Source organism: Ictidomys tridecemlineatus, chromosome 2 (genome assembly GCF_052094955.1).
Source record: "Ictidomys tridecemlineatus isolate mIctTri1 chromosome 2, mIctTri1.hap1, whole genome shotgun sequence".
NCBI lineage: Eukaryota > Metazoa > Chordata > Mammalia > Rodentia > Sciuridae > Ictidomys > Ictidomys tridecemlineatus.
The window spans coordinates 123031630-123175808 of record NC_135478.1 but is presented as its reverse complement, the minus strand read 5'-3'; the positions used below and the strand labels follow the sequence as shown (position 1 = coordinate 123175808).

General features: G+C 34.2%; 1 protein-coding gene across 9 annotated transcripts; it reads left to right on the top strand.

Moving 5' to 3' along the window:
* The first annotated feature begins 36589 nt into the window (after positions 1 to 36589).
* Vstm2a (V-set and transmembrane domain containing 2A) lies at positions 36590 to 114663 on the top strand. Of its 9 annotated transcripts, XM_078039723.1 has the most exons (7): positions 36590 to 37060; positions 37296 to 37421; positions 39221 to 39387; positions 40661 to 40711; positions 43540 to 43876; positions 63486 to 63605; positions 67924 to 75065. In XM_078039723.1, exons 2-7 carry the CDS (start codon positions 37343 to 37345, stop codon positions 68049 to 68051), a joined length of 882 nt encoding a protein of 293 aa, XP_077895849.1. In that variant the 5' UTR covers positions 36590 to 37060; positions 37296 to 37342; the 3' UTR covers positions 68052 to 75065. The 9 variants fall into 9 exon arrangements, with proteins under 9 accessions (XP_077895849.1, XP_077895848.1, XP_077895850.1 ...); XM_078039722.1 differs by having other exon boundaries at positions 36590 to 37421; XM_078039724.1 differs by lacking the exon at positions 67924 to 75065 and adding an exon at positions 76283 to 76756 and having other exon boundaries at positions 36591 to 37421.
* The last annotated feature ends 29516 nt before the right edge of the window (positions 114664 to 144179 follow it).

The window sequence follows — 144179 nt, the reverse complement described above, 5'->3', positions numbered from 1 at the left end:
ATGATCAAAATGATGGTTCTTAAAAATGCCATTTAGGAAAACACTGGAATTCAGGAGAATTAAATCCCTGAAACTTATTTTTTTTGAGATTCATATTTTAGTTAATGGTATAAGAAAGACATTTTGAAGTCAAGTGAGTAGATTCAAAACTATAGCCAACAGATTTCAAAAGTCATATACAATATGATAAAAATATATTTAGCTATTTTATTTTCCTTAATATTCTATGCCTATTAAGAATGTATTTGTTCTAAAGAAAAAGAGCTACACTGTTGTACAATGGTTGCTGAAGAAAGATAAATGAAAATAAAGGTTACTTTGATAATGTCTTATTTTGAGCCACTTAAAAATGTATTTGTTCAAAACAGTTTATCAAACTCCAGGTAAAAGGAATATTTTGACATTGAAAAAAATAGGAATCTCATAACATGGTATGTTAAAATTAATATATATTTCTATGATCAGTAATGACATGGACTACATTTGATGGAATAATAACCTTGGATAATTTTCTGCTTTTGTTTTGCCTTTATTAGGAGAGCACACAGGTCATTGAGCACTTTTCTGTCTGTGAAGTAATTGGAAAATGAAAATGAATGATTATTTTTGAGGACAGGTGGAACTATATGTATGTAGCTAAAGTATTTCATCTGTTGTTTCAAGATAATTAAGTCACAGAACATTAATGATGACATATGCATGTTTTAAATAAGTTTCAGAGTACTTGTCTATACTAGACTAAACTTCAATGGATTCTCAATTCCCACTCCTTATTTTTGTTTATGCTTTCTTAAATACATGGTATAATTTCCATAGAACTGTGCCCTTTGTTGTTTTTGTTGCTGTGTTGTTATAGAGTCTAATTCTATGTGTTTTATTATGCTTTAGAATATCAGCACCAGAAAGTGTAAAAGTTACTTTCATAGATCTTTTCATGATATTTATTACTTTTAAGTCTGGGATTATAGAATTACAAGTTATAATGAACTATTAGAAAGATGAATAAAAATCTTATGAACTTATATAGTGGTTTTCATGTCTAGGAGCTATCAAAATTATCCTGGAACCAGATTGAGAATAAGAATATAGCAGTCAGTAGTGTAGTCTCTAAAATTCACAAGTTTAACTTAAAAGATTAAATAATGGCCTATTTGAAGCAATAAATTTTTCTAACTTCTTAAAATGAAAATATGTGTGATTATTAAGAAAAACAAAACATGCATAGCTTACTTTGGTAAAGTATTGCTATGGCTTGTATATTGAGTACTCCCCATGGCCCATAAGTTAAAAGGTTGGTCCCCCCACCCTGATGTTGCTTTTGGAGGTGGTGGAACCTAAAATATGTAGAATCTAGTGGAAGGTATTTTGGTCACTGGGGGATCCCCTCCTCACTCTTTGCTCATTTCATTACATACTTCTGCCATGATGTGCAGTCTCACCACAGGCCCAAAGTAACAGGGCCAACTAATCATGGACAGGGACTTCCAAATCTGTGAGTCAAAATAAACCTAAACTGGTTATCTTGGGTTACAAAGATAGATAGCTAACACAAATATACAACCTGAATTACAATTTCATGAATTTGACACATTTAACTAAAACGCCAGACAGGACAGAATACATCTCCAGCATCCCAGAAGATTCCTCATGCCCATTCCAGTCAACTTTCTGCTGTGGCAGAGTTGATCCTTACTGAGATCTATCACCATAGATTCATTTTGAATAAACCCCAAAATCCTATAAATGGAATTGATCATGATTAAGCTGTTATGTCTAAACATTTTCACTTATTATAAGAGCAGTATGAAGCATTCATATTCTTTTGTGTACTAGCAGTTTGCCCTTTTTTTATTATGCAGTATTCCATTATATTAATATATCATAATTTATCCCCATTTCTACAATGAACATTTGGGTTGGTTACTATTTGGGGCTATGAGAAATAGAGCTGCTTATGAGCCTTATAATGAAAGGATTTTCACAGATATATTTATTCATTTCTGTTGGGCATGACTATAAATGGTACTGGTGGGTCATAGGACAAGTGTGTATTCAGTTTTAGTTTTGTGTTCAATTACTTGTACCATTTTACACTCTTTCCAACAGTATGAGAATTGTCATCATCTTCATCATACCCAGCACTTTGTATTTGCACTGTTTAATTTAATCACCCTGTTGAATATGAGATGATAGTTCATTATCGTTTTAATTTATATTTTCCTGATGGCAGGACCAGGATGAAAGTCAGGCAAATAGAGTACCAGTTTGGGCCTAAAATTTAGGAAGAAAAACACCAAATGATTTCAAGATCGAAATAAATAATATTATAATGCAATAATTTAAAAATAAAAATTAACATTAAAATCTGTATGGAACAAAACATCAAGTTTTAAGTAAATATGTGCCTGTGCTGATAAGAATGGGGAAACTCCATTATTATTTTAACCCTTCATTGGTAGCAAGTCTTCCTTATTAGACCAGTTTAATTTTCTTCTATTCCTCAGTTTCTGTACATCTACTGAATAATCATACAGTTTATCCTTTCTCAAAATACAATCAACTAGAAAATTAAATCAACCTTTTTTCTGCATTAATCTACAGTTCATTATAATGTACTGACCTATTTATATTTTATTCCATTTGTATAGAATTTTTGTCCATATCTTTTTTGTCTTTTTTTAATTATTTGTATATGACAGCGGAATGCATTACAATTCTTTTTTTATTTGTTTTAATTAGTTACACATAACAGTACAATGATCTTGACATATCATACATTTGAATCAGATGGGATATAATTTCTAATTTTTCTGAGTGTACAGGTTGCAGAATTACATTTGTCATGCAGTCACGTTGTCCATCTCTTTCTGAAAGTAAAATCCTGTGATTTTACTTTCTTCTCAGGTATTGGTATTAAGATTATGTTAGCTTCATAAAATGTGATGGAAATGTTCTTACTTCTATCATCTGTGGAGAAATGTGTAAAACTAATATTATCTTTTTTTTCTTAATTGCTAGGGGAAAATTTACCAGTGAAGAGATTTGGACATGAAAGTGTCTTCAGAATCAATTTATTTATAAAATAGTACTATTCAAAATTTCTATTTCTTGCTATGTTGGCTTCAATAAAATGTGTTTTCAAGGAATACATTTTCTATGTCATCCATTGTGTCAAATTTATTTGCAAGTAGATATTTATAATATCCTCTTTTTATCTTTTTAATGTCTGTAGGTTTTATAGAGATATCCCTGTTTCATTCCTTTTGGAAATTTGCATTTTTTACTTTTTATTTCTTCACAAGTCTTGCTATGGATTTATTGATTTTATTAATCTTAAAATATAACAAGTTTTAACTTCTTGTTTGAGTTTCTTTCTTGTTTGTCTCCTTTCGATTTCATTTATTTTTATAAATGTATTCTCTTTCCATGATTTGATATGTTTTTATTAACTTGTAAAAAATGAAAACAGATTACTGGTTTTCAGCATTTTCTTATTTTCTCGAATGCTCATTTAAAATGAGCCATAAATTTCCTCTGAACCATTGTTTAAACTGTGTCTTACAAACCTGATATGCCTTGCTATTGAAAAATTATTTCATTTAAAAATATTTCAAATCATTATTGTGATCACTTTGGTAACCTATAAGTTACCAAATTCCAACTATCTGAAGACTTTCTAATTATCCATCTGTTATCAATTTCTAGTTTAATCCCACTATAATCAAAAATTACATAGCATGATTTCGTTCCTCTGGAATTTTTTAAGATTTGCTTCATGACTCCATGTATTATTTATTTTGGTGACAGACATGACTCTATGCATTGGAAAAGACTGTGAATGCTACAGCTATAGAAAGGGGTATTCTATAGTTGCAAAGTAGGTCAACTTATTTAAATGTATTTTCCACATATTCTGTATCTTTCTGTGATTTGAAATTAGCAATTCTGTTACAGAGGGAAATGTGCTAAAATCTCCATGATTATGGATTTATCTATTTCTTCTTTTTTCTCTTCTATACTTGATTTTATGTTTGATACTATTAAATCCATATAAATGTCTATTTTATGTTTTATGATTTAATCATTTTTATCATTACAAAATCATCCTGTTTATTTCTAGGACTACTTCTTAAAGTCTGATTTTTCTGGTAGTAACATAGCCACATCATTTTATTGATTAGTATTTTCTTGGTGCAGTTGATTCTCATTATTCACAGAAGTTTGCTCTATAAAGCAGCTATCCATTTACTGAATTAATGTAAGATGTCAATGCTGAATTAGCAAATACTGAATTAGTTTGGTAAGGGCAACGTAGAGGTAGACTCCTTTGAGCCTCTAATCACAACATTTTCATCCATTGTTCAATATATAACCTTGATTTATATTTGTTTCTATTTTAAAAAACTTGTTTAATATACATTGTTGCTACATTAACACTGAGCTCACAGCCAATGGTACTGTAACGCATGCCTGAACAATGCTTATCTCACATGTGTTTTCTCCGTATGGCACATTGCAGCCTTCTGCTTGGGAACACTGGACAGCACCTGGATATTACACTTAGGAGTCATTTTAAATGGAAAAATCACCAAGAGAAAAATAAAAATGTGAGGGGGAAAAATGTGGCACTAACTACACTGCAATTTTTTTTTTTTTTTGAACTTAGCTGGTAAAAAGGGCATTTTCATCACAGGTTAAAGAATCACTTCAGTGAAAGACTGAAGTATTGATCTGGGGCCAACAAATATATTTTGACCAGGAGGCAAATTTGGAATCTGTGAATAATGAACATTGAATAGATACGTAGTCTTTTCCATCCGTTCAAATTGATTGATTGATTGATTGGGAGGGTAATGGGGACTAAACTCAGGGGCACTCAACCACTGAGACACATCCCCAGCCCTGTTTTATTTAGAGACAGGGTCTGTCTGAGTTGCTTAGTGCCTTACTTTTGCTGAAGCTGGCTTTGAACTTGCCATCCTCCTGCCTTGTCCTCCTGAGCCACTGGGATGACGGCTGTGTGCCACCACACCTGGCCTCATCCATTCAATTTAAATCCACTCTTTCCTTATATCTAAATTGTGCCTGTTTTAAACAATGATTGACCCATGTTAATTTTTATTTACTTATCTTTTATTTTTTTAAAGATTGGGTTTACTTCGGTATATGTCGCATACATTAAGAAGCACAGTACTCTGAGTTTTTACAAGTATTTTAAGTGTGTGACCACCACCATAATCAACAGAAAAAAAATATTTTTACACATTCTAAAATTCTCATGACTTATGGTCAGTTCACTTTTCCTACCCTATGGGGGGTTGCTCATCTGATTTCCATCACTAGCAACTTGCGTTTGTTTGTTCCATTGCATGGAAGTATATTATTCATTCAGTAGTTAATGGGCATTTATTTATGTTGGGTCCAGGTTTTAATGACCATGAATAGTAGTACTATAAACATTTTTATATGCACATTGGTGAGGACATGTATTTTTTTCTCTAGATAAGCACCTAGGAATAAGAATATATGGTTATTAGTGTGTTTCTTTGTTAAATTTCATGTATCAGAAATTTTGAGGCATTTTCCAACATGACTGTAATTTTTTGCCTTCCCATAGGCAATACTTCTGAGTTTGCATTGCTTGGTATCCCCATGGGCCATGAATTTCTATTTCCCTAAACAGAAAGGATATAGAGAATCTTCTTAAGTGTGGTTCACTCCTATTTTCTTAGTGAAATGACCTTTCCCTTTGAAATTTTTAGTTATTTCTAGTTATACATGACAGCAGAATCCATGTTGATATAATTATACAAGCATGAAATTTATCTTATTCTAATTAGAACCCCATTCTTATATATGTGCACAATGGTGGGAGTCACTGTGTTGTAGTCATACATAGACACAGGAAAATTATGTCAGATTAATTTCACTGTCTTTGTTTTTCCTAACGTTCCCTCCACTCTCTACATTCCCTTTGATCTAATCCACTGAATTTCTACTCTTCCCAACCAACTTCCCTTATTGTGAGTTAGCTTCCATATATCAGCAAAAACATTCCATCTTTGGCTTTTGGAGATTGGCTAATATTTCACTTAGCATGACAGTCTCCATATCTATCCATTTACTGGCAAATGTCATAACATCATCCTTCTTAATGGCTGAATAATACTTCATTATGTATATAAACCACATTTTCTTTATGCATTCATCTGTTGATGGGCACCTAGTTTGACTCCACAGATTAGCTACTTTGAATTGAGCTGCTACAAACATTGATGTGTCTATGTCACTGTAGTATGCTGATTTTAAATCCTTTTGATATATACTAGAGAGACTGATGGAACAAATGGTGGTTCCATTCCTAGGTTTTTGAAGAATCTCCACACCACTTTCGAGAGTGGTCGTACCAATTTGTAGTCTCATCAGAAATATAAGAGCGTACCTTTTCCCCTACATCTTCACTAACATTTATTGTTTCTTGTATTCTTGATAATTGCATTCTGACTGGAGTGAGATGGAATCTCAGTGTAGTTTTAATTTGCATTTCTCCAATTGCTAGAGATGTTGAATATTTTTTCATGAATTTATTGACCATCATATTTCTTCTTTTGAAAAGTGTTCAATCTCGTTGCCTATTTATTAATTAGGTTATTTGCTCTTTTTGGTGTTACATTTTTTAAGTTCTTTGTACATCCTGGAATGTACAAAGAGTGCCCCATATGAGGTTTAGATTTTTATTTTTTATTTTTATTTGTTTATTTATTTGCAGTGCTAGATATTGAATCCAGGACCTAGTACATAGTAGGCAAGCACTTTATCACTGAATTGTATCTCCAGTCCTTCATTTTTAAGTCTCTATTCTGTTAATCTTTATCTTCTAATTGGAATTTTTAGTCCATTTGAAATTAATTTAATTACTGATGTAATTCAATTTGAGTCCACTCTTTTTCTATTCACTTTCTAATTGTTCCATTTGTTCCATGTTCCTTTTTTCCATATTTCTTACCTTCTTTTTTGATTGTTTAGTTGCTCTACTCTTTATTTTTTTAAGTTTTGTTTTAGAGCTTTTCTATAACATTACAATATTAGGGTTTTGCTTTTTCTTATGGTTTATCATTGGTGAGTATACTAATGCATTACTTAACAACACAGATATACTATGAGAAATGTGTCATTTTGTGACTTCATTATTGTGTGAGCACTATGGAGTAGACTTACTCAAACTAATAAAGTTATGATGCACTAGGCAATAAAATCTTATGGTATGACTTTTGCAAGACTGGGCCATCACTAACCAAAATATCACTGTACTTTCAGAAACTTTTTCAGACTAAAGATGTCGTTCAGTGATAGCACACTTACCTATCACATCCAAATCCCCAAATTTGATCCCAAGCATCATGAAATTGAAAAAAGTAAAAAAAATTAATAACAAATATAAACCTTTCCAAGCAGTACAAGAACTTTACAAGAGTTTAGGGGAAGATTGTCCTGCAACATGTCAATAGTACAAGTCTAACTATGAAACATTATTTTTATTTTCATTCTCTTCCCATTTTAGTCTGCTGCTATCACCAAAAACAAAGGACAGCTATTTACAGAAAGGCTGTGTTTTAGAGAGATCAACTGAAGGCTCATTATTTTTATATTATATTGTGTATTACACAACTCTTATTCTAAGAAACACTGCTCAGATATGTTTTTCATAAACACATGAAAGATAAGGTAAATATTAATATTACATAGAATTTTCAGAACTAGTTGATGAAAAGTTTAAATGTATCCCTTAAGCCATACCTGAATTATAAAAATAAATTATTAAATGAATTTCATAAAATTATAATACTGAGCAGTTTCTGTAATTAAATTCTTATAGTTCATTATTAATTTGAGTATCTGATTTATTTGATACAAGAATTACTTTAGCTTGAAAAAAAAATGGGTGCTTTTCATCTTCTTCAATTCTCCACAATGGAAACCTGCTGACTCTTGATACTTTAATAACAGACCTAAAACTATCATGGCAAAGGCAAAGTGTCTACAAAAGAATGGGATGGATGGGGATGGTGCTCAGCAGTACTGCGCTTGCTCAGCATGCACAAGACCAATCCCCAGTGCTGCAAAAGTTAAAAAAAAAAAAAAAAAAGAAGAAGGAAGGAGGTAAAGAGGGAAAGAAGCATTAGGGTATAACTAATCATTAATTTTCTTCTTAATTTATAATCCATAATTTTGTAAAATTTCTCATTTAGGATATTCTCTTTTATGCATAACTTTGTACATTTTATTTTCAAACATATGAATATGTATACATATACATTTTTGTGAAAGAATAAATTCTATTGTAATGAATTAAAAGGTACATTAGCAAAACTTAAATGATTCACCATTAAGCATAAATAGCCAAACAGAATCACTATTAAACTTTAAAAAATATAACTCATCAAACAATTAATATCCATTCAAGCTAATTATATCCAAAGAGTTAATATTCATATTTATTCTCTTTTCTATTTTTATGTAGTAAGGGGTTTAAGATGAAAAAGCAAGAGGAGAAATATATGTTAGAGGTGATAATGTTTAATTTTTTGTATTTAAATTTTATTCATAATTGTTTTAAACTAACAAAATGTATATTATAGGTACATGTATAGATAGAAAAAAAATGTTAAATAAATAAAATTATTACCTTGGATATTAGCTAATAAAAGGCAGGAACAGAAAAAGGACAAGAGCATAGGAGATTTTAACTCTGTAATATTTCTTGAAAAATTAAATGAAGAGAATTGAAATAAATATGGTAAAATGTGTCATGTGTGGTTGAGAAAGTTGTTATTTCTTTTCCTACAATTTTTTGGGGTTTTCTGTGATGTTTTAGTATTTTATTATTAAAAATGTTAAACTAAACAAATAAAAGGACCTGGGACTTTAATATGCTTATCAATTCTGTTTTCTTTCTAATTTAACCATCTTCCCTTTAAGATTCCATCCCTTCACCCACTTTCGTGAAGTTTTATTTGTGAGAATTTTTAGATATGAGTATATAACCTACTCAGTTTTTTAACTTCTTGAATAGTAAGAAAAGCATTAAAGATCAGAAATTTTTTCTTTCTGAAAAGTACTGCTTCAAAAAATTACATGCATTTTAACAAGTAGTAGTCTTATTCTCATACACACATATAATTTTATAATTTTGTATTTAAACAAATACTTTATACTATAACCATTTGCTTTTAGATAATTTAGAATACATTTACTATTGCCTAATCTCTATTCAATTTGTCAAATTCTCTATTACATATTCGTGTTTCTCATTGTACTTAGTACTCTCTAAAATCCTCAGATTTATAGTAAAAAATTACAGAATCCCAAATCTCTCCCCAATAATTTGACAAATTTATGAAGAATCCATTACACATGTTTAAGTCATACAATTTTTATAACCCCAGTATTTGTACCATATTTCTACATTAAAATAATAAAAGCACAATTTCAGTGAAAGCCCAAACTAGAAACTCACTTATTCAAAAAAATAGTGAAATACAAGTAGAATCTTTTGATTTTTTAAAAAACTTTTCCCTGTTGCACTATAAAACTCCCAGTACATCCACACATTCCTCAACACAATTAAAGTATTTCTAAAACAACAATGGCAAGACCATCGAAGTTGCTGCAAGAAAAACAAAGGCAGATATAAGAAGATTATGTAGTGCCTCTCCATTGTTAAGTCTCTGTGAAAACCATTGAAATTGTAATTCTTTCAAAACATCTAAATTGCTTACATGTTCAAATCATTCTATAACGGTTAAAGCAGATCCAATATTGAATTTTATAGTGTTATACACCCCACCATAGAAACAATTTAAAAATCTCTCCAAGTTAAATATACACAAAAATAAATTTTTATATAACTGACTTAAAACCCAAAGGATAATAAATCCAAAAGTTAAGGAGAGGAGATAAGGTGAATTATATTAATATCAATTTCTTATTGAGAATTTGAGGAAATAGAATATATTATAATATATATTACATTCACTCTTTTGGAGATGTGTATCCAATTTGCCCAGTACCATTTATTGAATAAAATCTCCTTTCTCCATCATGAATTCTTGGCACATTTATTGAAGATGAATTGACAGTAAATTCAAGAATTTATTTCTAGGTTTTCTCTTCTATTACTGATATATATATATATATATATATATATATATATATATATATATATATGTATATATGTATGTATATATATATATATATATATAATATTCACATTATATATATAATTATAAAAATTTGCAATAAATACTTGCATTAAATACAGATGTAGATATACATTTTTTTAATGCAAGTATCATTTAGTATCACACTGCTTTGATAATAACTGTAGTTTATTTTGAAATCAGTGCTATAATTCCTCAAACTTTTTCTTCTGACTAAAGATTGTTTTTGCTACTTGGAGTCTTCTGTGGTTCTATATGAATTTCCAATTTTTTGTGAAAAAAAGTCATTGGAATTCTGATGAGGATTCTATTGAATTTGTGGGTTGCATTGGGTAGTATGGTCATTTTAACCATACTAATTATTCTAATTCATGAACATGTATATATTTCCATTTATTTGTTTTTCCAGTATCTTTCGTCAATAGTTTATGGTTTTCAGTGTAGAAATCTTTTACTTTCTTGGTTAAATTTACCCATCAATATCTTATTGTTTTTGATATTTTATAAATGGAATTTTTAAACATTTTTTCACAGTTTGTCATACATAGAAACAGGAGTAATTTTTGTATATTGACCTTTTATCTAGAAACTTTATTGAATTATTTATTAGTCCTAATAGGTTTTTGTTAGTTTGTTCAATGGAGTCATTAGGGGTTTGTATATGTAAGATCATGTCATCTGTAAACAGACCATTTTACTTCTTCCTTTCCAGTTTAAGTGCCTTTATTTCCATTGCTCATTTACTCTGGATGGACTTCTAATACTAAACTGAATAGATGTAGTGACTGGAGCACCCTTGGTCTTTTCCAGATCTTTAAGGAAACTTTTCACCTTTTTATCATTGAATATGATGTTAGTGGTGGGCATATCATATATGGCCTTCATTATATTGATATGCATTCCTTCTAAACCTAATTTGTTGAGAGCTTTTATCATGAAAAGATATTGAATTTTTTCAAATGCTTCTTTTTTATGTATTGACATGATTATATGGTCTTTTCCTTTATTCTATTAATGTAGTCTTTCGCATTTGCTGATTAGCGTATGTTGAATTATACTTGCTCTGCTGAGAACAGTGTTCTTGGTTGGCAAGGTTTGTTTGGTTGCTTGCTTGCTGTTGGTTTTTTTTTTCAGTATTTTTAACATATCATTCAACTCTGTCTTTACATGCAAAATTTCTACAGAGAAATCCACTGAAAGTTACAGGGCAGGGAAGTGAGTGTATCCTTGGATAGAGCAAGTCACTTTTGCTGCTTTTGAAATTTCTCATTTCCTTTGGCTTTTGATAACTTTCATTTTAATGTGTCTCAGCAAAGATATTTTTAGTTTAAGAGATGAATTATTTTGTCATCACGGACCTGGATGTTCACTTTTCTCTGCACATGTTTAAAATCTAATGCCATTGTTTTAAAATAAGCTTTTCACCTCATTCCCTGCTCCTTATGAGATTTTCATTATGACCTTTGGTTCACTTGATAGAGTCCCATAAGGACCATCTGATTTCTTCAATCCTTTATATTCTTCATTCATTTTGTTCTTCTGAATGGGCAAATTCAAATGACCTATCTTTGAACTAACATATTCATAATTGTTTTGTTAAAACTTTTGTTAAAAGTCTTACTTGTTTTGTTAAAACTGTAATTTTTCAGTTCAGTCATTGTGTTCTTCAGTTCCATAAATTTTTTATAGTGTCTATGTCTTGTTTGTACTTCTAATTTTGTTCAGAGTTTACTTATCTTGACACCAGTTTTATTGTTCATGTGTGTTCTTTTAGATCTCACTGAGTTTAAGACTGTGATTTTCAATTCTTTGTCAAGCAGTTCGTAGATCTCCATGTCTTTAAGTCAGTTACTGGTGTTTCACTTTGTTTTTTGAGTGGTGTCATACTTCTCTGATCATTCTATATCCTTGAGTAGCCCTATGCTACTGTCTGTGCAGAAATAGCTACTATTTCCAGTGTTCAGCAGTGGGTATCTCCAGAGACCCTCATCAGACTGCCCAGTGGGATCTGTGGGTAAATCTACTGTTGTCCTGGCTTGTGGCACAAGCCTGGAGTCTGGGTCTGTCAGGTCTTATTCTGGTGTTAGAGTCCACTAGAGTATATCTGGTATCTGGTTCTAAAGAAAAGTCCTGTACTGGGGATTTGTGGGGCTGAGCCTAAAGCCTGGGTCTGTGGGCTGGATTTGAGACCTATGCTAGAGGTGGGGCAGTCCTTGAGCATGACACTAGACAAAGCAGCATGCAGGTTAAGCTTAAAGCCTGGTATGTTGAGGCACCTGGTGCTGGGGAAGTCCTAGAGCCTGAATCTGTGGGAATTGACCTAAGTTCTAAATCTATGGGAGCCAGCTCAAGTCCTGATACAATGGGTCTGATAGGGAACTTGAATCCATCAGTGCTAGCCTGGTCACTGGGTCCACCTGGTGCTGGAATCTGGCCTGGTCACTGGGGTAGACCTGGTAGAGTGAAATCAGGAGTTCTCTTTTCTATCCTTTTTCCATCTCTCTATATGTTTCCCATGGTGTTGAGGGAGAGGTTGATGTGAATACTGTGAAACTGTGCTTCCTACCCTCTTTAATGTGTCTTTTCTTATTTCTGTGCTTTTCCAAGGTGCTATAAAATCTCTCACTTGGATTCCTTTGCCCTTGTAAAGGTATTTCATGCACAGATGGTTGTTCATATTGATGTTACTTTGAAATGACAAGTATTGGAAACTTCTATTCCACCATCTTGCTTATGTCACCTTTCATATATTTTTAAACAAACTTTTCATCTCAGAAAAAAATGAGATTTACAAAAAAAAAACTACAAAGTTAATACAAAGAATTCCATATATGCTACACTCAGTTTCCACATTTATTAACAACTTCCTACATTAGCATGGCTCTTTTGTTACAATTAATAGATAAATGTTGATAAATTATTGCTAACTGAAATCTACATTTTACTCAGTTTCCCTGGTTTTACCTAATGTTTTGTTTCTGTTCCGGTATACCACAGTATATTTAGTATCATATTTCCTTATCTTCCTCTTGACTGACAATTTCTGACTTGTTTTTGATAGCCTTGACAATTTTGAGTACTACTTGCCTGGGAACTGTGAAATATTTTACAAGTGATATTTACCAGATGATTTTCTCATGAATAAACTCAAGATTGTGAGTTTCAGGGAAGCAGGCCCAGAATAAAAAGCCATTCCCCTCCCACCATCTCAGGGGTCCATATAAGTTTGGAATTAGATGTAATTATTTTATGATTTATTTTATAATACAATACTACTTAATTTTTGTTTGATTGTTCCAGCTTTGATGATGGAGATTCTTTCAATTTGCTCTTGTATCACTTTGACATGTGCCTATTACTATTTGTTACTGTTTGAGTACCTCTTTATTTTATGGTACTGAGAGAAGCTCCAGGCTCATCCATGTATTTCTTTTTTTAATCCTAGAATCTCCCTAAGGATCTCTGGTTCCTTTATTGGAAAGTGTCATTAGGAACTAAGTTTTGAGAAGCAGATATGCTCATTGTGACTGTGTTAATTTTGTATGTAGGCATTCTCAGCTGCAAAGCAAGGATATTTAAGTATTATATACTAGCCCGTATGCATTACATACACATATGCATGTCAATACTTTTTTCTATGTAACCAGCTATATCTACACCAACTTGAAAATAAATTCACCAGATATCTCCAATTACAGCCTATTACTACATGGATCATACCTAATTTTTCTTCTTTATTTTTGTAATTCCCCCAATTCAACGAGTTGAAACCATAACTCCCCACTATTTTACATACACTTATTTAATTGTTTAATTTTAGTATACATGTAATGCTTTCAGGATGTTGAACTCATATCTCATGGAAACAACTTTATCAACTAGACAACAATGCTTATACCTATTTCCCTTTTCCTTTAATCCTAAAGACTCTAGGGATTTCCAGAGTTACTTATCAACACCTTTTCCTTCATCTCACTCAGTAAGGTTATTTCATACATTTGCATTGTTTTGTTGTATTCAGCTTTGGATCACAGGATACTCAAAATTTTAATTTATTTTTTTAATTGACATATATTAAGTTTCAGTTTTTATTCAGCAAAATTCTATGAGTTTTCAAAACTACATTATGTGTATTCAGCCTTACATTGTCATGAAGAATAGTTTTACTGTCCTAAAAAATTTCCATGTTCACTTACTCATCCTTTCTACCCACTTTGAACTTCCAGTAGCCCCCTTTCATATATAGGAAATCATATATATGGAATCATACAATAAGTAGAATTCAAAACTGACTTTTCTTGTTGTGATACACATTTTAGATTCATTCATATAGTTGTATGGATTAATAGAATATTCTTTCTGCTGAAGAATATGCCATTTTATGGCTGTCCCTTTGTTTATCCTTTAACTACTTAAAGAGATCTTTGTTGTTTCCAGCGACTATTAAGTAAATTTCTGCTAGCACTTTTGCATGCTGGTTTTGTGTGGTCATACAATTTTCAAATGAGCTAGATAAAGACAATATTTAGGTGTAAAATAAGATTTCATACTGTCTTTCCAAGTGGCTGTACCATATTGTATTTCCACAAGCAAGGAATGAATGAATGGTCCTACTGCCCTGATTCCTCACAAGCATTTGATATTGTTAGGTTTTGTGTTTGTTTTGTTATTTGTCATTTAAATAAACTTAGTGGTGCCTCATTACTGTTTTGGTTTGCATTTCCCACATGACAAATGATGCTGGGTATCTCATCACATGCTTGCTCATCTGTAATCTGTAAATCCTTTTTTTGCATAAGATTTCTTTTCAAATTCTTGTCCAAATTCTAATTTTGTTATTTCCTTATTATTGAAATTTAAAAGTTATCTATATAGTCTAGATACAAGTCCTTTATTTAATTGGTATATCCAAATATTTTCATCCAGTTCAGTTTGTCTATCCTTTCTCTTATCAATGTTTTCACAGGGAAGAAATGTTAATTTTCATAATGTCTGAGAATTTATTTTGTTTCATGGATTGTGTTTTTCACAAGGTGATTTCATCATAAAATCCAAACTCACCTAATTTTTTTGTGTGTGTGTTTCCTTCTAAAAGTTTCATAGTTTTGAATTTGACATTTAGGTCTATTTTTTTTTTAAGAGAGAGTGAGAGAGGACAGAGAGAAAGAGAGAGAATTTTTAATATTTATTTTTTAGTTCTCGGCGGACACAACATCTTTGTTGGTATGTGGTGCTGAGGATTGAACCCGGGCTGCACGTATGCCAGGCGAGCGCACTACCACTTGAGCCACATCCCCAGCCCTAGGTCTGTTTTTTTTTTTTTTGAGATAATTTTTGTAAGTGATATAATTTGTGTGTCTAGGTTTCTTATTTTACATACAGAGACCCAATTGTTAAAGCATCATTTGATGCAAATACCATCCTTTTTCAATTAAGTTATCTTTATGCCTTTATCTCTTCATGTCTTTTTGATCCTGAGAATGGAACATATTCTAAAATCTCTTGAAGCAAGAATAATAGATTTGGACCAGTTGCATTATTAAATAATCAGTATGGTTTTTTTAAACCTCAATAGCAGTCAAACATTAAGCAAAAGTACATCTACTTTCTAGATGTTCATTTTTTATTGAGTTGTATTCACAAGCTCATCAGAGAGACAACTTTTTAAAACAGATAGTCACAAAGCTAAGCACTGAAAAAATACAGAGAGAGCAAGATAACTTAAATTCTGCACTAACAAAGCAGTGGTATGTCTTGAAAGAAAGTTAATCAGCAAAGACAAAATATTCTGTTATACTAAAAAAATACAGGATAGAACAGGTATAGTTAGCGTAAGGGCCAGGGAGAGTTAACCTGAAGAAATATTAAAGTGTCATCTTTATGTTGATTCAAATTAATCCAGATTAAAAACTAGAAATGGGAAGAATAAGAACAGAGTTATTATTCAGGGAGAGAAAACACCCTGTGTAGTGACAAAGCATAGTTTTTTGCCAGACGTAGAAAAGGAATATAAAATTAAATGTGTCAATGCAAGAAATAAGGATAATGAGGTAGGAAGAAATCTGGTCATGAAAGACCCATTAGCCAATGAAACAATTATTCTAATAACAATGTTGATAAAGTTATAAAACCTGTTATGTAGCTTTGAAAGACCTTTATTACTGCAGAGAGAAAAGGCTCTCTTAATTGCAGAATAATTTACAATAACTTGGCTATTGCTAAATTACAAAAAGCAAAATAAGTGCAAATTTGAAGAGAAGATCACAAGACAAATCCTGTATATGTTGAATTTGGTGTGCCTTGGAGTTATTCAAGTAGATGTTTTCAATACTCAACTTATCCTAGAAATCTGGAGACAGGTTTGTATTTAAGATGTGGGCCTGGAAGCTACTAGCAATGTAATAGAAATTCAAGTAGGTAAAGTTGCACAGGAGAGTTCTTTATACTATCCCTGCAAGGAGCACATAAAAAAAAAAAAAAAAGGAATTTCAAAAAGAGTACTGAGAACAGCCAAAGAAATAGAGGAAAAAATGACTGGAAGAATATGATGTTAGGAGATAAAGAGAAAGACAGTTTGAGAAGAATGAAATGGCCATCAAAGTTAAATTATATTCATTGCCCCTGAGAGGTCCAACCCACACCGTGCTTCCTTATTCACCAACATGTGACTCCACCCAAACCGCCTTCATTTTGGGACATTGCAGCTACCACCATAGCCCTGCCCAAGGTAGTAATCTCCACCATGAGACAACTGACAGGGTGAGGAGGCAGCTGCCCATTGAAGCATTGCACACCACACTGCAGCATCGGAATAGGATATCCAATGTCATCATACAGCCCATCCTTCCAGCCCCATCTCTGAAAGCGGTTGCCTCCATCTTGGGACACCTCCACCACCATCTTGGGTTACCTCCACTGCTGCCTCCATCATCTTTAGCTGAGGCAGCTTCCAACTTGGGACACTGACAGGGACCTAGAAGCCCAACATCAAGGAACCTGCAGGCTTGATGCTACTGCCACCATCAACTAGGGACATGGCTGCTTTCATCTAGGACAACAACCAGGACCTGGAAAACCATTACCAAGATCCCTGTGGGCCTGGTTGCACCAGAGGTATCTCTACTAGGTGTGCTAACAGACACCATCCTGTTGCAGAGGTAACGGGAAGCCATGCATGGGATTGACCTTCTCATGCTAACAGCCAACTTCTTTTGATTACCCTTTCACTAGTCCTATAATCTAATATCTCTATAATTTCAGATCCTAGATCATAACATCACAGCCTACCCTCCTCCCATCCCCTACCCTCCATCCCTGTCTACCAATAGAAACTATAAATCATTATGCAAACCTACTGGCTATATGGTAGAAGATAACCAAACTCATCATTTCTGTTTATAGTGACAAAACTGTAAATGTCAAAATAGAAGCTAATTGATTTATGGCTACATATTGACCACATTGGGTGCTGAGGTATTGGTAACCTGCAGGGACACTACAAGACTATAGGGCAGAAGCTGCAATACCTAAGATCTGTACTGCAAAGAGAGGAAGACAGACAATGAAAAAACAAGGGAGGAAAGTTCCCCAAACAAACCAAGATACTACAACAATATAATCTATCAATAGCGCAGTACATGAAATGTCAGAGAAGGAGTTCATAATATACATAATTAAAATGATCTGTTTAAACAATGACCTAAGTAAGAAGGTACAGGCAAATATTGATCATTCCAAAAAAAAGAGATAAGAAAGCAAGTACAGGCAACCATTGATCACACCAACAAAGAGATAAGAGAGCTAATAGAGGTAGCAAAAGATTACTTCAAGAAAGAGATACAGATTCTGAAAAAAAAATCAGAAATCCTTAAAATGAGGCAAACAATAATCCAAATAAAAAACTCAATAGAAAGCATCACCCAAAGACTAGATAATTTGAAGACAGAACCTCAGACAATGAAATCAAAACATACAATATTGAAAATAAAGTTGACCACACAGTGAACATGGTAAGAAACCATGAACAGAATATACAAGAATTATTAGATAACATCAAAAGACCAAATCTAAGATTTATTGGGATAGAGGAAGGCACAAAGATCTAAACTAATGGAATGCACAATCTCTTCAATGAAATAATATCAGAAAATTTCCCAAGCATGAATAATGAATTGGAAAATCAAATATAAGAGGTTTACAGGACACCAAATGTACAAAATTACAACAGATCTACACCAAGACACATTATAATAAAAACGCCTAGCATACAAAATAAGGATAGAATTTTAAAGCCACAAGAGAGAGGAATCAGATTTCATATAGGGGAAGACCAATTTGGATCTCAATAGATTTTTCAACCCAGACCCTCAAAGCCAGGAGATCCTGGAACAGCATATACCAATCTCTGAAAGAAAATGGATGCCAACCAAGAATTTTATATTCAGAAAAATTAAGCTTCATATTTAATGACAAAATATAAACCTTCCATGGGAAACAAAAGTTAAAATAATTTACAGCAAGACAGCCTGCAGTAGAACATTCTTGGCAAAATATTCCATGAGGAGGAAATAAAAAACAACAATAAAAGGGGAGGAACTACACTAAAAGAAAGGCCAATCAAAGGAAAAACCAAGTCAAGGTAAAAACCAAAATTAAACCAAAATGACCGGGAATACAAAACCTGAATGTCAGTGGCCTAAACTCATCAATTAAAAGACATATACTGGCAGATTGCATTTAAAAAAAAAGACCCAACAATATGCTTTTTTCAAGAGACTCATCTTACAGGAAAAGATATCCACAGACTGAAGTTGAAAGGATGGGTAAAAAGAATCAATCACATGGACTGCATAAACAATCAGGGGTTTCCATCCTCATATCAGAAAAAGTAAACTTCAAATCAAAATTAGTAAAAAGGGATAAAGAAGATCATTTCACACTACTTAAGGGAATCATACATCAACAAGACATAACAATCATAAATACCTATGCCCCAAACAATGGGTCATCTATGTATATTAAATAAACCCTTCTCAACTTTGAGAATCAAATAGACCATAACACAATAATACTGGGTGTCTCAAACTCACCTTTCTCACCACTGGATAGATCTTCCAAACAAAAAAATAAACCAGAAATTATAGAACTCAATAAAACAATCAACAATTTAGACTTAACAGACATATACAGAATATTCCATCCATCAACAAGAGAATACTTTCCTCAGCAGCACATGGCTCCTTCTCCAAAATAGATCATATGTTATGCCACAACGCAAGTCTGAGCAAATACAAAAAGAACAAGATAGAGATATTCCCCTGCATTCTATCTGACCATAATGAAATGAAATTAGAAATCAATGATAAAATAAAAAATAGAAGCTACTCCAACACCTGGAGACTAAATAATATGCTACTGAATGGCATATGGATAACAGAAGACATCAGGGAGGAGATAAAAAAAATTCTTAGAGGTAAATGAGCACCCTGATATAACATATCAAAATCTCTGGAACACTATGAAGGCAAAACTAAGAGGAAAATTCATTGCATTAAGCTCATTCATTAAAAGAAGAAAAAGTCAACAAATAAACAACCTGACCTTACATCTCAAAACCCTTAAAAAAAGGAACAAGTAAACAGCAAAAGAAACAGAAGACAGGAAGTAATTAAAATTAGGGCTGAAATCAACAAAATTGAAACAAAAGAAACAATTCAAATAATTGACAAAACAAAGACTCATTATTTGAAAAAATAAATAAAATTAACAAAACCTTAGCCACCATAATGAAAAAGAGAAAGAAAACTCAAAATACTAAAATCTCTGATGAAAAAAGGAACTATCATGACAGACACTACTGAAATACAGAAGATAATTAGAAACTATTTTGAAAATTTATACTCCAATAAAATAGAAAATATTGAAGACACTGACAAATTCCTAGAGGCATATGACTGACTCACACTGAACCAGGAAGACACACACAACTTAAACAGATCAATTTCAAGCAAGGAAACAGTAGACACCATCAAGAGTCTACCAAGAAAAGTTCAGGACTAGACAGATTCTCAGCTGAGTTCTACAAGTCCTTCAAAGAATTAATACCAAATCTCCTCAAATTACTCCATGAAATAGAAAAACCATAAAGAGACACATCAAAGAAAGAAAATCTCAGACCATTATCCCTGATGAACCTAGATGCAAAAATTCTCAATAAAATTTTGGCAAATTGCACACAAAAGCATATTTATTAAATAGTGCACCATGATCAAGGGGGCTCATTCCAGGATGCAAGGTTGGCTCTACATATGTAAATCAATAAATGTAAACCATCACATCAATAGACTTAAAGATTAAGAATCATATCATTATATCAATTGATGCAAAGAAACCATTTGACAAAATACAACACCCTTTCATGTTCAAAACACTAGAAAAACTAGGGATAGTAGAAAAATATTTCAACATTGTAAAAGCTATCTATGCTAAACCCAAGGCCAACATCATTCTAAATGGAGAAAAACTGGAAGCATTCCCTCTAAAAACTGGAATGAGACAGGGATGCCCTTTTTCACCATTTCTATTACACATAGTCCTTGCAACTCTAGCCAGAGCAATTAGACAGATGAAAGAAATTGAAGGGATAAAAGTAGGAAAAGAAGAATTTAAGTTATCATTATTTGCTGATGACATGATTGTATACTTAGAGGATCAAAAATAAAACTTCTAGAATTAATAAATGAATTCAGCAAAGTAGCAGGATATAAAATCAATACCCCAAAATCAAATGCATTCCTAAACATCAGTGATGAATCCTCAGAAAGGGAAATGAAGAAAACTACCTCATTCACAATAGCCTCAAAAAACAAACAAACAAACAACAACAACAAAAAGAAAACTTGGGAATCAACAAAAGTGGTTAAAGACCTCTACAATAAAAACTACAGAACACTAAAGAAAGAAATTGAAGAAGACCTTAGAAGATGGAAAGATCTCCCATGCTCTTGGATAGGCAGAACTAATATTGTCAAAATGACCATACTACCCAAAATACTACACAGATTCAATGTGATTCCAATTAAAATTCCATCATCATTTCTAATAGAAATAGAAAAAGCAATCATGAAATTTATTTGGAAACTAAGAGAACCAGAATAACCAAAGCAATCCTTAGCAAGAAGAGTAAAGCAGGAATCATCACAATACCAGACCTTAAACTATAATACAAAGTTACAGTAACAAAAACAGCATTTATTGGCACCAAAATAGGAATGTAGACCAATGGTACAGAATAAAAGACACAGAAACAAACCCACATAAATATAGTTATCTTATAATAGACAAAGCCACTGAATACATACATTGGAGAAAAGAGCCTCTTCAATAAATGTTGCTGGGAGAATTGGAAATCCATATGCAGCAAAGGAAACTAAATCTCTATCTCTCACCATGTACAAAAATATCAACTGAAAGTGGATCAAGGACTAGGAATTATACCAGAAACCTTGTGCCTAGTGGAGTAAAACAGTAGACCCAAATTTTCATCATGTTGGATTAGAACCCAACTTCCTTAACAAGACATCTAAAGTACAAGAAATAAAATCAGGAATCAATAAATGGGATGGGTTCAAACTAAAGAGCTCTTCTTAGCAAAAAAAAAAAAATCAATGAGGTAAGGAGAGAGCCTACATTTGGGGAGCAAACTTTTGCCACATGCACATCAGATAGAGCACTAATCTCCAGGATATATAAAGAACTCAAAAAACATAATACCAAAAAACTAACAACCAAATCAATAAATGGCTAAGAAGCTCAACAGACACTTCTCAGAAGAAGAAATACAATCGATTAACAAATATATGAAAAACTGTTCAACATCTCTAGTAATTAGAGAAATGCAAATCAAAACTACTCTAAGAATTCATCTCACACTAGTCAAAATGATAGTTATCAATAATACAAGCAACAATAAGTGTTGGCAAAGATGTGGGAGAAAAGGCACACTCACACATTGCTGCTGGGACTGCAAATTGGTGCAACCAATCTAGAAAGCAGTATGGAGATTCCTAAGAAAACTTGGAATGGAACCACCATTTTACCCAGCTACCCCCCTCCTCAGTCTACACCTTAAAGACTTAAAAACTGCATACTATAGTAATACAGCCACTTCCAGGTTTATAGCAGCATAATTCACAGTTGCTAAACTGTGGAAGCAACCTAAATGCCCTTCAATAGATGAATGGAAAAAGAAACTGTGGTACCTATACACAGTGGAATATTACTCAGCATTAAAAGAGAATAAAGTCATGGCATTTTCAGGTAAACGGATGGAACTGGAGAATATCATGGTAAGCGAAGTAAGCCAATCCTAAAAAATCAGGGGCTGAATGTTTCTCTGATAAGTGGATTCTAATCCATATGGCTGGTGGGGGGTACATGGGATAAGTGAAGGAAGTTTGGATGGGGAAAGGAGAAGAAGCAGGGGCATGGCAGTAGGAAAGAAGGTGGAATGAGATGGACATCAGTACATGTATGATTGCACAAATGGTGTGCCTCTACTTCACACACAACCAGAGAAGTGAAAAGTTCTGCTCCATTTGTATACAATGAATCAGTTACACTGTCATGTATAACAGATTAGAACTAATAAATTTAAAATGTTAAATTATATTGAGAAAGAACAAATTAGATAAGGTGTGAAAAATGTCTCTTCATTTTATTTTGAAAGCAAGTTTTTAGTCACCTTAGTGAAACAAATTTTAGTGAATTTTTGTTGGCCCAATCCATATTACGATGTATTGGTTATGTTGGAACTGGCTGCACTTCATAGACATTCTCTTAAAATCAATCTGAATTGACACATAAGGACAATCTGGGTGAATAATATATTAACAGCATAGGCATACACTATAGAAAATCAGAAGAAAGATGCTCTGCTTATCTTCATGTTTGTCCTTTGTCCTGTCCTTTCACCTATTCTGCTGTCTCAAATATATATTTGACCATATTGCACAGTGAGGACAAGGGCCACTTTCTGCCTCTCTGAGTTTTCAATGAGCAGAACATCTTGTGAGCCCTTATTAATGGATATTGTTTTGAGACAAGAAGATGAAGTTTAATCTTCCTTAAGGTACTGTTATTTGGGGGTTTTATCACTCTAAGCTGAATTTAATTCTTACTAATAAACCTGTCTTCTGAAAATAATTAACATCAAGTAATAATTAACTTCCACAAGTAAGTTTTGTGTCTTTGGTGACAAAAGAGTTGAATGTGTTTTCCTCAGATGGCTTCTACTTATTATTTGAAGCATAGTAGAGGGCCTTTGAGATTGGTGGTTTGAGGAAACTGGAAAAAGCTTGAAATACTAACTGTGGAGAATCTGGAGTGAACCAATTAAGAAAATAATAGACATTATTAATATTATTATGGAAATAATAGAGTTATGATCACCATTTAGGGTCCATTTGAGGCTGATAAGAAGGAATGTTTAATGATTTCAGTTTAATAGTAATGGTTTTTAATTTCTTGTTATTTAACTTTTTATTAAAGATCCATGTCAGTAAATTTTCACCCAGAGAACAGCAAGATAACCAGTTCCCATATCAGGAAAGAGAACATGACCAACCCCCTTTAAACCTCACCAGACACAAACAGAGTATACTTCCATGGTTTTTTTTGAGATTTTGATGCATAGTAACATTCAGTAGGTATTCTGTATCTCACTTCTGTGCTCAATATATTCATGTGATTTATGAATTTTCTTGTCTTTAGCTACATTTTGAATGTTCTTCAATGCTTTCCATTTCATTATATGAACTTACCACAGTAGTTTATTTCCCTATTCTGTGAACATAAAGTTTAATTCCAATTTTGAGATATTAAAAGTAATTATTATGAATTTTAAGGTAATTATTGTAATATTCTTGTACAAGTTTTAGTGTACATATGCAAAAATTCCTATTGCATGTATTTTTGAATACTTCTAAGAATGGATTTAGAGTTTATGGTATAAGCACATCTTAAATAGTTATGTCAAATTTTGTTCCAAAGTGCTCATACTAATTTGGTAGTATTCAAACCAAATTGCATGAACTTTCTTATATGATTCCTATTCTGGCCAACAATGAAATTACCAATCTTTTCAATTTAGCTATTCTAATGAGAATGTACTGATATCTCACTGTGTTTTTCATTTGTATACAAGTTACTAATAAAGAGATTAAACACCTCTTCATGTATTTATTAACCTTTGAGTTATTCTCTTTTGTAAAGAATCTGCAAAGTATTTGGCCTATTTTAAAAAGCAAAAAATGCCTTTTCTTATTGATCTATGAAAATTCTTTGTATATTCTACATACAATTTCTTCATTGGTTATACATATGACACTTTTTTCCCTTTCTCTTTCATTCTTACTCAATTTAGTTGTGTTCTTTAGTGAACAAAACTATCTAATTTTAATGAAGTCTAATTTATTAATCTTTTCCTTTATAGGTAGTGTTTTTATACCCAGTAAAATTAAGTAATCTTACCCATACTAAAATCAAGAATATTTCTTCTACATTTCTCTGCAGAAACTTTTTTTGTATTATAATTTAGATAACAGTCAACTTGTACCTTTTTTCTGTGTAGCACCTACTAAGGATGATATTTTCTTTTTTTTCCATGCGCACATATTGCTATACAACTATCATTTATAGAAAAGATCTCCCGGTCGGAGGCTCAGGTCTGTAATCCTAGTCGCTCAGGAGACTGAGGCAGGATGATTGCAAGTTCAAAGCCAGCCTCAGCAAAATTGAGGCACTAAGCAACACAATGAGATCCTATATCTAAATAAAAATTACAAAATAGGGGATGGGAATGTGGCTCAGTGGTTGTGTGCCCATGAGTTCAATCTCCAGTACCCTATGCTACAAAAAAAAATTAGATTTTTCTTTGAGCATTTACTTCAAATCTCAACTTAATAATAGATAAACTTCCTGTATACACAGAGATTTCCAGATTGCTTATTTTAATATAATTTTTCAGTTTGTCAAAACTTAGGCTAATATGACAGTATCTTAAACACTCTTTATACTAATCCATGATATCTATTAGACCAAGTCTTCAGAGCTGCTATAGATTAAATTTTTACTCCCCCATCTTCCCAAATTCATATGCTGAAATGTAATTCCCAATGTAATGCATTTGAATGTTGGGTCTTAGAGACCTCATGAATGGAACTAGTGTTTTTTTAAAATGGCCCCAGGAGTTTTCTTGCCCTTTCCTTCATATGAGAACACAGAGAGAATAAGGCCATCTGTAAACCAGGAAGTAAACCCTCACCAGATGCTAAATCTGTCAGAGCCATATCTTGGACTTCCAACCTCCAGAACCATTGAAATGCATTTCTGTGGTTAAGTTACCCAGCCTCTGGCACTGTGTTCTAAGAACTTAGACAAGGGATTCTACCTTTCAGCCTTACAGATCCCCTTCTTCCTCCCGGCAGAAGTTTTCTCTTCTATCCTTAAATAAAACCTTTTGCTTTCCATTCTACCAAAAAAAAAAAAAAAAAAAAGAACTTAGACAATATCTTCTTTATATTCTTAATCTTTGCTAGTCTTTATCTTTAAAATATCCCAAAACAAATTTAGAATCACAAATAACCTCTTGTTTTGATTAAATTACATCAAATATATATAGACAAATATGTGTGTGTGTGTGTGTGTGTGTGTGTGTGTACTTGGCTTCTAGCCCAAAAATATGGAAATATACTCATTGTTTTTTTTTCTTCTTTTTTTCTTATGGAGACATAATGTTTATACATCTTTATGGGGTCCATTATATTAATTTGATATACATACACAATGTGTAATGTATAAAAATCAAATAAGGATAATAAGCTTTCCCATCACTTCAAATATCATCATTATGTGTTAGTAATCTCCTATTCTTCTAGTCATTTTGAAATATATCATAGGTTTAACAAATAGTCATCCTGATGTGTCATCAAAAAACCAGAGCCGATTCCTCTTGTGTTCTAGTGCCTTTCATCCCATCCTCTTCTCTCCCCCTGCACTTCTCAGTCTTCAGTGACCACTATTCCATTCCATTCTTCCACAAAATTGACTTATTATTTTCCAAATATTAGTGAGAGTGTGTGGCTTTTCTCTGTGTCTGGCTTATATCCCTTAAGTTCCACACATGTTGCTGCAGATGACAAGATTTCATTATTTTTATGACTAAATAATATGGCTAAATAATATACATATAGGAATAAACATTTTCTTTACCCATTCATCTCCTGATGGACATCTAGGTTGAGTCCATATTTTAGCTTCGACGAATAGTATTACAATACATATGGTAATGCAAGTATCTTTTTGGTTAATGATTTCATTTCCTTTGGAGATAAATACACAAACACACTCAGTAGTGAAATTGTTCATTCACATGGTAGTTCTGTTTTTAGTGTTTTGAAGATTTTTTTCCAAAATATTTCCTGTTATGGCTCTGCTAACTTGCATTCCTATCAAATTGTGTAAGAGTTCTTCTTGCTCTTCATCCTTGCCAGCACTTACTGTTTTTATCTTTTTGATGGTAGTCATTCTAACTGAGGCAAGATGATCTCTCATTTGCCCTCTTCATTTGTAGGAAGTTCCTTCATTTTATTTAGATATTCTCTTGTTTCTCCCTGTATGTTTATAGTTTTTCTCTGCAGAGGACCTCTATAATATTCATTAGATTTATTCCAGGGTTCTTGCTAATTTTATTCTATTATAAGTTATGTCTTTAAAAACTATTTTAAAAGTGAGTTAAAATATGAAAATATAATTGATTTGTTACATTGTCTTCAGGTCCTATAGTTTTTCAAAATTGACTTTTAAATTGACAATTCATCTTTAGATGTTATATTTTATACATTTATAATCACATCAAGGGCAAATATTGACAGTTTATTTCTTTTATGCTTTTATTTTTATGTGGTGCTGAAGATCGAACCCAGGGCCTCATGCATGCTAGGTGAACACTCTACAACTGAGCCACAACCCCAACACTGACAGTTTATTTCTTTTGATCCTTTTGTACTTTCTTTTTCTGGATTTAATATATTAGCTTGTACTTCCAGTACAATGTTGAGTGGTAGTAGGAATTATAGGTATCTTTGTCTAACTCTCAATCTCAGAGATGTATGTTATGATTTAGAAATTAGGTGTCCCCAGAAGCTCATGTATAAGAAAACACAAGAACATTCATGGGTAAAATGGTTGGGTTTTCAGAGTCTTTTTAATTCATTAATCCTCTATCAGGGATTAACAGGGTCATAACCCTCAGCAGACAGGGTCAGTCATTGGGGGCCTAATTTGGGGGTATATGTTTTGTCCCTGAAGAGTGGAACTACGTCTCTCTTTGCTGCATTGTCCTGAGCCGTTTTCCGCTGTCATGCCCTTCCTGCCATGATCTATTTCACCTTCAGCCCAGAGCAATGGAGTTGGCCATCATCTACAGATGAAGACCTCTGAATCCATGAACTGCAAACAAACTTTCCCTCCTCTTTCCCTCCCTTGTCAGGTCTTTTGGTCATGGTGATAAAAAAGTTGACTAAAACAACATATATTAACATTTTGCTATTAAATATGATCTTTGACACTGGTATTTAATAGATATCCTTCAAGATAGTAAAACTATAGTCTTATATTCATGTACACTCAGGGATAATTTTATAATCATTATATATAAATATTTTGTTGCACTTTTATAAATTTCTCAAGCAGGTCACTAAATGAGATTTAGGATTTAATATACACTAACATTAGAAATTAAAAAAGGCTCTCAGATTTTTCTTGGTTCAGCAACTGAAATTTTGATGTAAAGACAATTTACATTCAATAAAATCAAAATGATGAAATTCCTAGTATATTATGGAGGACAATGCCAAGTCTAGAAAGACAGGAATGTTGTGTATGTTTGTGATTTGAAACACATTAACTCTGCCTCTCCTGGAAGGGCTCAGAGAACCCCACTAAGACATTATGAAGTGTCTTAGTGAAGTGCTACCACTTCTGTGAAACCAGCTCCATGGCATCATCTCTTCTGTGGTTCATTTTCTAATGGGCTCCTTTAATGATGAAGTGATTACTTGGTGACAATCTTTATCACTTAACCACAAAATGACAATAATAAGTCAAAGAAATGCCATAGCAAACAGAAGTTTTAAAAAAGCTGGGATTTCTGGTTGAAGCACATTTATTACAATGACCTTAGAAATTAAAGAAAAAACTATTCTTCTAAAGTACCAACCAATCTATACCAGTGAGAAAAACAAACAAATAAAAAAATAAAATGAAAATTTTGTCTTACATGAGCAGATTTAGGTCATTATGTGCATACAAACAAAAATCTTCCTACCATGTTCTCAGATGCAAGACAGGCCACAAATGGAACTCCATAATACTGGAATAATATACCAAAGTCTTTTACCCAGTATAGAACTCTGTTCTAGAACATGGCTAAATCAAATGCAGAACTCCACACTTTTGCCTTGGTCCTCTTCTCATATACATCTCATTAATATTCTCTCAAAACCCTATTGTATTTTTCATTTGGTCTTCTTCTTTGGAACTAATATTGGTTTGTCTATCAAATATCTTTTTAAAAATTCTTCCAATGCCAACAATATTTCAGTTCACCACAGAACTTCTTAAGGAGATACCCTTGAAGAAGTCCTGTGGCACACCAATGTCTGGGAACCTGATATGCCACCATAGTTGGAGGCTTATAAAGATCAACTCATAGAAGAATTGGATCTGGTGAATCAATCCTGTGGTTACTTTTTCCTTATTTATGAATTAATTGTGAAATACATATGCTAAAAAAATCTTATAGAATCCTCATATTGGCTCTTTAAAATAAGGAGTGAGGCCAAGACAGGAAGAAGGAATAGCACACTGAATCTGAATTTGGGAAGCAAGCAAGAGAAGAAAGGAATAAAATTCTACATGTGGAAAAGTCAGAAAAAGAACCTTTATGAAACTTATAAAATAGTTGACTAACTAATATCCTGGAAGTGATGGAGTAAAAGACTGAAAGAATAAAAATGTTTGGTAAGAATGGGTATCTACCTTCATTATTCCCAAAATGTAACCATTTTAAGAAATGACAAAGTTCATGATGAACAATGGAAATGTGTCATCAAAGTCTGTTTATTTTGTATAAAAACTGGAGATCTGTAATGGCAGAATTTTGAAAGAATCATTCATCTGAAGGTTGAAGGAAGCAAAGAATAAGGGCAGGTCATAGATTAAAGGTTAAGAAATAATGAAGGGAGTTTCCTGAAAATGTAATGGTATTTGGAAAGTAGTTTTCCATTAAGGACTTAATGTGTGTGTGTGTGTGTGTGTGTGTGTGTGTGTGTGAGAGAGAGAGAGAGAGAGAGAGAGAGAGAGAGAGAGAGAGGAAGAGAGAGAGAGAGAGATTGATTTAGTGAAAAGGATGAAGCTGTAGCAAATTTGGTTAATATGTCTGGAACAGTATGAGAATGGGGCTCCATGCAGTTCAGAGGTTGGTGCACGTCTTGCAAGGCAAGCAAGTGTATCCAGAGCATGTGATGCATAAAATTCATCTGGCTGAAAAATGCTATAAAATAATGAGTACTAGTTACAATTTTCCCCTTGTCCTGCATTTACTTCCCTTTCCCATCACATCTGTGATTTCATTGCTGTAGCACACCATGCTCATGCGCATACACGCACACCCACTCACACACACACATACCCTCTACTCTCAGTATGGAGTAGAGGTGAACGCAATTTTCACAATTAGTAATCAAGTTCTCCAAATATAGAACAAATCCCTGGGACTTCTGAAGACCTCATTTTACCTTTTCCTGTTCTCCTTAAACTGTAACACAGCTTCCCAAAGTTTTGTTTCCTATATTCATATTTCCTTAAATCCAAAGCATTTTTGTTCCTTCTTAGCAATTACCAAGACTAATTGATGATTAAGCCCAGTCATCAGGGGCTACTCCTACAGGGCCCATGGGTATTTCCAAAGAGAATGTGAGCTGACTCCTATTCTCTGAATTTAGAACACTGACTTGAGATCAAATTTTTCTTTCATACTACCTCAAATAACCTCCCAACTAAATCCAAACCACTTAAAGAAGTCTTAAACGACCTTCCCTCTTGTTCCCTTCAAGTTAACTAATCAGGACTCTTAACTTGATACTGGATCTAAGGGATTTTTATTCTTTTTATCTAGGGTGGTCTTACTATTCATCATCCAAAGAGGACAATGCTAGAAAGCAAAAGTATGTGCAATTAGTAATTATGGGGGAAACTGACGTGAACCAGGACCATCCAGTAAGGTGACCATACTATTAAGCAGCCTGAGATTTCAATGATATTCCTTTAAATCTTGAGGAGTTCAAGCATTCCAGCTAGTTCTGGGCAGACTAGAATCAGCTCCTATAATGTTCAGAGCATATTACCATGCAGAATCACTTAGTGATTTAACAACATGTCTGACTAAGTTGACTTAGTTTACCTTGGTATGAATGAAATTTCCATGCATACTGGAGTCACAAAAAAATCGTTTTCCCAATATAATTCTGTTCTATAACATGGCTAAATCAAATATAGAATTTCAGAGGATTTCCTGGGCTTCCTTCACATGCACATCTCATAAATGTAGTATGAGTACATTAGTTTTTGATTGTTTGTTTAGTCTTTTTACTGGAACTAACTCCATTTTTTCTCTCAAGTATCAGTTCTTAGTACCAATAGACTATAATGTAGTACCAATAGACTATAATATAGCATGATTTGCCTCTGGAGATGCTCAGAATTCTCATACATTCTTCTGAAATGATCACTATAAGTTTTAATGAGACTTCCCTGAATATTACATCTTTGTAAAACTTCAAATTCATGAGTCACAGACAGGGATAAATGACAATAAAACATGTTAGCTTTTATTAAGCACTTGCTGAGTGCCTGACATTTGTGATAAAGCAAGTGCATTATTTCATTGTATCCACAGGACAGGAAACAGGAACTGTTATTTTCAGGAAAGTCTGGTGCTAGGGAGTTTAAGTCACTTGCATAAAGACAGAGATAATAAACACTGAGAGGATATTTGAACCCAGGTCTGCAGTATTCAAAATCCACGTTTAATTGGGAAACATGCATACTTAAAAATGTAAACCTAGCTAAATATTTATAAGTTGCTTTGTTTCTTTAAATATATTTTCAAAAGCATTATTAAAAGTTAATATTTACTTTCATTCAAATTATAAATATAGGCATAGAACCATGGACAAGCTTGGAAATTACAGACTGTACCAAAAATTGCTGCTTTTCTTGTATTTTTGCTTTCTTTCCCCCAAATAATTATCTGTTGCACAAAAATAGATGTAGACAGTAGTTATTCATGTCTAATCAAACCCACGGGATTTTTAATGAAAAAAGCATATAGTGAAGCTAATAAATAACACAAATCTTGAGATTTAACTGCAGCATAACTTTGAAACAAGAAGAAACATTCCTGAATTAGTAGATTCAACTACAACAGTGAAGTGCTACCACTTCTGTGAAGCCAGCTCTATGACATCATCTCTGTTGTGCTTCATTTTAACGGGTTATTTTTTTTGACGGAGTGATTACTTGGTGACAGTACTTTATCACTTAACCACAAAATAAGTCAAAGAAATTATCTGGTTGAAGCACATTTATTATAATGACATTAGAAATTAAATAGAAGACTGTTCTTCCAAAGTACCAACCAATCTATACCAGTGAGGTAAACAAACACAAAAACAAATAAAAAATAAAATGAAAATTTTGGTTTTGATGAGCAGATTTAGGTCATTATGCATACACAAACAAAAATCTTCCTACCATATTCTCAGATCCAAGTTAAGTCACAAAGAGAATTCCATACATGCTGGAGTAATATCAAAGCCCTTTATCCAATATAGAACTCTGTGCTAGAACATGGCTAAATCAAATGCAGAACAAAATTAAAAGCTTGACTTACTTGGTAGTATTTTACTGCAGACTTTTTTTTTTAACAGAGATATGAACTTTTTGCTAATGAAGAAAATTAACAGACACAACCTATATTTGATCATAAGCCCATTTTAATTTCTAATAAGAGAAGAAAATGAATATCAGGGTCCATGAGTTTTGTAGAGGGCATCTAAGCAGATTGTGATATTAACTTTTACAGAAAATGTGAGGCTTCTCTTTGCTTTTTCCAGAGGTCGCCTCTAGGCCAGACATTACAGTTTTAAAATGACATAACACGACCTCATGAATAATTTGAGTTCTAACTTTGTGAACTTCAATTACAAAGTTACACAGAGTTCCACAGCATAAAAGCCAGATCTAAGTAATTTACATTTCAGTCATGTATAAAAGAAAAAGACAAAAGGATAAATGCCATCTGGAAGATTAAAATGAACAGTAGCCATTTAATGGGCAGTCTGAGTCCATATAGGCTACTTGCCTATTTAAAATGTTTGATCACTTCCAGAGACCACCAGTTATTCCCTCTACATAAATCGTTTACTTTATAAAACACAAGAAATAAGATAACACGAGATTGTACTAAGGAGATCTGCGAACTACTTCAGAGTCTAGACTTTTAAATGACTTGTTTACCAGAAAGAATTAGTTGATTTTGATTTATATGGTCATTTCTTAGTATAATCTGTAGAACCATAAGCATTAACAATTTTCCTATGCTTGTCTTAGCTTGTATTTTATATCTCAGGATCCTGAAGAAATACAGTATTAGTTTGTTCCAGAATAGTGTAACATGAAGGGCTAGTGTTCATTTTTTTCTTAAAATCCACTGCAGTTCAGAAATGCACTCATTTTGTAAACACATGTGCAATTAGTAATTATGGGGGAAACTGACATGAACATGTATGAAAGAAGATATTATTTATGTTGTTTCATCCATTTTTTCCATGTGTCCTTGATTTTTATCATATCTTTGAAATTGCAGAATGTAGAGGAGACATAAATTTGACTACTTTAGCTTGTATGGTCAGCAGAATACATATTTTAAAAGCTCATTTTGGATTAACATGAGTTAGTGACTTTCTCTTAGACTCTTATTTTCTTCAGTTGAAATAAAATTTGTTGATTTTTTTATATCTCTTCAACATTTAGACTTTGTAATATTTCCTTTTATTTTCCCAAGTGAGAAATAAATTAATCCAAGCATGAGATTGTATGTGAAAATTTTTCTCAATACCTTGAAATATTCTCTCTTATGCAGTTTTGATTATCTCCAAAGAAAGTGTTCAAGAGCACAGTAGGATGTACCTCCAGGGGCATGGTGGAAACACATACACAGTTCATCTGAGCCAGTAAGATACCTGCAAGAGAGGTAAAGAAACAAAATTTACCTTTCAGGATCCACACAGATTGTTTTTCAATTCTGTAAGTGAATATTTTAAATACTTTAAAGGTTGTTTGCAAAAGAAAATACCTAGTTTTACATCTGCCAATTATTCCAATTTTTTAAGCTGTTAATGGACCTTTATTTATTTATATGCAGTGCTGAGAATCGAACCCAGGGCCTCACACATGCTAGGCAAGCACTCTACCACTAGCCACAATTCCAGCCCCTATTCCAATTTTTTTTAATGTTTTCATTTGGTATATATAAGAAAGGTGACATGGAAAGTCAACCTACTGAGAGCAAATGGGAGTGAAATATGATTTCTCTCAAGTTCAAAATGAAAAAATGTCCCCCAAATCCCTTTTAGGAGAAAGAGATCATATTGTCAATAGGCACAGAACTTAAAGACCTTCCTCTCCAGCTGAGATCTAGATGGACTAAGAGCTCTGAAAGCTTATAAGATGTGAAGGCTACAGACATCGAAAAGGAACAGTGTTTGAAAGAGAAAGTTAAGCAAATTTGAGTATGTGAAAAATAAATAAATGGAATTGAAACAACATACAATGTAAAACAATAGGACACAAACAGATTGAATTATGTCTGAGGAAGGAACATATCATATGACCATGACCATCATAAAATTTAGAACCAAAAATACCTGTGGGGATATGGACTTTTTACATTTTTTAAATGTTAAATAATGGACGAAAACTAATTCAGAGAGCAAGAAAACCATCAAAAGTTGAGATGAAAGATTTTTAATGTTGAAAAAAAGCTTTAAATCTTGTTATTTTTAATTTTGGAACACTAGTTCATAAATGTGTTTTTTTTAAAAAAAGGGAGATTTGCAGGCATTTAAATAATATCAGTCATCAGCAATAACTTGGGAAGAAAAGATGAGTAGAAAATGTTTCTCCCATATATGGATACAGACAAGAAATCTTATCTGATAATTTGCTTCTGAACTTATAGGAAAATATAATGTTTTGTGAGGACACTTTAAAATTATGGAACTTTGTCTTTGACAGTATCATTTAATACACTGTGTATATTTACTTTTTATTAATATTTTTGTCATTTCAAGCTGCCAATATAGAGATATATTGTCTTTAATAAGGCAATTAATTGTTCTGTAGAAATTAATACAGATGTGTTTAGTGGCACTATTTAAAGTCTTTAAGAATATGTTATAGATACTTAAGAAAATAGTTTGATCTACAATGGCAAAACTGAAAATACAATACATATCAGGCAATTTTCATAAGAAGAATAACAAAATTTTTCCAATCCCTCCTTTCATTCATCTTTCCTTCCTTCCTCCCTAACTCCCTTTCACACTCCTTCCTTTTCTTCCTTTCTTCCTTTTTTCATAGCTTGAATGCTTTAACTTTCTATTTAAAATACTTTAATGATTTATCTTCCCTATAATAGCATTCCTCACACTTTCTTTTTTACATTTTAATCTTATTTTTATTATGCTTTTACAATTATAGTGATCAAATTCCCCATAAAGCAGTTGAAGTACTTTGCTAAATTAATTTAGAACTTCTCTTGCTTAAAATGGATGCCCTTTTCTTCATATTGAAAACCATTCAAATAGCAGATAACCTTGAAGTCAGGTCATTTTCATGACATACTAAACTAGTGTTTATAATAAATGTTGAAAAAAAGCTTTAAATCTTGTTAACACTTTGTGCATATTCTGTTAAGCATATTCAAAGCTGAAGATGACCAATCTCTAAATAGCTAATACCTGCAATGTTTTGTTGTTTGCTTTCCAAATAATATAATATTTAGAATGCGATGGGTATGTTAATTTAAACTGTGTTTCTATACACTGAACACATTCTCAGAAGGAGTGTTTGAACATAAAGAGTCTTATTTTCTGAGAATGAGAAACTTCAAAATCTGTTTTGCTGAATAAAATATGAGGATGTAGAATCTGGTTGGCGTAAACGTCAACAGATACAAAATATCTCCATGACTGTCTCCAAGTCTCCTGTTCTGCCTCTACCTATGGTAGAAAATAAATATAGTTTCAGAAAATAAATTACAATGTTTCGAAGTTATCATGTCTTAGTTTTCTGAAATTTAAGTTTCTGCTGCTTTCAGCAGTAGAAATGTTTTTAAAATCCAAAAGCTATGTTAAGGTTAATTTTTGTTTCTGGCCAATAAACGCATTAGCCAACTGCAAATTCTTTATCTGTTAATGAATCCACATATACTGCATTGGTTTCTGCATAGCATTGCTAATATTAACTTATATTTCCAACTTATACTACAGATTGGAGATATTGTTACACAGAAAAAATAATTGGAATTTAAAAAAATTACACTCTCCTTTGATAGCACATGATTTCAATTTTGTTAAAGATTCAAACTTAATAATGGTTAGAATTCACAAGGACAAATAGAATCACAATCTAATAGGATATATACTGTTGTTTAGATTTTTCATTTGAAAAATAGAACATACTTCTCAAACTTTGCCAGAGCAGAAAACTATATTTGCTAAAAATTCTAAAACTGTTTTTCTGCCTCAAATTATATATCTCATATTCATGTAATTCTGGGGTACCTTACAAAATTATTGTTATACAAAAGAGAAGAAAGTGAACAAAATAGAAATAAATCGTGTCGTGAAAACCTTAATGATACTGAAAACCCTTCCCCCCCTCCAAGATACTGTGAGAGGGAGGGAAGGCAGAGGGTATATGAATTAAAAAATAATAAACATAATGTGGTGGGCTTTTTCTTCTTGAAAATTCTCTCAATACGTGACTTTTTTTACTTTTCTTCTCTTTGATTTACTAGCTGGAGTGATATGGTGCCTGCATGAAAGGCTTCTCTTCCAACTGGAGGCTGTGCAGCAATAAATTCTTGTGAAATAATAGCATGTGATCATTCTAGTTAGAGCAGTTAATAACTGGTTAAGCGACATTTCCCTCAAATGGCTGTTTTCATCGCCTCGAAGCAGTCTCTTCCACCCCATCCCATTCCTCCCTCTTCTTCAACAATGCTTCAACTTCCTCCTCAGATCCCTCACTCCTAGCCCCAAGCAAACACTGCAACCCTCCAACTGTATTGTCTTCTTCAGCAGTAAGCCATCAGATCCAGACAAAAAGATTCAACTGATGGGGAGAAAAAGCAAATTGGGAAAAAATAAATGTCCCTGCTCTCTAGAAGGGAAACACAGATGGAGCCGCCCAGCCCTCAGCCTTCTGCGGGCTGCCCGGCCCAAGCTACCCGCAGGTGCGGAGCTTTCCAGCACGCAGAGAGTTAAAGGCATCATCGCAGCCATTAGAGGGAAAAGTTGCGGCGCCGCGAGCCCAGCGAAGTCCTCCAGCCCGCCCCCCTTGCCCACTCCCCGCTTCCCGAGCTGGCTCGGTGTTTAGGGAGGGCAGTGATCACGCAAGCTGGAGCAGCGGGCTGACGTTGGACGAGCTGCCAGGTAGCTGAAAGCAGCCAGCCAGCAGCGGAGACACTTCCCAGCGTTTGAAGCCTGGGTCTGCACTAGAAGCCTCAGGAATCCTAGCCAGCTGGTTTTAACCTTCGCGAATTGCATTCCCCTCTCCCCTAAAGCCAGTCTTCACCCGCGGAGCGAGCAGCAGGATAGGATGTTTGCAGTGTCGCGCCCAGGGCTCTGAAACAGAGCCTTCTGATACACTTGCATTCTCTTCTTTTAGGGCTTTTTTTGCTGTTGGCTACACTGATGTGACCCCCCCACTTTGGAATGATGGGGATCTTTTTGGCATATGTTGGAATTGTTTTCTTTTCCGTTTTATATGTACAACAAGGGCTTTCTTCTCAAGGTAAGTCTGTGCTCAATGGCAAATATACATCTGGTGTGTGTGTGTGTGTGTGTGTTGTTTTCCTTATATTCAAAGCATGTACAGGAAGATATAGTGAGATTCTTAGCAAGTAACAGTGGGTTTACATTGTATGGATAGTATTCTGTTTGATATTTTTCTTTAAAGTTCATTAAATCATAGGCATGAGAGGTTTCAGAGATTATATACTTGGTGCCTAGCAATGAAGTGAGTTCCTCAGTGAACACAAACACAGGGCTGTGTGTGTGTGTGTGTGTGTGTGTGTGTGTGTGTGTACTTTCTGTGTGCATGCACAGGATAACCACTCATGCATACATAATCACCACAAACAGAACTGGATATTGGGGGACTTTCCATCATCAGTCCTGCTTTCCCTTGCAGGCAGAAAGGGTTTAGAGTTTGCCTTTTCTGAGTCTGTGTGACTTCGTTTGCATGTGTGTTTATCAAAGGACAGACTCCTCTGAGGACCCATTAAAAAAAGGCACGACTTGCATTACAAGCTGCAGCAGCCTGCTGAATCCAGTTGTTCAGGACTTTGCAGGCTGCAGTGGTCGTTTCAGCACCATGAACAGATCACATCTCTGCTGCCAGAAGACTGCATCACTTCTGCAAGCAGAAATGCCATGTACTCCTCCTTCCAGTTTGAAAAGAAAAGTCCTTTTCAGATCAGACTGCCTTCTCAATAGCTCCCATTTCCTTTAAGTATAAACACAGTTCCATTTCACTAGAGATCAATCTGGGATTTCATAAAATTTTGAAATGAGTATCTATCTTTTAAAAGTGGGGGTAAAGTGCATACACCCTAAATCATCCCTGTAGTTCCCTCAGCCCTTCTTTCCATAAGTGTGCATTGTAGCTATACAATTCCATCAGCCACAAATCTAAGACTACTTTTAGGAAGCAATCAGCTCTTTGCAAAGTGTCCTTTACACAGATAAGAACAACCATGTTAACAAGAGCATCCCATGTTCAAAAACATGCCCTTATGGAGAAAGAGGACATTTTATTTTTTGTGAGTTTCACCATGTATATATGAATCTGACAAACTGGCAGTGTTACAGTTGGTAATGAATAGGCTTTTAAAAAAAATCTCTTTAGTGATTTCAAAATATTTTTCAATCTCAACTAAGCCTGGATGTATGATTGTTAGATTCCAAGGGACATGGCAATAGCTATTCAATAACTTAATAGGAACAAATGTGAAGATTAATTTCTAGAGAATGAAATAAAAACATTAAAAAGTGTGCAACTTGTTTCACTACTGTAGGCTTCAGATCACAATTGCTAATAACTGTTTTTGTCATATCAGCAATGTGCATTTTGACAGAGTCATGATCAGCCTTGCAAAATGAAATATTCCGTTAGTCATACACTGTTTAGAAACTTAGAGGGAAGAGGCTTTCCTCATAATAACAACTTGACATATGGTCTAAATTGTACCTCACTGAATCTCAGTAAGTTTTGTGGCATACTGCAATCTGACAAAAGGGTATTTGGATCTAACTCTGGGCATCTTGGCTAAAAGAGTTACTGGCAAGCTTGTTAACCATTCCATTATCTGGACCTGATCAACAACAAAGTGATTTAGTCATGATACCAAAAATAAGACTGGCAAGAGGCAAAGAAAGGCGGAGGGTGAGGGATGTAGGCAGGCAAAGTCAGGGATGTCATAGACGGGTTGTTGCTGTTTTTTAAGTCCGAGAAAAACGTGAGCTCTCAAGGAAAGAAACGTTGGAGAGAGTGGTGTATATGTGCCAAAAGGATGTGCTCCTGTTTTACAGCAAAATTTACCGAGTTTCCTCGGAATGTGACAGCCACAGAGGGACAGAATGTGGAGATGTCCTGCGCTTTTCAGAGCGGCTCCGCCTCGGTGTACCTGGAGATCCAGTGGTGGTTCCTGCGGGGGCCCGAGGACCTGGAGCCTGGGTCCGAGGTGGCTGGAGCGCAGGTAGTGCAGTCACGTAGTCCGCAAAGCTCCCGTGTCTGTCCCACTCTTTTAGTTCTCTGGGTTTCCAATGTGGGGGGGGGGGAGCAGGGCCCAAGATGCTGCCTAGGTGTCCCTGGGGACCTTCCCATCTTTTGGGGAGGGGGCGTGAAAGACGCCCAGCCATATAGGAAACAAGCCTGAATTTGTCCTGGGCGACAAAAGTTAAAACCACGAAGGAAGTCATATTACGGGGAGCCTTTCCTGATTGAAATTGGAGAGTAACCTCCTACTCTTAATATTGCTTTTATTAAGATGCCCATTGTGACACTACAGCGCTGTACATCCCAGGACATCCGCTACTCTTTCCTAGACAGTATGTGTGCATGAAGAACTCCTGTCCGAGGTCGTGCCGGCATGACCACCCTCTTCCCTTCTAGTCCCATTTCTCTCACCTTTGCCTTTAACCGAGATAGTTGAGGGTGGGGCAGGGAATGGGGAAGAAAAGAAGGAGAGAGGAAGAGGCTGATGAGCGGAGGAAGGAGGGAGAGGAGAAAGGGAGGAGGGAATGATGGAGGAGGGAATGATGGATAGAAGAGGAAGGGGAGGAGGAAGAAGAGGAGGGAGGAAGAAAAGGAGGAAGTGTGAGGAAAGGAGGGGAAAGGGAATTTTAGTGAGGAGAAAGGGAGACAGAAGAGGGTCAGAGCGAAGAAGAAAGGCAGTTGAGCAAAAGAGGACTCGGACGTTCAGGAGAGGGAAAAAGAAAGTCTGTAAAAAAAAAAAAAAAAATCCCAGGAATGGATGGGACAGCAGCGCAGAAAAAGATGGAGAAATTTGTGCCCGAAAACTTCCACCCACATTCACATCTCCGCCCATCTTTGCATCTTTGAGTCTGTCCTTAACCTTCCCGGAACCGAAGCCCCAGACGGATCCGACCGCAAGGAAGACCTGGCCCGGCCGCGGGCACTGGGCCCGCCTCCCGGAGCTCAGCCTCCGCGAAACTGGTGGCTCCGGGACCACGCTGGGCAGCGACAAGCGCGCTAGGGAGGTAGCCGGGTCTAACCGCGCGGCTTTGGCCGCAGGCCAGCGAACCTCCGGGAGGCGGGATGGTCTAGGGCGGACCAGGGGACCAGATGCAGATGGGGCCACGTCCCTTCTCTTCCCAGTCCTAACTAAAATGTTGCAACACACCTACAAAGGCTGGGACTAGCCTGGAAGGCTCCGCACCACTGTGCTGCGGACGAGGGAGTCAGAGAACCTCGATGGGAATTTGAGCGTTTGCATCCTTGTCCCGCAGGTGGAGCTCTTACCAGACAGAGAGCCGGACAACGACGGGACCAAGATCAGTGTGAGTGTCACAGGGACAGGCGACAGGGGGCGCGTGCCTTAGCAGCTAGGCAGGCCCAAGGTGAACATTAGTAGTAAATGGATTTTAGATTTTAAAACCTTTTAATTTGTTGTCCCTGAAAAAAAAAAAAAGCAATTTTGCAAACGCAGGATAAGAGCCAGTTATCTCCTCTTTACCTCATTAGGTACATAAAAACTGAAGCGATTTGAGAGTCCATAAGTAAGATTATGTATTAATCATGTAAATACCTAGAAATTAACTAGAGAATCATTTTGGTATCCAAAAAGGTTGTGTGACTTTTTTTTTCTTGTTCTTTGTAACAGTTGTATAAGAGTGAAGGGCTGCAATGCTAAAATGCATTTTAAATTATGGAAATAATTATCCCTTAATAGAAAGTGAAATAGTAATATACAAAAATCTTCCTAGAGAGAGAAAAAAATTAAAGCATCCAAGAAGATTTTGAAATTATAATGAAATAAAAAAACTCAAATTTAAATGTTATTCATAGTGCATCTAATGTAGTTCTAATGCTGGTACTCAAAATCATTAAAATATAAAGCCAAAAGCAAATATAAATTTGCAACCATTACTGGAGAAGACTGACCTATTGAAACTAAGAAAATATTGTTTTACCCCATTGGTTATTAGTTTGAATAATTATATGATGAGAAGAAAATGAAAATCATCTTTTTTGCTATACTTCAAATTAAGCTATGCAGAGTAAATTCATTAATGATACAACTTACTTTGAAAAATGGCTTTAACAAGTTTTCAGTACTAGATATGAAATCGTTTTATAATACAAAAGGAAGAAATCTGCGGAGGATGAATATACTGTTTATTTTTAGATATCTAAAAATTCAATAATCTACATTTTAGAAAAATTTATATTAAAGCTCTTACAATAGCATAACGTGGCGTAAGATTGGGGTTACTTTATAACTAAAAGCATAAAAATATATTGTATGCAGAACTTAAATCTCTCATCTAATTGTGTAATCTCAACATGGAAGAAATATCAAACAACTTAATAACTCACAAAATCACAAACTTTTTTAGAATATTTTAGTTTCAATTTTTCTTACATCACAGAAGCTGTTGTTTTCCTATAATGCTAGGAAAAGCTTGACTGTTAAAATCAATTAATAGTGTTTTTCATAAGCATTTTACTTTGTACATACACATATAATTAGATAGCTTATTGATTGAATATTAACAACTTATCCTTCATGCCCATTCTATACCATCTGAAGAACAGTAACAAAAAGAGCCTTCAGACACATACAGAGACATAATCACATATGCAACTGCAAATAGCAATAGCTAGGTCAGTAGATTATAGAATCTACTGAGTTGAAAAGAGTTCTAGATATGAACTAAGGCAGAAGGTAATTTGCACATTCTGTGTGACCTTAACTTCTGTACTAAACCAACATGTATTAACTTAGATTTTCTGGGAAATATTTATAAAATATTGATAAAGCTTCAACCTCTAGACTACATAGAACTGCATTAATTCAAGCAAAACTGATTGACTGTAATATAAAAATCAGTGTTAAGAATCACTAAGCAAACTTCTTAAACCTCAGTTTACTCCATGGTAAAATGGGATAATAATGATATAAATACTCTGACTACCTCCAGGTGTTAGAAGACTTAGTCAAGAATATATGTAGAACTGACTTCCATTATTTTATAATGTTAGAATATTTATATATAAGTTTGCATACACATAAATATATACTTATGGTTATAATTTAAATGTCAGAAACTACTTGTTATATATATGCTTATATACATATATGTTTATATAAAACACAGAATAACATTTCTCAAATTTTCTTAATTATTTATGGCTGTTTGAAAATGCAATAGCCATTAGCAGAATAACTATATTCTTGTCTCCACTACTTTTATCTGTCTTTCAAAATTAACTCAAACCTGAAATCCTGAATGTCTTATGAAATCTATCATTCTGTCAATCATGGATAACATGATATATATTAAATCTAACTGTTCCAATAATAATATTTAAATATATCATATTTATTATGTATCATGTACATTTTATATAGCTGATATATTAAAAACCTGGAACAAAATTATTAGAAGAAATAAAAAGGTCAATTTCAATTTTGAAAACCAAATCAGTGTTTTATTGATGGCATTGCAATTTCCTTCAAAGGCATCTGGTATATACTTTGAGCCATAAGACTTTAAGTGATATAAACAAGTACCTGAGCTTTGCCACCCAATAACTGTAACCAAGATTACATGAAAATTTTGAGAAAAAAAAAAAACATTAATAGGTGTGGGCCTGTTGTAACAGTACCTTTAGTAATCACCTCAATGTAGGGATAAAAGTATATTCTCACCTCAGCTGTTATGACCAACAAAAGTATTTCTGTGATCTTCCAGATTTGAAGGGGTTAGTTTATAACCCACAGTAAAGAAAAGAGTCTGTATTAACTACGGAGTTGGCCTCATTGGTTTATACTCCATTCATCTGAGTTAACCAAGCAGAGTTAATCCAGTCCCATGTTGAGAAAATGCTGGCACTTCTATTTATCAGAACCTGAAGAGTATGAACCACACTGATAATATGGCTCTGTTTGGACTGACCTCATTATCCTAAGTATGTGAATGTCATTATTAGTGGAATAAAATAAATAAGATCTTAAGATCAGATGTTAAGGAAATAAAAAGCCCCCTGACAGTAGCTATGAGGTCATTAAGGCCCATTAGTTTTCCAACATAACAAGCTCAGGATAAAGAATGAGAACAAAATCATTTCATGCAGCACTTTTTTTTTACCTGCAATTTTTCAGACAGTGAAAGTTCAAGGCAATGACATCTCCCACAAGCTTCAGATTTCCAAAGTGAGGAAAAAGGACGAAGGTTTATATGAGTGCAGGGTGACTGATGCCAATTATGGGGAGCTCCAAGAACACAAGGCCCAGGCCTACCTGAAAGTCAATGCCAACAGTCATGCTCGGAGGATGCAGGCCTTTGAAGCCTCACCTATGTGGCTGCAAGATATGAAGCCCCGAAAGAACATCTCAGCTGCAGTTCCCAGCAGCATCCACAGCTCAGCCAACCAACGGACGCACTCCACCTCCAGTCCTCAAGCGGTAGCCAAAATTCCTAAACAAAGTCCACAATCAGGTATGGAAACCCATTTTGAGCCTTTCATTTATCACTCACAAATCCTCCTCAAAAAATTCAGTCAAATAGAGTAGACAGACTGATATTAGATGTGGTTTTTTGTTTTTTGTTTTTGTTGTTGTTGTTGTTGTTTTAATGGGAGACCTAGTTCAGTTGACATAATGAGTCTTGAGCCATTGAGAGCAGGGGCTGATCTGCTCAGAGGATGTGCATTTGCCCCATTAGTCCCTGTCAGTGCTTCATATCCAGGGGATCTAAGAGCTGGACTCTATTTTTTCTTTCTGTATTTATATGTTGTAAGAACAATAAATCATGTAATGTGGTCACATTATAAATGCATGTTCATTTTCTCTACAGATTTATGTATCAATAATGACCCAAATTAAGAGGCTTTCACTTAATCAAAATGGAAATGAAAGAGATACACCACATCATCAACATTTTTAGCTACCCATAACTTTAAGCAGGACTAGTCTCCAAGGGCTTTTGATTTTGAAGGAGAAACTTCAGCTGCCTGTGATGAAAGTGATGATGATAATGGGAGGAAGTGAGGGGGGATGAAAGGCAATAAGTGGTGCAGAGATAAGGCAACTCCTGTAAATGCGCCTCGGATGCCAATTTAGAAGCTTAGTCACACATTTCCTAAGTCAGCTGTGCAAGTTAAAGCTGTTCTGAATGGCATTAATTTATGCAATCATTCAGCCAATGGAAACTCATTGAAGTTTTAACCTTGATATGAGATACAGGCTTCTTGTAGAGCAGTCTCCTACAGGACCCATGGCTGTCCTGATTTTTCTCTAATACCGACATAATATTATGGGATAAAGAGCACAAAAATATCAATTTATAATAATTTAAGCTTTTCCCTTTTCTGAACAATAATTGATGCTACTAATGGTAATGGAAAATTATATTGCTAATATTTAATAACTTCAGTTATTAAATTAAAAACTCTGACCATCTCATCTTATGTGTATGTATATAGATAGATATAGATATGTATACATGGAGATATATGCACACATCTAAAAAATCATCCTAATCAAATATATGTATGTGTGTGTATATATATATATGTGTGTGTGTATATGTATATACATATATATGCATACATATATTTGACACATATATGAAAGGTACATATATATAAAGATATATATGTATATCTTTAAAGGAATATATCTAAAGAAGATATATATATAATAGGCATATATATAATATATGAATATCTTTAAATCCTTGCTTGTGAAAAATACCTTAAAATAATATTATGCCAGGACTGAGTGTGTAGCTCAATGATAAAGAATTTGCTTAGCCTGCATAATGTGTTGGGTTAAATCCCCAGCACTGCAATCAATCAATCAATCAATCAATGTATGTCAATATAGATTTCTTTATGTTTTCTGTTCTAATAGATATGATTTGTAGATTTATAGGCCAGTTGGCTTAGGGTCCCTGTGAGTTTTCACTGCCTTTAAATGTTAATGAATAGTTCTCCCATGGTGCCTTGGTCATAGTAATTTATCAATCTGATGAACAGATGGCTTAGCCTCTCTGAAATCCAATTTGTATGGCTTTGTCTTATTTTCCTCTTTTTCATTGCCTTTGTTTCTCAAATTAAAGGACAAAACCAACAGAGCTAATAATGGTTTTTATCAACAGAGCTAATAATGATGTTACTTTATATAAGGGTATGCACACATATTTATATCTCAGTTACAATTTTGTAACCACTATTTGAGAAAGATTTAATGTCTTTGGAGGACTTGTCCTCCTCTTCCTTCAGACTATCAAAAGAAGCAGCTAGACTCTACTTACAGAGTAGCCTCAGCAGACAATTTATGATCCAATTAGAGCTCCAAATCACAGAAGTGAAATTATTAGCCTACATAGAATATTCCAAGCCAGATATCATAAATCTGCTTTTTGGAATAAAATCAAACAGATTACTTATTTCAAATGAAAGAGTCTAAACATAGATGAAATGTTCTATTTCTAAGATATTTTCTTTACTTTATGGTGTTAATAATATACTCTAAAATATCCATTTTAATATATTTCTTACTGTGATTGGAGCTAAATTAAAAGCTCTAGAAATCATAAAACAATGAAAATTGTTGCTCATTTTAACTATATCCACCAGATTTGCTCTTAGGTACAAAATTGTTTTTTCTAGAGTTAAGGCTAAAAGGAGAGAAAGAATGCTCTCTGATGGAAGCCTATATTCATTAAAAACTTTTTTCACAAAACTTATCTGCTCATAGCAAAGATTAATCTGGACTATCTCAAAATATTTAATATCTTTTTTTCTACCATATTGGAAAATGTTTTACATAATTTTATCAACATTCTCTCTTTCGGTATTGGGTGTCCCAGTTGCCCATTCCATTCAGTGTAAGTTTTATGCTTGCACAATTATTGTATATAATATAGAACCTAGGATGGATATTTATATATTCACTGTATTACTCACATCCTGGTTTATAATTTTGCTTTAGAATTTTTCAGATTATATTCAAATAAAGCTTACTTCAATACCCATGCTTCATCTATTCATTCATTTATTCACCTTCCATCACTTCAGGAAATGCTTACACCAGGCACAGGGACTTTTGAAAGATATACTCCCTCTCCTCAAGGGGCTTATATTTTAGTTTGTAAGAAAACAAAATACATGGGAATTCTATTTACCATGCATCTTTTGTTTTCTGTTAAAACCAGGACATGGTAAAAACACACAGTTAAAATCTGTTTTTTTACAGGCCAAGGGCTATTCTAGACTTTTATATTTTATGATTTGATACAAGGAGGCATGCTTCTTGTTCAGTATAAATAACACTATAATATTAGCCTGTGTCCAAAAAAAAAGATGGTCTATTTCACCTTTTATTTCATAATTATCTTTGACTTAGTTGACTATATTATTTATGCTAACACACTCAACTCTTAATTCATACTATTTTTCTGTCAAGTAATTTTTGTGTCTATGAAAGAGAAGTGTTAGCTGAAAATAATGTTATATGAAATCTTCAAATTGTAAAACAATTAAACCAGTTTCTCTAAGGCAATTTATACCAAAAAAAAAGATGGAAAGGATAGTTCATGACTATCTAAATATTAAAAGATGGAGATTCAAGTATCATTTAATATGACTAGACTTTTTTAAAAAAGTTAGTGATCATGTTATAGCCCTGTCCTGCTTGAAACTGTTTACCTTTATAATTTTCTTTATCTTTAGAATTTTTCATAAACAAGTAAATTATCTTAAATTATTTTAATTCTACCTAATTTCTTAATCAACAATTAGAACCAAAATAATGAAGAAAATGCTAAAGCTAGATGAAAGTTGGTTTCTGCAGTTTTTTATGTTTCTCATCTCCAGTTCTACCAAACCCTCTCCAGTTTTGTGTACTCATTACCAATGACCAACACTCTTCATATCAAACCTATATCCCTCTATATCCCTTACCTCTTCCTCCTCCTCCTCCTCCTTCTTTTTTTTTAAAATGTATTTAGAGAAAGCTTAGAAAGAAAGAGAAACTCCCACTAAATAATGTATGGAAATAAATACATGGAATTAGAAGTTAAAGAAATATTTGATAGATGTTCAGAGGTGAGAGAATCCTTGATTCTAGCTGGTTGAATCAAGGAGGGCAACCTGGGAGAAAGTATACAAGCAAAGATGGGAAAGATTTTTCAGAGAGAGTGGCATCTAATGGGTTGGAGGTGGAAAATCCTAAGATCTCTACCAGGATGAATTGGTTTAATTCTCTCTTCACAGAGAGCTTGAAGATTTCTGTCCGTTCCCCTCCACTGCCAAATTTTATTCTCCATGTTTCTTCCTGTATCATCCAACATCTCCAGTCCTTTCTGAAGCTAAATATCTCTTCTGTACATCTCTTCTACTGGTCCTTCCTTTGTTCTCTGTTTTCCTTCTCTTCTTTCCTTCTCCCAGCCCACCCTTTCAAACGGGCAGAGAAAACTGGGAAAACAGCTTTCCTGCCCCTCCCTTCTCCATCCTGGCAAAGTCAGATCTTTCAGGGTGGCACACCTAACTGATGCCTGCCATCCTCCAAGAGGGGCACTGTATGCTTTCTCCTGCTTCCTTATACCTCAATACCATAAAGTCTTTCTCTCCCTGGTCAATGTGACTGTAAATGTTCATTCAAGTCACTGGCATCTCCTAAACTTCCAATTACCTCTTATCCTCTGATAAGATCCTTCCCAATTTTCAGGCAGCATTTGTACCCTCATCACTCCTAACACTCTTACCCCTCTTGTCTACTCAGGTTGATTTGCTCTTCACTGGCTTTATCAATCTACCCTCTCCTTTGTTGGCTTCCCCTTCTCAATTAGTGTAATGTCATTCTTTTTCCATTCTCACCTTCTTTATCTTACCCCTGTTCCCCTGGTTTCGATAAAATTTTCCCATTCACAGTTCTACCTCTAACTTCCCTCTGAAGATGCAAAAAAGGCTCATAATTGTTCCATAAACATCTCCACATTTTCATCCTACATGTCCTGGAAAAGATAACTGCACAAGTGTGCATTCCATCGACTGGACTGACAGGGGGAGCCTTTTCTCCCCAACCCCACCCTGAGTTTGGGCTTGCCTGCGACCACTTTGACTAATATAATGCAGTGATGTTATGCTAATTCCATACCTGTCTTGAGGGGGACTAGAAACCTTTTGAAAGCCAACCACCAAATTAGAAGCACAGATAGCTTAAGACCACCTTCCTGAGGGAGGGCTCAGTGTAGGCACTAAACAAGGGAGTGAGGAGGCTGCTAGGACATTCAGACTTGCCAGCCTTCATCCAACTCAGCCCCAGATGCTGTTTCATTGCAGTCACTCTCCAGCTGAGCCCTGGCAAAGCACAGAGCAATGCAAGATAATAGTCAATTGTCTTTTTAAGGCACCTGGCTATTAGGGTAGTTGGTTTGGGGTTTTTTGTTTGTTTGTTTGTTTTGGTTTGTTGTTTTTTTTTTTCACAGCAATATATAACCAAATCTGAGGTCTAAAACTCAAATATTCAGAACTGAATTTATTCTCCTAACTGGCTCTCCCAAAAGAAATGGACTTCCTCCTGTTTTCCTAAACTTTTAATAACATAATCACAATCACAGATTTTGCAAAAACCTTGAAAATGTTCTTATGTCTTCCTCTGTCAGTTGCTGAATTAGTCATTCAGTCCTAGTAATTTCCTTACCAAACATCCTTGAAAAACTTTTTTTTTTTCCTATTCTGCTAACACTGGTTTCATTCTCAACATAAGCCCTCCTTACTTTCTTTATTCCTGCAGTTTCTAATAGTCTCCCTATTTTAATTCCAATGAAGGAACATATCGCAACAGAAGATGTATATTACTATTTCTGGAGCACCATCTCTAATTTTCACAGGCTAATTTCCAGCCCTGTTGTGGGGAGTTCCTAATCCTTACACTTACTCTTGCTACTTGGTATTTCCCCAATGTTTTCAGACACTTCCTTTCCTCTGTGACTCTGCAAATGCTGCTTTCTTTGTGTGAGTCTTTCCCCATTTGCTGAGTTTCTACTCAAATGCAAATTCCTTTATAAAGCTTTCTCCCATTGCTTTAGTCATAATTGGTTGTTTCCTCATCCAGCCTCCTGCAGCAATTTGTTCTCATTTCCTTTGAAGCCCTTATTTTTGCACCCTGTATTGTAATAATTGCCTCATTTTCATGTTCTAAATCCTACATTTCAGGAATTTTTCTCAGTCTCACGCAAACCAGGACAGGTATCCCTCTTTGTTTGTGTGTGACACCTCAAATACTTTTGTAGAGACTCTTTTCTTTGGCGATTACTTTTTCCAGTGTTGAAATTGACTTTGCAAAGGTCTTCTCTTCACTCCTATGATGAACAGCTGGCATTTGTAAGAAAACTGGCTGTGCTTAAGGTTGTAGTTATGTTTCCATGTGTGGAGTCTGTCATTGCTCAGCAGGAATGCTGATTCTCTGAACTCCAAAATATGATTATTGTGTTTTCACCACGAAGCAAACCTGAGTGTTCCGAGGCAGCTGCTGTTACAGCTGCCAGAAGCCAAGATCTCACCAGAGCTCCTATGTTGCTGATAAACATGGCAGGTTTCCAAAAGTAGCCAGATTTAGTAGAAATGATCTTAAAACAGAATTTCAAAGCTGTTGGAGAGAGAGAGATAAGATACTGAGGTTCTAACAAAAGATTGTTTTCCTGATCTCATCTATAAATAAATGGTTTACAGCTTTGAGGTAGAGAGCCAGTTGTAGAATTCAGACCTTAATGTTGATTTTGGTTTAAATGATGCATCTTGGCTGCTTACACAGGTTAAATTAATCTGATCATTGTAATTCTATCAATTAAATGACCACTATGTAAATCAAATGTCTATAAATAAGATGAAAAGCAGATTTGAGGCAATAATTTGGGTAACACAGGCCAAGGAATCTATCTGCTAGAGATATTTGAACCAGAATTTTGCAGATTAAGAGTCTATACTGGTTAAATTCTCTAACAAACCATATTTATTTACACATTGGAATCCAGTCACTATCTGGGCCTATAAAACCAAGGCCCCTTGCTTGGCTAGATGGGCTTTTCCATACATGACTAGCTGTGTGAAGGTTATTGAAGGGACGTGAAGCAGAATTTGTCAAATGATTTGTCCCAAATGATTTCACAGTCCTGTGACTTCAGGAAAGTACAATAGGAGTAGTTTTCTGGATAATATGACCAAAGGGTCAGAAGACTGCAGAAAAGACTTCATTCTTTTGATCAAAGTAACATATATGCTAAGAAGAGCAAAATAGGGCAGGGACTCCTTCTCTGGAGGATCACTTCTGCCACTGATGTTTGGACAACATGCAATTGTGCATTCAACACAGCATGAAAGGTCCTAAATAAACAAGGAGGTACTTCTTAGACCTTCTGCCTCTGGCACCAGAGGAAGCCATAGTGCACAGTGGTTAGACAGGCAGATGGTTCACAGCTCTGCTCCGTAACTCATCGCTATGTGCTTGTTTCCTCATTTCTTTAATAAAAACTATAGAATGATCAGAGTTATGAAAATTACATATGGAATGTGACACATTTAAGACTTGGCACTTAATAATCGCTTAACAAATGGCAACTAGTTATGGTATTAATATGACTGTCATTGTATTGCTTGTATATTATTATGATTATCAGCAATCAAAGGACAAGAGTGAAGATGTCTATCTAATATTGATCCTTTCCAAGACCCACAGTGGATGCCCGAAATTGCACATAGTCTGAATCCTACAGATGCTATTTTTTCCCCTCTGTGTACACAATGTGTACTAAAGTTTAATCTATAAATTGGATAAAGAGGAGGTTAGCAACAATAACTAGTAAGAAGATTGGAAAAATTATAGTGTAATAAAAGTTTGGTGTACATGATCTTCGTCTCCTAAGAGTCAAGACAAATATTAATTTTTTGGACAGCAGTTGTTCTCAGTGACTGAAATGAAATCTGTAAATAAGGAGGCAACACTGCAAATGGTCAATTCCACTCAGCAAATATTTTCTTTATTTGTTGTGGAGAGGTGACAAGCTAAAGAAGGGAGAATGAGAGTCTTTATTCATGGCTTATGCCTTGTTTATAATTTCAGATATTTCTTTTGTCCTTCTGTCATACCATTAATTGATGATAAATTTTTCTCTATACAACCATAACATATTACCCACCAGCTGTCTTGCCTAAGCTGGTAACTAGATCCTTATGGTAGTACACAATAAAATTCCAAAGGATTTTTATGAATTTGACCTGAATATGCAACATGTCTATTCAGATGTCATAACTATATGAACTCTCTGCTATATGACTTAAGTAAAAGCTTTCAAAAGAGACCCTATGAATTATTTAAGTCACAAAGTAATTGGAAATACATATGAAAAAAATACCTCAGTGAAAATATATCTAAAAGCCTTTTAAAAAGAAAATAAAGTAGAAACCTACAATAAAAATTCAGTTTGTGATATCATATATGTTCATATTTGATTCCCAGATTAACTATCTACCCTTGTCACTAACCAAAAAAATCCCTCTGAATCTTAAAAAAAATCTTTATTTATAAAACTGATATGGATATAGGTATATAGATATAGATATATCTATATATCTATATCCATATCCATAAATATATATATATATATATATATATATATATATATATATATATCCCCCAAGGTCATATTCAGCCTTAAGTGAGATAATGAATTTTAAACATCTAACAAAGTAAATAAACTTAGCTTGTAAGGGAGCTCAGTAACTGTTCATTTTCTTCCTCTTTACCTATTAAATATGAAAATATATTATTAAGTACTATTATTTAAGAGAACAATAAAGAAACATAAATATAAAAATGAAAAGATAAGAACATTCTAAAAGTATATAAAATAACACTTGAAGAATTAAAAATATAACAATTAGAGAACAACTTATTCAATTACAAGAAGCCAAAGGAAAATGGAAAATGTTACCACCATATATATATATATATATATATATATATTCACTTTTGTATATATATATGCAAGTGAACTCTGATTCAAGAGCTAAGCAAAAAAGAAAAATCAAATACAGGAAAAATAGCATAAAATCAGAGGCCTAAGGCTTTCAAATTTTAAAATTACAAAATAATTTACAAAGGAACATAATATTTTAATATAATCCAAAACATTTGTTTTAAGAGAATGTTTTGTTTACCTATTAAGAGTTACATATACTCTGATTATGTAATCCACAACTCCAACACTGAGTTGAAACTTCTTTCTCAAGGAAAATTTGGCAGGAAAGACCATTCATGGGGCTTTCTGGTGTGCAGCCCACGTATCCCTGAAATTATACTCCCAGGAGGACACTGCAAGCAGATCAGTAGTATATCAGATATGAACTTTTGAACATTGACATTCAGCACACAGTTAATCATATATGTGGAACTTTGCAAATGACCTAGAGAAGTCATCTAATTCATGCATTAAAGCATAAAGTGATTATTATGCAGTTTCTAGAATCATGTTTTCAAAGAATGTTTAGTAGTCTTAGAAAAGACCCAATATATAATAAAACTTGAATATTTATGTTCACACAAATGTACAAATGTGTGTACATTTGTGTGAACATAAATATATACATTTGTGTGAACATAAATATATGAACATAAATATATTTCATAAATCACTGTTATGAAAGTAGTAACTCAGAAATTGCTTAGTATTGAAATAAAGAATTTTATATATATACACCCATATGCATATATATGATATATTATTTTTCTGGGTGCCATGTAGAGAATCATACTATTAAGTTGTTCTTCTAAACAGATAGGTATGATCATGATGCATCTATATTGATTAAATAAATTAAGCACACCTACCATCTATAAATAAAATATCATGCAATTATTTGTTATGATTCATTCAGCCCCCAATTCAAAAGATTAAAATGATGAGCACTTAATCATCGTTGGGGATAACATATGGAAATCAACATACAGGAAAAGTTATAAATAACCAGAATTTTTACTTGATATGGTTGCTTCAAAAAAGTATTAGAGAGCACTTTTGCATGAATACAGAATCTTTTATGTTTAAAACAGACTCAATTATAGGTGGAATGCCGGCTTGAATATAGTTAAAGCTAGGAATTACGATTGCTAATTTTTTGAAGCTGACACTATTGAACTATTAAAAAATTAAAGATGAAATTAAGCAAATTTTAGCTTCATAGCTACAAACATTTTAATGACAATTAAATAATGTTTTCCGATACTCCAAATTTCAAAATATAAAGGTATCAGCTACTGTGCAATGACAGGGACTATTATGGGATCAATGTGTTTCATGCTTAAGTGTTCTATATTGCAACACATCCTTAGCAATGTCTTCTTTGGCCCTTTGTAAAATATTTTCTTTTTAATTTTTCTGATTAAACAATATCATATGCCAAAATGGCAGTTCTCTCATTACCAGCATAGTAAATGATTAATTTGAAAAAATGCTATGTTTAGAGAACAAGCAGTAGAATCACAGCCACTAAATTTAAAAAATCTTCAGAATTTAAAAATTCATTCTATTTCAAACTATATGAAAATATCATAAGGGATCTGAAGATATGAATTGTGTCTCTATGCTTTTGGTGTTATTATAGCTCCTAGAAGTGTGCTTACCATATAAGTAGAGTTAAGTAAATGTTTAGGGATTGAAAATTTATGTTTGGGTTTACATAAAATAAAAAACATTTATGAGGAGAAAGCTAAGAATACATGTGAATTTAGTGCATCTTCATGAAAACAACTGTGGACCGTTAATGTAAGAATGGTCAGAGAATATTGGAAAATAGTTCTTGGATCATTCTTCCTTACATACTGAATGATAACAATTATGTACATTTATCTAAAATAATATTTAACAGCCAATTTATCTAAGATGTTAGATAAAGAGTCCTTGACAGCTGCTCACTTCTATCCTTTGATTTGCATGTCTTGAATATTATGTGTTTAAAACTGCTTCAAATATCTTTGATTATTAAATCCTCATAGTTAAGAAGAAAATTTCTGATGTGAAGATAACTTATTAAACATTCTAACTCAGAATATTTCAAAGCAAATAGATTAAGGAAAAGGGTAAAACCAGTAATTCAAACTTGAAAAATATATGGGCAGATTTTTCCTTATGTTAAAATAAATGTGTTCTCTGAAGACATATGATTGATGATTTGTGTGTCCTGTAGACACTAGGTCCTCAAATAATTTCTTCCTTAAAATCAAACATTGTTGAACAACAAAAATAACTATTTAATTTAGACAAATTATTATATATGGTAATATCTTTACTTTTTGATTTACATAAGATCATGGAAACTAAAATCTCATATTCACAGCTAACTTTACTTTCTTCTCTTTTTATTACATTTTTCACTCTGAATTCCTCAGTTGATAATTCTTTAAAAATATGAGATGGTTTTCCTTTTTTGAAGAGGAATTTTTCTCTGAAGATATTGAAGATAGGGTCTATAACATGAAAAAGGAGTGTAGTTGAGAGAAGATATTCTTTATTTCACCAATTAGTGAGCAATTGCTCAAATATTTAGCCAAACTGACACCTACTTTCTCAATGCAGAAGTTATGAAAATATATTTAATAATTTCTCTGGCCCCATTACTTAATATCAATACTATTAGCTGTGGTATACTTTCTATCAGTTTCCTTATGCAAGCAAGTGTCCTTACTACTTTGGGAGTAGTAAGAACTACTACTTGTGTACCCAGGACTACTCCTGTTGTAGATTGTGTACCCAGTCCACTTACTACTTTGAGAGTAGTAAGTGGACTGGGTACACAATCTCTGTAAGGAGGTCATCCCACATGGATGTCAATTATCTTCATAATTTTCTCTACTTCATTCCCAAAATTAAATGCACATATGTAAGCCTTTAGTCAAACATTATTGAACATTATCAGTGCAAAAACCACATGTGTGCAATCCCTAATATGTATTGTGTGATTAATCAAAGTCTGGATTAACATCTACCTTTTCATTATAAATAAAAAGGTTGTTAATTAACAACAAAAACATACAAGCAGAAAGTATATTTAAACCCTTTGAATAAATAATTTCAAACATGTTACCAGCATTTATTTGTTGTCATAAATGTAATGCTAATTATGAATGAAAAATATAAATTTATCCTCTAAGGCAGTTATTAAATATATGTGACACTAAAACTTTCTTCTTTGAAAACATTCTGTTTTTCCACCAAACCATATTGTTTTCCATTTTGTCAAAGCCTCTTAAATTTCCTTATACTTTAATCAAGCAGAATTGAGAAAGCATAGAGTTTTATGTATGAAGAACTGCCAAATAAAATATTGAGACACAAAGTAATTTGTAACAACTTAGTTCTAGCTTCAAACAAACTGGATGGGAACTTCAGCTATACTCCCTACTTACTGAGGAAACTCGAACAAATTGCATAAACTCTCTCAGCCTCAATTTCCTACCAGAAAATGATTATTAACACCTGTGGGATCATAGTCAAAGGTAAAGAAATAATAAGTGATCAAAAAATACTAGCTGTCTCCATCACAATGATCATCCTGGCTGCAAAAAATCAGTTTTTACTCAGATGGGTGAGTTACATGAAAATGTGCTATGTTAAGATGCACTCTAGTCTTTGATGGAGGAAGGCAGAATGACTTAATGTGTCCACTCTTCAGTAACTGGGGAAAGTAGACATCCTGAAAGGCTGCAGTAACTGGTTGTAGGCAAAGGGAACATCTGGAAAATTCTGTGGTGAATGGGGTATCACCCCTGTGTCTTGCCATGCAGTCCTTGTGTTCATGGGCAACTAACTGCTCTTTTTCCCTCAGCTACACTAAGAGGCCTCATAACTAGAATGGAGCTGTAAATTTGCTGACTAAAGGAAAGCAAGAAAGGAAACTTAAGCAGCTCCTGCCAACAAGCTGGGGCACAATAAAATCAGCGATTTATGTATTAGGTCAAAAAGAAGCACATTTCTTTTAAAAAAAATGGATTTCTGGAAGAAATTGGCACTGGAACTCTAAGAATTCTAATAAAAATATATTCTTCTCAAAAAATTATAGGATAAAATCATCCTATTATTTGACCTTTCCCCTTCAATAGCAATTTAGTATGTGCAAACCTGAATAAAAATTACATTAAAAGCTAGCTCAAATTTTCTCACACAGATATTTTTCTTTCTTAAAGCTGACAACTGTTATAAAAGAAAAGGATGTCAAAGGGGCCTGTCTATTCTAAGCACTGTAATGGACACTCAGTTCTTTATAAGCTGGACTTTTTCACAGACAAAAAAAAAAAATAGACTATTGCTCCTTTTTGTATTGGAGGGATTTTGTCTTTAGGTTTATCCATATGAGCTTCTCTGATATTCACTTTTATGAAATAAAGATTCTGGAATCACTCTGGAGCACAGGGGGAGAGAATTTGTGTTCTTTCTTTCTTCTTGCTTCATTTGATTCCACTAGATAAACAAGAATAAAGCAGAGAAAAGCTTTTCGAGAATCATGCCTGAAGTTGCAGGCAGATGCCCTGAATGGAGAATGTTCCCTACATCTAAGCTGACTAAAAGTTCTGTTCACATAGAAAATTAATGCGTCAGAAAATATTCAAAAGCAAGAGAAAATGGATAATTGAAGAGCTGGTAAAATTTATACGAGACAAATTGTTTGGGTAGTTGTCTCAATCCCTCTACTTGATTATTTGAAGTAAATTCTCCTTTCCTGCTAATTTTTCCTAGTAACCAAGAGCTCTGCTTTTCATTCTCTTCCTCTCACTAACTAGTGGTGGCACTTTGAACAATTAGCTTAGGCTTTCTTGGCCCCAGACTATGAAACTTGAGTCAAAAGTGTAGGGGAAAAAGGTTTTAGAAAGAAAAGGGACATGTCACATTAATGGTGGAACCACATCTCAATCAACCATTCAAGTGAATTCAGAGCAATCTTTAAGTTCCAAAAGTCTATAGTTGGAAAAATTAAAAATATTCTTGTATCAGAAGACATTTGTTACATGATAAAAAGCAAAACAAACCTTACTTATTATTAACATCTGGGAAAACTAAGATACTGGTGATGTTTCCATATCCAATATTTGTCATTTCAGAGGTAGAGACAAATTAAATTTCATGAGCAAAAAAGTTTTCTCTAAGATGTGTTGTGTCCAACACATTTATTTCTGAAAATATTAGTGTACATTTCAATAATAATGATTTAGCAGCTGTGAGGACATTGGAGTAACATTACTTGCCTCAGAGAGTTCCAGAAAGAAGCATCTCCAAGGTCTGTGCTGACCTTACTGATCTGTTGTCTTCTTTCTGTGGCTATGCTTTACTTCCTATTGTTTGTGCATCAGAAAGTGAGTTATTTCATGTTGCTGAGATACTTTTCCCTGATCTGTATGTTTACTGGGCAGGGATGTTGAGAGGATTAACTAAAATAATGTATGTAAAGTGCCTGCTTTCATATTGCTTGATACACATCAAATCCCCCAGACATTTTTAAAATTATTTTTATATTTGTTATTGTGGACATTAAGATGAGCAAGATGAGGGAGTGGCATTGTTGAAAATATCCAATTTCTCCCAGCCTGTGGATCCTAGATACAGAAAGCAATAGCAGTACAGATGGAAGTTTAAAAAGGAAGGTACTGAAAGAGAACTAAGCTCTCCATCTGGCAGACAGATAAGAGGGGCAGCAAATGGGATAGAGGGAGAACAGTTGCCTGCTACTGCAGACTACCCAGCCTGCGAAAGTCTCCCTCAATTGAATGATGTGGAGAAGATGGGATACTAACCTTACCATGAAATGATACTCTCTGACAACATGGAGGAGAGTACAACTGTTGAAACAGGCAATATCCAAAGGTCATTCAACTGCACACCATTTCTGGCTTGCTTGCTGAAGATATCCAAACTCCTGAATACTGTGCTTTGATTGTTTTTAATTTTTATTTTTCCCCCAAAGAAATAGATGAAATTTCTGTTATTCTGTGAAATGATAATTATAGTGAAAATAGTATCTTTGAGGCTGTTTCTGTATTGATCCCTGGTCAGACTGTTCATCACATTCTTCCAAACGACTTGCTTATGCACATCTTGGAGGCCAATGCCAACACTAGCTATTACATGAGGATTAAGAAAGGATGAGAAATGGGGCTAGGAATATAGCTCAGTTGGTAGAGTGCTTACCTTGCAGGCACAAGGCCCTGGGTTCAATTTCCAGCACCACAAAAAAAAAAAAAAAAAAGGATGAGAAATCGAAGCTTTATTTCTGTACTAAGACTTCTTAGATTATTCCTTTCCATCTACAAAATGGAGAAAACACCTCCCCTACCTTATAAAGACATGGGGAATCACACCTCAGAGCACACTGTGAAAATCTTTAGGCATAAAAACAGAATAGAGCATCTAGTTGAGGAGCATAATTAAATGGCGTTAGGAGTCCAGGAGAAATCTCTAGGCCCAGGCATGCTACATAAACATTTTCTTTACATAATTGAGATAATAGCATCTCCCCCTTATTCTTCCCAGGGTATTTTATGTTGGGAGGAAAAAGTTAAAAAAAAAAACAAAACTCAAAGCCTTGTTGTAGATAGAGTAATTTGAAAAAAATGCTAAATATTTTAGTCCTTTCTTTTAATGTGTGATCCAAAGGATAAGACATGACATAATGAATTAGAAGCAATGTAGTCCAGGTGAAGGTCACAAGAGAGGCAAAACCAAAATGCTGCTGAAATTCAGAGGAAAGAGAGATCACAAGCTGGTGAGAATAGATAAAATGGAGGGCAGGTTATCTCAGGGCAATAGTTGCTTAAATGTATGATCTCCTTCAGGAGATAACAGATTATCTACCTGGCCTGGACATAGAGCAAAAGAAACCAAATTAAACAAAATAGGCTCACCTATTTTGATATAATGTTGTGGCTTACTGATATGAAAACAAATAACAATACAGAGTGGTTAAGCTTATGTTAGAAAACATAGAAGAAGTAAGTATCTTATTTGAGAGCTCAGAAGTGACTGGCATCCAAAGAAAGTAGCACTCAAGGCTCCTGACAGCAATCCTGGCTCTCATTATTTCACATAAGTGCAATGTTTATGTAAAAATAAGAATAAAGCATGAGTCGCCAAAGTTGGTTCTTGACAAAATCATATTTCAAAAGAATTAGACCACAATATATTTGATAAACAATAATGCTTTATGCAAGTAGTATACATATGAATGAAAATTATAATGGTGATTAATTTTTAAATTACACAGGACCAATATCAGCATTTTAGGTTCTTAAGTTTCACTGTCTAAAAGCCTTGGGAGTAAGCCTCTCATCATTCAAGACATAAATGAAAAAGCAGAGAAAAATAAAAAAACTAATGAGTGATTTGATGACAATACAGATTTGCCTTAGAATTTACTACATTGGAAAAATGTTTTGTAATTGTCCTAACAGAAATAAATTCTCCACTTAAAAATATGCCCACAGTGGTTGTACACAATCCTAAAAAAAAAAATGGTTGATTGCATAGCTGAAGGCAGTTCAGAATTTTAGTAGCCTTAAATTCTTCACAATATAAAACGGGATTTCTTTCCCATTGAAACTATGCTTTAACTTGCACTTGCTGGATGTATAATAGGAAATGTTGGGTCAAAATGAAGCAGCTTCTCCCTCAATATTTATAGGGATGATGGGGCCAGGCATATCATATGAAAAGTTGATGAGTAAAGAAAGAAGCAACATAAAATGTGCAATTTTAGCAAATTTGAGCTAGTCTGCAATACACAAGCTGAAGAGGAAGCTACTATTTCATGAAATATTTTTAAAAGACTATGTCATTCTACCCAATTTTATTATTTTCAGCTGTTTTAAACATTTTCTTCAATACCAGACATATTTTGTGCAAAATATTAAGTGCCATTGGCTACTTAAGAAGCCGTGTACTAATTTCTTTTTTTTCCTTTCTTCTCTTTTTCATCAAATGAATCCTTGTTAAAGAATCATTCATCAAAACCTTACAGGAATATATGCTTAATTTTGGAAAGCTCTGATACTAGTGATTCTACACAGATTGTGTGTATTTTCTTTGAATGGTCTTTGTACTTAGAGCTACACATAGACTGAAACGTCACTTTGTATTTCTGAACCTTGTCATCCAGCTTGAATATGGAAATACTCTTCAGAGTCCCACCGCTAAGGTCTGGGTCTTCAGTTGTTAGGTGTCTGGAGGAGATATGTTACATACACAGGCCACCTCCCCAAAAGCCAATCAATGACAATACTTAAGTTATGTTTTATGCATATGAATGAGGATTATAATGATGATTAATTTTTAAATTACACAGGACCAATATCAGTATTTTAGGTTCTTAAATTTCACTATCTAAAAGCCTAGCAGAAAAATGGTAATGTGCGTCACTAAATGTCCATTTCAAGTTAAGAAATGCTAATTCTAATGTGACATTTTGAGTGGCAAAGGGTTGTGCCACAATTTTTATCATTGCCACTATGGAACCAAACATGATTTAACTGAAATATTTTAAAAATTGAGCTTCCCCATGCTTATTCCCCTTCTAAGTCTTTTAACCATCTCCCATCAAGACAGAAAATAAAGGCTCTATGCCTCATTGCATTTTTGTTTTTCACTAACAAAATGACATTTTGTTCTGTATATCCTTCATACCTAGTAGTTCATTGGAGAGAATATGTGAAGGAAAAAAAAATGCAAAAGTACAGTTTAATTCCTCCCCTTTGATAGTGATGGAACTCTTTCAAGAATTTCTAGTTCTTGATAGTACTAACACCTCCTCCAACTTGAAGGACAGGTAACTGAGAAAGATCTGACCCTAAATGTAAAGCCCAGAGGCTCCTCCAATGCAACCCCCTCTCCCTGGCTCCTCCAATGCAACCCCCTCTCCCAGTTGAGCAGCCTGCTGCTGTCAGTTTTTCTGCTTCTCCTGTGGTTTTATGCTAATTCTAGGATAAGGGGGCATGTGATCTTAGATGCTACTGATAGGAACAAGTACATGATTATAGGGAATGATCCTCAAGGAATTCCTTGAGGGAACGTATTTGGATTCTTCTCAGGCCTCCCAACCATGAGATGGCATTGTTTGAAAACAGACAAAACAAACGCCACCAACTTCCTGGGACTGAAATACTTTGTATGTGTTGTTATTTGCAGTGCATGCCAAGACATTCATGAGCACCAGAGCCAAGCTGGCGAGCTAATTAAATATATATATGTATGTGTTTAAAACAGCCTAATAAGGAGCATTGGAAATCTTCAAGATGAGCGAATATCTTATAACTTCTTCCGCAGGTGCGAGGATAGCTACAAGCCATGGACTTTCTGTCCTGCTTCTTGTTTGTGGCTTTGTGAAGGGTGCTTTGCTTTAATCTAAAGTGCTGACTTTTTTCCAATATCACTTTCTCTTCTTAAAGCAAAGAGCAAATCGCCTGTAAAATCTACGGAGCGGACAGCAAAGTTGACCCTAAACTCCAAGCATCATTCCGCACCCTCTGTACTCTAATTACCTACACAAGGAGCGCCTGCTTCCGGAACCATAAATGAAGAGGCTATCACATGCTTTGTTGATAATATTTTCTTTGGCAAATCACACCTGATCTTTTCTTTCAAGACAATTAGTGTGAAGTGATAGAACATTTTCTAATAGCAAGATCTATTTTTTTTCCTTTTCTTTCCGCAAAAAACAAAAAATTAAAAAAAAAAAATTCATCATCTCACAGACTGCTCAGGGGTTGGCCTGAAAGTTATCGGTATAGTAAATATTTACTATGGATACCACTGATTTCCTACTAAAGGACCCACTATCTGCAGGAAGCAAACAGAGATCAAAATTCAACAGAACACAAACTATCACCAAACAAAAAAACCCTTTTGTGGGCAAAATTATCAACATTTACAGTCAACAAGGAGAACATTATTTTAAACAAGGAATAATCAAAGAAATTTTTTTTAAAACTTCTTTTTTTCTTGGATTATTTTTTTTCTTCTTTTTCTTGTTCAATGGTGGCAAGTGCTGATAATGGCCAATCCCTCAATCCTGGGAGGTTTATATAAATACATTTTCAGTGTTCTATATTTCAATTCATTTTGCAATTACTGTATATGCAAACTCAACAAATTCTGTAAATTGCTTATAGTACGTGTGATATAACTTCAAAGTAGATATACTACAACCTTCATGCAAGCTGATTTTTATCATGCTATATAAAATATATACATATGAATGTCTATATGTTGAGCCACCAACCAACTTCTTTTAATAGTGTTTGTTTTTCATTTATAATTCATATATTGTATAAATTTGCAGTGCATTGTTTCACTTCCACAGGTTTGACAGCTGCAGATGGTCTCTGTTGTCCTCTACTTCCCTCTGGAAAAAAAATGCATATTCAAAATTGTATCTGTCTCTGATAAATGAGCTTTGTTGTGTGTATGCTATGTTGGAATTTACTATGTTGAACATCCCTTTAAATACGGTGTTTATTGAGGTTTGAGGGTCTCTTGACTCTGAAGAATGCACACTCTGGTTTTGACATCTACTCCTCTGTCATCATTATTCTATCATCAGAAAGGAATGTTGTTTCTAGAAATTCTGCCTTGGAGGCCAGCATGGGGAAAGTGAAGCAGACCCCTTCCTTTCCTACTTTCTTGGGAGAGCACGTCTTGGTATGGCTAAAGGATGCTGTTTCCCTTGAACTTCATGAATTTTTGTAGCTTTGTCATTCTGTTATTTGCTGCTAATTATATTTAAATGTCTCCTACTTAAAAATTAAAATTTAGTTGCTGGCTAAATATAATATGCAAATGATGACTGCAAATCCCTGACTAAAGAAGATAAGTGTTCAGGTTTCACGGGTTAAGTGAGTTATAATTTTAAATATTCCATTCTTATTTTTGATTTTATAATAACTAGACTATTTTACTTGGAACCTTTTTTTACTCTTGCAAAGAAAGATAGAACTCTTAATGTGCTCCACATACACTGTGGAATCGATATGGCTTGAGAAAGAAATGACCTAAGTTTTCCTTCCAGAGAGATTCTTCTATTTTCTTTCATTACAAAACCAGAAGATCATCTGTGTGGGGACTATGTACTCCCAGTCTAAGATCCTAAGTGGAAGCCTGAAGACAATGAATAGTTCACTTTTCAAAGGTAAATGCATTGACTCTGCCATTTAGTTTTAAGCAAGGTGCATATTTTCATAGTATTCTAGACCTTATCTTCTGAGAAATAATGTTTTATTCTTTTCTTGCCATTCTTCTTGTTCATTTGGTTTATTATTTCAGTCAAATGGGAAAAATAAAGGTTTTGATTGCCCTATTTTATTAACTTAGAAATGTATTTTATTTCAAAGTTTAATATTTTAAAATGCATAAAATAATGGTAAGATAAATATCATCTGTTACATTTATATGAAGTTTAAGGATTACATACAATAAAGTGTAAGTTAGTATACAGATTCAAATTTAGTCAAGCTGGGAAAATCCACCATGTAATATATTTTTTCTCAAAGTACAGGTAATGAGATTAGTAAATTCTAAAGCAAGACAGACTTGCACCTGTAACAATGTTCACCATGCCCATAATAAAGGGCATATGCTAGTTTTGGGAGAACACTCATGAGACTCATTTTATCAGTGTTCAAAATAATGAAAACTTACTTGTCACTGGGCTAGCAATAGTCCAACTCACTGGCCATTTTGAGAAAGAACATGGTTTATTATCTGTTTGATCCAAACTGAGACAATTATTGTGGAACCTTAAATAGTAGGACAAAAGCTATAACACATTGCAGAGACCTTCTAGTGGTTTTCATCTTTATCCCTTTGGGGCTATAACTTTGTGTGTATCCATAACTGTGGAAATGAATAAAGATTGAATAATAAGTTATCTAGCCTTCTCAACCTTGTTTTCAAGGTTATGTGGTGTCTTTGATAAGACAGATTCATAGAAAGCTGGAATCATTTACTTGAATTCAAGTCAGATCCTTTGTTCTTTCTTAAAAATTTACAGACTGATTACAAATTATGCAAAGGAAAACACTTGAGGATAAGATAACAATCTTCTCTAAAGCAGATGCTCTTACTTTGGATTAGTTAATAAACTTGGTAGAGTCTATGAATCTAACAAAATTATAGTCACTCACCACACACACACACACACTTACACAATATGGTATAATATATACATGATGTTTACTTTCTATTAGGCATAATGAGTAGTCTAAAGATGATTTAGAGTATAAAGGAGGATATGTATATATTATATGTAAATACTATGTCATTTTACATGAAAGAATTGAGCATCCGCAGATTTGGGTATCCCAGGGAGTTCATGGAATTGATCCCCTCCCTGAAGATGCTAGGGATGGCTATATATGTATATTTTTGCATATGTGTATTGTTTTATGGAGGTGGTCCTTCACATTCATTGATTCTGAAAGTGATTTAGTTACGATTTGCTCACCTAAAACTTAGTAATTAGATGATTTTGAGAACAGAAGGGGACCTGGTTACAATATGTTTGAATTGGTTTGCCTTAAAGCTCTTGGAAGCAAGACATGTTCAGGGAAATATATTAGGACACACACACACACACACACACACACACACACACATTTGGCAAAGAAAACATATATTTTTAAGTCCAGAAAAAAAATCCTTTAGATTTGTTACAGATGGAGTAAGAGATATGGGGTGATATTTGTCGAATTTTTGTAACAGATGCTAATGTAATTTTGCAAAGGTTTCACAGATACTATTCAAATAAGTGGTCCTAGTATTGACCCTGTATTTAAAAAATATAAAATATTAAATATAGCTGTTTTAGTTTGTGTAAAGAAATAATATTGCAGAAGATAAATGTAATCTCTCTGAGATAATATGCAAACTCTGATAATTATATATTAGAAATAAGACTATAAAGCTATAAAATATATATGCACATAATTTCAAGTGTTTTGCCCCAATAATTTTATTTTTAGACCTATTCATATTTAAGGGGATACTTAGTCATTCAGGAAGTATGAAGACTTAAGGGCTTCAATCATTAAATATATAACGTCCTTTCCTATATCTAAGGAGTGTCAGACAGATAACATTCAAAAGCAAGAAATTCTAACACCTGAGGATGGTGCAAAGGGGTGTGACCAGAAGGTCAGAGGAGGCTTCTCTGTAGAGGTGGCATTTAAACATACTTTAAATATGAATCCAGTCCAGAGAGAATCTGGAAGAAGGAGTTTCAGGGAAAGAGAGCAGCTTGTGCAAAACTCCTTGAAGCAAAGTCCACCCAGGCTTGTTCAGGGACTGCACTGAGGACAAGAGCACACAAGTGGAGGATAAGATTGGGCAAGAAAACACCAGGCAATACTGAGCCAAGGAGAGCAAACAGGGTCCTGGAAGAGTTTGTGAACTTCCAGTGTGAACTCCTATTCTGAAATCAGGGTCACTGCCTCTTTCTGGAGTCTGACCTCTCATGAAGTTCAACTTGTTTAACCAGACTCTTTTGCAAACAGCACTGAGTCTTTCAGATAGGTCATACTGTTGAATTGATACTGCATGGATACAGGAGGCATGAGAGACTCACTCAACATCTTAATGCTAATTTACAATTGATAATTTTGAGGAGCAAAGGAAGAAATTGAACAGATAGATGAATAATTTGAGTGTGTAATTGCAATAATTGAAAATGTAATTTGAAATAAAAGCATGAGTACAGTAGTACCCCCTTATTTGTGGTTTTGTTTTCCTCTGGTTTCAGTTACCTATTATCAGCCACCATCTAAAATATTAAATGGAAAATTCCAAAAATAATTTCTAAGTTTTAGATTGAAGGTTGTTTTGAATAGTATGATGAACTCTAACTCTAACATTGGGATGTGAATCATCCCTTTGTCCAGCATATCCACACTGGATATACTACTTGTCCGTTAGTCCCTAAGCAGCAATCTCAGTTATCAGGTGGACTGCCATGGTATCACAATGCTGTGCTGAAACAACCTTTATTTTACTTAATAGTGGCTCCAAAGAACAAGAATAATCATGCTGGCAATTCATGTACAAAAAAGAGAAGTCATAAATTATTTTTCTTTGGAGGTGTTCTTTTTTTTATCTTTCTTTGCACTGGGAATTGAAGCCAGAGGTGCTAAACCACTGAGCCTGATACCCAGATCTTTTTAGTTTTTATTTTGAAACAGGATCTTGCTAAGTGTCTTAGGGCTTCACTAAGTTGCTAAGGAAGGCTTTGAGGTGCAGTCTTCCTGCCTCAGCTTCCCCAGTCACTGGGATTACAGGCATGCACCACCCAGCATAAAAATAATTCTTTAAGTAAAAAGGTGAGCATTTTCAACTTTATCACAGAAATGTATGTGCAGGGAAAGTGCATTATATATAGGGTTTGATACTATCCATTATTTTAGACATCCACTGGGGTTCTTGGAAGAAATTCCTCTTTATATAAATGGAAAAGGCAGACAGATCAAAAGAAAAGAGACTTACTCCTAGACATTTGTTAAAAATTAATCAAGAAGATTAATATTAAATTAAAACATTTAAAAATAAAAATCAATTAAAATATCTATTTAATTGGAGTATTTTAAAAGCAGAGAGAAAAGAAAAAATTCTACAGCATGAACACACACATACACACACACATTATTTTAAAAATGAGAAAATGACAGCTTAGAGTTATCCACAGTATAATTCCCAGAAGTCAATGGATGAAAGGGCACCATAAGGGCACAGTGTCTTCATGAAAAGGGTTATGAAAAGTTACATTTCCATTGTTAAAGAACTAAAATCATCCTGAGGTAGACAAGTTCAGAAAAAAATAACATGTATGTATCTTCTTGAAAATCATATTTGCCTATATGACCCAACTGAGACAGGAATCAAATATAAATTTAAAAGTAAATATACATACTGTAAACTGTCTACCATATGAGATTTAAAATTGTGTTAAATCTAAAGAATGGTGGAGTGTTTTATTGTATCTTACTGTATATGAAAAGAAACAAAAGCATCACAAAAAATACTTATCATTATATTGTGCATGCAATGAATTCTATTATTTTTTATTTCATTCTGTTTTTTTTTTCTGTCCATGCTTGTCAAAAAAAAAAAAGTAAAATGATTTTACAACACATAGTTTGAAGAAAATACTATAGGTGTATTTTATTCCAAAGTATAATACAAACGATAAACATATTAAAAGAAACTATGTAACATGGCACAATAATTTCAGTTCTAAACTCTTACATTATTAGAAACTTGAAAGTCAAGGGGGAACCAAAGAAGAAAAAAAGAATGCATCTTTTGTCCTCTACTAAAGTGGCTCTGATTCATTGTTGGGGTTAAGGAAACAATGAGGGTATTTTTAATGTATGTGGTCTTTGTGATTTGTTTTAGGTTTGTATCTTTGTTTTTTAGTTTATCCTTATCTGAGCCTCCTCTCTGTTTTGTAAAATCCTTAGTTACAACTGATAAGGCAGCATTTTCTTCAAAACTTTGGGAAATACATTGGAGAGTAAACCAAACACAACCATGTAAGTCCACTTCCATACCTGTCCCCAGTACCCAGAGAAGTAGCAGTATTTATTAAAGTCATAGTGTTTAATCACTTATCTGAGAGATTGATTATGGAGTCTTTAGGAAGGAATTACAACCTTGAATTTACATTTGATTTGTATAATCTTATAAGAAAAATCCTCCATTACTTCAAAGCAGTTTTAAGCCACCCTAATAAAGTTGCACACCTCATTCATGTCCAGTAGCATAGCCACTTCTTAGAACTCCTCATGGAGGAGAGCAATGGTCCCACCAAGTATATTTCACAGACATAGTGGGAATATTACTCCTATTCTCCCCATAATTGAAGCCTTTTAGAGAATATCAGAGAAAGGGAAATACCCACCCCTCTGTCCTCAAACAATAGCTCAAAATTAAAACTATGTCCCTGGGTGCCATAGCCAAAGAACTAGGTGACAAGTGATTAGTTTATGAGTCACTGTATATTCAATGAGACCACCATACCCACTTTTAATTATTCCCCAACTCCTAAAAAAAAGTTGAAATGCACAGTTTTAGAGATGGAAGGAATTCACCTACTGCTTCTCTGCCCTGTGAGGTAACAGCAATAGTTCTAAGAAGGGCCTTGAAGTTTCTCCTCTTTACAAAAATAGTCAATAAAAAGCAATGACTTATCCTGGAGGAAATGGAGAAGTAATGATATTATCAAAATGGATGAATCATTTACCTCTTTTTTTTTGATGGTACAGAAGGCTGCTGAATTTTGAGACTGGAAAATCATAAGCATAATTACGTGCTGTGTACAATTGTAGCTGCTAGTCCCAATGTGGGTTACTTACTGGAGCAAATTAGCTGAGTTTGCAGCATCTGTCATGCAGTTAATAATTGGGTAACTTTATACTTATTGCAATTAGAATTTTTAAGGAGGATTTTTTTTCTATACTTGGCAGGGATAAAAGTACTCCTTTATCACCTTATCTCAAAGTTGCAGTGACTCCATTGGTCTAAGACACAAGCAGTCTTCCTGGGCAGCCCTCAGAAAAACCTACTAACAGGAGCTGGAAATGAGGGGGGAGGGGGAATCACTTTAGAGTCTCAGTAATATCTATTTTCTACAAGATGGAAGATAAACTATAAACATGAGCCACTGATGACTTCAAACATATATTTTAAACATTCATGGAGTACTAATTCCAGTCTTTTACAAACTGTCAGTGAATTAGAAAAACACGGTGTGCTTTCTGCAAATAGTATTAAACAGACACATCAGACTTATATCCAACCAAAGAAAAGAACCTGGAATATTGAAATACAAGTTTCTGTGAGTCATTGGTTGAAGGTAGCTGGTATTTGGAGTTTCATTTCTGGGTACTTTAAGCCTGCCTTGTACAGGTACAGAGTTGCCTTCTGCAGCTTCCAAGACAGTCTTCGGGGAAAAAAACTGCAGACATTGACAGCTGGAAATGTGCTTGAACATATTGAAGTGGTAAGGCAGATATGGACTGTGAGAGTTCCTGATGCAATAACTATTTACAGAGAAAAAAAGTATACACATATCTCAATGAATGAAATAAAGATATTGATGAAATTCAACATTTATCTATGATTAGATATTTTGCCTTTATAATCAGAAGTGAAGAACAGAACAATGATGCCCATATCTATTTCCTACACAAAAAATGGTCTTAGAAGCATTTAATAATTCATTAATTAGAAAGAACATAAATAATAATTTATAGGAGAATATATAAACAAATGGTATATTCACAAATGAGAAGAATAAAAAGCAATGTAAACAAACAAACTGGGACTATTTATAGATTTATGGATTGAATCTTAAAGCCATAATTGATGAAAGCCATAAGGGAATGCATAGACTAGGATTCCCTTTGTAAGCAAATGCAATAATTGAATCAGCATCTGAAGTATGCTAGAAGATTCCTTCCTAAAGGATAAAAATGTGACATCTTACCCCATATACCACTAACGAAGATACTTGTTTTATGGGTCTGCCTGGATTTTGGAAACAACATGTACTACAGTCAGGTATGCTGTCTGATTTATTTATTGAAAGTTCTGAAAGTTTGCCAGGATTCAGTGCAAACCAGGGAGAAAGAGGCTTTTATCTGGCCCAAGCCATAATAAAAGTAGCTCTTCACTTTGACCAGTATAATCTTGTAGGTCCAAAGGAGTTCAAAATATCTTGTTCATTTAAGAATTTTCTATAGGTCCTATTGAAAATCTTTATAGGAAAATTGCTATGAAGATCTCTAAATTTTTTAGGAAAATTATACCTTTTGGCAAGTAACTCATAGGATTTCATAAGCAGCTTACCATTTTCCCTTGGTAGAATGTAAATAAAGATGGGACACCATGCAATTATACAACCTGTTGAGACTTAGTGTAATCCATAAATTCAGGTATATGACAACAGTCCATTCTCAAATAGAAGTCATAAAGTACTTAAGATGACTCTGAAGGTACAGATAATTTTCACAAACAGGTCACACTGTGATTTCCTATTCCTGTTACACAGTCAGTTCTCAGACAGCCCACCTTATTGTATCATGAGGAATTTGTTCTCTTTGTTAAATTTGACCTAGAATTACAATGCAGCCAAAAAAGTCTTCTTTTTAAAGATATTTAGAGGATATATAAAATGTGACTTGAAATATTTAATGGATCCTCAGCAATCAAAATTGTATATATACACATTTATATATACATACATATGTACATAAGGTAGAAAATGAACATTATAGCATTCCAACTGTCTGGGGAATTTTTTTTATAAATTTTTTTTTATCCTTGGAATAAGTTATTGACTTTATGGGGGGAGGAAATCAGCAAAGTAAAATATTGATGAAAAAAGAGTGTATACAAAAACATTTTATGTAGGTAAAAATTCAATATCAAAAGATGAACTAAAGAAAAACAATCATTTCAACATATATAATAGTCCAAAATCAGTACCTAGCATATTTATTTAAAAACTTAATAAGCAAGGAAAACTATATCAGTTGAACATATTGAAGTGGTAAGGCAGATATGGACTGTAAGAGTTCCTAATGCAAAGTGTGGTGGATTGCATGATTTTGTTACCCCTAAATTCGTGTGTTGAAGTTGTAACTCCAATATGATAATATTTAAAAGTGATATAATTGGTAGTGATTAGGTATGAGGGTGAAGCCCCCATCAATTGGATTAGTGACCTTATGCCGAAAACTTCAGAGAAATTTTTCTTCTATTTTTTACATTTGAGGACACAGCAATAAAAGAGCCATCTATAAACCAGGAAGCAAGTCCTCACAGATGTTGGACATCCCAGCCTTCCAGAATAGTGAGAGATCAATGCTTATTGGTTGAATCATCCAATCTGTGGTATGCTTAACAGCCTACTGGACAAGACAAAGATTAATGCTTTGCACATATATATATCTGAATTTTAGAAAAATGGGTATTCTAAGTGTCTTAATATCAAACAAAAGAAATCATAAACATTTTAACCCAAAAAGGTAAAATTTTGCATTTAAAGAATCAAAAGTTAAGAAGAAATAATAAAGACAAAGTAGTGAATTACATAATAGAAAAGCTTTAAAGAGCAAATACAAGAGAAAGTAGTTTGAACAACTAATAATAAAATAGGCAAATCTCTGAAGGATAGACTCAAGAAATAAGTAGAAATTTGTATGATATAGCAAGAAATGAGCACCAAAATTTATGCAAGAATATAATGTACATGTTGTAAAAATCTGTAATAGATTCAGTGGCATGAAACCTCAAATAGACAGGTAGTAATCTCAACTTCCAATTCAATGAAACTTTTTTTTTCACTTGGAGAAGCATACCTTCCTAGGAAACAAAGTCCCCAATGTTGAGCTCAAACATGTGTATTATTTTAGGATAAGATGAAATAAGGTAAAATAACACAACTCTAGATAATAAACCATACTATTAACAGTTAAACCCTTAAACATTTTCATGAAGCTTAGAAACAAGTCTACAATCTCAGCTATTGTTTTTTAATATTTAATACTTCTCTAGCCAGTACAAAAGACAGAAATAAGAAACAAAAACTATAAAGAATATATTATTATTATAATTTCAAAGTAATATAACTAAATGTGAAAAGAATAACAAGATAAACTGATGTAATTTAGGACTAGTAATTGACTAGAAGAAGGTGAAAGATAAAATAATATACAAAAGCAACATTTTTCTCAATGTTAGTTAGAAAAAAATGTAATGTAAATGAAAATGCATTCACAGTAAGAACCTACACACATAAATTAAATAAGAATAACAATATCAAGAAATATGCTGGACCTAAATGAAGAAAACAAACAAAAATTACTGAAAGAAAAGATTAATCATTGGAAAACCATATCATGTTCCAGGATGAGTCTTTATAACAATCCTTCTCAAAGTCATGCATTTCCAAACACAATAATTGCCTTTGTTATTAATTTTGGCAAAAAAAAACTCACTTATAATACAGCTGTACATTCCCTTGATAACCCATGAAAACATTGATCCCTGAAAGGTTATTTCATTTCTGAGGACAAGAACTTCATGACTCAGTTAACTCCAAAGGTTCCACTTCCAAATACCTTCAACGTATGAGTTTGGGGAATTACATTTCTAGTGTATGAAATTTGGGGAAGCTTTCAAACCATACCATTACCAAAAATTTTCAAAAGTACCATTGTGTCTTACAACAACAAAAAATGGCAGAGTGTGCTAATATTTAGACAATAATTGAACAAATAATTCAAGTGAGAGAGAAATAGCTTTACAATTTTTTAACTTTAAGGTATTTTTTTAAGTTCCTCCAAATTCTACAAAACAAAAACAAAACAAAACAAAACAACAGGTGACCAACCCAGAGATAAAATTCAAACTATTTTCAGACAACATTTTTTTCACTTTCCTACATGCCAGAAGTCACCATTTAGGTAATATAAAATTGAAACCACCACACATCTATAGGAATATCTAAATTGAAAATACCAACAGCACCTAGTGTTTAGGAAGGTATGGAGCAACAGGATTCTCATTCCTTGCTGATGGGAGGCAAATGGTATTGGACCGCTTTAGAAGGCAGTTTTTTAATATAAAATCTTACATATATTCATTATATGATCTAGCAATAGTGTTCCCTGGTGTTTAGCTAGATGTGTTGAAAATCTTCATTCACTCAAAACCATGCACAGAGATGATCATAGCAGTTTTATTCATAATTATTAAAATTGGAAACATGACATCTTTCAGTAGGTGAAGAAATAAACCGTAGCTGCATATACTTTGGTACATTCAGACAATGGGATATTATTCAGCACTAAAAAGATATGAGCTATCAAGCCATGAAAACTATGGGAGAAATTTAAATGCATATTATTAAATTAAAGATGCCACATATTGTATAATTCGAACTGCATGGCATTCTGAAAAAAAGCAGAACTATGGAGACAATAAAAAGATCAGAGGTTCCAATGCTTCTTGCCACATATCTGTAATCACAGTGACTCAGGAGACTGAGGCAGGAGGACCACAAGTTCAAGGCCAGCCTGGGTAACTTAGCAAGACCCTATACAAAATAAAATATAAAAATTATAGGGGTATAACTCAGTAGTAGAGTACCCCTGGGTTCAATCCCCAGTAACCCAGGAAAAAAATAGAAGGTCAGAATTTACCAAGGGTTGAGGATAGAAAGGGATAAATAAGTGGAACACACAGGATTTTAGCATAGTGGAACTACTCTGAATGACTCTATATGGTGAGTATATGTCATTATATGTTTGCAAAGCTCAATAAAATGTACAGCACTGTAAGGAAAATAAAAACAAGACAGAAGCAAAGTGCAGAGGCAAAAACAAAAGCTGCTCCCCTGAACTGCTAGCTTTATTTATACCCATAGGTTACTTTAGGTCATAGGCATCATTAATACATATTGTTCATTGCATCACTAGGCAACTTACAGACTTCCCAAGATCATGCAGCTTATCTTATCCCTCAGTTACATACTAAGTTGCAATGTGCAAGTTAGGAGCTTTATGTAGCTCTCAAGAAAGTCCATTGTATGAAGTTACTGTTACTGTTATAGGCGCAGTGAAACATTGTGGTTGTTAACAAGAGTTCCTTTATTCTCTTGAGATCTGTGCCTGAGATCAAGGTGGAGGCTGATGAGACTCTTTTAACACAGAGCCTCTTCATGAAAGACATTGCTACAGCAGTTAGGCATTCTGTGTCTTTGCAGTTTTCTCAGGAGCCAGGCATTCTGTGTCTTTGCACAGAAACTTCCTATCAGCCAGGCATTCTGTGTGTTTGCAAAGAAACCCCCTTAGCCACCAAGCATGTCACCGTCATGAAGCTATCAGAGACCTCAATCCCAAACACAGTACTCTTACACAGCACCAAGAAGTAACTCCAAGGTAAAGTAAGGACTTTGAGTGATAATGATGCATCAATATAGGTTCATTGATTTTGACACATGCACCACTTCAGTAGGGGGTGTTAATGGGGGGGGGCAGGCTAGGCATATTTTGAGGCAATGGGTGTATGGAAACTGTACTTTTGCTTAGATTTTCTGTAAACCTAAAATGCTCTAAAAGATAAGACCTATTTTAAAAAGAAATGAGTTACCAACTCAGAAAAAGATTGAGGAAACTTAAAAATGCATATTGCTCAGTGAAAGAAGTAAGTCCGAAAAGGCTAAAAACTGTATAATTTCAACCATAGGATATTCTGGAAAAGTAAAACCACAGAGACAGTAGAAGGTTTTGTGCTTGCCAGAGATTCCTGAGAATGAGAGAAAGAAGAAGTGGGGAAAGTACAAAAGAATGTTAATGCAGTGTAACTATGCTGTATTACATTGTAACGGTAAATACAGGACATTGTGCATATGTCAAAATACACAGAGCTGTACAAGACAGAGTGATGTAAAAAGTATTCATTCATCAATTGTTATAAATGTACACTCCGGGAGAAAGCTAAGTGGGAGAAAAAGTTGTACCAGCTCATGTACTGTATGCTCAATTCTCTGTAAACAAAATTGCTCTAAAACAATAAAGTCTATGAACTTTTTTAAGGTGACTCAAATGCTTTAAAATTCGCTGTGCTTTAAAAGAAAATTGAGACACTAACCATTGAGTTTGATTGTGATTCAGGTTGGAATAGGGTTATAACAATCATTGTGATATCAATATGTCTTTAATGTCCAATGCCAATGTTACAAAGTCGTCACAATTCAGGCTAAAATTCAAGACAAATAATAATTAAATCTTCACACACCAAGATGCAAAATATATATTAAAATATATATTAAAACCTATACTATTAAAATGTCATAATTATGATGATTATGCAAAGAAAACTATAATGGAATAAACAAGCCTTTAAAACCCAACATTGTGGTTATTTTACACCCCATGCATAGTTAGAAATTTACTTGTTACAAGATTTCATTCTACTTTATCTCAAACTCAAAAGTTTGAAAATATGAATCAGGTTTGTGGGTAGAAATCAGTGGTACATTTCATAAGGTCCTATAAGGTATAACTATGCATCTCTAGTAATATAAGATCTTGCCTGAAGTAGTAATACATGCATGCATGTAAATGAAGAAAGAGAAAGTAAAAATGAAAAATAAAATAAGAGGAAAGAAGTAAGATTTATTGGTTGAGTGTATGAAAATATCTAAACTTAATATCTAAGCATTGAGGGAGTGCTCAGTATTCTGATTTTTTACACACACCATCAGCTTTTGTCATCCCACAGATTTTAAGAAATCATATATATAGTCGGACTCTTATTATTTAATTTATATGTAAAATTTCTTAAAAATCAGAAAACATTAGATGCAACATCAGTTGTCTTGAAACTGAGTTCATTTTTTCTAGTACTTCATGCAATCTGTTTTATATATGCATTTGCTTCAGTGATAGTTATGGATAAGACTGTTATGCCTAGCATATTTCAATGTACTAAGACAAGAATGCCTAAAAATTTTAATAAGAGCCTTAGTTCATTTTTAAATTGGCAGCAGCTGTGCAGAATCCTCAGCACTAACACATACCTGGTCCCTTTTTTATAAGAACAGCATAGTTGGAATAGATAGCATTGTCACATCATTTTATATGTCTATTGTGCTGCATCCTTGCATTTTATTATCCGTGATTGGGGGTAGGGAATGAAAATGATTTATACAAGCTTCAAAAATTATACCTAACTATAGAGGTAGTGATTCATCATTTTGTTACATATTAATTTGATCATCTTTTTTCCTTCTCTTTCATCCTCTTTCAGGAAGTGGAAGGGTGAAAAAAGGAACTCTCATAAATTTGAGAAGAATGTGTGCAATGCCATTGGGAAAAAAGAAAATTGCAAAGATAGGCATGTGCTCTTGGCTATGAACAACAACAAAGACAGCTGTGAGACCAATCATAAAGCAATATAGGAAAGAATTCCATCAAAAATCTCTAATTTAATATCTAATGCTAATTAGTTGCTAGTAAGAGAACAGAGATAACATTACTAGTGTCACCACTAATTTCTCAGAAAAAAATCAGAATTGGAAATAATCTATTTACTTTCAGATCCAGTGCTGTTATCCCCAGAATATAAAGCAGAGAATACAGCATTGAAAAGTTTCACAAACTGTAATCACAAGGCATTATTCTACATGTCCTTCATAATATCTATAGAGTATTGTAAGCATCTATTAAGTGTATGTACACCATTATAGCCACATACAAACCATATAATGCAAGAGGTTTCAATTTTTAAAAAGTCATTTATCTTTTGAATCTATTCAAAAACCTGTGAATGCACATAATAAATGCATCATATAATTCTGCTCAGCACTTTTCAGAGTCCCTCATTTATTCAGAGTATAAATTGCATAAACAGTATTCTCCAAGTCATGGCCTCACACTATTATCTCAGCTCCATCCCACACTGCTTCTTCCTAAATACTCTCTGGTCTAAATAAGACCCTAGTGATCACCCTCCAATACACTACAAGTTGCCATCAGTGATACAACCCAGAAACACATCACTCAATCCTCCGAGCTCAACCCTCAGTCTATTTTTAGTATCTTTTCTTTGCCCTCTGCTTAGTCAATTCTCTTCAAAGAAATGACAGATACTATGGGAAAAGATCATCATGTCCAAGACAATAAGTTCCATGTATTCTTCATCAATATATCTTAGGTCTTTGATCAATTATATGTGCAGATAAATATTTCAACAAAGCAGAGGAATACACATAATAATGAAAGTTCCCTTTCTGCTTCATTTTGATCATTCTTTGTTGGCCGGATACAACCCTCGCCTGTCTTCCCCACTCTTCTCTCATCCTAAGTTTCACATGATTCTCATGAGCTGTATTTGTGGGGTTCCTGTGACTTGTTGTGTTTCATTTTAGGTGTCTCATTTAATGACACAAACCTCAGGGAATATAAGTGACATGGCCAAGACAGTACGGAAGATAGGAGAAGACAGGACTAAGATGCTGCTTCCTAAGTAGGTGTCATTCCCCTATCCCATGATCCTTTCCACACAAAAAATGACATCTTTCACTACAGGAGCATGGCTGCAATGAGCCACTTAACCTTCCTGGCCCCCAATTTCCTCACCTGTCAGTGGAAATCATAGTACTACCCTGACTATCTCATGTGGTGGCTGTCAGAAGCAAATAAGGTAATGTATGTAAAGAAGTTTCTGAAGTCTAATAAAAAATGAGATGTGTCATTTTATTATCTTCGCATGGAAGACAGTTGAAGAGCACTAGGATGAGAAATATCAAATTTAACCTCTTACTACCTGAGTTACCATAGCAAATAATGAAAGCTCTTTGGGACCCAACATTTTTTCAAACTATGATCAAAATATCACACAGTCCCTAAGGGACCCAGTTAAAGTTTGCATTAAACTGATGCTGATTTAAGCCTTCTCAATGTGCAATTAAAATAGCCTTTTTGACACCCAAAGAAGTAGAAAATTTGCAAATGATTAGAGTATTTAAGGATTCTTAGAAATGTTTTTCCTAAAAGTACAATGCCTATGGTTTTGAGTAAAAGCCTAGATTAAACTGAAGTCTCATTAGAAAATTCCAAAATAACACCTATGAAGAATGATAGAAATTCATGCCAGTTTTAAAAGCTAAAATTGACAGCTAGTGTATTGCCAGAATTTGCAAGGATTTTATGTTAATTGCAACCTCAAAGGAGCTGGATTTAGAATTGTTCTCTGCGGTCTCCCACACTCAGAACAGAGCAACCCTCTTGCCCTCTAAATTACAGCTCATAGATTACAACAGCTGTGTCTTCCAGGAAAGAGAAACCAGACCTCCCCTGAGTTGTGGCTGCTTGTGAAGTGGCAGATAAATATACACCTCAATCAGAGACTAGGTCAGGGAAGACGGGAAGAGGTCCGATGCCCAAGCAATCGGAGAACTGTGGTTTTTCATCTATGCCACCACCTTTTCAGTGTCAATAAACAAGCCAAATAGCATTGGAGAATGATAGCTTTTCAATTCAGCAGAACCTCACTAGATTAATTTGTGGATATTAGAGGCTTTGCTTGTATATAGTAGTTACAGATTGAAGATGGGAATTCACTAAAGTCCAGAGTGGATGTCAAAAGGGCAGAAATCAATCCATGTATCCTGATAGCAAATAAGTCTTACTTAATATACCTCTATTAGTTCAGATTTAAAAAAAAACAAACTCATGCATAGATAAATTAAAAATAAATGAACCCCAAATAGTGGAATTTAATAAAGAAGATTCATCTATTTCATAAAAATCAATTAGGTATATATGTCACTGGTACTTTTAAAATAAGTTTAATAATATATAAAGGCAAAAATCATTGTAACCACTTCTGGTAGTCTACTTCAAGACAACCAAATCCAAATATGGAAAACACAATAAACAGATCAGTTTAATGATTATATAGTCAAAACATTATTTAGATGTATAAGAAGACTGCATTTGCAACATCAGAGAAAAATATTTTGAAAATTATTAAAACATAAAATTGTAAGCAATATTTGACAATGATAGTTAATGTTAAATGCAATGTCTCAGGCACATTTATGAAATATTTACTTATATAAATTTACCTGATTCTCATAAACATACAAGTAGACACTTTTAATGACTTTATTATATTAACAACCCAACACATATGCATTATTTTTATTAAGGGCTTCTGTGTTCCTTTACTTGCATTTCTATATTGTCTGATATGTGTGTGTGTATATATTATATAGATAGATAGATGATAGATAGATAGATAGATAGTAGATGTATTTAAATATCAGGGAGATTATAGTAGACAATGTTTTTAAACCAGAGGTAGTAAAAAGGTAAAACAAGCAATAATATTTAGATGAGCAGGACATATAAGCCAACCTTATAAGGAAGTAAACTATACATGATGCTTTCAAGATTGTGCAATTAATGTGAGTCTGAACTACCCATCTCTGAGGCAGTTTTCACCAAGAACACATGCCGTGAGCATAGACTCAGGCAGACTCACTTTGGGATCAGTCCAGACCTCACCATTGACCATCTGTACTAAGGAAGTCTTATAGCATCTTTCTCCATAAACTAGGGATATAATAGGACCTGCATCATAGGACCATTGTGAATTTTAAAGAAAATATTTCTTAAATAAAATGTAATAATGGTGTCTTAATTAGAGTAACACTTGTTATATAATAAGTTTTCCAGAGATGTTAACTAGTTTTCTCATTTAGGCAAAAAAAAGCAGAAGACAATAAAAAATAAGCAGCCTCATACCTCCATACCTTCCTAATGATGTTCTTATACACAGTGGTAACTCCAGTGGACAAAGGATATAGCTATCTTGAATGAAAATGAGATAAATAGACAGGAACCTTTCTACTTAAATGTGTTCTTTAGTTTAGTAGCATATTCGTTGGTTTGTTTGAAATTCAAAACCATAGCAGCCTTGAATTAAAAATCTGCATTTTAACCAGACCTCCCATGAGACTAACTATACATTAGTCTGTGAAACAATGGTCTTGAACCAAAACTGGTGGGCTATTATGTCACTGCTCCTAAATTCCTAAGGTCAGAAACTTGAATCGCATGCTTCAGCCCTTTTTGCAATCCTCTCTAGACTTTACTAAGTTCAGAAGACTCACCTTCCTTTGCAGAAACATGCTTTCTACTGAACTTGGCCTAATTCTCCCATAGTTTGATTTCAACCTCAGTCTCTCTCTCTCTCTCTCTCTCTCTCTCTCTCTCTCTCTCTCTCTCTCTCTCTCTCTCACACACACACACACACACACACACACACACACACCTATCTGAAAGCTTTTTCTATTTTATTTTCTACTGCAAATTACTTCTAACAGACCCTGACAAAAATAACCCCTACTCTTTCTAAATGTGATCACTAGCCACAATAAAGGCATGGTATGTCTTACTAAATTATGATGTCAATTGGAAATTAGCAATTGACCTGTGAATCCATTTTTAATAAGAACCATGCCTCCTGGTATTGATTTATAGGGAACATTATTTCCAGTGGCAATATGAGTAGTAATAATTTTTCCTTGGAGGCACCTTATGTTTTTAAGAGTTCTTATAACAAATGAGATTTTAACAAGGCAGGAGTGGTTTTATGTGATTGGAGGCTGTTTGTTATGCACTGGTGATTTGTTTAATTGAACAAGGATCTAAAAGATGCAAGTATTACAAATACATATCAGCAACAACTGCTTTACATATATCTGAAAATAGAAATGGAACATGAGATGATGAAAACATTTCGGGCACTTTTAAACTCGAAAACCAAAAAGATACCCACTTTAACTTGGAGCCATCTTGAATGCCCTAAAACATCCTAAGCTTTCATAATATTAAAATCTTGCATATTATTAAATATTAAATATCATAATATTAAAATATTTTTAGTAAATATTTAATTTGCCATGGACCCAATAATCTATGTGAACATTATTGGATATTAGATTCCTTGGCATAAGGTCTTACTCAATGAGCCAGGCTCCTTGTGAATAATCATCACTGAAGTTGGCTACCTGGAGATCACAGATGACCTTGCTAAGTACTACCCACACCTATATACAGGACAGAGGTTTTGAAATGGTTGGAGGTGTGTTACCATTTAGGCAGAAGCCTTATTAATCTCTAGTTTTCCAAAGAGAATATCAACTGTACCCACAAGCCATTATCTGCTATATCATGTGATTGGAACACTGAGAGACATAGACTAGGTTCTCCCCAGCCATAATTCAGGACACACAACCTTAAGTTCATCAATACCTAATCCTCACCAATAGCTTTGTGGGAATAATCCATGAATCAGAGGAAGGATTTCTAACTTCCCCTGAAAATAACTCTTCATCTCTAAGTAAAAGGAAATCAGAGAACAGGATACCTGGGCCATGTCACACTGCCCACAGAATTCTTATGCTTATTCTACTTCACTTTAGTCTGACAGCATGTGCTCATTTAATGAGTGTCAGTATGAAAAAAAAAATAAAGAAGCTGTGAACACATTAATAGAACTTATGTAAATGATGCTGTCAACAATAATTTTGTGTTCAGCATGCAGTGATGACTCCCGAGAGGAAGTCCTCTTTGGTGGTCATAAAAAATTAGTTTTACACCTTCTGAAAATTTAGTTGACTTTTCACTCATGGACACAGAATTATATAATTGATAGATTTTTCATTTTGTGTTGTCTGCTAAAAAATTAGTGGCTGACCCAGTTCATTAAACTTTGCTTCATTTTTGGTACCATTTTATGTCTCTATCTTTGGTATATTATCTTTTATGTAACTTTCACTTTTGACATTTATTATCTTCTTGAATTTTAGTTTTCTCTGTAAACTGCCATAAATCTTTCATGGAAAGAAATGTGGCATGTGTAAATAAATGCCAGGATCAGGTTACTGCTGTCCAGGAGATCACTTTATCTACAGCACTTTAAGGCACATCCTTCTATCCAATTAGAAACCACTATCTATGACATACCCACTTTAAATTCTTATAAAACAAAACAAAAATTACATAGACAAAACAAAACAGAAACTTTGCTGACCACAAAAATTCCTTGGTACTAAAATAAACAGGAGAATTTTAAAACTCCTAAATGGAAAAGTGGGAGAAAAGGAGCTTTAGAGAAAGCAAAAATAAGTGATGCCTTTTCATCTCTTCCATTTACATGAATGAATATAAATTATATTCATGAAGAATGACTTCTCATCAATAATTCCCCAGAAGAACTGACATCACTTTCTTCCATGAGATTCTATAGTACCAGAAATACCTTGGCATGGATGATTGATCTGGGAATTAAGTAATTCCCAGAAGCCAGGGAATTACTGTTTAAAAAGGGGCAGGAGAGCAAGTTGTCGCATGTGGAAATCTTCACTGGTGTTAGCCACATGGAAATCACAGATGACCTTGCTGAGAGAGGTCATGGTAGAATGGCAGCAGTGATTGCTTACCACTGTGGGCTCAAGAAGATATGAGAGGATGTAAAATAGAGAGATGAAGTACAGGAAACATTTTCAAAAATTTTTTTCTAAAGCATAGGCTGAAAAACAGGACACCTGGAGGGGAACATGGAGTCAAGAGAGCCTTTTTTAAGGTTTTCATTTTTATGTACAAAGGTATGATGATGGAAATGGTTGAATAGAAAAGGAAATGTAGTGATACAAAAGAGAGATGATTCAAGGGTGTACTTGAATTAGAAAGAGAATAAGTCTCTACATAAGCAGAGAAGCTGGTTTTAGGACCAAAGAGAATCAAAGTAAATAAGGCAAGGCAGAATGTGTGTACACACACAGGTAGAATGGTGGGAGCTGTGAAAGTTTTCATTTAATATATACATTTTTTATAGAAATGGAAATTTTAAAAAGCATTACTTGAGAATGAAAAGCAAGACATTTTGGAGATTAAAAGGAGACTTCAGAAGAGTGGGAGTCTGAAAAAATTAGGAACATGTTATATTATTGGTACCCAAACTCTTCTAGGTACAATGATCATGAATTGAAGGAGAGTCCACTCAGTATCAGGGCATGTTTTTCTGTTCTTGAGTATAGGTGGATAGTACATGGAGAACTGGAATTAACCAGGTGAAGGTCTCTGCCAGGAATAAAGAAAAAGAGTGGCAAGGGATATGACAATGAATGCAGTGAAGGACCAGGGTCTATAATCTAGGACTGAAAGGAAGTGAGACTTGAAGGATAAAGACAGGGTTGCAGGTCAATTCATCAATGGTCTATGGAATAAATGAAATTGGAACAGAGATGGCAAATTGCAATGACTTTAAGCCGTGGTCAAAGAATGGAATATTTGAAATTGAGGTTATGAAAGGGTTTCAATGATCATGAGTGACAACAACCCTGAAGTTAAAAACCTAGGTGGCTGAAACTAATGGTGGGCATGCTCATTGGAAAAGGCAAGCTTGAGAAAAGGAATCATCCGGGTATTAGACATATTTTCTATGAATTTATATTGACATAACCAAATTGTATGCATAGTGAAATGTTAATATAGAAAGTGACATATACAAAGCTAAAATATCCAATAAGGAAAAGCAAGAATGAAAAGTAATGTGTGATACAGTCTAAGAACATGAATTGCAAAGAACTTAGTATTGAAGAAGGTAGGGATAATGATTTGGAAACAGTAATGGGAAACACTAAGGACCTCTATTAGTTATTTATTGTTGCATAACAAATTAATTCAAAACATAAAACAACAATAATCGTTTATTTCCTCTCATAGTTCCTGTGCATCAGTAATTCATAAAAGGCACAGAAGGGACAGCTTATCTCTAGGGTTGGAGCCCCATCTAGAAAACGCAAACCCTGAGGGACAGGAATAATCGAAATACCATTTATTTTCTGGACACTGGCTATTATATGTGAGCCTAATGAGCCAACTGCAGTACCCACACATGAGCTGCCACACAACATGATAACTGGGTTCCCAGGGCAAGCACCCTAAAATAAAGCAAGCTAGGTGAAAGCTGTGTTGCCTTTTATTGCCCAGCCTTGTAAGTCATGTGGCAATATCAGTGCCCCATTCTGGTGATTGAGCAGTTACTATTATATTCCATCTAATTTCAAGGGAAGGAAACATAGAACCCACACTTCAAATGAAGGCGTGCAAATGTCTTATTGTAAGAAGAGCATATGGATGGGACACATCACCATGCGGTCATCTTAGAAAACACAATCTGCCACAGCCAACTCCCTTAACTCCAGGATCAATTGTAGGAGTGTAAAAAGAAAACATCTACCATCCAAGAAGGTTTTGGGGGAAAACAACTTGCAGTTACATAAAAAAGTTAAAAGTGGAAGGTGAGGCTGGAGAATTTTGTTGACTCTAGACCATGGAAGAGTATGGGTGACGAAGGAGTATCTAGAAGATTTAGACTTCATCTGGTCCCAGGGATAATCAAACACGTAGGGAAGATGAGAATTCTGAAAGTGTCAAGTGTGGAAAGGGAGAGAGGAAGAGATTTTTGTCAAAAGCCATGGAAGGTCCATTAAGCATTGATCCAAAGGATGACAAAGCTCAGTCCTCAAGGGAATGGTGGAGAAAGAACACTTAAAGCACATTGAAGAAAAACGATTGATCCCAATGTTGCCAGGAGAATCTACATTAGAAAAATGACATAATTCATCTTGTTAACAGATACTATAAAGAAAAACTATTTCAATATAACAAATGCACCAAAAGCATTGAATAGCATGACAATTATATAATACACTCATGTGTGATAAAAAGAAAATGCTTAGCAAATAGAAATAAAGGGAATGTTTTGAATCTGATAACGCATCTACCAAAGACACCTGGCAATAAACTAGTAAATATTCCTGTTGTGGAAGCATTTGCTTAAAATCAAGAACAATACTAGGACACCTGCTATCAGAGCTTAGTTATAGATTTAAAAATGTATCAAAATGAATGCAAAAACATGTTTAATTTTAAAGGAAGAAATAAAATTACTGTTCACTGATAATATGGTTAGTTCCAAGCAAAGTCTTAGAGATTCCACAGGAAAAAATAATAATAAAATTTACCAGTAACCAATAACAGGCAATATAAAGATCAACACACAAAATTTAATAATTTGTCTATGAATCAGTAATAAACATTATAAGATTTACTATTAAGCTTCATTACCAATAGGGAAAAAAAGGAATACCTACAAATATCAAACACATAGGAATATATGCTAAAACTGTATGAAATATGTTATTGCAAAACCTAAAAACTGGAGAGAATTGTCATGTTTTTATTATAAACCTAAATATTTTAAAGATTACAATACTTCCCAAATTAATTTATAAATTCAATGTAATTATTATAAAAATATCACAAGAATTATTCAAGAACTTCACCAGATAGAAAAAAATAGAGAAAACAGAGCCACATGAAAGATCATGGTTGTGGAATATCAGAACATGAAATTTAAAGAATGAATCTTTTTTAAAAATATATATTTTAATGTAGATGAACAAAAATACCTTTATTTTATTTCTATGTGGTGCTGAGGATCAAACCCAGTGCCTTCTACATGCGAGGGGAGCACCCCAACCCTAAAGAATAAATCCTAATGTGTCCAGAAAGGAAATGATATTGTCTTGCAAAAGATTGAAAATCAGTAGGACATTTGACTTTTCAGTATCATTTCAGAGTCCAAATACTAATGCAGCAAAGAATCCAAAGTTTAAAAATTGCAAATAAATAAACTAAAAATACAAGGAAGGGGAAAAGAGAAAGTCTAGGAGGGAGAAGAAAAACCAGACCTTCTAACCCTCCCATCTACTCCTTCTTAGGAAGTTAGTAGAGGCTATATTTCACTGGAGAAAAGTAAGAAATAGACCAAGAATTTAAAATTGTGGGATTTGTATGGAAAGAAATTAAGGAAAATCTCAGGAAGGCACCTATAGTAGGATCCATAAGTTTTGTTGCCAAGAAAAAGCCTGGTAACCATTGTGTTTTAATTAATGGTTCTCAAAGAGTATTGCCTAATTCACCGATGACAGAAAGAAGACTCTGAGCCAGGCAATATGGTACATGCCTATAATCCCAGCAACTTGGGAGACTGAGGCAGAAGGATTGCAAGTTTGATGCCAGCCTCAGCAACTTACTGAGGCCCTAAGCAATTTACCAATGCTCTGTCTCAAGATAAAACAATTTTTAAAAATTTAAAAGTGTTGGGCCTGTGGCTCAATAGTTAAGCATCCCTGGGTTCAATCCTTGGTACAAAAACAAAAAGGAAAAAAAATTAAATTCTTTGGGTTTTTCTTAGAATTACTATATGAAAATCTGTATTTGGGGATCCAGCAATCTGTCTTTTATCTATCCATTAAGTGCTTCTTCTGATGCAATCCAAGGGTGAGAACCAATGGCATAACCATACTCAGCTGTCTTTCATGTCATAATGGTTTCCTTAAATTTTGCTGTGAATTTCAAACTTGAATCTTTACTTTTTAATAAATTTTATTCTTATTTTTAAATTAATACATGACCTTTATTCGAATCTTGGAAAATATAGAAAAGAATAAATGCCTCCATGATTCCATAATGCAAAAAAAAAGTACAAAATATATATATATATTTACTTAAGATAGATGTGTAGACAATGTGATATATATTTTATTTCTTATTTTTATTTTTATTGACACATAATAATTGTAGATATTTATGGAATATAGTGTGGTGTTTTGATATATGCATACCATGTGTAATACTCAAAACAGGGTATTTTGTATATCCATTGCCTCATGTATTCATCATCTGTTTGTGGTCAGAACATTCAAAATCTTGTCTTTTTGATATTCTTAAGTATTCAGTACAATGTTATTAAGCATAGTCACCCTGCTGTGTGACAGAATACCAGAATTATTCCTCCTATTGAACTATAACTTATACCTGCTGACTGACCTCTCTCTCTATCCTCCTGTTTTACTTTGTTCTTCTATGAGACAGCATATATATATATATATATATATATATATATATATATATATATATATATATTCCACATATGAGCAAGATCATATGATATTTGTCTTTCTATGTCTGGTTTATTTCACTTCTGGAATAAGCTTTTTAAATATTATTTTTATTCAAATTTATATAATGATATTATGGAAATATCATATTATTGAAATATCTTCCAAAACACTATCATAATATAGTGGTAGTAAAATTTAGTACACCGCACTTCTATCAATGATTTTCCTAATTTTTGAAAGGGTAATTATTGTTACAATAAATTTTGTAATAACGCTTTGTTATCATTCTAAACATAGTCCTTCTGGTCAGAGAGACCTAGGTGTGACTCTGAGAGGCGCCGTCTAGTAAGTGCCATAGATTTTTGCATGCTAATTCACCTTTTAGAGTTTCAGTTTCTACATCCATAAAATGAAATATTAATATTCTTCATATGGAATCATTGAAGGAATTGAGCATTATAATATCAGAACAATCCCCATCAAGAGCTATTGCCTAACAAAAGCAAAGCTGCAGTAGGAGCAATGGTAATATCAGGAGTAGTAATCATATATCATATCATTGGGTCTTATAAATTCTTAAAACCAAATTTACTGAGTCAACAGCTTGGAGTCATTGTCTTTTGTTTTCCCTTCTACAAATGTTTTATTCATTTAATATTTAACCATTAACTTATGAAAATGACCTTTGTATCACATTCCTACCAGCATGGCACATCTACTGTAACCATCTAATAAGCAATGAAATCACATTGCTTTAATTATTTTGTATGTTAACAGGACTTACGCATAGTCAAAAATATTGTATTGCATGATTAACAATTTGTTAATAGGGTTGATTTCCTGTTAAGTGTGGCTATTACAATAAAACATCTAAAAAACAGTGTTGAGTACTTTTAGTGCTCATAAGAACTCTATTTCCTAGCACTAAATCTGCCCAAATGCCTTGGTAAGTCTTTCACTGAAGATTAATAGTTGAGTTGACATCTAAAAAGTAAACTGTACTTACATTTTCAAGAGAAACATGGGAAGTAGTTGTGGAATGGTGCAGAGTTTATTCTAGATAGAATGACATGCACACACAAGTATAAAGTGTGAAATGATCAATAGGATGATGATCTGATAAATGTACCCCAAGAGATATCTGGGCAAAATTGAAGGAGACAATGACAACTAAATAGATTGAAAGCAGAATCTTTTTAAAGCTATGGTAAATGTTATAACCTTGGTTTATATGTAACAGAGAACATTGATGCTGAGAGCCATAGCCCAGTCCAAATGACGCATGGCATTTTTGCCAGAAGGGAGTGGTTGAGAGGTGATGCCAACAAGCCATTGAGATGATAATGGTTATGTTAAGCTGTGTATATCAGACCCCTGCTGTCCGCCTCTGCCTGCTACTTTGGAGTTCTTGTGAGGATTCCTGAAGAGTTCACATTGGTTGGGGAAGTGCCAGAGGAGGGATTTCCGGTTGATGGTTCCTGGAGGAGCTGCGTGGGTGGCGTTCGGGAGAGTTTTCAGGAACGTGTGTGGAGTGTGCTGGTGGAGTTCAGAAATAAAGTTTGTTCCTGCTTCAGTGGCTCGTGATTTGTGCCCAACCAGACTGCGGCACACTGAGAATAATTCATCCAATTAATTTTTATTATCAGATTTTGTTTTAGGATAAAAACTGTTGGTGATAAAGAGAATAAGTTCAAAAGGAGGAAGCCCAACTGGGAAGGGTGGGGAGGACTGCTGAGAGCCATAGCCAAGTAGGAATGATGCATGGCATTTTTGGGTTGAAAGGTGACCCTGCTCAGGGATTAGGGTGGCTCCAGGTTTAGGGTGGATCCTGCTGGGAATAAGGTGGCTCCAGGATTAGGGTGTATCCTGCTGCCTCAGGCACCCTCTATTGGTGCACGAAACCGGGTGAAGGCAGTGTGTTCCCAGGAAGTGGTGAGAGTTCGGGAATAAAGAGTTGCTGTTTAAATCTACAAGGCTTTGTGGTGGTTCGGTTATTTTGTGCCCAGCCAGACTGCAGCAGAGGACCTGGTAGACAGAAGAAGGCTGGGTAACAAGTACCCAAACACAAATAAAATTGATAAGTCCTATTGCTCTACAACACAACTGGGTGGATATGGTTCACAATAACATATTCTATATTTTAGGAATAACTAGAAGAGAGGAACTAAAAGGCTTCAAACACATACTAATGATAAGGAGATGGAAAAGTAAATTACCCTGATTTTATTAAGACATGTTGTATACATGTATTGAAATATCTCATTGTACCTCATAAACAGGTACAATTATTATATGTTGATCAAAAAATTTAGTTTAAGCAGATGAAAATGCTAGATTTTTGCATGCTAATTCAGAATGTTCATTACACATTAGAGTTTGCTCATTACACATTAGAGACATATATCAAATTATCAGCCCAAAATACATATGATTAAGGTAATAATTAGTAAAAAGTAACATTTTTTTTAAAAAAAAGAAAATCTGAATATGAAGTATTAGGCCTTTGTGATTATCTAGCAGAAAGAAGAACTTGGTGAACAAAGTCATATGAAATAAAGAGAATAGATTCAAGGGCCTTTTCAGAGATAGAATCAATTGGATGGTAAGTAAATTTTAAAACCAAAGAAAATTTAAGCCCTAAAATTATGCCTTGACTAAAGTGGAAATTTTGCCGTAACAAATATAGGAAAGGAAAAGAGAAGTACATGTATGTCTGTGCACATGTACATATACATAATATTATGTGTATATATATATATATATATATATATATATATATATATATATAAAATACTATATATTTATATACATTATGTATGATATATTGGGAATATTTTTTATAATATCCTCTTGTAATATTCCCTCCCAGCAAGGGAAATAGAACTCCTGAGCAGGATGTCTTTCTTGCACTCCTATAGATCTAGTTTTCCCCTTTCTCTACACTGTAATGTGTCCCAGAAGGTCAATCAATTCATTATACCTTGGTCATGGGCCTTCCTTTCATCCTGTCTTGTAGTTGGACCCTGCCTATAGAGACCATCAGCAGAAAGAAGAGGAGACAGCAAGGTTGCAGTAGTTGTCTTCCCAGGCTTCATCCTTCACTAGAGCTGCTGTCTGAAAGCCTTGGCCAACATAAACCCATTCTCTTGTTCTGTTTCCCTGTGTTGGTTCTGAGGTTCTGGAAATTCTCTCTCTCTTTATTCCCTGCTAATGCAGACCTGGAGGTGGGAATGGAGTCCCCCATTGCTAATTCAGAGGTACCCTATACTCTCCATTCTGGGTTTCCTACATTCCATTCACATCTATGTAACCAGCCCCTTGATTAAACTGTTGTCAAAATGCTCACATTGAGGGTAACATCTGTTTCCTGCTGGGATGTTAACTGATGAAGAAGTTGGTACTAGAAATAGCTCTAGGAAACAGACCTTCTACATGAGCATCTGGAAGAGAATTCTCTCCTTGCCACAGGCAAAGGGGACTTCAGCAGCTAACTCATGTGGGACTATTCAAATTAAAGTGGAACAGAAGGAAAGGTAAGTCGAGGGCAAGTTGTTAGAAAGTCATTTTGCTGTAGCAATAAGCCCCCATAATAATAATGTGGGGATTCAGAGATTATGGCTTTTTCTGACTCCTTTAAAATAGTGGTTCTCAACTGGTGGCAATTTTTGCCTCTGCGAGACATTTGGCAACATCCAAAGTCACTTTTAGGTAGTCACCATTTGAGTGGCATCTAGTGGATAGATGCCAAGGAGGTAGTTAAACACTATAAAATCCCCATAATTATTCAGTCCAAGATGTCAACAGTAATGAAGTTAAGAAACTCTGTCTAGAAAGCAGTATATATAAAATGAGAACACAAGTAGAAATCAGAAAGTCACAGAAATAGATTTAAAAGAGTTCCTCATCTCCTGGAGTCATGGGCCAAGTAGGTCTATAAACCAAGCCAGTGATCTAAACCTAAATATTGCAGACAGATACTTAACCCTGACAGGTCTCACTCATATGAGACCCTGAAATATTGGGGTCAAAAAAAAAGAGACAAAGATCAGAGTGTCAAACTCCTAAATCTTTTTGAAACTCTTGTAAGTAGAAAGAGATTATAAAATAAAAGTTTATAAATGACTTCATTTAAATCAGACATCCTAGAAACCGATGCCAGTTCTCCTCAAAACACACCGTCTACTCCATGCCAATAGATATCAACATAACCAGTGCAAAAAAGTAACATGTCTGCTCTGGAAATAGACATATATCCAAAGAAATTAAGAAATCAAGTTACGCTCTATAGGCATGAGCCTGTGTCACACTCAGGAGGATTAAGCTCAAGATTAGAGCAGACCAGATCCAAAAGCATATCTGCATTCTTAGCGCAATTTTGGCTTCATGTGATGCCTGGAGCTCCTGAGCATAGTGAAAATCATCTTATAGGTTGGCCAATAGAGCTAGAACTCATAGTGGTTTATGGCATGTGAAGTGCAAATGCTGCAACTTTCTAGCAGAGATTCTCTGATCTTCTCAAAATCACCCAGTGAGATTGGTAACATACAACAGCTTACTCTGCTAATACCTACCAAAATGCCTCAAAATTCACATCAGACTCATTTGGGGAGCTTTAAAATTTTACAAAGTCTAGGTCACATCCCAAACCAATTAAATCAGAATTTGCAGGGGTGGCACTACTCACCAGAGCTTTTTATATGTGTGGTTTTGTTGTTGTTGTTGTTGTTTTTATTTGTTCTAATTAGTTATACATGACAGTAGAATGCACTTTGACACATCATACATAAATGGAGTTTAACTTCTCATTCTTCTGGTTGTACATGATGTAGAATCACAATGGTTATGTAGTCATATATGCACATAAGGTAATAATATCCAATTGATCCTACTACCTGTCCTGCCCCTATACCACCTGCCTTCACTCCCTTCTGCCTAATCCAAAGTAACTATATTCTTCCCTAACCACCCACCTTTATTGTGAATTAGCATGCTCATATCAGATAAAAAAAAATGGCCTTTGGTTTTTTGGGATTGGCTTATTTCTCTTAGCATGATATTCTCCAGCTCATTCATTTACCTGCAAATGCCATAATTTTATTCTCCTTTAATGCTGAGTAATATTCCATTATATATATATATTCATTTTCATTATCCATTCATCCATTGAAGGGCATCTAGTTTGATTCTGTAGTTTAGTTATTGTGAGTTGAACTGCTATAAACATTGATGTGGCTGTGTCACTGTAGTATGCTGATTTTAAGTCCTTTGGGTATAAACCCAGGAGTGAGATAGCTGGGTCAAATGGTGGTTTCATTCCAAGTTTTCTGAGGAATCTCCATACTGCTCTCCATAATGGTTGCACCAATTTGCAGTCCCACCAGCAATGTATGAGTGTGCCTTTTTCCCCACATCCTCACCAACACTTATTGTTGCTTGAATTCTTGATAATTACCATTCTGACTGGAGTGAGATGAAATATTAGTTTTCATTTGCATTTCTCTAATTCCTAGGATATTGAACAACTTTTTTTTTCATATATTTGTTGATCAACTGTATTTTTTTGTGAAGATTGGGTTATTTGGTTTTTGTGGGGTTTTTTGTTATTTTGTTTTCTGAGATTTAAATACAGAATATTGCTGGACAGAGTAGGTCAGTGAATACCAGGAAACCAAAGGAGCTGTGACCTGAATTCTTCTCACAAGTTAGTAGAGCTGTGTGCGTCCATCATGGGATGGTTCTCCAGTTCCAGAAAATGAAGTTAAATGTATTCAGTCTCTGAAAGAATTTCATTATGTATTTCTTAGTTGAATGAAAACTATCATAGCAGAAAAGGCCAGATGGAAATCCCTGGCCACTAATTTCACTAAAAGAGTAAACCAAAATTAAACACCACCTCTGTATGGAATTTAAAAGACAAATGCCCCTGACACATAACAGATGCTTGAATTACCTATCACATCCCTGTTTATTCACCTGCTTAGCTGATACAATAGAAAAGGGCCACACATGTTCCCTCATCAGTGGTAATCTGGCTACCACCATAGCTGTGTATCAACCAAGCCCAGAGTTCAACAGTATGCCTCCAACATAATGTCACTTATTAGGGTGACCAACCTGCTACCTGATAGCAAGTTGTTATCTTGGATTCCTTTCATCACAGAGGGATTAGTAACTTGTCGTCAGAGGGTCAGAAATGTTCTTGGTATTGATTGATCTTTGTTTCTTCCATTTTGAAGAATGTCTTGTCCATCTTCATGTGATCTTGCCTCCATTCCTTCTGTTAAAGACATCATTTTATAGTGAAACCTGTGTGGCAATGCAATTCACTGTTCTTGCTGCTACTCTTTATCCTAGAAAATAAAAGCTCAGTTGTGCCAGTTGAGAGATAGTAGTCTGCTAAACTCGGGACTATGTCAAATGATACAGTATATTTCATAACCAGTGGATAATATGTGGTGCCATCTCATTCACAGTCAAGTTTCAGAACCAGCGCATGGAGGTAGAAATGGCCCAGGTTACCACTAAAATCCTTGACAAATATTTGCTTCCAGTTGCCACTAACTCAGTCTCTTTGGTTGTAGAAGTCTTGTTTCCTGGGGTGCCTTCATCAAGGAACATAGCTATGATGCCATTATTTCTAAATTGAGACTCCTTCTTGGCCATTTTGGATGCCTCACATCACCAACTAACAGAGAGAAGGGATAACTCCATTATGGGATATGCTTGATCCTGGGTAGGTTGCAACCATACTATGAGAGCTAGAATTATGCTAGAACCAGGAGATTCTTGTCATTAAAGAACTGTGGATATCCAATAAATACAGGACTCTTAAGACTTCATGGCCCAACTAAATGAAAATATAGATCATCCTACTAGGCAAAGAACTCAACTTAGGTGAGGCACTAACAGAGCAGAAAAAAGTACAGAGACCATAAGGGAAGAAACTGTTATGAGTACCAATAAAAGGTTTTTGAAGAGCTACATCACTAGGGACCACAGCAACTCTGTTTCACATTGTTTATTCCTTCCTTTTTATTCCCTGCTACCTTATATACAGATTGCCAGTGTTTGGGGCTTTAAATAGGAGTTTGTCTACATAATCATCTCCCCATGATGAAATGGAATTCATCTGTGTCATCTTGTCAAAGATGGAGGTTTCTTACCTGAATGATATGCAAAAGTGGAGTCTGAGGACCAAAGGAATGGACTGTGCGAATGCTTTCCACTTTCCCCTTCAGACCTACAGATGCTGTATGACAAATATTTGCTTCCAGTCGCCACTAAGTCCACCAAGAAAAACTGAATTTTTGACCACTGGCTCCTTACATTGTCTAAATGTAACAAGAAATCAAAAGAAGGAAGGGTGGGTGAAGAGAAATGTTGGGGATTTATTCCCCAGACTTTCTCTCTTTGAAGTTTAATGAACTGGCAATCTCCCTCTACCAAAGGTGATAACTTCCCCAACCCCACCACCTTACAGAGCTCAGCACTTCTCCACATTCTGATTTGTTGCCTCCTCCATTTTCCCCACAGGTCCAGGATATTCCAAAGAACTGTAACATTCTATACTCTGCCCACACATTTATAACAAGTTTCTTTATTAAACTCTTCTCCAATTACCCAATTTGAGTTTGCCATCTGTTTTTTCCAGGACCCTGACTGATACAGTTCCTCTTTTAATGAGATTTTTCTTTCTATGCTTTTGCCATCTAAAATGATATAGGATTTTTTTTAATTAAAAGAAAAGTTTCCAAGAAGAAAAAGAAAAATCATTTTGATTTTTTTTTCACATTTTGGGATGCAGAAATTCTAAAGAGCCCTGATTTTGGATTGCAGTCTGCCAAATTACACTGTAAATAGCTTTGATTTGGAATTGTATGCCCCAGAATCAAGGTTATTTGCAAATTTATTTTGCCAAAATCAGAACCCAGGTTTGAGAGTCCCAATCCTCTTATTTATGGGAAATATTTTAACAAACTGAGCATAATTGTAGAAGGAAAGTATAGAAACATTTTTCTTGCCTGTGTATATCTAATTTGCAAACTGCAAACAATATTTAAGCCATTCATTTGAGCTCATTTGCTCAGTTATTGTGGTTACTTCAATCAGATCTATAGTTCTCTCAGTATGCTGCTGCCCAGCTGAGGATGTTCATTCAACACACTGTTCTTAGCACACTGAATCAAGATTTCTAAAGAATCTATAACAAGCAATCCAAAGAAATTCATACATTTTAACACTCTTCAAAAAATATTCAGCATCTGAATATAGGCAAAAATAAATACATTTCAGGATGGGTGTTACAAAATAAGCATTCAAAGTAATGTGATGTTTAATAAGAACAGAACTAAAATTATTTGTATTATTTTTCCATATAGCAATGTTCTTGTTTCTATAATTATATGGAAACTATATTTGATCACTAACCATATTTCTTCATGCTAAAAATTTCTGGACTATTTTTCAGTAATCTCAATGTTATAATGTGATTCTTTTAGACTTTGACTTTAATAAAATTTTAGAACAAATTTGATGACAAACTGTAGAGTGATAGGTACTAAGTACTTCCACGGCCCAAAGTAAGAGAGATACTAGGTCAATTCAGAGAAGTGGCTGAAGAGAGTTATCAATATTGGGACAAAGGTCACTATATTCATTTTAGGACAGGATCTCAAGTTGGTCACCCTGATAGATTGACATTTATCCCCTAATGCAGTGATTTCAAATTTTTCAGCATATTAGAATCACCAAGAGTCTTTTAAAATTTTCCATGCCTGTGTTGTGCTCCATACTAATTAAATCAGATTGTCTGGATGTGGGAGCTGCATGTTGATATTTTTTTAAGATCACAAGTGAATTTCCAGTGCAGTAAAGTTTAGGAACAACTGTCTAGGGTTTGAGAGAATCTAAGAACCAAATATCACCCAACAGCAAAAAGATTAAAGGTAAAATGTTTGAACTGCAGATGATTGAGGAGTGGTGATTGTGTATGCTGGTTTGGGTCCAGGGAGGAGAATGAAGGTATTTCTCTACCTTAGAAGCAAAAAAAAAAAGCCTGCATTTTCTTCTGGACCAAGAAGAGCCTGCCAGTCCAGATAGAGCTGGTGGTAGGGGTAATTTTAAACAGGACCCAGTTCAGCAAGTTTTCCAGATGGGATTGAAGCCAACACAGGAGAAAGAGACCATGTAGCATTGCTTGCAGAAGCTGAGGGATGTGGTGTTAAAGTGCCTGACAAGGAAGCATGTCAAGCAGAATGACAAAAGCATCTCATGAGTTAGCAATTATACATCTCTTTCTGATACTAGATTACAACAGTAATCCCTCTCCTTCTCCCAGAGATGCTAAGAGATCAGCTAGAGATGTTTACAGAAAAACTAGAGGAGAAAGAAGTTGACCACCTTCTGCTCCCATTTTCAGGCTTCCCTATATGAATCAGGCATGAGCTAGTGTGTGGCAAAATGCGTATTTTGAAGGTTGTTTGGAGCTTTGATTATTATAGGGAGTGGATGCTTTGTTACTGAGATTGAGCCATTCTGGAGACTAAAGATAGAGAAGAGATGTTTATTATCTGAAAATAACCCAAAAACTTGGACTTCTATACAAGATTTAATTTGAAGGTCAGGGAAACAAATGATTTTATAGTATGGAGTCAAAAGCCTATGGGTTAAGAATAAAGATTTCTTCTGTTTTATACACTTTTCAAATTTACATTGCTCAATAAAATGGTTTCCCCAATGGGTTTGATAGGATAGGTAAATAGTACAGGAACAAGTGTTACAAGATACTGGGTTTCTCCAGTGTCCTGCCCAGTAGTAGGATCCCAAATGTGAGCATTTGCCTCTTAACTGCCTTGGGTGTGCTCATTCAGGAAACCAGAGTCATATAATCTTTTCATGTGGCTGCCATTGCTAATTATCCATTCATGCAACTAATAGTACAAAAGGGAGTTTGAAAGTTCATCAAATAGAAGAAGAATGTATTCCTTCCCATTACCTTTCACTCTCACTCCACCACTGAAAAATCATTTCCCCTTGCTTTTTGGATAAAACTTTGATACAATTCCAAATTTGGAGGGTTACTTTTGAATTTAAATATCCCTCTAAAATCTCAACTAGGAACTGCAATTAGGTTTGACTACTCGTTCTTTTACTTGTTCTAAGACCTATAATCTTCCCAAGAAAAGCTGAGGGAGGAAAACCAAAGGGAAGCCCCCTGCTAACTATACATAGTGTGGATAATTCCATCAAATAGTGGCCCTACTAAAGGAAGGTCTATAAAAACTATGAATGTGTCTAAATATTTATACAAACAAAATACCAATAGCAGAATAACATTTAATTAAAATTTTTTGTTAGAAAAATAAGAATCTTAGCGATGAGGAAAGCAGGCAAATTCTTGAACCTGATTTGGGATATCCACAAAACAGAAAGCACCATATTTAATAAAAATGAAAGCATATCTTTTAAAACAATGCAAAAGAAAAAGATGCCTAAGATTACATTTCTATTCAATATTACATTAGAGATTCTAACTGGTGCCATAAGAAAACATAAAGTATAGGGAAAGATTATTATTCTTAGACTTGCTGATTATCTACATAACACCACAAAAGGATCTACAGATAAATTATTTGACTTAGACTTTTAAATTATGTTATTAATTTTAATTACTCAAAGAAAATTAATATTCATGGGAGAGACTTACCCTATAAGGTGCATGGAGTTGAACTGTCCAATATCAGGAATCATTATGACACAACTAAAAATGAACAGAGTGCAGATCAAACAGAGGTGTATGAATATAGGCATACATACACACATCTTTTTGTATGTAGAACAGCATGTTTTAGCATTCAGAATATATAAAGGCAAAACTATTTTTCAAGAAAAAGGTGAGGAAGAGATTTTGTATGTTCAAGAATAAAAAGTTTACTACTAATGAAGCTTAATTTTTTAACTGTATATCCACTTCTGAAAAGTGGAAAACATCCTGTGAATCTAAGTTTGAATGCAAGGAGAAATAAAAAGAGAAAAATGGGGCGGGAGAAGGAAAATACCTGGGTAAAGAAAATTTAACTTTAATAGCAAAATAAATAAATAAATAATTTAAATGTATGAGGTTTTTTTTTTGAAAGAAAGAAAGAATTTTTTTAATATTTATTTTCAGTTTTCAGTGGACACAACATCTTTATTTTATTTTTAATGTGGTGCTGAGTATCGGATAACCCAGCACCGCATGCATGCCAGGCGAGCACATTACCGCTTGAGCCACATCCCCAGCCTGAATGTATGAGTTTTAAGGTTAAACAAAAGCCAAAATATTAGATACAATAATATATAGAGTAGGTATGTGATGATCAGACTCAAGGTATTCTAATGTCTTATATTTTGGAGAGAGGAGGGTAAGATATTGAATAGGCCTAATCTGTAAAGCTAACCGTGGAATTTAAATTTCTAGGTACCAGTTAACAAATAGGAAATAAACTGTTTAACATGCATACTAGTGAACTGTATAAAACTGAATAAGAGGTGAATTTTTTTTTCTATAGAATCCAGAAGAGGAGAAGAAATAAGGAAGTAAATAAATGAGAAATTGAAAATCATAAAACAAAATTTTAGAAAGAGTGAGGATGAATACAGATGTGACCACAATAAGCAGATGAATAAACTCACCAGTTGAAATATAGATATTTCAACTATTAAAATAAAACAAAATTCAGTAATATAATATTTATAAGAGAAACTAACAAGACTATCCCAACATCAAAGTAGAGTGTACCCAGAATGTTATTAATGCTAATAGAGTCATTATGTGTTGATAAAGAAATTCACAAATTTATATACAAATTTAAAATTTTCTCACGTAATAACATAACTGATATAAACAGATCAGCTTTCCTTCACCATTGCACCCAAGATAATCAACTTCTGAAGAGAAAGCCTTTATTTGGGCTCATGGTTTCAGAGATTTCAGTCCATGATCGGTTTTTCTTATTGCATTTGAGGCTGGTAGGACAGTATCTCAGAGTAAAAATGTATGGGGTAGAACAAAACTGTTCACCTCATGTCTGAGAAGCAAAAAAAAAAAAAAAAAAAAAAAAAAAAACAAAAAGTGAGAAGAGGTCCAGAGTCCCATTATCCTTTTCAAGGCCATGCCCCAGAGACCTAAAGACCTCAGTAGGCCCCATCTCTTAAAGTTTCCATCATCTCCCCAAAGCATCACTCTGGGGACCAAGGCCTTTGGGAAACATGCTAGAATCAAAGTATAGCAATAACTTCAAAATATAAAAAGAAAGTGTTAGGTTGGTGGCGGCCGCGACTTGGTGGCGACTTAGTGGCAACTTAGAACAAAGCAGCCCGCCAACGACAGAAAGGAAAAGAAAAGAACATCAATCAGATGGGGGGGGGGGGCAACGCCTGTCAATCAGCAGGACCCCAGGCCAATCCTGGAGTTCAGCCAACTCCCCTGACCAACTCCAAAGGGACAAGGGACCCTAGAAACATCTTTTCCAATCCCAAGCCCTTCCCTTCCTGCTGTAAGCCCCATAAAAGTCCAGTCCAGTGGAGCTTCAGGGCGGTTTCTCCTCAGACCCTTCCCCATCCCCTCTGTGGGTCTGATCGAGTTCCGCCCAGGAGTGATATCTCAATAAAGCCTGTTCAGTGGTCCTTTTAAATTTGCCTCCTTTTGCCATTGCCTGCCCCGACTTATCTGACAGAAAGAATAGTCAAAACTGCAAGAAGAAATCAGTAAAACATTGCCCTAATGGAAGAATTTAACACACTCCTCTCCATAACTTATAGATCAGTAAGAATATTGAAGAATTCTTCAGCATTATTAATAATAAGAGAACATTGGTTTGTGGAGTTAGAAGACTAAATATTAGTCTTCCCTAGTCCTTTAGTTTTCTGCCTCTTAGTCTCCTTTGAGACTGTATAGCTGGATGTCCTGAAAGGTATAACAGATAATCCTGAAGTTCTGATAATGGTGTGGTTCACCATAACTAAACTACATGTGTTATACAGTGCATTCTTTTGCCAATAAATTTGATCAGTTTATTTAAATTTTCATGTAAATTGGTCAATGCCGCAGTCTGGCTGGGCACAAATCACGAGCCACTGAAGCAGGAACAAACTTTATTCTGAACTCCACCAGCACGCTTCACACACGCTCCGGGAACTCCTCCCGAACACCACGTGGCTAGACCAGGAACCAGCCACCGGAAATATCTCCTCTGGAAATCCCTCCTCCTGCACTTCCTCAACCAATGGGAACTCTCGGAGAATCCTGGGGAATCCCCAGGAGAACTCCAAAGTAGCATGAGAACTGCAAAGTAGCAGCAGAGGTGGATAGTAATGCCTCGCCTGTCAATCAATACTATTGGCAAAATGCCAGGGGCCATTTCCGACTCAGCTGTGGCTCTCAGCAGGTCAAATTTATATAAAATTATAAATTACCAAAAATATGACCTTAGATGAAATGGAAAAGTCTAAGTGAATCTACATTTAATATTTAATATATTTAATTGTTATACTATTATATAGTATACTTTATAATTAAACTATAATTCAATAGTTAACCATCTTCTACATAGGAAGTCACCAGGTTCAGATCCTTGTATGTGCAAGTTCTGCTAAACATTCACTAAAAGAAAATTTCCAAATTATACAAACTTTTACCGAATATTCTTTAGCTTAATTTTTGAGGAAAGTTTATTTTTGATACAAAACCAGAAAATGATAATATGGAAATAAAAATTGCTTATTAAACTCACAAAAAATGAATGGATAAATTCTAATCTAAATATTATAGAATGAATGTAGCAATGCATGGAGAACAACTGCATTTATCTCAGAAACTGAAGGCAGACTCTCTGATATACACAAGAATGTGAATGAATCTGAAAACTATTAGGCTGCATTTTTACAAAATAAAAAAAACACTACATAATTTATGGTATTTTATTTGCATGCTTTTCTTGACAGAAATCATATTAGAATTTTTCTGAAGGATTGTGAAGTGGTGGGGTAACTTTATGCTTTATGAGGTAATAGAAATAGCTACATATTGACATGTAGTAGTGGAGTTTGCCTAAGCATACATTTTTGTCAAAACTCATTGAACTGTACACTTGAAAAGGGTGAATTTTACTGCTTATATAATATACACCAATAAACCTAACTCTCAAATTTGTGTGTGTGTGTGTGTGTGTGTGTGTGTGTGTGTGTAATGAATATCCCCAATTGTATCCTTGAATATTTGGGAGGTCCTAGGGTTTACAGTAAATAGTTTAAAAAGTGAAATAAATATATTTAAGCCTTGCAAAAAAATTCCGTTATTCACACGACATTATTATCTACATTGAAAACTCCCAAATGACTACAGAAAATTATTAGAATTACTAGCCAATGTTAATAAGCATAGCACAACATGAATTTAATATGTAAATGCTATGTATATTTTACATACTAAAAGCACATAGAAAATTCACTTTTAAGGGATGAATAGTAGCAAAAACTAAAGCTACCTAAAAAAAGAATGACTATGACCTTGGTATAAATAATTTTAAAACACTTAAGTAATTTTTAAGACCCAGAAGAGAATCACAAAAATATACAATATTAATGAACAAGAAGACTCAGTATCATAAGGAAATAAATTTGACCCCAGTGGCTTGAGAGGCTGAGACAGGAGTATCACAAGTTCAAAGCCAGCTTCGGCAACTTAGGAAGGTCCTCAGCAACGTAGTGATACCTTTATTAAAATTAAAAATAAATAAATAAAAAGGGCTGGGGATGTTGCTCAGTGGTTAATCCTGGTACTAAAAAATAAAAGAGAATGGAAGGGAAGAAAAAATAAATGAAATAAATTTGACTAAAACCAGTATTTACTTAAAATATGATAAGTTAATTCTAAAATTCATACACAGGCCAAAGAGACAGGAAAAGATAAGTCTTTTCTGAGCACCAGATTTATGAGGAAGTTTAATCCACTATTTTTGAGTCCTTATTATAAAAAAAAAAGCAATTATCATTAAGATGATGTGAAGTTGTTGCTGAGAGAAAGAAATCTAAAAAGGAGCAGAATAAAAATATTCAAAAGAACTCTACACCATACAGATATGGAAATTTAATACACATAATATCTGTGACATATATTATTAGTATGGAAAGGATGACTTTATGAATGCTGGTAATAGGCATAGAAGAAAAAAATGAGTCTCAAACTATACACTTAACATTAATTGCAGGTGAATTAAAGGTATAAATTTCAAAGTGAAACTTTAAAATTTTTAGATAAAAGCACAACAGAATATCTTTAAGTTATCAAAATAAAGTATTTTTAACCAAGATGTTAAAGAGAAAACTAAAAATGGATTGGGAAATTTAATTACATTAAAATCAAGGACTTCTGTTCATACAAATATACTACCAAAATAGCAAAAAGACAAAACATAAACTGGAATGTACTTACAAAAAAAAAAGACCAAAAAATGATAGCTAGAATAGAGTATAATTCATTTTGGTTCTATATTGATGAATAATTAAATTATATTTCCCTTTGTATTTTTACTTTCAACACTGATGACAAAGCAATATCATTGTATGCTTCTCTTTTTGCCAAGAGTAAAATTACTGTCAAAATGACATGATATTAATAAAAATACAGAGATCTTTTCCAGTTAGTACTCTGTAATAGGCTGAGAGATGTTCCCAATAATATGTCCACATTCTAATACCCAGAACCTCTGAATGTTGCTTCATTTGGAAAAGGGGTTTTTGAAGATGTGATTAAGTATTTGAAAGGAAGAGGTTATCCGGAAATTCCAAAATGCCATCTCAAATGTCTAGATACATAAGAGATGAAGTGGTAAAGTGAACTTACAGGTAGAGATTGAATTGATGAAGCCATACATACATGCTAGGAGATATAAGAAAACAGAATAAATTTCTTCTGTTTCAAGCCAATGTTATGGTTTGGAAATGAAATGTCCTCCCAAACCTCCTGTTAATGCAGGAACATTAAGAGGTGAAATGATTAGAATATCAGAACTGTCACCTAATCAGTTCATTCCAGTCTGAATATTAACCAATATTTTGATCTTCACCTTTATTGAAGTATATAACAGAGCATGCAGGAGGGGTATGCTGTTGGAGGGAGTCATTAGGGGAGCAAGAACACTGTATCTTCTCTTCAGCCCTTTTCCCTGGCATGAGCTGAGAAGTTTTCCTCCCCTGGACCCTTCTCCGATGGTATGCTGCCTTGGGCCTAGAGCAGTGGAGTCAACCATCTATGGAGACTTCTGAAACTGTGAGCCCCAAAGAGACTTTTCCTCTGTTAAGTTGTTCTTATCAGATATTTTTGTCACAGAGATGCAAAAACACTTGCATCATTTGTAGTAATTGGGAGTTTATCAGGGGTTCATTTGGTGATTTAAATTCTTCAAAGCTACAGACATAGGAAAAGATATGTCTTTTGTGAGCACCAAATTTATGAGGACATTTAGCCTACTATTTTTGATTCCTATTATAAAAAAAATTATCAGTAGATATCAATGCTTTTTGAATAAAAGTCAATAACAACCATTTCTTAACTAAAACATCTCTTTCCAACTGATGTATCAAACTATCATACTCTACTGGTGTTGGGGTGCAGCGGAGCGTCGGAGGGGAGAGACCACATAAGAGACTCACTTCATGCAATCGCAGGGGGGAAATTTATTGGGGATCCGTTCCAGCGCGCTGGGACTCTGTGCCCACTCAAGAAGGGAGAGTGGCTTAGAGCGCAGAGCGGAGGTCAGGTGGAGCTTAAGTACACTTTTTGGAGAGGGTGGTGGGCTTTGCATACATCAGAACAAATCATCATGAGGCGCGGGAAAATTGAACAACAATTCTGAAACATGATTAGTACATACATTGGCGGGAACAATTTGGGCAGGAGTGATTGGTCATTTCTAAGTAGGGTACACATTTAAACTAATTGGTTCTGGGGCCTAGATGCTTACGTGCCATGCTACCTAGAGCCCTTAGCTATTAAACAACCAGGGAATCAATGGAGACATTTACTAGGCAGTTCCCGCATTGTCCTAACAACTTTACAGAGATTACAGGTTCCAGGATAGCAGAGGAATTGTAACAATAGACTTTTATAATTGTAACAATTGTCTTTTACTTTTTAGCCCAGGCCTTGTAATCTAGAAGCTTTACAATGCCCTAGTCTCTTACACTTTAACTCAAAGCTCTTGCAGCTTGGAATCAGCTTAGAATTTTTACCTTTACACTGGTAATAATGTTTATATATTTATATATCATTATATATTGCTTAATCACTATTGTTTTAATTTTTAATCTGTTTTGATGTACATACACCCACATAAATATATGTATATATATACATATATACATATGTATATATATATAAGTTTAGCTGCAAAGAAGAATGAAATAATGAAATAATGTCATTTGCTGGTAAATGGATAGAACTGAAGAACATCATACTAAGTAAAATAAGCCAGATTTAAAAAGTCAAGGTTCAAAAGTTTTCTCTCATATGCAAAAGCTAAAGGGGGGGGGGAAAGAAATGAAAAAAGAGGGATCTCAAAAAAAGGGGGGAGATCAAGAGAGTAGAGGTAGGGGACTAAACAGCAGGGAGAAAGGAAAGGAAAAGGAACGAATAAAAAAGTGAAGTTGATCAAATTGTACCATGTGCACATAGAAACATACCCTAGTGCTTTCTACTATTATATATAATTATAATGTACTAATTAATAAATGGTAGACCAAGAGAGTAAAGAAAAGGGATCAGGGAGAGGAAGGAAGAAGGAAAGTACTAAAACGTAGCAAATTATGTTAATGTGCTGAGAGCCATTAGCCAAGTAGGTATGACAATTTCCTTGCCAGCGTACCCCATGTTGCTTAGAGGAAGGACTCGTGGAAATGGACTTGCCTTGGACATTTGCAGTGACATTGCATGTATGTTTGAGAAAGGTGACCCTGCTCAAGGACCAGGGTGGATCCGGGTATTGGGAGGATCCTACTGGATTATGGCGGTTCCAGGTTTAAGGTGTACCCTGCTGGGAATAGGGCGTATCCTGCTGCCTCAGGCATGCCCGCTCCTTGAGTTCCTGTTGAGTTCTCTTGGGATTCAGGGAGTATTTTTGGGATACACAGCTGAGTGGAGGTGTGGATTTTGCCCAGAACGTGAATTTCCCCAGAACGTCTGTAGAGTGCCAGTGTGAGTTCGGGAATAAAGAATTGCTGTTTGAATCTACAAGGCTGTGAGTGACTCGTGATTTTGTGCCCAGCCAGACTGCGGCATTAATGCATTAATGAATATGCCAAAATTAATTCATTATGTATAAATATAATGTGCGAATAAAACATTAAAATATATATACTTCTGATCACATGCCTTAGTGCTTTAGAATAAAATTGTTACTTTTGCAATATATTTACTTATAGACTTAAATAGCATTGAAGATTTTTTTCACATGGAATTTGTTTATTTCTTGTTAGTTTATTTCTAGACATATCCTTTTTGTGACTCATATTTTGAAATTTAACATTCACTTTTTAAAAAAATTTAGTTATATGAATTATAAATATTAATTGTAAATTATGAATTTTTTGTTAAATTTTCATACCTACCTAAAACAATTTTCTTCAGCTTGGCGGTGAAAAATCCTTAATTTGATGGCCTTAATTTTTATGCTAGAATATAAATCTACAAAATTTTCATTGTTTATACTTTTGGTTTCAATTTATTATTCTAGGTTTTCTGTACTTTGTACTACTAAAGATAACTCATGCATCTTTTTGCAATTGTATTAGCTTATTTCTTTGTCTTATCTGTGGTAGTGCTAATAACTTTAGAATGATTTAAATTCTTAATGATAAGTGTTGTTGTTTCAATGCTAAATTCAATAAGAATAAATAGCATTTTTAAATAAACATCATTATATTGTATTCAAATTTTATATTTATCTATATCTCTCTGCTCTTACTTTAATATGACTTTTTATGAGGAATGAATGTTAAATTATTTTCAAACATATTCTCATCATTTGTCTTGATGCACATAACCATATATTTTCTCTTATATTAAAAGGACAGATCCATATTAATATATTTCATAATAGAAAATACTTATTGTATTATTTTTGTGGACTTCACTTATTTATAGTATACAATTATTTTGTGCTGCTAAATCTGATAGTGTTTTATTTTAAATTTTTGCATCTATGTCAGCCTTTGAGTGAAGGGAACATGGCAAATTTTGATATAATTGTTTTGCTAAATAAGAAAAAGACAGTTTGAAAGGTTTTTTAAAATATGCATACATGTATTCTCTGGACAATTTAGCACTGACATATTCTGTTCATTATATGGTCCATTTCTTCAATGGATATACCTGTACTATTTAAGTAAATTAGGGATAGAATGTATGTCTTTAAGAAGTTTCTTTCTTGACAACTAATCTGTGTGAATTTTTTCTCTTTTGTGTTCAGTTTTTATAAAATTATGAAATTATATTGTGTATATATTATGATTTCTGGTTCTTTCACTTCTTGTATTTCCTTATTCATTTTTCCATCATTCCTATTAAGTGATGAATTACATAATTTTATAATATTAACCCCAGTTTTAGTCATGATATATTATGTTACATATTGCTTAATTCTGGTAGCTAATATTTTATCTCAGGATATTGAAAATATAGATGAGATTGGCCTTTGGTAAAAATTTGTTTCTTCTTTGTGTTGTCCTTGACTTGTTTTGGTATCAGGTTCATTCTCATCTCCTAAATTTTCTATTCTGTGATGCAATTTAGAAACATCTAGTATTTTGACTCTTTAGTAAAAAGTCCCTGTAAAATCAATGAGGCCTATTATTTCCTTTTTGAAATCTACTGATTGAATTTCAAATGAGTACTGATTGAATTTCTTAAATGATTATATGATATTATCTATCATTTCTTTCTCAATTGAAGTATGTCCAGAATTCAATCATAGTTTTAATGCTATCGTCCCAATTGGAAACAGCATCTGCTCTCATCTCATTTTCTGCCATAATCTTTCTCCTTATTCCCTGTTTCTATTCCTGTCTTACTAGAGCAATACTTTTCAAGGATTCTCTAGAATAACGAAATAATTCTGTATTCATGTCATCCAATAAGGCAGTGCTAACCACATTTGTTGAGCACTTGAACTATTTTAGTGTGATTGAGTAACTGGTTAACAAAAATTAAATTTAAATAACTATATTTGGTTGGTGACAAAATAACCATTTCATTACCTGCTTAGTATTTGCCTAACTTTTCTTCATACTTTTTTTTACTTCTTTTACCTTGATTGAAAACTTTTGTATTATTTAATGTTCATAGTATTTTTAAATTTATATTGTATAGCTTGTTATTATATAAACATTTTATTAATATATTTATTATATATAATATATATTTTTATGGTATATAAACAGGTCATTATTCTATTTTGAATATTTTAGTAATCATTCCAAATTTAACCAATATTTTGATCTTCCCCTTTACTGAAGTATACAAGAGAGCATTAACTAGCACACTCTCATTTCACCTTGTATACCATTTTTATTCAATAGACTCATTTTTCATTATTACCCACTCTACAAATTAATTATATTTTTGTTGTTTTGATCCAGATAATATCTGCCTAATTTTACCAACTTGTTTGTAAATTCTGCCTTGCATCTTAGACTTTCAGGCAGATTTTCTGAATTCTATTCTTTAGAATTCTTTGTATTGGTGATCTGATAGAGAACTCTTTTTTTATATTGTTGTTTGTTTGCTTATTTGTTCTAAAAATCTCTTATTTTACTCAATTTGTTGAAACATTCCACTCAATATAAACATCTAGTAGTTATTTTCTTTTAACATGTTGAAGATACTATTCCACTCACTTCTGATTTGAAATGTTTGTTGAAGTGGGTCATTCTTTTGTAGATATTCTTTATTGCTGTATCCTCTGCTTTACTTTTTTTCCTTTGATATACTGTAATTTTGATTTTGGTATAGGAATAAAAGAAGATTTTTCACTGTAAATCATCTTTTGAAGAGGCAGGAATTAATTATCCGTGTCAGTGTTTTAATTTTAGGAAAGAAAGGAATGGCTTATAAATTTTATGAGGCAAATACATCATCAATAGATATGATTATATTTTTCCTCCTGTGATTTACTGATGCAATAGATTATTTAATACATGCTTTCATATTTAACTACTCTTTTATTCTTATATTAAAACAATTGGTCATAGAGAATTACTCTTTTGATGTATTTCTGGTCTCTTTTCCTAATAGTTGATTTAAAATTATCTTGTCTTTTCTTACTGTGATTTTCTATAATTTTACCTTAGATACTGTCATAATTTTATTATTAAAATGTTATGGACTTTGTAACTAGAATAGTCTCAATAACATTGTCAGTTGTTTAAAAAATAATTTAAAGTTCATGTGTGATGAGGCCTTTTCAATGGAATATATTTTATAAGCTTCTAAATTTTTTTCTACTGTAACTGGTGCACTAGAATTTACTACTTTCTCAAGTAATTATAGAATTTTATATTTTTTCAGGAAATCATATTATTTATCCTGATTTTCAAAATTGCTGCCTTTCACTTACATATAGAAGTATTTCAAGTATTTTAAAATTATTTTCTTTATATTTTATTATTTTTCTCACTTCTCATTGAGTCTAGATGACTCTTTTTCTCTTTTACATTCCTCAGTAACACTTGTGAGTTGTTTTTGTATTTCATCCATTTTTGTTGAGAAGATATGAGTGGATTAAGACTTTCTTTGTTGGTGGAGATTTCCTCAGTTTATTTTCTATGACAATTCTCACTTTCTGATTTATTTTGGTAAATTATGTTGTGCTTTCAAAATGTCCATTTATTCCTTATTTCCTTATTTTTTCTTTTTTATCTAATTTGAAAAGCATTTGACAACCCAAATTTCCTTTAACTACAGTTTTTATGGTGTTCCGTCTGATTTTGTATGAAATACTCTCCTTTTTATTTGATTCTAAACAGTCTTGCCCTTTAACTGGCGTTGTTATCAAATTGTCAGCCACAATCCTAACCAGTCACAGGTAACAGCTTAGAGTTGTTGACAATTTAAAAATCTTCAATAATACCCCGTCCCCCCAAAAAAAAACCCAGGTTGATTTTTAAATATATTAACTTAAAAACATAAATGTTGTTAAAATCTTACAACTCTCTGGTTGTGAAAGACACAACATAGAAAACTAATGTAGGTAAAAATGCAATTCTGGTGTAATAACGTCTAAATTCTGAAGAGTAAATATTAAACAAGACAAAAGTGTTTTATGTGAAAAGTTTCTCCCATATGTTAGAAGCAATACAATGTTGAAAACCTTTCAACAACCACATTAGATTAAGTGTACCTTACTAGTATTATAAAATTTCAAAAAGTAGAAAAAAGGACTATAAAAGTGTGACACTAAAACAAACCTGTCTGTCTGTTCCATTGAGCTAAAAAAACAAACAAACAAACAAAAATGCTGAAAACATAAAGAGGCATAAAAGTAATCTCAAAAATTTCTTTAGTTTGGATTTGTCAGAACACAAATCTGGTTTTATTTATATAAAGTGAAGGAACAGGACATGTTTGTGTGTCTAGTGTGGTGGATTAAATTTGTTCTATTCTCTCCCCCTCATCCTTACATAATTTCATATTCCTACTACATATTTAGTGCAAAGGTGATAATTTTATTTACTATTAAACAATATAGAATAATAAATTTCTAAATCACTCCTCAAATTAGAAAAGACAACTTTGAAAATTAAAAAGTAGGTGGGAGTAAGTATATGAATAAAAAAAAGACAAAACTTGCAATTTGTTAAAGAAAACTATTCAAAAAGGCTTATATGACAAGATGGAAGGTACACAAATGTTTGAATACTGGAAAAATAATATATTAACATTAGCATCTATGGAGGCCATGTAAGAGTGGCCTCAGAGATGGCACATGTGAAGGTGAGGTATGTAAGGAAATTAAATCATGATCTCCTGTGTAGGAAGGAAATTAATATAACTATAAGCTGAATAATTATGTATGAGCAATGTTAGCATGCTATGTGGAAATGCAGTTAAATACCAGAAGAAACAGCTACAAGTGTTGAATATACTTGCCACTTAGAAGCAGGAATAAAAGGTGTAAAGGAATAATTTAGGACATTTTTTTTCTGTTAAAATTCTGGTAATTCAATTTGACTTTTTAAAAATATGTTCAAGTATTGCAGCGATAAAAATTAAATGAAAACTTTCAATAGACATATGGAACATAATACCAATTACATATCCAAGTACCTATATATAGGTATATGGCTACACACATGCATGCCTCAAATATACTCTCAGATATCAAAGAGGTAAAGAGAATCATAGTGGTTACCAGAGCCCAGGAAAGGTGTGGGTGATGGGGGGATGGAGAGAAGATGGTAAACAGGTATGGGGTATAGTTGGACAGGAGGCATAAGTTCTAATGCTATACAGAATAGTAGGATAACTAGAATTAACTAAAATTACCTGAATATTTCAAATAAGTAGTAGAGGATTTTGAATCTCCCCCAACACAAAGAAATGACATATGTCTGAAATCACAGTCATGCCGTTACCCTGATCCTATCATGACACAATGTGTACATGAATTAAAAAGTCAAACTACACCTCACAGCTGTGTGCAATTATATGTTTATTCAAAGTGATACATATTTTTAAAAAGATATTTGCTCTGACATTAGTTCTTAATTTTTTTTTAGTAAACAATCTGTAACATTGTGTTTTTTTAATTTTTTTATTGGTAGATGGACAAATACCTTTACTTTATTATTTATTTTTACATGGTGCTGGGGACCAAACCCAGTGCCTCAAAGCACCCTGGAACACTAATTTTTAAAATGCTCTCAAATGATGAAGGGCAAACAGTTCTACCAAAGAGTAGAGGTATTATTGGTAAATGAGTTCTATTCCTTATAGAATTTATACTTTCAAAATGTTCTATGCTGCTATGATTTTTATGTTTTTTATATTTTTACATATTTTATATTTTTTAGATGTTTATGCTGCTTTATATTTTTTAATTTTCAAATTAAATCTACCAAATGTGTGCCAAGTTGGAATAGATGCACATGACATCCACCAGATGATACCCAGAGCAAAGTCAACAAACAATTGAGAAGAAACTCAATGGTACAACAACTATAACCAAAGATTTTTAATAAATTTCCTATCTTGTGTTTGTCCTTTGTTATCCTGATGTCATAGTGAAGGAAGTAACAAACTCTTGTCACTACTGGAGTATGAGAACAAAGAAAAAATGTTCTTCATAACTGCCATGTGCTATGCATTGTCAGAGCATTCATATTTCTATCTGATATATCTATAAACCTGTGCTGATTGCCATTTACTTTGTAATGCAAGAACATTGCATTATTTATTTGAGAAGCTGTTTTTGTAGTTTTCCCTGTGTATTACTTTTATTTTATATCAACTTCCCATCTTTGAATTGTTATATCCTTAAATGTATGTGTATCAAAATGTTGCTTTAATGTGAAATGCTGATTGTATTTTCTATTTCTAAATACTTGTAAAATATTTTGAGATAAATGTCATGAAAATTAATCCTTACATTATAAAAGAAAGGTATGTGGTTGCAAAACAGATGGCTAATGGGCTGTGACTTGTCGCAAATGGGTTCTAAGTTTTATAACAAGAATCCATCAGCAGATAGAAAAAAAATGTATCTGGACAAAGACCAATTGCCTGGAGTTAGTACACAATTTAATTTTAGACCATTTCACTGCCCCCCCACCCATCCTGAATGACATGAACAATATGATTGAGTCACTTTGCTAAAAACAATTGAATAAGAGTGACAAATGTGTAATGCTTCAGACCATGAAATCCCAATTGGTCCAATCACAGATAAATTTATCATGTCTGTGGAGACATTATTATAGTTACAAGTCCTGTTCTTTCCCACTGTGATAACTGCTGAATGGAAGTAGGCCAAATTTGCAGTGTAAACTGCTGAAGCATGTGTCTTCAGATAATTTTTTTTTAATCAGAGGGTTCTTCTGTAATTTAATTTCCTTTCCCCTTAATACTCTTGACAAATGCCATCACAAGTCTCTTGACAAGAGATTTTATGCAGTATTTGGAAGTGCTTCTGCTGTGATTATGAATAGTTGTATAGCAATAAAAAACAGAAGTTGTCCATTCTGGAGGAACAGAATGGAACCTACTATAATCCCAGCTAGTAACAATAGCAATGTACTATGTATCAATTACAATGCAAACCTTTGAAGAATGTGCTTTGAAAATGGCAAGTCAGAAGATTTACACCAAGAAGCTGGGAACAATTGCAGGGTGGAATCAGAAGTCTAATATACAAGTTGAGATAGTCAAGGAAACAGCTGATGCAGTTGGAAATTGTAGATGTGACCACAGAATCTACAAAACAAATGACTTCAGGTAAAAAACAGCAACTCTCTTTTCCTAAATGATGTGTCTCCAGTTGAATATGTAGGTCTCAGAACTTCCTCCTCCCCTAAGAAAAGCCACTTGTTACTGAAAATTGAAACTGGCCTCAAAGCCTGGATTTTACTTCAGTCCTTCATTTTTCTCAAACCAGTTTGTGCTTGGACAATAGCAACGGACTGGAGAACTTACTATAATTTTTCATCACTCACTTGTAGTACTCATCTATATAAACAAGCTAGAAGTATGGATCAGACACTTGCCAGCACAAGCACATAGTGACAAAGGTCTTCTAAAATATATCTTCTAGATGTCAGGAACTTCCAGGTTCCAATAGCACCAATAGGTGGGTGAGGAATGGGGACACGAAAGGATCAATGGGAGGTCTCCAGGTTCTACAAGCTGTTTTCTGGGAGGCCAGCGGAGGAATAATTTGGAGAAAGTCACACTTGGGGATTTTCCTAGGTTTTGTATTTTATTATCATTTTTCATTATTTCTCTTACAGTAACAGCAGGCTAACAGTTCAAAATGTGGGATAGATTTTAACAACATTACATGGAGCATAATGGTCACACATAAATCTCAAATCTGAATGTAATCTCTTCACTGACAACATTGTTCTTGAGAGAAAATGAGCTCTGTGAACTTTGGCTCTTGTGTCTTGCAGGAATCCACAGTTACTACCACATGAGGACCTACCAATTAAGCCTCAGTATCCAGCTAGAAGGCACTCCTATTTTCAAAAGAATCAGGTAGAGATTTGACTGCTATTAAATAGCATTTACAAAAAAAAAAAAAGCATTATGAGAGGAGTAATATTTGTAGGTGCAGTACCAGTATGAAGCCCAGTGCTGAGGGGCCAGCAATGTGTCAGGAACACTGTGATCATGACAGCTATTTTCCATCAATTCCTTTCTGCCCCTTTCATCCAAATGACTGGCATGGAGCTATTAAACTCCAATCCAAATGAATCAAGAGCAACTCTAAATTACAGCCCTCTACTTTGTTGAATACTGCACATTGGTCATATTTATAAGTGGACATATTTCATAATTATCAGAGTTATCAGGTAAAGTGTTTTGTATGCATCAAGCACAGTTCACTCTTTCCACATAATCACTCTTTTATTCTCATAACTATCCTAAGAATTAAGAAGTGTTATTACCTCTGCTTTATAGATAAAGAGATATTCTGATGAGTAAACTGCCCAAAGTCATACAGGTGATATGTATTGAAAGTAGAACTTTTATACCTTACAGTTTGTTTCTAGCAAGCCTATGCTATACAACTTTACTTTCAGCCAAAATGTTTTTGGCATTCCAATACTTTGGAAATTTAATGTTTTGTGTACCTGTGTTGTTCTTATGATTAACAATTAGATAATTCTCTCTAAATTGAAAATTTTTACTAAATCTCTAAATTATAAGAGAAAACTTTATAATTCTGAAGCAAAATTATACATCTCAGTTTTTACTGTGATTGACATTTTGTTTTCTTCCAAGCAAATGGCATATTTTCACTTTTATTGATCATTTTTATTCTATACTTGGTGGACAGTCCTTCATTCAATGAACTATTAGGATTTTTACTAGGTTATTTCTCTTTTCTCATGAACTCTTTATAAATTATTATAGAGCAATTAACTTCAAAATATTTGAGATAAATATTTTTCCAAATGTTTATATGCCTCCAATTGAACAATTTCATGTGAAATTTTATTATCTTGTTTAGTAAAAAAAAAAGTCTATTTTAATAAGTTTGCCTTTATTCTTATATTTTTTTAAATTCAGTATATAGTTCATTATCAATCCAATCCAGTCAAAATGTGGCTGACCAACCAATATCAGGCTAAGACCTTGTGGCTACTAATTGGCAATAAATATTTGGAAGAAATATTTAGAAATTTCTATAGCAATATGGCTGTATAATATTATGTGTATTAAGTCTGATAATTTAAAGTGGGGTTTATATTTTATGTCTTTTTATTGCATTTTCTAATAATTTATTTTCATTCATTATTTTAAAGTTCACATGAGACATTTTTGGGAGGAGACAACACAAGGAAAAGGTTTGTCTATGTCTTAATTTTTGCCTGATTCATTTAGGTACCTATCTAATGTATATATAAGAAAAATTGATCTTGATCTGTTTATGCCATATGTTGAAACATGATTTATTTAAAAAAAATGTTTGGAGGTGCAAAATCTCAGACTAGGAAATCCCAAGCTTTTACTCATTCCCTCATAACATCAAAAAACAAGCAAACAACAACAAAAATAAAAATAATAACACAGAAATTATATGAACCAAAATTTTAGGACTTTCAGAATAAAAAGTTTATAGCAAGCAAGAAAACCCTCAATCAGCTGGAGGCAATGGTGTAGGCTTGAAATCCCAGCAGCTCAGGAAGCCAAGGCAGGAAATTAGCAAGTTCAAAGCCAGCCTCAGCAAATTAGATGGGACTTAACCAATGTAGTAAGATGTACTAAGTTTCAAAATAGAATATAAAATGGGTTGGGTGTGCAACTAAGTGGTTAAGCACCCCTGGGTTCAATTCCTAGTACCAAAATAAGATAAAATAAATAGGACTAGAGATATAGTTCAGAAGTAAAGTGCCTCTGGGTCCAATCACTAGTCAAAATAAATAAATAAATAAATAAAAAGGAAGGGAGTAAGGGAAGGTGGGAGGGAGTAAACCCCCCAATTGAGAAAAAGTCTCTTTAAAACTGAGAAGTTTTGTGGCATTGTTAGTCACATTCCTATCCTCCCCAGTAGAGATCTTGATCTTGTGCAGACCAGGTTCTGAGATCTTCCCCACTTTCCTACAATCAGAGGGAGCAGAACACAGTGTATTTGACAATTATTAGGTACATCTGTTGTAATTTACCTAGATATACCTGAAAAACAGACAAAAGACACTCATCTCTGTTTCGTATAAATATGACCATGAGTGAGAAAATTGGTGGGCACAGCTCATGAAAGCTACAGTGATCAAAAACACACAGATGTCTGGCAAGTGATAGCAGAAAGAGATACACAATAAGCCATCAAAGGTCCAAAGTAGACCACCGTATAGATTTTAGGTTTCCAAAAAGAAGGAGAGAGAAATGAGAAGAAGAAATAATGATGAAAAGCTTCCCAAATTTGATAAAAAATATGGATCTACAAATTCAAGAAGCCAACAGACTACACAGAGATGAACCAAAAGAGATTCACATTGAGAAATGCTAAAATCAAAACATCAAAAGGCAGAGAATTTAGAACACAGGAAGACAAGAGACTTATAGCATACAAGGAATCATCATTAAAATTATCAAGTGGTTTTTCAGCAGAAGTCTTGAGGCTAAAAGCCTCAAAGTACACTAAAAAAAATGTTATTCAAGAATTCTGAATTTGGTAAAACTGTTCTTCAAAGTTACAATGAAGTTAAGTCATTCCAGATAAACAAAAGCTGAAGGGATTAGTTAACAATAAATCTACCCTACATGAAATGTATGAGGACTTCCAATTAAAATGAATGAAGACTACACAGTAATTTGAATGTATATAAAGATACATATCTGGAAAAGGCAAATACATAAGCTATATAAGTCTGAATATTAATGCAATTTTTGTTTGTAACCACTTTTGTTGTGTATAAAATTTAAAATACAGAAGCATAAAAAGAATTATAATTCTATGGTTTTGGACACACCATGTATAAAGACATAATTTGTGACATCAGTAATGTAAAAGGAATAATAAAAAGCTATAAAGAAATAGAGACTTCATATTAAATTACATTGGTATTAATTCTAATTATCAGTTTAATTTTAGGATGTTAAATGTAATCCCCACATTAGCCACAAGGAAAATGCCTATAGCATGTACTCATGCAACATAACAATATTGTGGTCAACAATGGACCACATAGATGACAATGTTTCCATAAAATTTTAATGGAGCTGAAAAGAAAAATCCTATTACCTAGTGACCTCATAGCCATTGTAACATCATAGTACAATACATTACATGTGTCTGTAGTAATAATGGTGCAAACAAATCTATATGCTTCCAGTTGTGTAAAAGTATAGCAAATTATGTATAGTATATAATATTTATAATGATAATACATGTCTGTGCTGCTTGTTTGTGTATTTGTTAAAATATACCTTTTATTGTTTTAAAGTTTATACTCCTTCAATGTAAAAAAAAATGTTTTCTGTAAACCAGCATGCCATGTAATATAGGTAACAACCTCAAAATTCTCTCTCAGGTTTATCACATCTCTCAATGGCATCATTATTGTAAATTTGTGATCTAATGTTCATTGTAGCTCTAATAGCAATAGGTTGTGATGTCTGCACAATGGTGAAATCCCTAATAGCACTTTTCTCAAAATGCATCCTCATTCTTAAGCAAGGCATGACTGTATACACACACACACACACACACACACACACACACACACACACACAAAGGGGGAATCAAATTTGCCATTATGTAAAAGATCAAATAAACACCAAAGAGCCCAGTAATAAAGGAACTAGGGACATAAAAAGCTATAAGACATAAAGAAAACATAAGAAACTTACAGAAATTGTCCCTTATCAATAATAAATGATAGTTGAAACAAAAGAAAACAAAATGTTCTGAGCAAATAATAACCCAAAGAGTATTGGGGTATCTATACTCACAACAAGAATAGGTTTTAAGTCAACAACTATTGTGAGAGAAATATAAGAATACTATATATCGATTCAAAAACTTTTAAAAGAGAAACATAAGATCATTATATATTCATTTAAAAGGTCAGTTCAGTAAGAACATATAACAATTTTAAGCGTATATGTACCAAATACCAGAGCCCCAAAATACATGACTGTAATGTTGACAGAATTGGAGGAAGAAATAAAGCATTTCAAATTTATTAGTCAAAGTTTTTGGTTTCCCATTGTCAATAATGAATAGAATTACTGGATCAAAAAATCAATAGGGAGGCCAGGTGTGGTGGGACTTACCTGGAATCCCAGCAGTTTGGGAGGCTGACACAGGAAGATCATGAATTCAAAGCCAGCCTCAGCAAAAGCAAGGTTCTATGCAACTCAGTTAGACCCTGTGTCTAAATAAAATACAAAATAAGGCTGTGAATGTTGCCAGTGTCTCAGGTTGGCACTGAATCACGAGCCACTCACAGCTTTGTAGATTCAAACAGCAATTCTTTATTCCCGAACTCACACCGACCTCCAAATCCAAAATCTGGCCGCCCCCTTCACCTACTCCACGAGGCTTTTTTCCAAATCCCATTTGAATCTCAGGAGAACTCAACGGGAACAAGCAGCAGGAACACCCTATTCCCAGCAGCAATAATCTTCAACCTCCAACTTCCCTAAAACCCATATTGTCTTAAACCCGGAACGCCTTAAACTCAAGGAGTGGGATACTTCCTCAAACCTGATCAGCTCTAAACCTGGTCCTTGAGCAAGGCCACCTTACATGCAAAGTCAACAGCGAAATTCCAAGGCAAGTCCACTTAACATGGAGTACGCTGGCAAGGAAATTTCGATGCGTCATTCCTACTTGGCAATGGCCCTCAGCAGGATGTGGCTCAGTGGTCCAGTTCTCCAAGGTCTATCCTGGTACTCTCCCCACCCCCCAAAACAATATAAATGAGGAAACACAAAAATTGAATTACACTATGAATCAAATTTGACCCAACAGAAATACTTGGTGTACTCCACCCATAACAGCAGAATATACATTTTTCTTGAGTGTACAAGAAACATTCCTCATGATAGACAATATGGCAGGCCACAAAATAAGTCTTAATATATATTTTAAAAATTGAAATCATGCGAAATTACTTTTCAGAAAGAATGAAACTAGAAATCAACAAAGAGAAGAAAAATTCAAAAATATGTGCAAATTAGTTTGCATTTAAACAACTAGTATGGTTTGGATAGGAGAGTCCCACAATATCTCCTCTGTTAATGCAAGAGGTAAAATGATTAGATTATGAGAGCTATAACCTCGTCAGTTTATTAATCCATCTGTTAATTGATAATTTGAACCGACTAACTGGGTGGTAACAATAGGCAGTTGGAGCATGACTGGAGGAAGACAAGTCACTGGGGGTTTGCCCACAGGAATTACATCTTGTCCTCCTAGCTCCTCTCCCTCCCCTCTATGTTTCTAGCTACCAGGAGCTGAGCAGCTTTCTTTCACCACACCTTTCCCAGTTGATGGCTCCCAGGTTCTGCTTCATGGGGGCCCAGCGCAATGATGTCAACTGTGGACTAAAGTTCAGAAAAAGTGATTCCAAAATAAAGTTGGCCTCTGCTAAATTGGTCTAATTGGATATTTTGGTCACAGCAATATAAAACTGACTAATACAACAATCAATGGGTCATATGAGGAATCATAGGAGAAATTTGAAAGTGGAAATGAAAACAAGCTACCAAAATTTATAGGACACAGTGAAACCAGTGCTCAGAGGAAATGTAGAGCTTAAAATAGCTACATTATGCAAGAAAAAGATCTCACATCAAAAACATAATTTTACACCATAAGGAAATAGAGAACAAACTATATCTAAAGCTAGAAAAAAAGAAGAAAGTGATAAAGATATTTTCACATTTTTTACTAGACAATGGTATTTTTTAACTTGTTATTGCATATGTATGTTATCTTTTCTTCTATTAAAGAGTTGACCTCTTTAAAACTTCCGGAATTCTTTTAAAATACAGATTATTTGTTGTGCAGAACATACAAGATTCAATACTAAAGAAACACCTAATTTATAAGCAAGCCTTTTGCTGATGTCTGGGCAACTGTATTTTGGGAGTGCTCCTACCATGCCCCAATTAATAAGCGTGGCTCACTCCACTTAGACTGTACAATGTGGTTCCTCTGGACACCGGCATTCACTTTGGAGTCTGTAATTTTGGTATTGACTAGGTAGAATACTTTCATGAAAACTGGGCATGCAGAATCTCCAGTGAGCCTCTCAGGTAGAAACCATTTCACACATGTTGTCACAATTTGATGCTGGTTGGAAATAAGTATTTCTGTGTGACTCCATTAGAATAATTCTCTGAAAAGTTTGCCCTGGCTTCCTCTGGCCTTCTATCCATGCATCTTTCCTCTTAGCTGTTTTTTATCCTTCTTCTGTAATAAATTCCAGACATAAGTAGAATGCTGAATCCTATAAGACCTAGTCATCAAATGCAGGAGTGGATATGGGGGGCTTCAATAAGTATACTAATCTTTAATCTTAGAATTCATGTGCATATATTTCAAGATGCTTCATTTCCTAGTTATATATTCATTATTGTGTTTTTGATGTGATTATGTGTATACAATACAAAATTTTAGTCTCCAGACTCATAAGTGCTAGATGCAGAGTACCATTCTATTCCTGGCCTTGTTTGCATTATTATTTGCACTCTGTTCTTTTATGTGACAATCTAAAACTAAAGATAGCCTGAAGAAAATTATTAGTAGAGATGTTTTCTTAGTACCTGCTCTAAAGTCTAAGTTTATAAACATTATATATTTATAGTTTCTGGTTCAGCTAAGAAGTCAAAAATTCTAAAAAACATTCAGGTAGGAAGTACTTCTTCAGATCAGTTGCCGTGTGTTCCAACTGGACTCCATATACCTTTTAAATGGTGTAAATTCCTCCTAGATCTTTGAAATATTTTGTAATTTTTACTTTTCAATGTTATGAATTTTCATATTCTAGTTCTTACAGGTAGTTTTTTAAAATGAGCAACAGTAGAATGGAAGTGTGGGCTGCAAGCCAGACACGACTTTTAAATGGCAAATTTTTCCATGTATTTCCTAGCAATTATTTTTCCCATGCAAAATCTTTAACAGAAATCATAATGTAAGTTCTAGATTACAACACTGTTAAAAAGTGACTTGGGTAATTTAATATAAACTCTTAAAAGGCAGAAAAAATTATTCAAGTTAATTAGAAATAAAAATGTCTTTTATGTTGCTTTATGCAGTGCTGCTTCTGCAGAATAAAATTAAATATCTTTATAAAATTAAGTTCCTTTGCACAAGCTGCCAACTATGCAAATAATTTTGTCATTTTTAGAACACACTGAAAAAGAACATCATGTGCTATATAAATGGACAAGAGATCACTTCAGAACTGACAAATGATGGTTATGACAAGAAAAATGGAATCCACACTCTGGAAAATAAACACAGGGATAAAACTCTATATAGGAAGCTCTAGAAGCCAGGTTTGTCCACAGCAAGTGTAACAAAAATTCCCAAGAAAAATAACCCTCAAGATGGTACATGTTGGTACATGTTACAGTCAGTTTCCTGAATCTTATTTTCAAAGACAGGAACAATCTGCAAGTCTGTTTATTTCATGATTTTCTCTACTTGAGTTCTAAATTTTGGTGTCTCTCTTTTGGTTGGACTATTTCCTTGAGTTATGTATCATTAGTTAATATACATTATATTTAGTAATGTATATTAAATAATGATACATAGGCAGTTTATTTTGTGACTCATTTTCTTGGTATATTTTTCTGTCCATTTTCACTTTTTTAAATGTGACATAAAATTTTTGCTTTATATTTTCTCCTTCCAGTATGATAGAATGTAGAGTTCAACAAATGCTCTCTCTAGAAACAGTTCAAATAAAGTAGAACAAAACTGTCAAAAGTATCATTCTTAATACTGAAAATTCACCAAAGGCAAACAACAGCCTGGGAAACATCTATTTATGAAAACTACTGAAGTTCAAGTTAGAACAGCATGAGTCTTGGTTGTGTTTGCCAAGCGCAGCTCCTATCATTTTCTAGCAGCTCAAGTATGATAGTTCAACCAGAGTAAGACAGATTGTGAAAAACAGATTCTTGGGTGCCACTACTGCTCTAGGCTCACTTGATTTGTGAACATTGTCAGTTAAAGTGGTTGACCCCCAGTAGAATATTATTCAGTCATAAAAAATGAATGAAATCCTGTCATGTTATCCTGCAGCAACATAAATGAAACTCGGGTCAATATGTCAAGTCAAATATGCCAGGTACAGACAAGTACCAAATGTTCATACTTATCTGTAAAAACCAAAAAAATAGATCTCATAGAATAATGGGATGGAATAGTGATCACCAGAGATCAGGAAGAATAGGTGGGTAAGAAGAGAAGTATTTTAGTCAGCTTTTTTACTACTGCAACCAAAAGACCTGAAAGAACAATTTCAGAGGAGAAAAAGTTTATTTGGCTGTTATGGTTTTAGAGGTCTTCTTAGTTCATAGGAAGCTGACCTCATTCTTTGGGGGCCTGGGGTGAGGCAGAACATTATGGCAGAAGAGTGTGGCAAAGAAAAGAGGACTTCACACCAGAAAGCAGAGAGAGATTGTGTCTTCTCCCATCAAGAACAAAATATATACCCCAAAGGCACACCCCCAATGGCCCACCTTCTCCAGTCACACCCTAACTGCCTTCTGTTTCCAACCCAGTTAATCCTATTAAGGCGATTAATGCACTGATTATGTTAAATATTTTATAACCTAATCATTTTGTCTCTAAACATTCTTGCATTGTCTCACGCATGAGGTTTCTAAACCATAACATTAAGGAATGTAGATAAGGGGCATCAATTAGTTCGGGTGTTTGGTAGCAAGGGGAATTATTCATTGTAATTATTTATGGTGTATTTCAAAACAACTAGAAGAAAGCTTGAAATTGTGAAGTATCACCAAGCTGAAATCAAGTTAACCAAGCTGTCTGCTCATCTGATGCTTAGGGTCTTTCCAAGCTTAGTTTATGGATAGAATTCCATTCCTTGCAATTGCAGAAGTGAGGCTTTTAGTTTCTAGAGGCAGCACCAGACCCAGATGGCTCACATCATGGCTGTTTTGCTTCTTCAAGACCAGCAGGGAAATGTCTGTGTGCCCTAAATCTTTCCCTCCTAGAAAGACGAGGGCCTTCTTTTAATAGTTTAGTACATGACACCTACATAGCTACTAGTTTGAATCTTAAATATCCCCCAAATGCCTTTGTGTTAAGGGCTTGTTCCCTAGAGAGGCACTACTGGGAGAAGGTAGAACATTCCAGAAGTGGAGGCTATGAGGAGGTCTTGCAGTCATTCAGGGAGCGCTGGAGAAGGGTTACTGTGGGACTCCAGCCCCTACCTCTTTCTCTTTCATTCCCCAAGTGTGATGTGAGTGCTTTTGCACTTGCTCACACTCCTACTCTTATGCACCACCACAGACCCAGAGCAACAGGGCTAACAGAGCATGAACTGAAGTCGCCACAATTATGATTCCAAATAAAACTTTGCTCATCGTAAGTTGCTCATCTCAGGTATTTGTTATAACAGAAATCTCACAAACACAATGGGACAATTTACTTTTGATTAATTCAACCTAACTGATTAGAAAATTTAATCAAGCCTGCAAAAATTCCTTACCTTTGCCATATAAGTAACCCAATCACAAAAACTAGAATCCATTTCAAGGATAAATTCCCATTCATGGGCTGGGGATATAGCTCAATTGGTAAGGTGGTTGCCTCACATGTACAAGGCCCTGCGTTCAATCCCCAGCACCAAAAACAAAGAAAAAAGAAAAAATTCCCATTCATGTTCAAGGAGAGGGGATTATACATGCCAATGTAGAATTCTGCCCATCACATTTCCTGTATTTTCTTTTAGATTTCACACATCAGATTTTAATTGATCAGAACTGATATTTATATGTGACATAATTCAGGGATCCAATTTTATTTCACTTGGTAGAATAACTAGTTGTGCCAGCGCAAATAGTTGAATAATTTATTGCTTTTCAGTTACCTTTTCAGTGCCATATCTCAGAAACAAGTATAACCATACTATTTGTCTTGTTTCTGTGGCCTATTTATTTTATTGGTCAGTTCATCTAACTCTGGGCCAATGACACAATATTTAATTTATCTATTTTAATTGTGATAACCTGGAAAAACAAATTCACTGTGTTTGGCTGACCTCAGACCCACTAATCTTACCATAACATTTTTAGGCTCAAAGTAATTTGAAAAAGCATTTAAGGGTTTTCATTGAAGTTGCAGTTTATCTGTTGATGAAATTAAGCTAAATCTTTATTTTAGTTTATCTTTCTAATTACAAATATTGCATCTTCATTTACTTAACTCTTCTTTAATCTTCAATAAATTATGAGTATATGCTCATTCTTATGTGGAATTGGTTTTGTTAATTTTTGTCCTAAGTACCTTCTTTGTTGTTATATTATAAATGGCAACTTTAAAAAAAGAATTGTCTAACATTATGTTGGCAGCATATATTAATCCAACTGATCTTTTAATATTGATCTTATTTCAAATCAAAGTATATAAATAATATCTTTGGAGACTGTTTTTAAAAAATAAACAGTATATAATAAAAATGACAGTTTTATGTCTTATTTTTTCAGATTCATATCATTTATTTATTTTTATCTTAGTGTACCACCAGGACTTAAAGTGAAATTGGAATAGTGCAGTTGATAATGGACATTATTGTCTTATGAAAGGAAAGACCTCTAAAATTTTACAGATTAATGTTTCTGTGAGTTTTTAGATATTGGTTTTACATTTAAGATGATTTCCTTTATTTTCTGAATTCAAATGAATTTGTATCTCTTAAAGTGTTTCCTTTTAAAATCAAATACATACCTTTAATTTTACCAGATACTTTGGTACATCTATTTGTAAAATCAATTTTTCCTTTAATCTGTTAATATGATGAATTACATAATTAGTTTCTTATGCTAAATCATTTCTGAATTCTTAGAATAAATTTGGTCATGACATAGTTTGTTTACAATTTTAGATAGCTTGTTACCAATTAGGTTTTGTTGCACATTTTTTGCATTTATATGTATTAATAAAATGAAGTTCTAATATTCTTTTTTAGGATTTTTCTGGTTTTGATATAAAGACTAATCCTCACCTTAAGAATACATTATAATTTAGTCTCTCTTTTTCCATTTTGTGGAAATTTGTGAGATATCAAAATTAAAATTTCCTGGAGAGTTTGATAGAATCCTCTCATGAACCCTATTGCATTTGGATTCTTTCCAGCAATACAAAGATTTTTCAATAGTGATCCAATGTAGTATCTATAATGGTTATTGACCATTTTTTTAAATATTTTTAGTAATTTTTAAAAGTTACACTTCCTAGGGATTTTCAAATTCATCTATCTTAACATTTTTAATCAACTTTTTCAATAAGTAACAAACTCACATATCTCCAAAGAAGGTGTGCATTATACAAACTCTTATATACTCAGAAACTTCAGTCTTGTCTCAACCCTCATCTTTATCTCATGCCCCCAAATAGTTACTTTTTTAATTTCTAAAATTGTTCCGGCACTTCTTTATATACAAAAAAACATGCACAAATGGATATTCTCATTTTATCTTCTTCTAACAAGACTGTTTATACTACATACTGGAGGGGGGTAAGATGGAGAGGGGATAGAGGGAAGAAATTCAGGATGACAGGTCCTTGCAAAGTCCCCCATCTCAGGAAATGCATCAAATGTAGAGTGGGTGTTGTCCAAGAACCTGCCTCAGCAGCATGGTTAAGATCCCTGTGGAATCTAAGTGGTGAATTGTGCAAAGACACATATCATAAAAGACAAAGTAGACCAGCTGGGTCTGCTCTTAATTTCTGCTTGGGAGGATTTTGAAATATCTGAATTTTTGTGAAAAGTGATACAATGAAAGTGTCTTTAGAGGATGAAGAATCAAGGGTAGAGATGGTATCCTCTGAGAGCAATGGTGGCATAGTTGAGGGAGACCAAACCAGCTTCTTATGCACGTGACAGTACAGAATGTGTGTGTGGTGGTGCAAGGTGGGGGTTAAATGTCAGATATTATAAAAAGAAAACAAAAATATCAGGTCATGATAGTAATTGTGTCATCTTTCCTCCCCAGCAAAAATATTTACATCCTAATCTCTAAAACCTATAAATCTGCTAGACCTATGGCAAAGGGGAATTAAGGTTGTAGATGGAATTAAGTTTGCTAATCTCTCTCAATATTAGAGAGACTACCTTGGGTTGTTTTGGAAGTACAAATGCCATCACAAGGGTCCTTAAAAGTGGAAGAGGGAAGCAGAAGAGAGTCAGAGGGAAATGATAGTATGGGAAAATATCAGAGTTGATGCCATGTGAGAAGGATTCAACAGGCCATTGCTGTTTTTGAAGCTGGAGGAAGGACCCAGGAGCGAAGGAATTTGAATGACCTCTAGAAACTAGATGAGGTTAGAAAATAAACTCTCCCCTGGAACCTCCAGAAAGAGACATGATTTTAACCTAGTGTGATCTCTGTTAGGCTTCTAATCTACAAAACTGTAACTTAATGAATTTATATTGCCAGTAATTTGTGGTACTTTGTTATAGCAGCACTGGGAAACTAATGAGAAATCCATTTCATTTTTAGATACATTTTATTATTTTTTAAATACCAATATAGTATTTACTTGCCAGGCATGATTAGTAATGACTTTCTGAGTCCAAACACATTTCCACACTCTGGTGTTCCCTCACATTGCTCAGATGCTTCTCTTGTATTCTTTCCTTGCACAGATCAAGTGTACAGCAAAATATTGTTTTAGTCAGTTTTTTCACTGCTGTGGTCAAAAGGCCTGACAAGAACAATTTTAGAGATTGGAGAAATTCATCTGGGGGCTCACCATTTCAGAGGTCTGTCCGTAGATGGCTGACTCCATTCTTCCGAGTTTGAGGGGAGGCCAGACATCATGGCAGAAGAGTGTGGTGGAAGAAAGCAGATCAAAACGTGGCCATCAAGAAGTAAAGAGTTCCCCTCAACAAGGACAAAATATAAACCCCAAAGGCATGCCCCAAGAGACCTACCTTCTCCAGCCACACCTACCTGCCTACAATTGCCACTCAGTTAATCCCTGTTAGGTTAGGGACCAGTAAACACTAATTACATTAAGGCTCTCATAACCCAGTCCATTTCACCCACCTCTCAACCGGTTTGCATTGTCACAAGAATGCAAGGGGACACCTCACATCTAAACCATAACAAATATATTTTGAAGTTTTATTGTTGTAAAAAAATGGACACCCTTTTTAAAGAGAAATATGTAAAATGGGGAGTAGAAATGTACTTTACACCATTCTCAGGTACTATTCCTACTCCCCAGAGGTAACTACCCTAAACATGCTCTTATGCATTCTATTATCTGGTTTTTTTCCTTATGCAAGCATATGTATATATGATTTTTTCTTCTAGTAAGAAAATAAGGATGCTTATTAGAGTAGATAGGTATAAAAAATTTTACTTATTTATTTTTAATTGCTAAATAATAATTATTTATATTTGTGGAATACAATAAGATGTTTGGTTTTATATAGACATATTTTAAAATAATCTCTTTTCTTTTGCATTTATGATTTATAAAAGAAATGCATTAATCTAAAACTATATCCATGTTTGGTCAAGAAGTGGGATGCATGAAAGTTGAATTTGGGGTCTGCTAAAACTGAGTTCCCACACACTTAATACTAGTGAGGTGGGCTTATTCAAGATCTATTCACAAAAGGAGATCACAGGGACAGAATTAATTCTGGAGAAAGAAGGAGTTGGTCAGAAACACCTACAAACACAGCCATAGCAGGTGGTGAAGAAAGGCAATTTTGAGTTTGTATAGACTCCATCACAGTAATTTACCCAACCTGACCCATCTATCTGGGACTCTTAGGCGACACCTGGTGAGAAGGGGAAAATGTAATTTAAAATGTAAATAGTTATTTTCCCTCCGTATTATGTAAGACATCAGGGTTCAAACCAACACCATTTACTAACCCTCAAATTAAGCACAAAGGCAAGAGAAAAATTTTCCCAGTTCAGCACACAGCACAGCATGACTTCGAGTACATTGAAAGTTCCAGAAATACCGCAACAATGCAGGCATTTTGGCATATTGAGGTCATATGCAGCAGCAATAGAAGCTATAGGCAGCAGCAGCAGAGGTGTGTGATAGTGAAGGTGCCCAGGCAGAGGAGACTGGCAGTGGAAGTAAACAAGAACACAGGATGTGGAAAACAGGGCCAGTGGCAGGAGGTGGCCTCAGAATCTTCAGTGCATCGAGATACAAGGTCCTGCCACAGACACCTGTATTCTCAGTGCAATGACAGCCACTAGTGGACAATAAGGCCTGGGAGAAGAGTGATAAACTCTACTTTTGTTGGCTACACAATTAAGAAACACCCTGGAACTATTAAAAAATTTGGTGGTGTTGATTTTTCTAAGGGATGTGCAGGGATGGGGGATGGAGGGAAGCAGAGCTGAGGGTTGGGGTAAACATCATTTGGCATCAGACAGACATAGCCAAATAAATTGCTTCAATCTATCAAACTGACCCTTTTTGTGCTTCTTTAGTTCCAGCTGGCTGGAAAATATTTTTTCCACATAGTGTTTCTTGACTTGTAGTTAATTTTAGTAACTAGGCGTCTTTGTCCACTTTTTTGTTGCTATAACAGAATACCTAAGGCTATAGGCAATTTATAAAGAGGTTAATGTGACTTGTAGTTCTGGAAGCTGGAAAGTCCAAGAGCAAGATGTAAGCATCTGCTCAGCTGCCAGTGAAGGCCTTGTGCTGCTTCAACTCATGGTGGAAAATGGAAGGGCAAGTGGATGCGTACAAAAGAGAAAGAATGGATGGGGAAGCTCTGCTTTACAGCCACCTTCCCTCACATAATTAATCTAGTCCCTTGAAAGAGAGAACTCACTCTGAAAGACAGCACTCATGCATTCATGAGGACTCCACCTCCATAATCCAAACACCTCCCACTAGGCTGCAACCCCAACACTGCCACACTGAGGAATGAAATTAGATTTCAATACATGAGTTTTGGGGATACACTCTCAAACCATCATGTGTATCAGACTGACAAAACTGCTGATCTGTGACCAACTGTTAGCTTTAACGACTCCAGTCTCAATCTGCCATCTTCTATTGCCAAAACCATAAAAGACTGAGTTTAAATGTACAAAGACTTTTCTGAAAGCAGAGCAATACTTCTTCTAAAGCAGAGGTAGAAGAGATGGTCAAAAGCATGAACATAAGGATGCCAAGCCATCCTAACAAAGATGACTTTATCTTCTCATAGCTTTTCCAATTGCTTTTCACAAATCTTAATGCTTTATATAGTTTATCATTATTAAACTATTGCTTCTATTCTCTGTGGGCAGAAAGAGAAATTGCCAGATTAAATTGCACCATACAATTTTCACTACATTATTAGTCTGTGAGTATTGCACCCTCTGGCATTCAGAACTTCAGGAACCGTTTTTATTCTTACATATTAACAATTTTACTCTTGACTTCACAGAGACACGTCACATCAATTTTTCTAGATTAGTACTGTAGGTTAAAAGAATAAATTCAAAGACACAGAATCTAGGGATGCATTAGATATCTTCCCTCCATATGGCCAAATAATACTTTTGAAGAAAACTTCACATGAGGAAAAAGGCACCAGGTCAAATGGAAATTCAAAAATTTTGAAAAACCAGAAGGTGGAATTAGATTTTCTTTAAAAATATTATTTCTGTCTTGCCAAATTATGCATATTTAAATTATCTGCCTTCTGTTCAATTTTTCTCATAAAAGAAATGTATTTTCTTTCATTTCAAATTTGCACTCTACAAATAAAAATGGAAAGAAATAAGCACTCAATTGCTATTAGTTCAAACCAACCATTTGCAACAATTTGGTGTAATTCTATTAAATATTTTTCCATACAGTTTAAATTACTAGACTCTATATTATAATATATATGCATGTATGCATTTTGTTCTGTTATTTTTAGTTGTCATGAAGCAGAACATCTCATTATAAATTCCTTAGAAACACTTTCAATGCACTTTAAATTCCCATCACCTGAAATTTTTTGAATTTCCATTATTTGAGCATCTGATGTTTGCCCAGTATATGTCTACTAATAATGTTAAAATGAACATTTTTGTTCATCATTTTTTAAAAATTTCACTTATTTTCCTAGAATACTTTTTAATGCATGAAGTTTTGGAATAGAGAGATAAAAATATTTTAAAATCTCTTGTGAAATAATTTCATAGTAAGAAAATAAATTGAAATATTTCCTGGCATGCATACAAATGCCCTTTTTATCATTCCCCTCACCATCATTCTGTCATTTAAGGAAAAAATAGTTTACTGGTTTGATGGACTCAAAATGGTTATCATATTTAATAACTTATATGATGACCTCTTATATAAATTGCCAATGAGGGCAAGTAGTTACGTAAAATTATTCACTAGTAAGTTTGGTCTTAGGCAAGGCTGAAGGTGCTAAGAATTTATTTGTAAGGTGCAATCCTGGGGCAGTAAAAGGGCCAAGTAGAGAGGATGAAGTCATGCAGATCATGTTATAAGGAATCACAAAGGAATAAAGCAGAGTGATAAGGAAAAGTATTTTTAGAAGACAGACGCTCTCCATTGCAAATATGGCATGTACCTTGGAGCAGTTCATGGAAGATAGAAAAGGATACAGGATTTATGTGCTGCCAGCTCCCAGATCCTATGACACAGTTTCATCCAACCTGGAGTTGGCAGGTGAGAAGGGAAAAGACAGCTATCCAGGAAATTTTAAAAGGCTCACCAATATGCTAGTTAAGTTTATATATTTGTAATTTTTTTATAATCAATTCACAATTTATTTATTGGGCCATTGAGGGGATAAAAAATGACAAAAAATGTGCAAAAACTCTATATAGGTATAGAGAGATATAAATGTAGATGCATCTTACTGGTCTGTTTCTCTGGAGAACCCAGACTACTACAGAAGGCTTGTTTAATGATTCTCTCTTATAAGTCTAGAAGACAATAAATAAGTTCTTTAGAGTGGTGAGAAGAACATTATGTAAACCTGGAGTTCTTTGCCCATAAAGATGACATTGTCATGTGAAGGTACCAGAAAACAAATATTTTGCAGTAAAAATGATCTAAACTATATCAGGTTTAGGTCTTTCCTAAAGAAAATTGTTCATTTGCCTCAAAGTAAACAGTATATGAATAACAATTAAGAGATAACTTTCATTCACTGCACTTATTTCTATTTCTGTGTATCCATGCAGCCTCTTCTGTTTGTTTGTTTGTTTGTAAAACAGATTTAAAACAGATTTCTAATTCTACTAGACGTTTTCCTACCCAGTGCTCCAGTTGTTTTTACATATTTTTCAAACACGAATTTTTTTGGACATTCCCTTTTCCAATTTCCTAATTGTTAAACATTTAATCTGGGTTTATATGCCAAATTTCAATTATATAGATTTCTTTCAAACAAAAATGAAAAACATTTTATACTAGACCTGCAGCTACATTTAGAATGATTCTTTGACATCTGTACACTTTAACTGATGTCAGTGCTCTGGGCTTCTTTTTTTCTGGTTAAAATTTCCTCATTCCTTTGTTGGCACATTGATTCATTTTTATTGTTCTGCAGAAAATACTTCAGTCTCTTGTTCAGGAGGGACACCTTTTGTTCAGAAGGGGCACTTATGTGTCTGGTACTCCTTTAGTATCTGAAAGAATTGTTAGGTTTTTCTACACACACACACACAGAGAGAGAGAGAGAGAGAGAGAGAGAGAGAGAGAGAGAGAGAGAGAGAGAGTGAGTTTACTGCTATTTAATTATATATAACACTTTTTTCCTTTAAGGACATGTGATTACCGCCCCCCCCAATACCAAATGAGTGGTGTTTCAGAGAGTTATGAAAACAATTTATTTTCTGTTCCTTTATGTATAATCTGATTTTCCCCTATTTTAAAAAAGGACTTTAGGTTTATGCCTGTTTCATTGAAGTGGGCAATCTTATGCTGTTTCCACAGCAAGTTTTTCAAAAATCAAATTCTTAACTGTGAATATAATAATCATCCTCACCAAATCCAGGCTCTGTGCAAAGCAGTTGCAACTAAGGTAAGTCAGTCAGTGGGGAAAATGGAACCAGGATTTTGAAACCATGTAACTTTAAGGCCTGTTCTTTGATAACTTTGAGTATTAGTGTCAATTTTAGGTTTTTTTTTTCTCTCTCTCTTTTCTTTAGTTCTGTTGGGAACAATACCTATCTATCTTTCTTTCTTTCCTTCCTTCCTTCCTTCCTTCCTTCCTTCCTTCCTTCCTTCCTTCCTTCCTTCCTTTCTTCCTTCCTTATTTTAATGTGGTGCTGAGCCACAATTTCCTGTAGCCTCTTTAGATACAAGGTTATGATATTGTATTTTAGGTGACAACTTGATTGGGTCATGGGGTTATTTGGTTAAACATTATTTCTAGGTATTTCTGTGAAGATGTTTCTGGTGAGTTCAACATTGAAATCTGTAGACTGAGAAAGGAGATTGGCTTCCAGTGTATTTGATCCTTATCTAATCCACTGAAAGTCTTAATAGAATAGGCTGAGTAAGGAAGAATTTTCTGTCTGTGCCTGTCTTTCAACTGGGATGTTGGTCTTCCCCTGCTTTGGGACTCAGACTAAACCATTGACTCTCCTGATCCCTAGCTGGTAAGCTGGAGATCTTAGGACTTCCCAGTCTCCATAATCACATGAACCAATTTCTTATAATAAATCAGAAAGAGAGAGAATGCAGGAATATCTAGCATATATTGATTCAGCTGTAAATGTGGTATAGATATACGTATAGAGAGATATAAATGTAGATACATCTTATTGGTTCTGTTTCTCTAGAGAACCCATACTAATACAGAAGTAATATAGGCTTGATATGTGAGTTTTAAGGACCTTATATAGTCCCTAAAACTTTATGACACTATTTGGTTCATGCATGTTGAAACTTGTACTTTTCAGTGTGGACATCCATAATTTTCATAGAATTCTTAAAAGTTTCTCTCATTGAATAAATGCTAAGAAAATTTATTGTAGATTTTTTAATATTGTTGCAGATGTGAATCTTTTATTTCTACATCTTTCCCTTTCTCTGATAACTCAAGACTATCAAAGACATTGATTTTTCAGAGTCCTGGCCCTACTTGGAATTTGTTATGCTTTGTGTTTTATTTCCCTTTGGTCTATTGTCAAAAATGCATGTGCCTGAGTTGGGCCAACATGTACTAGGAATTTAAAAGTGTTCAAAGATCATAATGGTAATATTGATGTTCATAGGGTTCATATGGTTTCTTCCTGATCTGGGTTGGAGAATTATAGAAAAGTAAAGGAAAGTAGTTTTGTTTTCAATCAGGAGATTAAGAGATTATTAAGGAATTCCCGAGGGATTTTCTTTCTGTGGCAGCATTTGAGTACAGATGAAGGTATACTGCATTTGTATGCTTTATGGCACTAATTATGCTAGATTAGTGCCATATTTGAACTCGGTCATCTACCTCACCAGAGGCGCTGGAGACACCACCTCCTCTTAATCCTCAGCTCCCCTTAAATTTTATTCCCACATCCTCCTGGGGCTCAGCATTTTGTCTTAGAAAGATTTAGTTCCTCAGCTCCCAGTGACTTCAGTTTGACTCAATTGGCAGTAAAGGCAGAAAAATTCTTCCACTTTATTGAACTAAGATGCCTATTTCTAACTTTGAAAATTGATAAAGATGTCCCCCTCCATATTAACAAATCTGGTCAGTTATCACTGCTCCCATCCAGTGTGGGGAAATGAACCAAAGTCACTCATGTGAATTTGGGTTGCACAAAATACCACACAGACACGGAATACCTTTTTATAAGCTTCAGGTCAGCTTTCCCGGCTCTGGTCTCAGGCTCCTTCAATGGGGGCAAGAGAAAGTCAAGAGAGCCTGATCAGAGAGACAGCTCACATTCTGGAGTTACCTTTTTGGGGGGATGCTGTTTCTTAGAACATTATATCCAAAAAAAGGACAAGGGGAAGGATTACAAAGGAACAGGTGAGTGTGACTCAACCCCATGGATAGCACCTACACCTGGAGCCATGCCTCATGATCCAAGAGGAGGTAAAGCCCAAGTTATTGCAGCTCACAATAACTGTTCAGTATCTCTTGCCCAGGATTTAAGGGTGTGTATTTCCAGAGAGTCTCCTGACAATTTATTTTAATGAGCATATGGCAGAAGATGCAGTACCTAAAATCTAGTCACACATTGTTCCTTAAACTGGCCTCTCTCTTACTGTTATCAATATAACCCATATAATCCAAATGACATTTATTCAGTAAGGATCCCACTTGCATGGGAAGTATACATTCCCCTGTGACGGGGACGGACTACTAGACAGTTCCTTTTTAAATTCATATTTCTTTCACAGAATTTGACCTCAAGGTATGAAGACTCTCATAAAACTGCTTTTCCTCACCTTTGCTTAAGAGTAGTAGCTGTTTGAGTTAGGACTTGTTCAGGTAATGGAATCTTGACTGTCTTTTATGTTATCTTTGGTACACAGGCTGAAGGCTTTATCTTTATCAGTGCCATGATTCTAACAACAAAATAGCTCTAGCTAACATATAGTGACAGGTAAATCATTTAAAAACAATTGTACCAAAACTTCTTTTCAGTTGTGATTATCTTTCTTAATAGTAATTCCCAAACCTGTCCATTTTAATGATTCATGAAATCACTCCCTAATAGTATATAAAACATGAACCGTCAAGATTTTCAAATTTTATAGTGGTTATAAACCTGAAAAAAAATGTTCACTTGCCTCTTCTCACCAGGTGAAGAAATAACAGTTCAGGTTTATGCTCTCCATAAAATAAATAAAAACAGAAAAACTTCATGCAATAGAAATTGATTCCATTGTTATTTCAACAGTAGCAACAACTCTTGAATTCAGGTGAAATGTATTACAACAGAACTATTCAAAAAGGTTCAATCAAAACAAAAGAAAAATTACAAAACACTTTCTCATTCACACAATTGTTTTCCCTGATTTTTATTAATGCAATTTTTAATATTGTCTTGTGCAAAACACAATTGGAAATGCATATTAGACCAACAGACACAAAGCCATTCACAGGTATCATGCAAGAAGAGAGAAGAATTACAGAACAAAAATAATCTAAATGTTTGGCTCAGGAAGTCTTCCGGTCTTTGAAGCTATAGGTCACTGATTTAACTAATCTTTATTCTGAGATTAAAGAACCCTATAAATTGCTCTTCTAGGTTCTTCAGATTTAAAGACCAATAGGATTCTCAGCTTGGATGCCAGAAGATTAAACAACACAAGTGACAAACGTGGATAAATAATTGTGTCAGGGTATGGTAAGTGAAAAAATAGAAATAGGCAAATTCTTTGCCCATACCAAGCAGAAATGGATTTGGTTAACACTGCTGGGAAAAAAATACATGTAAGTGATAGGGAGACAAAGGGAGAAGGCTTATCAGTTGATGTGATTATTGACATGACAACATTTATGACTTCAAGATGTATATACTTCTTAGAATATCATTTTGAAGGGAGAGGGCGTGGATGACAGACAATATTTAAAGGCAGGTAGGCAAGGGCAGTTCCTAAAAGTCACATCAGAATGTAAAGTTTAAGTAATGGGAGCCATCAGTTGACTTTAAGCAGAGCACTGAGTTAGTCATATATACATTTTATTGTAGCATGAGATTGAGTTAAAGGCCAAAGAGGTGAAACAAGAGGCTTAAGAATCAGGTAAAAGGGCACTGCTCTAAGCTGTACATGAAAAGGTCTGCAATAAGAAGGTAGTCACTGTGAGAATTAAAGGACAAAATGGAATTCAGCAAAGAAATGGCATTCCAAGACAATCAATGTGGGATGAGAACAAGAAGGGAAGAATTCCTATGAGGAAGATTCCTATTAATCTGGTTGAGAAATTGCTCAAACAGTTTTGCCACACACAGGAGCCAGCAATATATACAGAGATGCTTGTTCACTCAGGGAGATAATAAATTAATTTGTGAATACATTAAGCAATCTGTGTCAGAGCCAGGTAGAAATGTGTTTTGTTTTTGTTTACAAATCTAACTGAATGTGTTTCTTTTCTCAAAACTTATACTTTGAAAAAATAATAAAGATTATTACAAGCATTATTTATGAATAATGACAAGTATGGTTTTATCTTTTCTGTGGATATGTATGACAACACTTCCTACATTATCAAAATAGTAATCTAATTTTAACTGCATTAATTCAAGTTAACAACCATTTATTGTGAGCTTCCTAATGACACAGGAATAAACTAGGGCGGTACAGATGCAGCAATAATTAAGAAATAGTCCTTGTACCTAAGGGGCCTGTAGTGAGATTGGGGCGGGGAGGCGTGTGCACAAAAGTGGCCAAAGATCCAATATATGAAGAGATATAAAAGAGGTACCAATAAGTCCCAAAGAGGCAGAGCCTGGGGAGATGATAGATAATGCAAGGTTACCTCTGACGATACAGAGTTAGAAGTGTAAGTTCCTAAGCAATTCACCCTTACGTAAGTAGATAGTGGAAAAATTATCCCAGCCTCTTGATCTTGATTCCAATGTTCTGTCTTTCATGATGGAGCTGGGTATGCCAAAAGGTGTGGAAAATGAGTAGTTTTGTTTAGAATGTATGTCCATCTGGGAGTTTTTTTCCCCACATTCTGGCATCCAACTCCCCATTAGTTTGATGCTGTAATGGGTTTGCATCTGTTTTCAATGCCTCCACAGGTATTTTAGTGGAAGATTTGGAAAAGCTGCTTTAAAAAAAAAACATGCTTTATACTGAATACATAACTTTGGCTTTTCAGACATGCTTTCAGGCTTGTTAAGGCATGAAAGTCTGTGTAGAAAACCTAAAAGAGTATTTCCTGTGACTACATTATCATTAAACATTCTCATGCCATCAGTTAAAAAGGAAAGAGTGTGGTCAAATATTTTTAAAAGTGTATTGATATCATTTACAAATAATATCATTTCAAATCAATGATTAAAACTAAATGTACCCTTTATAGCAAATATTTCAAAGGACATGACTCATACCCATATTTCTTGCATAGAGTACTGGATGAATAATGGGGTCACAATCTGAGGTGAAGAATAGAGAAAGAAAGCAAAACTCAAAGGAGGAAATGATTAATTTAGGTTTGTTCTAGGATGAAGATACAGATGTAATGTCCTTCAGCTATACTTCGATTCTTAACTGGGATCCATGATTCCCCCCCAAAAGAATGAAAGTGCTTTGTAGATGAGGGGAATCTCAAAATTGTGTGGACTTAGAAACATAGAAGAAACAAAGAACAAAGCACTGACATTTAAAATGCCAGAGAATGACTGTAGATATCTCAAGAAAAAGGAGGAGTAAGCCAGACAGCTCTAGGAGAAGTGGAGAGAAAAATCATGGATAGGCAGACACAGACAGATGGTGTAGCAAAGGAAAATGCCTAAGAGATCTGAAATTAGGGACTCGACAAGGGATACAATTTCAGTGATATGTTATGATTATTATTTAGTATTAGATGAAAGAAAAAGAAAACTGAACACAATGTTATATGCAAATGGTGATTGCAAATAACTATAGAAAAATCCTGGAGGATATATCATGAAATGCTAATGATTAATTTGTCTGAAATTAAAAGAATTTTACTCATCTATGTATTCTGTATTTAATAAGTTTTAAAAAAAGAGAAACCCATAAAATGAAAGAAAAAAATATAATTCCTATTAATCTGCAATCATCCATTACAAAATCCAGTCAATAAAAGACAATAAATAGATGTGAATAAATCAAATAAAATGTGTTGCCTATATTAATACATTAAACACATTACTAAAAACAAAGATTACTTGAATAAGAGGAAAATTAATTCATAATTCAAATAACAATGAGTCAAGAAACCAATACAGCTGGGCATGGAGTTGCACAACTGTAAACCCAGTGACTTAGGTGGCTGAGGCAGGAGGATGGCAAATTCCAAGCCAGCCTTAGCATAAGTGAGGTGCTAAACAACTCAGTAAGACCCTGTCTCTAAATAAAATACAAAATAGGGATGGGGATATGGCTCAGTGGTTGTGTGCACCTGAGTTCAATCCTTGGTACCAAAAAATAAATAAAGAAAGAAAAGGAAACCAATACAAATAATTACAAAACTGGAGTATTTGTTATTAAAATGACATAATATCCTGCAAAGGTACATGAGGGGAGACTGACAAAACATTAAGAATGTTTGCAACTGGATGAAAAGTGGATGGGGTTTTGATTCATAATTCTCTCTACAATATGTAATTTATATATGAAATTTCCCATTATAAAAAGGAAAGTTGAAATACAGTAAATAATAAATGTCCAGTCATAAAAAAATGAAATGAACCCAGGAATTAGCACTTAAAAAAAGAAAACCCTCTAGAAAAGATATAAAAATAAAAAGATAGCATTTTAGACAATTCAGATATTTTATAACTAAATACACCCAACATTTGCATTTAGTTTATCTGGATATTAACAGCACAAGGAGAAAAATACAATAATCTAATGAAATTGAAGTAATCACTTTCATCAAGTAGTTATTATCTTCTTTCCTTTCATCTCTCTCAATAAACATGCAAAACATATTAATCAGTCTGCTCATGGATTTCATAAAAAAGTGGTTCATTATCTGTTCTATTAATAGTTGCCAGGTTTTTTGAATCAGGAGTTGGTTGCTCAGAATGATTAATATTTAAATATATTGTTTTCTTCCAGTTAAAACCAAGATTGGAATAATAACATGGGAAAAAGTATAATGAAAATCATGCAGAGATGACCATTTTTTTTTGTCAATAGTGTTCCAGAATATTTCTAGGCCTTGTGTAAGTATTGCTATTCTGAATCATTTTAAGCATAATATTTCCCTTTACAGTAGTCTCTCTCTAGAGAATAAAATAGCGGTCACCAGGATCTATGCAGTGGCAGGAAATGAGGACATGTAGGTCAAAAGATACAATGTAGAAAAAGTGTAGGATGAGTAAGTGAAGAGAGCTAATGTACAACCTGAGGACTACAGTTAATTTTATCACATTGTAGTCAGGATTTTTTGCTAAACAAATTATTGCCACTCTTGCCCCACTGGAGAAAATAGGTAACTATGTGATTATGAAGGTGTTAATTTGTTCCACTCTCGAAATCTTTTTTACTATACAGTAATAGATATATCTTACAATATCATATTTTATTCCTTAAATATACTCAAGAAAATGTATTTTTTAAAAAGAGCAATCTCTCCTTTTGCACCTACCCATTCCTCTTACCCCTTCCCTTTAAAATTACCAACCTAAAACTTCTTAGAATTCATTTAATTTTGCTACAATCATAACAAATTCTGTAGTTTACCTGTTTCTTCTTGATTTCTATCAGGCCATTTTCCATCTCCTAAACATTGCTAACAGCATTATAACAATAAGCAATTTGACAGTTATTGAAATCAGTTAAAGCCTAGACATACTGAGACTTTAATTTCTTAAATAACAAAGTATTTAAGTTGTTTTTTCAGCAAAAACATCCAGAATCCACTCAAGCATGATTTGAAACTGGATTTTCAAGAGTAAACATGCACAGAAGCAATGTCAATGACCTCTTAACATCACAAGCTCAAAACCTCTCAAACAAAACATAATAATTGCCCATCAGCCCCAAAGCCACATAATACCCATGAAGGGGCATGATGACTGTCTGCTCCTGAGCAGAAGAGCCTAAAAACTCCTCCTTCTCACCATCCAATCAACAAGCAGCTCCTCTCTCTCCCTTCCAATAAATTCCCCCACTATCCACCAACTGGAAGGCAAATTGGAGCTCTTTTTTGACAGGTCCTGACTCCTTGCTGGTCAAAACCTATAGCCATAATATTGTCTTCTATAGTGCTGGCAGCCAGGCCTTGCTCCACAAAATCATTAAAGGCCCCCACCCTGTCTATTAAGTCTGTAGGCTTTCTGCCCTGCCTTTCCAAAAACTAAAACAAAACAAACAATAAAGCAAGGAGTAGCTTGTCTTCCTTCTGTGACTTTATCTCATTAATTAGCAGATAAAAGAAAGTTAACATTTTAATGGAGATTATTATAATGGTTTTTATCACTTTACAGAAAGTCTTCAAATTGCTTTTAGTAATGATGTGGCTGATGTGTCATGGAATTAAAGAAATGCAGGGGTGTTGTTGTGTTTTGTTTATGCAATGACTTCTCTTTATCTGTTGACAGATGAAAATAAACAATAAGTATCACATTACCAAGGAAATAATTTGCTGTTTTGAATATTCTAACTCTCTCTGAGGTTCTCTTGCTACCATTTTCTACTTTTGTGGCATCAAAAACAGATTGAGGAAGAATCTGGAGTCATCCTCAATTCCTGGACTTAAATCCATGACCACTCGGGTGTTTGAAATGTGCAGCTGTGCTTGTCATGAAATTGAGATGATTGGAACAACTTCATTTATTATTTAAATTCTGGGAAGGAATATGCTTAGTGAGATTAAGAATCAGCTTCCACTGCCTTGGATATTGCTATAGTGAGATCTGAAATGTCTCCTAAATGTCCATGTGTGTAATTTGGTTGCCAGATTGGTTCTCTTGGGAGGTGGCAGAAGCTTTAAGAGGTTTAAGAGGTAGGACCTAGTAGGAAGTTAAGCACTATGGTGTTCCCTGAAAGGGAATATTGGGTGTCCAGCCCCTTCCTCTTCCTCTTTTTCTCTTTTGCTTCCAAGTCATCATGAGGTGAGCAGATTGTTTCATCATGTACTGACTGCTATATTGATACACTGTCTCACTACAGTCCCCAAAGCAACAGGACCAACCAACCATAGACTTAACCTCCAAAACTGTGAGTCAAAATAAACCTTTCTCACTTTTTAAGTTGATTATCTTAGGTATTTTGATACAGTAATGGAAAGCTGATCAACACCCATATGGTATGCTTAACATTGGCCAAACTACAGGTATTTGTGGAGCTAGGATTGATATGAGAATACAAAAAAAAAATGAGAGAGAGAGAGAGAGAGAGAGAGAGAGAGAGAGAGAGAGAGAGAGAGAGGGGAGCCTTTATTGGTCACCTATTGTGATCTTTATTTCTTTCCTTTCTCCTTCTGTTCCTGGAGACACAGGAGCTATGATTCCAGAAGCCATTCCACCAAGACATTTTCCCTTTATCTTTGCTTCCAACATAATTGGAGGTTTGTCATTTTCTATAACAAAGTTTCTTAAATTCAGTACTATAACAGTTTGGAGCATATGGTTTTGCATGAGAGCTGTCCTGGGAATTGTAGCGTGCCTAGCAACATTCCTGGCCTTTGCCCATTAGATGTCAGTAACACTCCCAACTGAAGGAACCAGAAATGTTTCCAGACATTGCCACATATACCCAAGAGGAGCAGAATTATCTCTGGTTGTAAAGTGCTGCTCTATGTTTCATCTTCTTCACTATGTGAATAAACTCACACTTTTCTCATTTTGATTGCTGTACAATCTACTTTCAGAATTGAAATGATACTTGCAAATCTAATCAAGACTAAGGAAATTTAGAAGGAAATCCACATGGATGCCTGGACCAATAAGAAATAGGAACCTCATACAAGTATTACTGTAAATCTAAACACTAGTGAAAGCCAAGGAGAATTTAAATAAAGTTTTCCAATTATTGGAGAGTAAGGAGTAAGGTTTTTTGTGAACAAGACTAAAAAGTTTTTTATTGAGCATCTACAATGTGCCAAGGTGTGATGAAGTTCAGTCATGAATAAGAAGAAAAAATGCATTCCCCCAACTTATTTCTCTCTCTCTTTGTTTTTTTTTATGGTGCTGGGGATTGAACCCCAGGTCATGTGCATGAGAGGCAAGCACTCTACCAGTTGAGCTATATCCCCAGTTGCCCCCACAACTTATTTTTAAAAACTTATTTTTACAGTTCATGTGGGTAAAATATTTCCAAGAATGATTAAATAGTAGTTGATATCACAGTCATCCTGAAGCTGATTAAAGTTCTAAAATATATAAACCACGTTGGGAAAGAAATAAATAATATGTCTACACAATTAATACTTATTTTGATTTTTATAATTCATGTCTAATTATTTTGCCATAAAATAATTATTTTTATATTCTCATGCATGTTTAAGATTGACTTTTTGGTAATTTAATAAATTTTCATGCATGGATTCTTAATCATCACAATTTATATATCATGATCCAAGTGATGAAGTGGTTATACATGGAGGTAATGCCTATCTCTCTTTTAAGTGCATATGCATCCCTTGAGGATGCTGCTGATAGGTCTGATTCTGTAGTTTTGGGGTGCAGTCTGAGATCTGCAGATCTAAGCTCCCAGGGGATGCAACAATGCTGGTTCAAGTACAACCATATGAGAAGCAAGGCTCTCAGTTTCACTGACCTAGAGGTCATGTCATAGTTTTGTAGAGCATTATGGTATTTCCCTACTATTGTGGAAGAGGAGCATTCATTTTTTAATTCAGATTTCAGACATTAAAATACTGTATTCAGCAGAGGATATTGAAAACTCTTACCTTCATAAAAGAAACAAAGAATAGTAGCTTCCCAAGACAGGGAATCCCAAAAAGAGGAGCACTGGGATAGGAGCCCCTGAGAACTACTGAGGTGAGAAGCCCCTTCTCGGGTACCAAGAAGCATCCCATTCTCTGTATTCTAGTTAGATAAGGGATATATGCAAAAGGCCACCATTCTAGTTAAAAAATGAATAATGAATACATGAAGATTAACATGAGATGCAGGTTAGACCAGTAGCTAATTTTTCAGCACTAATCTGAAGAAAAATATTGAGTTACTTTCTACTCTTTATTTTTTTATTGTATCCATCCAAATATAGTAAGTTAGATTGCTCCTGTTCCATGGTGTGAGTACAAATGTTTCCAACAAACACCCTTTGTACATGTTCCAAGTATATTTAATAATATAAAACTACATAAAATATAATATCACATACACATATGGAAAAGTTGAAGGTGACATAAAATAGCTATCTGGATTATCTAGCTCCTTCCTTATTTATTAGAATTGACAATACAGTGCTCAAAATAGCCAAAACCTAAAACCCTCACTTGAAGTTCTGTTAATAAAACATATAGTTCATGTTTTACTAAAAATTCTCAATGATATTTGCCACACATTCTAAAAATAAACCAAAAAGAACACCTTATTCTAGATGTTGATATCTTATTTTTCCAGATTGTTATTTGCTGTCAGCATAAAACAAAATAAGCATTAATATTAGAGTGTGTCAGAGAAATTCTGGTGTCACTTTGACAACCGTAGAGATTTATTTCTGGTGTTCTATAGTTAGATAACTGTAGAGAAGTTTTTGTTCTTACCTGAATTTATATTTCTGCTCTTAGGGTTAAGATGTGTGCATATTCATGCTTCCATATGGAGCATGAATAGAAGAAAGCAAGGGTAGAAAAGAGAAGGGAGATGTTCAAGGGAACATCCAGGAAGTGGGAATGCAAATGAATTCTGTTACATGATTTGTGCAATTGTTTCTGTAATGACTTCAAAGAGGAAAACATAAGAGGTGAATTTTCCTAAGGAAGGGAGGGCTGAGTGGAAGAACTCAGCTTTGTTCTGCATGTCCAGCCTCAGGGTCATGACACCAGCTCCTCATTCACTCTTCTGGACCTACGTTCCTGTTCTGTAAAATAAGGACATTTGACAAGATGATTCTTAAAGTACCTCCCAATGCTGTGATTCTACGACTTTAATGTCTTTCATATTGAGGAAAATGTACATGATAATGCGTCCTCTCAGCACATCATCTAAAATAGGACATGATTAAATAATAAAATGTCAGTTTTCAACTGCATGGTGTAATTTTTTAAAATGCATTTTAAGACAAGAAGATTGTTCTAAGCTTTCATAGATGTTAATGTTTTAAAAAATTATTCTTTTCTCACATAGTGCCAGTAGGAATAATTTATTCCTGGACTCTTTCTGTCAGCATCTGGCTGTGACCTTGTTTCTAAATATCATATTATCAGCACAGAGATACAAGTATCCTGAACGTTGAAACCCAAACATTAATCAGAAAATTAATACGGAAGAAAAATTAAGATAAATTTGACATTCAAATTTCCATCAAACTGTTTTCAAAAATGTCCCAAATATATATGACATATAACATATATTAACCTTTAATTTCCTATCTTATCCTTGTTACTGATAGAATTGATGGTACAATGGAACATTATAAAAATTCATTAAATTTGGGCTGGAGTTGTGAGGCACTGGATTTGATCCTTAGCACCACATAAAAATAAATAAATAAAATAAAGGTAGTGTGTCCATCTACAACTAAAAATGTTTTTGAAAATATCATTAAGTTAGAAGATGAAACCTAAACTGTGCCTACTTGACCACCCACACCTCAATTAAACTTAACCTTGTGGCCCATTTCCATCTTTCTTTGTACATCATCATACTTTTAATACTACACATACCATTCAGTCCTCTAACATTTCATGAACATATCTGTATACTTGAGGAAGTTGTGTTTAATTGTTATCAAGTTGTAATTATAGGAATATGCAAAAAGATATCCTTTCATTTTCCTTCTCCAATCTCCCTTGAAATTTAAAATCCATCAAGAGCTAAACTTCTCAGGCATTAAAGTAGGAAACAGGTAGGTCCTCTCTCACAGCCAACTTGCAGCTCATACCTCCCCACAGTGATGCAGCCTGAAA

What these genes read in the sequence shown, in the direction of transcription:
- Vstm2a (XM_078039723.1), top strand. Translation starts at nt 37,343, where the DNA reads ATGATGGGGATCTTTTTGGCATATGTTGGAATTGTTTTCTTTTCCGTT. An exon ending in ACAAGGGCTTTCTTCTCAAG is followed by an intron (nt 37,422 to 39,220) that starts GTAAGTCTGTGC and finishes CCTGTTTTACAG; the next exon opens with CAAAATTTACCGAGTTTCCT. An exon ending in CCGAGGTGGCTGGAGCGCAG is followed by an intron (nt 39,388 to 40,660) that starts GTAGTGCAGTCA and finishes CTTGTCCCGCAG; the next exon opens with GTGGAGCTCTTACCAGACAG.